Raw genomic sequence first — 144,179 nt, forward strand, 5'->3', positions numbered from 1 at the left:
GAGTCACAAACCAGAGAAGGCTCACGACTGATCCATGGCTACTGGCCTGGATGGACTAGTTCTTTGGAGCTTATCCTGGCTGCACTTTAAAACTGTTGTCCAAGTTTGCTGAAGTAATATTGTGTTAATGTTAGATAATTTAATAATTCACTTCAGACAGTCTTTTAAAGGTTCAGGCGTGTGCTGGGTGCAGATTCAAAGAACATATAAAGAGAATAAAATCTGCACTCTCAGTAGGAAGAGTCTTATTAATGATGAGGATCCGCAACAGCAGTCAATCCAGACAAACGCGTTTCGGCGCGCAGGCCTTCGTCAGTGTCAGAATTTGCATTATTAAAAAGGCATAGGCCTACATAGTAGTGAACATACATATTATTATAATAAATCATTATTGTCTCATTTCAACTCACATAATCCACATTACAAAAAGGATAATCATAGAAAACAGTTTAACACCAATTCTTCATTTAGACCTTTAGGAAATACAGTGTTTAAGAAATGGATCCAAAATGCTTCACGTTGCCATAATAACCGGTCTCTGTCCCCTCTTCTCTTTAAGAGGTTAATATATTCTATGCCTTGAAACCTCAGGGTACATATATCATGTCCAGTACTATTAAAGTGTCTGGCTATGGGGTATTTTTTGTCTTTTGTTCTGATATTACTTTTATGTTCAGTGATTCTGGTTCTTAATTCTTTTTTTGTTTTTCCCACAGCAAAAGCCACAGGGACATTTTAGGAGATAGACAACATTTTTCGTTCTACAAGTGATTCTCCCTTTTACTTTTTTTTTTTTTTTACCTGTGTGGATGTAAAAAATCCTCTCCTTTAATCATGGCGTTGCAGTTAAGGCAGCTATTACAGGGGAAGTGACCTGAGGGTAGTGAGGACATGAAATGTTGAGGTTGTACATAAGTATCATTCTTAACAAGTTTGTCTATTAGGTTCTTAGAAGTTTTACCTATAGAAGGGTCACTGGAGAGTGTATGCCAATGCTTTTTAATAGTATGTTGAGAAATAGGAGAAAATGTGCTAGACAAAACAATTCTTTGACCTGTTGAGACGGAAGACGATTTAGGGGTTAGGAGACCGGTTCTATCCAACTGTTTAACTCTGGACTTATAATTATTTAAAGTGACTTCATCGTAAGTTCGTAACCCCTTTCACTGAACTTGGCACTCATTTCAGAGGCTTGTCTCAAAGTCTGCCTCTGTACTGCAGATTCTTTTGAGTCTCAACATTTGTCTATAAGGTAGCCCTTTTTTTAAATTGGAAGAGTCATAGCTTGAGTAGTGGAGATAGTTATTTCTGTTTTTTTTTATGGTACACTGTTGTATGTACCGTATAGTTATAGATTTAGTGACACTCACATCTAGGAATGACACTGTTTCAGGATTAGCTTCGAGGGAAAAGTTAATAGAGGGTAACCTTGAGTTCATATGGGATGTGAAGCTGTTCAGCATCCCTGTTGCATTATTAAAAATAAAAATGTCATCAATAAATCTAAACCAACATTTTATGTAAGCATTGAAAGGATTATTATATACAAGGTCTTCCTCAAATTTTCCCATAAACAGATTTGCATAGTTTGGAGAGAATGGGCTGCCCATAGAGACAACTTGTTTCTGAAGGTAAAATAATTAGGTCAAAATAATTAATATGAAAATCAACAGGTTCAGTTAGAGAACCATTACCCGCCACTATGGGGCGCCCTGGAACAGGTGTAGTACAACTCCGAAACCATAAACTATGTAGTTTTTTCATGATTTTCATCTTTTTTTTTAATCCTTCAAAATCATGAGTGGGACACTGGGGGGGCACTCAGTGTTTCCCAAACCTTTTCATGTCAAGGAGTTCAAGGACCCCTGAATTAATGTCACAGACCCCCATGTGAACATGTTTTGTACCAGGGACCCCCATCTGAACATGTGTTGTAGCCTACCAGGGACCCCCATCTGAACATATGTTGTACCAGGGACCCCCATCTGAAGATATGTTGTACCAGGGACCCCCATCTGAACATGCGTTGTACCAGGGACCCCCCCCCCCCAAAAAGAGAAGATTCAACATTATTCAAACATTTGTTAAAACATTTAAAAATAGCAGATGTGCAAGCTTGTAGAGCTGCTATTTTTGAATAACGAAAGTCTAACATTTGGATGAAGAGGTTCAAATGATCGTGATGCTGTAGGCTATGCAATCATTTTGCTGGGGACCCCCTGGAACCTGTGGCAGCGGTGGCCGAACGGATAGCGGATCGGTCTTGATACCGGAAGGTCGCCAGTTCGAATCAGCGATCCGACACGTTAAAAAATTACCACCGCTGAAGTGCCCTTGAACAAGGCATTGAACCACTACGATGAAATGTGTTCTATGAGCAGGGCCTGGCTGGAAACAAGTTCTTGAGCTTAGCCCAGATACCCTGGGTAAATATAGTAGTCATTTCATTTCATTTCATTTCCTTTCCTCCCCAAGGACCCCTGGAAGGCCGGAACCTCCCCAAGGACCCCTGCTTCATATTGATTCCATCATGTGTCCATATATATTGATTTTAAATAGACTTGTTCAAATAATTATACCCTATACAAAAATGCACGAAACATAAAATTCACATACCGGTATATGTGATTCACAAGAATCACATATACCGGTATGTGAATTTTATCATTAATCATTATCATTAAATTGCTGTCTGTCTGTCTGTCTGTAAAAAATGTTTATATCTCTTCTTTTATGGTTTCTTTAATCAATACAACGTTTATCATTTATTCCTGATAATTTAATTGAATATAAAAACGTTTTTGAGTGCATTAACACTGTTCCACCACTCGCCTCCCTGTGTGTGTGTGTGTGTGTGTGTGTGTGTGTGTGTGTGTGTGTTGTGCGTTGTGCGTGCGCGCGCATGCGGCTTGCTATTAAACTCCACCCAGGTGCAGCAGATGATCCAATCACTCCGACCACGGACCAAAGACGGACGGACTTTCATGTGACACAGACCGGAACCAGTGGGCGGAGCTTCAGATTTAAATAGGAACGGACCCAAGGGGCCAGTGAGGCTATTCAACGTTGAAGCTCTGGGCCCTAGTGGTAGGAGGAGGGACTACAGGCGGACCCGTGGATTCATGACCGGGAAACCCATAGAGTATATATATAATAGAGACTGAACTGGCGCGAAGCTCCGCCCCCCCAGCTATTCATGTCAGTGGAAGTTGCTCAGTGGCGTTTTGAAGCACCCGGAAGACTGCCGGAAGTCCCTCCCCGGACCTCAACTTTGAGGTCCTGAGTGACGTAGGGCAACCGAGCGCTCAACGTTAAAGCCCAGCTGCACGGGGTTTCCCGGTCATGAATCCACGGGTCCGCCTGTAGTCCCTCCTCCTACCACTAGGACCCAGAGCTTCAACGTTGGAAAGTCTGCCTGCCCCCTTGGGGAAACCCCGTGCAGCTCACGGGGTTCTTTTTCGCAGTTAAGTGAGCCTGGGACCGAGGCTACGTGCAGCTGGGCTTTAACATTGTGTCGTGACGTAGGACCATCGCTCCAACGTCACCCCTCAAATTTGAGGTCCGGAGGAGGGACTTCCGGCAGTCTTCCGGGTGCTTCAAAACGCCACTGAGCAACTTCCACTGACATGAATAGCTGGGGGGGCGGAGCTTCGCGCCAGTTCAGTCTCTATCCTTTTATATACTCTATGGAACGGACAGCAGCCTCAGCCTGTCGTCTGGGACCATGTGCTGCTGGAAGGTATGTTTGTTTGTTAGAAACACGGCTTTATCCTCCATAAACACGGTTTTTATCCATACAGTGGTGGAAAGTAAATCATTACATTTACAGTACTGTGGAACATATTGTACTTTTATACTCTACTAAAATTATTTGGAAACTTAACAACTAGTTACTTTGTAGATTTCGATTATTATTACTAAACATACTAGCCTACATTGTACATTTACCACTACAGACATATTTCGGCCATTTGAAAATGGCTGATCTACAAGCTCACAATGCATTGCGATGCGACACATTGTGAGCTTGTAGACCTGCTATTTTCAAATGATTTTTTTCCAACATTTCAAATGGGACAATCTGCATACTTTTGGTCATTTTAAAGTACAATTTGATGCCAATACCTTTTTACTTTTACTAAAGTCATAGATTTTTGAAGATTTTTTCCACCCTTTTTTAACATCTTAAAGGGATATTTCACTTAAAAAAAACTCTTTATCATCTACTCGTGCTTATGTGAACACCTCAGACAGTTTTTAAGTTACTTGATTCAGTATTTAGAGATACCGTATATTACCAAATAGTAGCCCGGGCTGTTAATATGCAAAATCGATTCGGACCCCGGCGTTTATAAGGAACCAGGCCGTTATTTGCGGGTGTTATTTATTTTTTCACCGGCCAGCACAGGGCCATTATTTGGTTACAGTTACTGTTGAGCATGTTTTTCAGTGCAAATTTAAAAGGTATTTGTGGAGTGAGTCTTCTACCGGTTTTCAATTGTATAAAGACAATCACGGCTATCATTCATAGTCTGTTATGATTCAAATTGTGTAGGCTATTAGTAAGAACTTTAAAAAAAATCATCAAACGATCTTTCTGTGGGAGGTCGGCAAGACTACGTTTAAAAAAATATTTAGCAAATTTGAAAATGTGAGATTTGTGCTTCTGTATTCTCTTTTATATATATTTTGCCTACAATGTATATTGTGAAATGACAACTGTTGTAATGAATGTGATTGCTTTTGGACCTGGGGCGGCGGTGGCTCAGGGATAGAGTGCCTGGATGGTAACCGTAAGGTTGCCAGTTCGAACCCGGGCTCCCCCAGAGTTACTGTCGAAGTGTCCTTGAGCAAGACACTGACTGAACCCCTAATTGCTCCCGATGTGCTAGTTGGTGCTGCTGCTGGTGTTTCCGCTGCCATCGGTGTATGAATGTGTTGGTGAATGTAATGCACAATCTCTGTAAAGCGCCTTGGATAAAGGCGCTATATAAATGCACCATTTACAAAACAACAAGACATGATGACATTCGTCATATTATTACCAGCAGCTTTTATATTTGCGGCGGTGGTGGTCCACAGTAAAAAGAAATAGCAGATCTACAAGCTCCAAATGTGAAGATATGAATATGATGCAGTGTGAGCTTGTAGATAGGCTATTTTAACAATTCTATGTATTTTTGATTATTATATATTTTGTAAAGGAATGGTTTTGGTCATACAAGGTTTTCACCTGACAGCAATATATCTCAGTATCAGTTTGACCAGATTGCATTCAAATTGGCTACTATGAGTATGAGGTTTCCACTTGACAGCACGCAGTTGGTTTGGTTGACACCCGAACACATTGACATGGCCATCTTTCCTAAAACGAGAGTCTAAAATGTTGTAGAGTTATGGGTCCATTTGCAGGCTTGGCAGGTCTAAAGAAGTCCCGCGGTAGCCTGTGTGGGGGTCCGCGGGTAGAGGCTGTGGGCTGTGGAGGTCCCCGAGGAGTTCGGCGCGGGGTGGAGGGGTCCGCGGTAGTATGCGTGGGAGTCCGCGAGTACAGTCACAGACTCAAATGTGTTACTGTCTGTTACCCATTAAATCAGCGAGTCTGCTGCCACGTTTTAGCGGCGCTCCGCTGTTATTTTCCCCCTCAATGTCGTAAATGTTGTATTAGTTGGCTCTGGGACAGGTTGAAGCCAGTGCGATCATGGCTAATGGCTGGGATTCGGTGCGTCGCATTGGAAATGGCCAATGCGAACTGTCTAATAGTAATACTTAGGCACAAACCAACTATTGTCGAAGAACAATATTGATGTAACTAAGAGATTCGCTGAGTGAGCTATATTTTATATACAGAGATTTAGAAGGAATAAGCAAAAGCGTGATGCGGCATTTCCTCCTCCTCCGAGTCCACACTCCGTCCGCTGTGTCGGAGTAGGCGAGGGTCGAGATGACCCTTTGTGGAGTGGGCGGTGGCTTCCGCGCGCGTGTGCGTGCGTGTGTGTCTGTGTGTGGGGGAGGCAGTGTTGCCAGGTCCGTGAATTATAAGCGAGTTGGAGTGCATGTAAGTAGTGTGTTGAAAGGTATTTTTGTGGGCTTTTGAAATATGCGGACTTGGCAACCCACTCTTCAGCAACTAGCGGTGTGAACTAACGGTGTCAGTCTACCGGTTGCACGTTTCTAACCCTAACACTAACCAGCACCTTCTACGAAGCTGCTGGTAAAAACTAAGGCACTGGTGTGGTACTCCTGGTTTACCAGAATGGGGTTCAACTCCCTGTGGTGCCCTGCTCAATTTGTTGTATTTACATGGTTTATTTTCTGCTCATTGTGTTGCCTTTTCATAGATGATAACCCCCAGGTTCTTTACTGTGTTTGTACTAGGTTACCAAGTCTATTTATTAAGGGACCAGCCTGAAGGGACTCTTGGTCCCTTATTATTCTCCAAAAATGGCAGTTCTGGCTGAACTTGGTGTCTGGTATTTGCAAATCTTGGCAATATGGTAGCCCTCTACCATACAGTTTATTTATTTATTTTTGGCTCCTGATCTGATTCCGATCACCCCATCTGATGGACAACCCTAGAAGGCAATGAGGATGCGAAGCCAAAGTGTGGCGCTATAGCACTCAAGTGAGAATGCAAACTTTAAATGGGCATAGCTCATGAACCGTGAGCAATAAAACGTTGATACCCATGTGTCTCCTCATGCCTCACTTTCGTGTTCTGACTTTTGACCTGACCTTTAGATCACCTGCCATTTTGAATTGTATCTTTGCTAAAAATGCCCAAACCTTGAACAGGCATAACTCGTAGATGGCAAGCCATTCGCTTTTCCGTGATTCTTTTTTTTTTTTTTTTTATCCTCCAAAATCGTAAAATATGACATACTATAATGTGCCCTCCGACACCATGGACTATAGCCTTTCCCTGATTTTCACCTTTTTTTTCAAATCCTCCGAAATCGTTAAAGACGTACTATAGTATGGCCTCCGAGGCCATGGACTATAGCCTTTCGCTTTTCCGTGATTTTCAAAAAAAAAATTCAAATCCTCCGAAATCGTTAACGACATACTACAGTATGCCCCCTGAGACCATGGACTAGCCTTTCGCTTTTCCGTGATTTTTTTTTTTTTTAAATCCTCAAATCGTAAAAGACGACATACTATAGTATGGCCTCCGAGACGAGTGATTTCAGACTTTCTTTTTCACCAGTGCCTCCCCAGTGTCCCCCACCCCCCCCCAGTGTCCCCCCCCCCCAGTGCCTCCCAAGTGCCCCCCCTAGTGCCTCCCCAGTGTCTGACTTCTGACTTTTGACCTGACCTTTAGATCACCTGCCATTTTAAATTTTATCTCTCCTCGCGGGATCTTTGATCAAAATGCCCGAACCTTGAACAGGCATAACTCGTGTATGGCATACTATAGTAGCCTATGTCGTTTTTCATGATTTTTGAGGATTTGAAAAAAGGTGAAATTCACTTTTTTTCAAATCCTCCGAAATCGTGAAAAACTACACACTATAGTATGAGTGCCTCCCCAGTGCCCCCGCAGTGCCCCCCCCCCCCCAGTGTCCCCCCAGTGTCCCCCCAGTGCCTCCCCAGTGTATGGATTTGGAAAAAAAAGTCGGAAATCACTCATCTCGGAGGCCATATTATAGTATGTCGTTTTTCACGATTTCGGAGGATTTGAAAAGTGGTGAAAAGCAAAAGGCGAAAGCCGGCAGCATGGACTATATCCTTTTGCTTTTCCGTGATTTTCACCTTTTTTTAAAAAAAAGTCCTCCGAAATCGTAAAGAACTACACACTATAGTATGCATGTCCCCCAAGTGCCACCCCAGTCCCCCCAGTGTCTCCCCAGGGCCTCCCCAGTGTCTGGATTTTTAAAAAAAGTCGGAAATCACTCATCTCGGAGGCCATATTATAGTATGTCGTTTTTCACTATTTCGGAGGATTTGAAAAAATGGTGAAAATCACGGAAAAGCGAAAGGCTATAGTCCATGGTCTCGGAGGGCATACTATAGTGTAGTTTTTCATGATTTTGGAGGATTTGAAAAAATGGTGAAAATCCATGGTCCATGAGGGCATACTAAAAGAATATTTAGCAAATTTGAATATGTTAGCTTTGTGCTTCTGTATTCTCTTTTATATATATATTGCCTACAATGTAAATTGTGAAATGACTGCTGTTGTAATGAATGTGATTGCTTTTGGATCTGTAAATTACAAAACAAAAGCTAAGGCACTGGTGTGGTACTCCTGGTTTACCAGAATGGGGTTCAACTCCCTGCGGTGCCCTGCTCAATTTGCAAAAATGGTTTATTTTCTGCTAATTTCTGTCCTTTTCATAGATGATAACCCCCCGGTTCTGTACTGTGTTTGTACTCCATACAGTTAGGTTACCAAGTCTATTTATTAAGGGACCAGCCCGAGCTGGCTCCTGAGCAGATTACAATCGTTTGAAAATTGACGATTGGCCCCATTTTCCGATTACCCCATCTGATGGGGACAACCCTAGTAGAAGGCAATGCCACACGGGGGATGCGAAGCCCAAGACCATGGTCTCGGAGTGATTTTCGTCTTTTCTCAGCCCATCTCAGACGGCATACTATAGCATAAAAAGTTTAAAATAACTCAGATCAGTATACAAGGCTGTAATACCATGATAATGTTCAATGTTCATTTAGGCTTGTTAAGCAGTCTTACAGCCTGGGAGAGAAAACTGTTCTTCAGTCTGCTTGTGTTTGCTTTGATACTCTGGTACCTCTTCCCAGAGGGCAGCAGCCTGAAAAAAACTGTTCTTCAGTCTGCTTGTGTTAGCTTTGATACTCTGGTACCTCTTCCCCGAGGGCAGCAGCCTGAAAAACTGTATAGGGGTGTGTGGGGAAAAGCGTGACAAAGAAAAGCGTGACGAAAAAGCGTGTTTTTCATCATTTTTGACCATGGCCTGTAGCCCATCTCAGACGGCATACTAGGCCTATAGCATGCTGTTTTTCATTTTTGAGGATTTGAGAAAAAGACGAAAATCAACTCGAGACAATGGACTATATATAGCCCATGGTCTCGGAGTGAGTTTCGTCTTTTTTTTCAAATTCTCGTTTTTCATCATTTTTGAGGATTTGAAAGACAAAAATCACTCGAGACAATGGACTATAGCCCATGGTCTCGGAGTGATTTTCGTCTTTTTCTCAAATCCTCGTTTTTCATTTTTGAGGATTTGAAAGAAAGACGAAAATCACTTTATCATTTATCATTGATCATCATTTATCATCATTCATCATGTATCATTTATCATCATTTATCATCTATCATCATTTATCATCTATCATCATGTATCATTATTTATCATTTATCATTTTTCATCATTCATCATCATTTATCATCCATCATTTATCATTCATCATCATTTATCATGCGTCATCATTTATCATCTATCATTTATCTTCATTTATCATTTATCATCATTTAACGGACCTGTAAATTACAACAAAACAAAGGCCCTGGTGTGGTACTCCTGGTTTACCAGAACAGGGTTCAAGTTTGTTGTATTTACATGGTTTATTTAAATTTTCTGCTCATTGTGTTGCCTTTTCATAGATGATAACCCCCAGGTTCTCTGTTTGTACTCCCTACAGTTAGGCTACCAAGTCTATTTATTACTTATGATTTCTGTTCACTCCGAGACCATGGACTATAGCCTTTCGCTTTTCCGTGATTTTCACAATTTTTTCAAAACCTCCGAAATCGTGAAAAACGACATACTAGCATGCCCTCCGAGACCATGGACTATAGCCTTTCGCTTTCCGTGATTTTCACCATTTTTTCAAATCCTCTGAAATCGTGAAAAACGACATACTATAGCATGCCCTCCGAGACCATGGACTATAGCCTTTCGCTTTCCGTGATACTATAGCATGCCGTTTTACATCATTTTTGAGGATTTGAAAAAAAGACGAAAATCACTCAGACATATAAACCTTGAAGGTTTATAGGTCCTTCTCAGCTCAATCAACAGGACCAGAACCACATCCACCAATGGGGAGTGTCCCGTCTGAGATGAGCTACAGCCCATGGTCAAAAATGATGAAAAACGAGGATTTGAAAATAAGACGAAAATCACTCCGAGACCATGGGCTATAGTCCATTGTCTTGAGTGATTTTCGTCTTTTTTAAAAGCACTATATTTCTAAAACTATGAAACATTTCAAAGATTCCTTTTCAGGCAAACATGTCTACCGTAAGATGAACCTAAATAGGTTTGAATGGGGTTTCTAGGTGTAAGTATGTAGGACTAGTAACATGCCAAAGTTTGTGCTATTGCCATTGAGAATGCATTGGGCGTTTAAGTTAAATAACTCAGAAACTACAAAACATTTCAAAGTAAAAAGTTCCAGCATGTGTCTCCACAGTAAGCTGAATTATAAAACGTGTGAATGGAGTTTCTAGGTGAAAGATTTTTTGACGTGCCACTATCTGCCATTGTACATTTCTCAAATTTAAAGCACTATATTTCTAAAACTATGAAACATTTCAAAGATTCCTTTTCAGGCAAACATGTCCACCGTAAGATGAACCTAGTAAATAGGTTTGAATGGGGATTCTAGGTGTAAGTATGTAGGACTAGTAGCATGCCAAAGTTATAATTTTTTTCGGACGGCATACTATAGCATGCCATTTTTCTGAGGATCCTTTTTTTTTGAGGATTTGAAAAAAAGACGAAAATCACTCCGAGACCATGGGCTATAGTCCATTGTCTTGAGTGATTTTCGTCTTTTTTTCAAATCCTCAAAAATGATGAAAATCAGCATTCTATAGTATGCCGTCTGAGATGGGCTACAGCCCATGGTCAAAAATGATGAAAAACACGCTTTTTCGTCACGCTTTTCCGTCACGCTTTTCCCCACACACCCCTATAAGCTAACACAAGCAGACTGAAGAACATTTTTTTTCAGGCTGCTACCCTCGGGGAAGAGGTACCAGAGTATCAAAGCCAACACAAGCAGACACTTAAAAGCACTAAAGACACCTTTGATGCACAGCACCATTCAAATGCTCTGTACATGATCCCAAGGCCCCATTTGAAAAGTGACACCAAGAAGAACAACTTACAACCTAAAAATCACTGAGAGCTCAGTGGCACCCTTGTTAAGATGACGTCCCTGTGAGCCAGAGGTTGTGAGTTCAAATCCAGCTGAGTTCCTCCTACTTTCACTCTGCAGCATGTTTTGGAGAATAACATCCAGAAGAGAACTGGAAAGAGATGGAAAGCTGAGGAGATTCTCAGAGAGCATGGTGGCACTCTGTGATAAGCTGCTGTCTATGTGAGCCACAGGTTGTGGGTTCAAGTTCAGCCCATGGCCTCAGACGGCATACTATAGCATGCCATTTTTCAGGCAAACATGTCCACCGTAAGATGAACCTAAATAGGTTTGAATGGGGTTTCTAGGTGAAAGTATGTAGGACTTTGTGCTATTGCCATTGAGAATGCATTGGGCGTTTAAGTTAAATAACTCAGAAACTACAAAACATTTCAAAGTAAAAAGTTCCAGCATGTGTCTCCACAGTAAGCTGAATTATAAAACGTGTGAATGGAGTTTCTAGGTGAAAGAGTTTTTGACGTGCCACTATCTGCCATTGTAAATTTCTCAAATTTAAAGCACTATATTTCTAAAACTATGAAACATTTCAAAGATTCCTTTTCAGGCAAACATGTCCACCGTAAGATGAACCTAAATAGGTTTGAATGGGGATTCTAGGTGTAAGTATGTAGGACTAGTAGCATGCCAAAGTTATAATTTGTTTCGGACGGCATACTATAGCATGCCATTTTTCTGAGGATCCTTTTTTTTTGAGGATTTGAAAAAAAGACGAAAATCACTCCGAGACCATGGGCTATAGCCCATGGCCTCGGACGGCATACTATAGCATGCCGTTTTTCATCATTTTTGAGGATTTGAAAAAAAGACAAAAATCACTCCGAGACCATGGGCTATAGTCCATTGTCTCGAGTGATTTTCATCTTTTTTTCAAATCCTCAAAAATGATGAAAAACAGCATGCTATAGTATACCGTCTGAGATGGGGTACAGCCCATGGACAAAAATGATGAAAAACGAGGATTTGAAAAAAAGACAAAAATCACTCCGAGACCATGGGCTATAGTCCATTGTCTTGAGTGATTTTCGTCTTTTTTTCAAATCCTCAAAAATGATGAAAAACAGCATGCTATAGTATGCCGTCTGAGATGGGCTACAGCCCATGGTCAAAATGATGAAAAACGAGGATTTGAAAAAAAGACGAAAATCACTCCGAGACCATGGGCTATAGTCCATTGTCTTGAGTGATTTTCGTCTTTTTTTCAAATCCTCAAAAATGATGAAAAACAGCATGCTATAGTATGCCGTCTGAGATGGGCTAAAGCCCATGGTCAAAAATGATGAAAAACACGCTTTTTCGTCACGCTTTTCCGTCACGCTTTTCCGTCACGCTTTTCCCCACACACCCCTATAAGCTAACACAAGCAGACTGAAGAACAGTTTTTTTCAGGCTGCTGCCCTCGGGGAAGAGGTACCAGAGTATCAAAGCCAACACAAGCAGACACTTAAAAGCACTAAAGACACCTTTGATGCACAGCACCATTCAAATGCTCTGTACATGATCCCAAGGCCCCATTTGAAAAGTGACACCAAGAAGAACAACTTACAACCTAAAAATCACTGAGAGCTCAGTGGCACCCTTGTTAAGATGACGTCCCTGTGAGCCATAGGTTGTGAGTTCAAATCCAGCTGAGTTCCTCCTACTTTCACTCTGCAGCATGTTTTGGAGAATAACATCCAGAAGAGAACTGGAAAGAGATGGAAAGCTGAGGAGATTCTCAGAGAGCATGGTGGCACTCTGTGATAAGCTGCTGTCTATGTGAGCCACAGGTTGGGGGTTCAAGTTCAGCACATGGCCTCAGACGGCATACTATAGCATGATATTTTTCAGGCAAACATGTCCACCGTAAGATGAACCTAAATAGGTTTGAATGGGGTTTCTAAGTGAAAGTATGTAGGACTTTGTGCTATTGCCATTGAGAATGCATTGGGCGTTTAAGTTAAATAACTCAGAAACTACAAAACATTTCAAAGTAAAAAGTTCCAGCATGTGTCTCCACAGTAAGCTGAATTATAAAACGTGTGAATGGAGTTTCTAGGTGAAAGATTTTTTGACGTGACACTATCTGCCATTGTAAATTTCTCAAATTTAAAGCACTATATTTCTAAAACTATGAAACATTTCAAAGATTCCTTTTCAGGCAAACATGTCCACCGTAAGATGAACCTAAATAGGTTTGAATGGGGATTCTAGGTGTAAGTATGTAGGACTAGTAGCATGCCAAAGTTATAATTTTTTTCGGACGGCATACTATAGCATGCCATTTTTCTGAGGATCCTTTTTTTTTGAGGATTTGAAAAAAAGACGAAAATCACTCCGAGACCATGGGCTATAGCCCATGGCCTCGGACGGCATACTATAGCATGCCGTTTTTCATCATTTTTGAGGATTTGAAAAAAAGACAAAAATCACTCCGAGACCATGGGCTATAGTCCATTGTCTCGAGTGATTTTCATCTTTTTTTCAAATCCTCAAAAATGATGAAAAACAGCATGCTATAGTATACCGTCTGAGATGGGGTACAGCCCATGGACAAAAATGATGAAAAACGAGGATTTGAAAAAAAGACAAAAATCACTCCGAGACCATGGGCTATAGTCCATTGTCTTGAGTGATTTTCGTCTTTTTTTCAAATCCTCAAAAATGATGAAAAACAGCATGCTATAGTATGCCGTCTGAGATGGGCTACAGCCCATGGTCAAAAATGATGAAAAATACGCTTTTTCGTCACGCGCTTCCGTCACGCTTTTCCCCACACACCCCTATAAGCTAACACAAGCAGACTGAAGAACAGTTTTTTTCAGGCTGCTACCCTCGGGGAAGAGGTACCAGAGTATCAAAGCCAACACAAGCAGACACTTAAAAGCACTAAAGACACCTTTGATGCACAGCACCATTCAAATGCTCTGTACATGATCCCAAGGCCCCATTTGAAAAGTGACACCAAGAAGAACAACTTACAACCTAAAAATCACTGAGAGCTCAGTGGCACCCTTGTTAAGATGACGTCCCTGTGAGCCATAGGTTGTGAGTTCAAATCCAGCTGAGTTCCTCCTACTTTCACTCTGCAGCATGTTTTGGAGAATAACATCCAGAAGAGAACTGGAAAGAGATGGAAAGCTGAGGAGATTCTCAGAGAGCATGGTGGCACTCTGTGATAAGCTGCTGTCTATGTGAGCCACAGGTTGGGGGTTCAAGTTCAGCCCATGGCCTCAGACGGCATACTATAGCATGCCATTTTTCAGGCAAACATGTCCACCGTAAGATGAACCTAAATAGGTTTGAATGGGGTTTCTAAGTGAAAGTATGTAGGACTTTGTGCTATTGCCATTGAGAATGCATTGGGCGTTTAAGTTAAATAACTCAGAAACTACAAAACATTTCAAAGTAAAAAGTTCCAGCATGTGTCTCCACAGTAAGCTGAATTATAAAACGTGTGAATGGAGTTTCTAGGTGAAAGATTTTTTGACGTGACACTATCTGCCATTGTAAATTTCTCAAATTTAAAGCACTATATTTCTAAAACTATGAAACATTTCAAAGATTCCTTTTCAGGCAAACATGTCCACCGTAAGATGAACCTAAATAGGTTTGAATGGGGATTCTAGGTGTAAGTATGTAGGACTAGTAGCATGCCAAAGTTATAATTTTTTTCGGACGGCATACTATAGCATGCCATTTTTCTGAGGATCCTTTTTTTTTGAGGATTTGAAAAAAAGACGAAAATCACTCCGAGACCATGGGCTATAGCCCATGGCCTCGGACGGCATACTATAGCATGCCGTTTTTCATCATTTTTGAGGATTTGAAAAAAAGACAAAAATCACTCCGAGACCATGGGCTATAGTCCATTGTCTCGAGTGATTTTCATCTTTTTTTCAAATCCTCAAAAATGATGAAAAACAGCATGCTATAGTATACCGTCTGAGATGGGGTACAGCCCATGGACAAAAATGATGAAAAACGAGGATTTGAAAAAAAGACAAAAATCACTCCGAGACCATGGGCTATAGTCCATTGTCTTGAGTGATTTTCGTCTTTTTTTCAAATCCTCAAAAATGATGAAAAACAGCATGCTATAGTATGCCGTCTGAGATGGGCTACAGCCCATGGTCAAAAATGATGAAAAATACGCTTTTTCGTCACGCTTTTCCGTCACGCTTTTCCCCACACACCCCTATAAGCTAACACAAGCAGACTGAAGAACAGTTTTTTTCAGGCTGCTGCCCTCGGGGAAGAGGTACCAGAGTATCAAAGCCAACACAAGCAGACACTTAAAAGCACTAAAGACACCTTTGATGCACAGCACCATTCAAATGCTCTGTACATGATCCCAAGGCCCCATTTGAAAAGTGACACCAAGAAGAACAACTTACAACCTAAAAATCACTGAGAGCTCAGTGGCACCCTTGTTAAGATGACGTCCCTGTGAGCCAGAGGTTGTGAGTTCAAATCCAGCTGAGTTCCTGCCACTTTCACTTTGCAGCCTGTTCTGGAGAATAACATCCAGAAGAGAACTGGAAAGAGATGGAAAGCTGAGAAGATTCTCAGAGAGCATGGTGGCCTCTGTCATAAGCTGCTGTCTATGAGAACCACAGGTCGTGTGTTCAAGTTCAGCCCATGGCCTCAGATGGCATACTATAGCATGCCATTTTTCATCATTTTTGAGGATTTGTAAAAAATATGAAAATCACTCCGAGACAATGGACTATAGCCCATGGTCTCGGAGTGATTTTCTTCTTTTTTTCAAATCCTCAAAAATTATGAAAAACACTCCGAGACCATGGGCTATAGCCCATGGCCTCGGACGGCATACTATAGCATGCCGTTTTTCATAATTTTTGAGGATTTGAAAAAAAGATGAAAATCACTCCGAGACAATGGACTATAGCCCATGGTCTCGGAGTGATTTTCGTCTTTTTTTCAAATCCTCAAAAATTATGAAAAACACTCCGAGACCATGGGCTATAGCCCATGGCCTCGGACGGCATACTATAGCATGCCGTTTTTCATAATTTTTGAGGATTTGAAAAAAAGATGAAAATCACTCCGAGACAATGGACTATAGCCCATGGTCTCGGAGTGATTTTCGTCTTTTTTTCAAATCCTCAAAAATGATGAAAAACACTCCGAGACCATGGGCTATAGCCCATGGCCTCGGACGACATACTATAGCATGCCGTTTTTCATCATTTTTGAGGATTTGAAAAAAAGACGAAAATCACTCCGAGACCATGGGCTATAAAACGACGAGTATAATAAACTGGAAGAAAAGTAACAAGTGTGTGTTCTGGTCCTTCTCAGCTCAATCAACAGGACCAGAACACACCTGGGCTGGCTGCCAGGATCACATCCACCAATGGGGAGGCTGTCTGTGTCCTGTCATGGTTTCTCCTCTGTATTATCTGATTAACATCCACGATAACACTTAAAAGCACTAAAGACACCTTTGATGCACAGCACCATTCAAATGCTCTGTACATGATCCCAAGGCCCCATTTGAAAAGTGACACCAAGAAGAACAACTTACAACCTAAAAATCACTGAGAGCTCAGTGGCACCCTTGTTAAGATGACGTCCCTGTGAGCCAGAGGTTGTGAGTTCAAATCCAGCTGAGTTCCTGCTACTTTCACTTTGCAGCCTGTTCTGGAGAATAACATCCAGAAGAGAACTGGAAAGAGATGGAAAGCTGAGAAGATTCTCAGAGAGCATGGTGGCCTCTGTCATAAGCTGCTGTCTATGAGAACCACAGGTCGTGTGTTCAAGTTCAGCCCATGGCCTCAGATGGCATACTATAGCATGCCATTTTTCATCATTTTTGAGGATTTGTAAAAAATATGAAAATCACTCCGAGACAATGGACTATAGCCCATGGTCTCGGAGTGATTTTCGTCTTTTTTTCAAATCCTCAAAAATTATGAAAAACACTCCGAGACCATGGGCTTTAGCCCATGGCCTCGGACGGCATACTATAGCATGCCGTTTTTCATAATTTTTGAGGATTTGAAAAAAAGATGAAAATCACTCCGAGACAATGGACTATAGCCCATGGTCTCGGAGTGATTTTCGTCTTTTTTTCAAATCCTCAAAAATTATGAAAAACACTCCGAGACCATGGGCTATAGCCCATGGCCTCGGACGGCATACTATAGCATGCCGTTTTTCATAATTTTTGAGGATTTGAAAAAAAGATGAAAATCACTCCGAGACAATGGACTATAGCCCATGGTCTCGGAGTGATTTTCGTCTTTTTTTCAAATCCTCAAAAATGATGAAAAACACTCCGAGACCATGGGCTATAGCCCATGGCCTCGGACGACATACTATAGCATGCCGTTTTTCATCATTTTTGAGGATTTGAAAAAAAGACGAAAATCACTCCGAGACCATGGGCTATAAAACGACGAGTATAATAAACTGGAAGAAAAGTAACAAGTGTGTGTTCTGGTCCTTCTCAGCTCAATCAACAGGACCAGAACACACCTGGGCTGGCTGCCAGGATCACATCCACCAATGGGGAGGCTGTCTGTGTCCTGTCATGGTTTCTCCTCTGTATTATCTGATTAACATCCACGATAACACTTAAAAGCACTAAAGACACCTTTGATGCACAGCACCATTCAAATGCTCTGTACATGATCCCAAGGCCCCATTTGAAAAGTGACACCAAGAAGAACAACTTACAACCTAAAAATCTCTGAGAGCTCAGTGGCACCCTTGTTAAGATGATGTCCATGTGAGTCAGAGGTTGTGAGTTCAAATCCAGCTGAGTTCCTGCAACATTCACTTTGCAGCATGTTTTGGAGAATAACATCCAGAAGAGAACTGGAAAGAGATGGAAAGCTGAGAAGATTCTCAGAGAGCATGGTGGCCTCTGTCATAAGCTGCTGTCTATGAGAACCACAGGTCGTGTGTTCAAGTTCAGCCCATGGCCTCAGATGGCATACTATAGCATGCCATTTTTCATCATTTTTGAGGATTTGTAAAAAATATGAAAATCACTCCGAGACAATGGACTATAGCCCATGGTCTCGGAGTGATTTTCGTCTTTTTTTCAAATCCTCAAAAATGATGAAAAACACTCCGAGACCATGGGCTATAGCCCATGGCCTCGGACGGCATACTATAGCATGCCGTTTTTCATCATTTTTGAGGATTTGTAAAAAAGATAAAAATCACTCCGAGACAATGGACTATAGCCCATGGTCTCGGAGTGATTTTCGTCTTTTTTTCAAATCCTCAAAAATGATGAAAAACACTCCGAGACCATGGGCTATAGCCCATGGCCTCGGACGGCATACTATAGCATGCCGTTTTTCATCATTTTTGAGGATTTGAAAAAAAGATGAAAATCACTCCGAGACAATGGACTATAGCCCATGGTCTCGGAGTGATTTTCGTCTTTTTTTCAAATCCTCAAAAATGATGAAAAACCATCCGAGACCATGGGCTATAGCCCATGGCCTCGGACGGCATACTATAGCATGCCGTTTTTCATCATTTTTGAGGATTTGAAAAAAAGATGAAAATCACTCCGAGACAATGGACTATAGCCCATGGTCTCGGAGTGATTTTCGTCTTTTTTTCAAATCCTCAAAAATGATGAAAAACACTCCGAGACCATGGGCTATAGCCCATGGCCTCGGGCGACATACTATAGCATGCCGTTTTTCATCATTTTTGAGGATTTAAAAAAAAGACGAAAATCACTCCGAGACCATGGGCTATAAAACGACGAGTATAATAAACTGGAAGAAAAGTAACAAGTGTGTGTTCTGGTCCTGTTGATTGAGCTGAGCAGGACCTATAAACCTTCAAGGTTTATAAGTCCTTCTCAGCTCAATCAACAGGACCAGAACACACCTGGGCTGGCTGCCAGGATCACATCCACCAATGGGGAGGCTGTCTGTGTCCTGTCATGGTTTCTCCTCTGTATTATCTGATTAACATCCACGATAACACTTAAAAGCACTAAAGACACCTTTGATGCACAGCACCATTCAAATGCTCTGTACATGATCCCAAGGCCCCATTTGAAAAGTGACACCAAGAAGAACAACTTACAACCTAAAAATCTCTGAGAGCTCAGTGGCACCCTTGTTAAGATGATGTCCATGTGAGTCAGAGGTTGTGAGTTCAAATCCAGCTGAGTTCCTGCAACTTTCACTTTGCAGCATGTTTTGGAGAATAACATCCAGAAGAGAACTGGAAAGAGATGGAAAGCTGAGAAGATTCTCAGAGAGCATGGTGGCCTCTGTCATAAGCTGCTGTCTATGAGAACCACAGGTCGTGTGTTCAAGTTCAGCCCATGGCCTCAGATGGCATACTATAGCATGCCATTTTTCATCATTTTTGAGGATTTGTAAAAAATATGAAAATCACTCCGAGACAATGGACTATAGCCCATGGTCTCGGAGTGATTTTCGTCTTTTTTTCAAATCCTCAAAAATTATGAAAAACACTCCGAGACCATGGGCTATAGCCCATGGCCTCGGACGGCATACTATAGCATGCCGTTTTTCATAATTTTTGAGGATTTGAAAAAAAGATGAAAATCACTCCGAGACAATGGACTATAGCCCATGGTCTCGGAGTGATTTTCGTCTTTTTTTCAAATCCTCAAAAATTATGAAAAACACTCCGAGACCATGGGCTATAGCCCATGGCCTCGGACGGCATACTATAGCATGCCGTTTTTCATAATTTTTGAGGATTTGAAAAAAAGATGAAAATCACTCCGAGACAATGGACTATAGCCCATGGTCTCGGAGTGATTTTCGTCTTTTTTTCAAATCCTCAAAAATGATGAAAAACACTCCGAGACCATGGGCTATAGCCCATGGCCTCGGACGACATACTATAGCATGCCGTTTTTCATCATTTTTGAGGATTTGAAAAAAAGACGAAAATCACTCCGAGACCATGGGCTATAAAACGACGAGTATAATAAACTGGAAGAAAAGTAACAAGTGTGTGTTCTGGTCCTTCTCAGCTCAATCAACAGGACCAGAACACACCTGGGCTGGCTGCCAGGATCACATCCACCAATGGGGAGGCTGTCTGTGTCCTGTCATGGTTTCTCCTCTGTATTATCTGATTAACATCCACGATAACACTTAAAAGCACTAAAGACACCTTTGATGCACAGCACCATTCAAATGCTCTGTACATGATCCCAAGGCCCCATTTGAAAAGTGACACCAAGAAGAACAACTTACAACCTAAAAATCTCTGAGAGCTCAGTGGCACCCTTGTTAAGATGATGTCCATGTGAGTCAGAGGTTGTGAGTTCAAATCCAGCTGAGTTCCTGCAACATTCACTTTGCAGCATGTTTTGGAGAATAACATCCAGAAGAGAACTGGAAAGAGATGGAAAGCTGAGAAGATTCTCAGAGAGCATGGTGGCCTCTGTCATAAGCTGCTGTCTATGAGAACCACAGGTCGTGTGTTCAAGTTCAGCCCATGGCCTCAGATGGCATACTATAGCATGCCATTTTTCATCATTTTTGAGGATTTGTAAAAAATATGAAAATCACTCCGAGACAATGGACTATAGCCCATGGTCTCGGAGTGATTTTCGTCTTTTTTTCAAATCCTCAAAAATGATGAAAAACACTCCGAGACCATGGGCTATAGCCCATGGCCTCGGACGGCATACTATAGCATGCCGTTTTTCATCATTTTTGAGGATTTGTAAAAAAGATAAAAATCACTCCGAGACAATGGACTATAGCCCATGGTCTCGGAGTGATTTTCGTCTTTTTTTCAAATCCTCAAAAATGATGAAAAACACTCCGAGACCATGGGCTATAGCCCATGGCCTCGGACGGCATACTATAGCATGCCGTTTTTCATCATTTTTGAGGATTTGAAAAAAAGATGAAAATCACTCCGAGACAATGGACTATAGCCCATGGTCTCGGAGTGATTTTCGTCTTTTTTTCAAATCCTCAAAAATGATGAAAAACCATCCGAGACCATGGGCTATTGCCCATGGCCTCGGACGGCATACTATAGCATGCCGTTTTTCATCATTTTTGAGGATTTGAAAAAAAGATGAAAATCACTCCGAGACAATGGACTATAGCCCATGGTCTCGGAGTGATTTTCGTCTTTTTTTCAAATCCTCAAAAATGATGAAAAACACTCCGAGACCATGGGCTATAGCCCATGGCCTCGGGCGACATACTATAGCATGCCGTTTTTCATCATTTTTGAGGATTTAAAAAAAAGACGAAAATCACTCCGAGACCATGGGCTATAAAACGACGAGTATAATAAACTGGAAGAAAAGTAACAAGTGTGTGTTCTGGTCCTGTTGATTGAGCTGAGCAGGACCTATAAACCTTCAAGGTTTATAAGTCCTTCTCAGCTCAATCAACAGGACCAGAACACACCTGGGCTGGCTGCCAGGATCACATCCACCAATGGGGAGGCTGTCTGTGTCCTGTCATGGTTTCTCCTCTGTATTATCTGATTAACATCCACGATAACACTTAAAAGCACTAAAGACACCTTTGATGCACAGCACCATTCCAATGCTCTGTACATGATCCCAAGGCCCCATTTGAAAAGTGACACCAAGAAGAACAACTTACAACCTAAAAATCTCTGAGAGCTCAGTGGCACCCTTGTTAAGATGATGTCCATGTGAGTCAGAGGTTGTGAGTTCAAATCCAGCTGAGTTCCTGCTACTTTCACTTTGCAGCATGTTTTGGAGAATAACATCCAGAAGAGAACTGGAAAGAGATGGAAAGCTGAGAAGATTCTCAGAGAGCATGGTGGCCTCTGTCATAAGCTGCTGTCTATGAGAACCACAGGTCGTGTGTTCAAGTTCAGCCCATGGCCTCAGATGGCATACTATAGCATGCCATTTTTCATCATTTTTGAGGATTTGTAAAAAATATGAAAATCACTCCGAGACAATGGACTATAGCCCATGGTCTCGGAGTGATTTTCGTCTTTTTTTCAAATCCTCAAAAATGATGAAAAACACTCCGAGACCATGGGCTATAGCCCATGGCCTCGGACGGCATACTATAGCATGCCGTTTTTCATCATTTTTGAGGATTTGTAAAAAAGATAAAAATCACTCCGAGACAATGGACTATAGCCCATGGTCTCGGAGTGATTTTCGTCTTTTTTTCAAATCCTCAAAAATGATGAAAAACACTCCGAGACCATGGGCTATAGCCCATGGCCTCGGACGGCATACTATAGCATGCCGTTTTTCATAATTTTTGAGGATTTGAAAAAAAGATGAAAATCACTCCGAGACCATGGACTATAGCCCATGGTCTCGGAGTGATTTTCGTCTTTTTTTCAAATCCTCAAAAATTATGAAAAACACTCCGAGACCATGGGCTATAGCCCATGGCCTCGGACGGCATACTATAGCATGCCGTTTTTCATCATTTTTGAGGATTTGAAAAAAAGATGAAAATCACTCCGAGACAATGGACTATAGCCCATGGTCTCGGAGTGATTTTCGTCTTTTTTTCAAATCCTCAAAAATGATGAAAAACACTCCGAGACCATGGGCTATAGCCCATGGCCTCGGACGGCATACTATAGCATGCCGTTTTTCATCATTTTTGAGGATTTGAAAAAAAGATGAAAATCACTCCGAGACAATGGACTATAGCCCATGGTCTCGGAGTGATTTTCGTCTTTTTTTCAAATCCTCAAAAATGATGAAAAACACTCCGAGACCATGGGCTATAGCCCATGGCCTCGGACGGCATACTATAGCATGCCGTTTTTCATCATTTTTGAGGATTTGTAAAAAAGATAAAAATCACTCCGAGACAATGGACTATAGCCCATGGTCTCGGAGTGATTTTCGTCTTTTTTTCAAATCCTCAAAAATGATGAAAAACACTCCGAGACCATGGGCTATAGCCCATGGCCTCGGACGGCATACTATAGCATGCCGTTTTTCATAATTTGAGGATTTGAAAAAAAGATGAAAATCACTCCGAGACAATGGACTATAGCCCATGGTCTCGGAGTGATTTTCGTCTTTTTTTCAAATCCTCAAAAATTATGAAAAACACTCCGAGACCATGGGCTATAGCCCATGGCCTCGGACGGCATACTATAGCATGCCGTTTTTCATCATTTTTGAGGATTTGAAAAAAAGATGAAAATCACTCCGAGACAATCGACTATAGCCCATGGTCTCGGAGTGATTTTCGTCTTTTTTTCAAATCCTCAAAAATTATGAAAAACACTCCGAGACCATGGGCTATAGCCCATGGCCTCGGACGGCATACTATAGCATGCCGTTTTTCATCATTTTTGAGGATTTGAAAAAAAGATGAAAATCACTCCGAGACAATGGACTATAGCCCATGGTCTCGGAGTGATTTTTGTCTTTTTTTCAAATCCTCAAAAATGATGAAAAACACTCCGAGACCATGGGCTATAGCCCATGGCCTCGGACGGCATACTATAGCATGCCGTTTTTCATCATTTTTGAGGATTTGAAAAAAAGATGAAAATCACTCCGAGACAATGGACTATAGCCCATGGTCTCGGAGTGATTTTCGTCTTTTTTTCAAATCCTCAAAAATGATGAAAAACCATCCGAGACCATGGGCTATAGCCCATGGCCTCAGACGGCATACTATAGCATGCCGTTTTTCATCATTTTTAGATTTGAAAAAAAGATGAAAATCACTCCGAGACAATGGACTATAGCCCATGGTCTCGGAGTGATTTTCGTCTTTTTTTTAAATCCTCAAAAATGATGAAAAACACTCCGAGACCATGGGCTATAGCCCATGGCCTCGGACGGCATACTATAGCATGCCGTTTTTCATAATTTTTGAGGATTTGAAAAAAAGATGAAAATCACTCCGAGACAATGGACCATGGTCTCGGAGTGATTTTCGTCTTTTTTTCAAATCCTCAAAAATTATGAAAAACACTCCGAGACCATGGGCTATAGCCCATGGCCTCGGACGGCATACTATAGCATGCCGTTTTTCATAATTTTTGAGGATTTGAAAAAAAGATGAAAATCACTCCGAGACAATGGACTATAGCCCATGGTCTCGGAGTGATTTTCGTCTTTTTTTCAAATCCTTAAAAATGATGAAAAACACTCCGAGACCATGGGCTATAGCCCATGGCCTCGGACGGCATACTATAGCATGCCGTTTTTCATCATTTTTGAGGATTTGAAAAAAAGATGAAAATCACTCCGAGACAATGGACTATAGCCCATGGTCTCGGAGTGATTTTTGTCTTTTTTTCAAATCCTCAAAAATGATGAAAAACACTCCGAGACCATGGGCTATAGCCCATGGCCTCGGACGGCATACTATAGCATGCCGTTTTTCATCATTTTTGAGGATTTGAAAAAAAGATGAAAATCACTCCGAGACAATGGACTATAGCCCATGGTCTCGGAGTGATTTTCGTCTTTTTTTCAAATCCTCAAAAATTATAAAAAACACTCCGAGACCATGGGCTATAGCCCATGGCCTCGGACGGCATACTATAGCATGCCGTTTTTCATCATTTTTAGATTTGAAAAAAAGATGAAAATCACTCCGAGACAATGGACTATAGCCCATGGTCTCGGAGTGATTTTCGTCTTTTTTTCAAATCCTCAAAAATTATAAAAAACACTCCGAGACCATGGGCTATAGCCCATGGCCTCGGACGGCATACTATAGCATGCCGTTTTTCATAATTTTTGAGGATTTGAAAAAAATATGAAAATCACTCCGAGACAATGGACTATAGCCCATGGTCTCGGAGTGATTTTCGTCTTTTTTTCAAATCCTCAAAAATTATGAAAAACACTCCGAGACCATGGGCTATAGCCCATGGCCTCGGACGGCATACTATAGCATGCCGTTTTTCATCATTTTTGAGGATTTGAAAAAAAGATGAAAATCACTCCGAGACAATGGACTATAGCCCATGGTCTCGGAGTGATTTTTGTCTTTTTTTCAAATCCTCAAAAATGATGAAAAACACTCCGAGACCATGGGCTATAGCCCATGGCCTCGGACGGCATACTATAGCATGCCGTTTTTCATCATTTTTGAGGATTTGAAAAAAAGATGAAAATCACTCCGAGACAATGGACTATAGCCCATGGTCTCGGAGTGATTTTCGTCTTTTTTTCAAATCCTCAAAAATGATGAAAAACCATCCGAGACCATGGGCTATAGCCCATGGCCTCGGACGGCATACTATAGCATGCCGTTTTTCATCATTTTTAGATTTGAAAAAAAGATGAAAATCACTCCGAGACAATGGACTATAGCCCATGGTCTCGGAGTGATTTTCGTCTTTTTTTCAAATCCTCAAAAATTATAAAAAACACTCCGAGACCATGGGCTATAGCCCATGGCCTCGGACGGCATACTATAGCATGCCGTTTTTCATAATTTTTGAGGATTTGAAAAAAAGATGAAAATCACTCCGAGACAATGGACTATAGCCCATGGTCTCGGAGTGATTTTCGTCTTTTTTTCAAATCCTCAAAAATGATGAAAAACACTCCGAGACCATGGGCTATAGCCCATGGCCTCGGACGGCATACTATAGCATGCCGTTTTTCATCATTTTTGAGGATTTGAAAAAAAGATGAAAATCACTCCGAGACAATGGACTATAGCCCATGGTCTCGGAGTGATTTTTGTCTTTTTTTCAAATCCTCAAAAATGATGAAAAACACTCCGAGACCATGGGCTATAGCCCATGGCCTCGGACGGCATACTATAGCATGCCGTTTTTCATCATTTTTGAGGATTTGAAAAAAAGATGAAAATCACTCCGAGACAATGGACTATAGCCCATGGTCTCGGAGTGATTTTCGTCTTTTTTTCAAATCCTCAAAAATGATGAAAAACACTCCGAGACCATGGGCTATAGCCCATGGCCTCGGACGACATACTATAGCATGCCGTTTTTCATCATTTTTGAGGATTTGAAAAAAAGACGAAAATCACTCCGAGACCATGGGCTATAAAACGACGAGTATAATTAACTGGAAGAAAAGTAACAAGTGTGTGTTCTGGTCCTTCTCAGCTCAATCAACAGGACCAGAACACACCTGGGCTGGCTGCCAGGATCACATCCACCAATGGGGAGGCTGTCTGTGTCCTGTCATGGTTTCTCCTCTGTATTATCTGATTAACATCCACGATAACACTTAAAAGCACTAAAGACACCTTTGATGCACAGCACCATTCCAATGCTCTGTACATGATCCCAAGGCCCCATTTGAAAAGTGACACCAAGAAGAACAACTTACAACCTAAAAATCTCTGAGAGCTCAGTGGCACCCTTGTTAAGATGATGTCCATGTGAGTCAGAGGTTGTGAGTTCAAATCCAGCTGAGTTCCTGCTACTTTCACTTTGCAGCATGTTTTGGAGAATAACATCCAGAAGAGAACTGGAAAGAGATGGAAAGCTGAGAAGATTCTCAGAGAGCATGGTGGCCTCTGTCATAAGCTGCTGTCTATGAGAACCACAGGTCGTGTGTTCAAGTTCAGCCCATGGCCTCAGATGGCATACTATAGCATGCCATTTTTCATCATTTTTGAGGATTTGTAAAAAATATGAAAATCACTCCGAGACAATGGACTATAGCCCATGGTCTCGGAGTGATTTTCGTCTTTTTTTCAAATCCTCAAAAATGATGAAAAACACTCCGAGACCATGGGCTATAGCCCATGGCCTCGGACGGCATACTATAGCATGCCGTTTTTCATCATTTTTGAGGATTTGTAAAAAAGATAAAAATCACTCCGAGACAATGGACAATAGCCCATGGTCTCGGAGTGATTTTCGTCTTTTTTTCAAATCCTCAAAAATGATGAAAAACACTCCGAGACCATGGGCTATAGCCCATGGCCTCGGACGGCATACTATAGCATGCCGTTTTTCATAATTTTTGAGGATTTGAAAAAAAGATGAAAATCACTCCGAGACCATGGACTATAGCCCATGGTCTCGGAGTGATTTTCGTCTTTTTTTCAAATCCTCAAAAATTATGAAAAACACTCCGAGACCATGGGCTATAGCCCATGGCCTCGGACGGCATACTATAGCATACCGTTTTTCATCATTTTTGAGGATTTGAAAAAAAGATGAAAATCACTCCGAGACAATGGACTATAGCCCATGGTCTCGGAGTGATTTTCGTCTTTTTTTCAAATCCTCAAAAATGATGAAAAACACTCCGAGACCATGGGCTATAGCCCATGGCCTCGGACGGCATACTATAGCATGCCGTTTTTCATCATTTTTGAGGATTTGAAAAAAAGATGAAAATCACTCCGAGACAATGGACTATAGCCCATGGTCTCGGAGTGATTTTCGTCTTTTTTTCAAATCCTCAAAAATGATGAAAAACACTCCGAGACCATGGGCTATAGCCCATGGCCTCGGACGACATACTATAGCATGCCGTTTTTCATCATTTTTGAGGATTTGAAAAAAAGACGAAAATCACTCCGAGACCATGGGCTATAAAACGACGAGTATAATAAACTGGAAGAAAAGTAACAAGTGTGTGTTCTGGTCCTTCTCAGCTCAATCAACAGGACCAGAACACACCTGGGCTGGCTGCCAGGATCACATCCACCAATGGGGAGGCTGTCTGTGTCCTGTCATGGTTTCTCCTCTGTATTATCTGATTAACATCCACGATAACACTTAAAAGCACTAAAGACACCTTTGATGCACAGCACCATTCCAATGCTCTGTACATGATCCCAAGGCCCCATTTGAAAAGTGACACCAAGAAGAACAACTTACAACCTAAAAATCTCTGAGAGCTCAGTGGCACCCTTGTTAAGATGATGTCCATGTGAGTCAGAGGTTGTGAGTTCAAATCCAGCTGAGTTCCTGCTACTTTCACTTTGCAGCATGTTTTGGAGAATAACATCCAGAAGAGAACTGGAAAGAGATGGAAAGCTGAGAAGATTCTCAGAGAGCATGGTGGCCTCTGTCATAAGCTGCTGTCTATGAGAACCACAGGTCGTGTGTTCAAGTTCAGCCCATGGCCTCAGATGGCATACTATAGCATGCCATTTTTCATCATTTTTGAGGATTTGTAAAAAATATGAAAATCACTCCGAGACAATGGACTATATAGCCCATGGTCTCGGAGTGATTTTCGTCTTTTTTTCAAATCCTCAAAAATGATGAAAAACACTCCGAGACCATGGGCTATAGCCCATGGCCTCGGACGGCATACTATAGCATGCCGTTTTTCATCATTTTTGAGGATTTGTAAAAAAGATAAAAATCACTCCGAGACAATGGACTATAGCCCATGGTCTCGGAGTGATTTTCGTCTTTTTTTCAAATCCTCAAAAATGATGAAAAACACTCCGAGACCATGGGCTATAGCCCATGGCCTCGGACGGCATACTATAGCATGCCGTTTTTCATAATTTTTGAGGATTTGAAAAAAAGATGAAAATCACTCCGAGACCATGGACTATAGCCCATGGTCTCGGAGTGATTTTCGTCTTTTTTTCAAATCCTCAAAAATTATGAAAAACACTCCGAGACCATGGGCTATAGCCCATGGCCTCGGACGGCATACTATAGCATACCGTTTTTCATCATTTTTGAGGATTTGAAAAAAAGATGAAAATCACTCCGAGACAATGGACTATAGCCCATGGTCTCGGAGTGATTTTCGTCTTTTTTTCAAATCCTCAAAAATGATGAAAAACACTCCGAGACCATGGGCTATAGCCCATGGCCTCGGACGGCATACTATAGCATGCCGTTTTTCATCATTTTTGAGGATTTGAAAAAAAGATGAAAATCACTCCGAGACAATGGACTATAGCCCATGGTCTCGGAGTGATTTTTGTCTTTTTTTCAAATCCTCAAAAATGATGAAAAACACTCCGAGACCATGGGCTATAGCCCATGGCCTCGGACGGCATACTATAGCATGCCGTTTTTCATCATTTTTGAGGATTTGAAAAAAAGATGAAAATCACTCCGAGACAATGGACTATAGCCCATGGTCTCGGAGTGATTTTCGTCTTTTTTTCAAATCCTCAAAAATGATGAAAAACCATCCGAGACCATGGGCTATAGCCCATGGCCTCGGACGGCATACTATAGCATGCCGTTTTTCATCATTTTTAGATTTGAAAAAAAGATGAAAATCACTCCGAGACAATGGACTATAGCCCATGGTCTCGGAGTGATTTACGTCTTTTTTTTAAATCCTCAAAAATGATGAAAAACACTCCGAGACCATGGGCTATAGCCCATGGCCTCGGACGGCATACTATAGCATGCCGTTTTTCATAATTTTTGAGGATTTGAAAAAAAGATGAAAATCACTCCGAGACAATGGACCATGGTCTCGGAGTGATTTTCGTCTTTTTTTCAAATCCTCAAAAATTATGAAAAACACTCCGAGACCATGGGCTATAGCCCATGGCCTCGGACGGCATACTATAGCATGCCGTTTTTCATCATTTTTGAGGATTTGAAAAAAAGATGAAAATCACTCCGAGACAATGGACTATAGCCCATGGTCTCGGAGTGATTTTTGTCTTTTTTTCAAATCCTCAAAAATGATGAAAAACACTCCGAGACCATGGGCTATAGCCCATGGCCTCGGACGGCATACTATAGCATGCCGTTTTTCATCATTTTTGAGGATTTGAAAAAAAGATGAAAATCACTCCGAGACAATGGACTATAGCCCATGGTCTCGGAGTGATTTTCGTCTTTTTTTCAAATCCTCAAAAATGATGAAAAACACTCCGAGACCATGGGCTATAGCCCATGGCCTCGGACGACATACTATAGCATGCCGTTTTTCATCATTTTTGAGGATTTGAAAAAAAGACGAAAATCACTCCGAGACCATGGGCTATAAAACGACGAGTATAATAAACTGGAAGAAAAGTAACAAGTGTGTGTTCTGGTCCTTCTCAGCTCAATCAACAGGACCAGAACACACCTGGGCTGGCTGCCAGGATCACATCCACCAATGGGGAGGCTGTCTGTGTCCTGTCATGGTTTCTCCTCTGTATTATCTGATTAACATCCACGATAACACTTAAAAGCACTAAAGACACCTTTGATGCACAGCACCATTCCAATGCTCTGTACATGATCCCAAGGCCCCATTTGAAAAGTGACACCAAGAAGAACAACTTACAACCTAAAAATCTCTGAGAGCTCAGTGGCACCCTTGTTAAGATGATGTCCATGTGAGTCAGAGGTTGTGAGTTCAAATCCAGCTGAGTTCCTGCTACTTTCACTTTGCAGCATGTTTTGGAGAATAACATCCAGAAGAGAACTGGAAAGAGATGGAAAGCTGAGAAGATTCTCAGAGAGCATGGTGGCCTCTGTCATAAGCTGCTGTCTATGAGAACCACAGGTCGTGTGTTCAAGTTCAGCCCATGGCCTCAGATGGCATACTATAGCATGCCATTTTTCATCATTTTTGAGGATTTGTAAAAAATATGAAAATCACTCCGAGACAATGGACTATAGCCCATGGTCTCGGAGTGATTTTCGTCTTTTTTTCAAATCCTCAAAAATGATGAAAAACACTCCGAGACCATGGGCTATAGCCCATGGCCTCGGACGGCATACTATAGCATGCCGTTTTTCATCATTTTTGAGGATTTGTAAAAAAGATAAAAATCACTCCGAGACAATGGACTATAGCCCATGGTCTCGGAGTGATTTTCGTCTTTTTTTCAAATCCTCAAAAATGATGAAAAACACTCCGAGACCATGGGCTATAGCCCATGGCCTCGGACGGCATACTATAGCATGCCGTTTTTCATAATTTTTGAGGATTTGAAAAAAAGATGAAAATCACTCCGAGACCATGGACTATAGCCCATGGTCTCGGAGTGATTTTCGTCTTTTTTTCAAATCCTCAAAAATTATGAAAAACACTCCGAGACCATGGGCTATAGCCCATGGCCTCGGACGGCATACTATAGCATACCGTTTTTCATCATTTTTGAGGATTTGAAAAAAAGATGAAAATCACTCCGAGACAATGGACTATAGCCCATGGTCTCGGAGTGATTTTCGTCTTTTTTTCAAATCCTCAAAAATGATGAAAAACACTGCGAGACCATGGGCTATAGCCCATGGCCTCGGACGGCATACTATAGCATGCCGTTTTTCATCATTTTTGAGGATTTGAAAAAAAGATGAAAATCACTCCGAGACAATGGACTATAGCCCATGGTCTCGGAGTGATTTTCGTCTTTTTTTCAAATCCTCAAAAATGATGAAAAACACTCCGAGACCATGGGCTATAGCCCATGGCCTCGGACGACATACTATAGCATGCCGTTTTTCATCATTTTTGAGGATTTGAAAAAAAGACGAAAATCACTCCGAGACCATGGGCTATAAAACGACGAGTATAATAAACTGGAAGAAAAGTAACAAGTGTGTGTTCTGGTCCTTCTCAGCTCAATCAACAGGACCAGAACACACCTGGGCTGGCTGCCAGGATCACATCCACCAATGGGGAGGCTGTCTGTGTCCTGTCATGGTTTCTCCTCTGTATTATCTGATTAACATCCACGATAACACTTAAAAGCACTAAAGACACCTTTGATGCACAGCACCATTCCAATGCTCTGTACATGATCCCAAGGCCCCATTTGAAAAGTGACACCAAGAAGAACAACTTACAACCTAAAAATCTCTGAGAGCTCAGTGGCACCCTTGTTAAGATGATGTCCATGTGAGTCAGAGGTTGTGAGTTCAAATCCAGCTGAGTTCCTGCTACTTTCACTTTGCAGCATGTTTTGGAGAATAACATCCAGAAGAGAACTGGAAAGAGATGGAAAGCTGAGAAGATTCTCAGAGAGCATGGTGGCCTCTGTCATAAGCTGCTGTCTATGAGAACCACAGGTCGTGTGTTCAAGTTCAGCCCATGGCCTCAGATGGCATACTATAGCATGCCATTTTTCATCATTTTTGAGGATTTGTAAAAAATATGAAAATCACTCCGAGACAATGGACTATAGCCCATGGTCTCGGAGTGATTTTCGTCTTTTTTTCAAATCCTCAAAAATGATGAAAAACACTCCGAGACCATGGGCTATAGCCCATGGCCTCGGACGGCATACTATAGCATGCCGTTTTTCATCATTTTTGAGGATTTGTAAAAAAGATAAAAATCACTCCGAGACAATGGACTATAGCCCATGGTCTCGGAGTGATTTTCGTCTTTTTTTCAAATCCTCAAAAATGATGAAAAACACTCCGAGACCATGGGCTATAGCCCATGGCCTCGGACGGCATACTATAGCATGCCGTTTTTCATAATTTTTGAGGATTTGAAAAAAAGATGAAAATCACTCCGAGACCATGGACTATAGCCCATGGTCTCGGAGTGATTTTCGTCTTTTTTTCAAATCCTCAAAAATTATGAAAAACACTCCGAGACCATGGGCTATAGCCCATGGCCTCGGACGGCATACTATAGCATACCGTTTTTCATCATTTTTGAGGATTTGAAAAAAAGATGAAAATCACTCCGAGACAATGGACTATAGCCCATGGTCTCGGAGTGATTTTCGTCTTTTTTTCAAATCCTCAAAAATGATGAAAAACACTGCGAGACCATGGGCTATAGCCCATGGCCTCGGACGGCATACTATAGCATGCCGTTTTTCATCATTTTTGAGGATTTGAAAAAAAGATGAAAATCACTCCGAGACAATGGACTATAGCCCATGGTCTCGGAGTGATTTTCGTCTTTTTTTCAAATCCTCAAAAATGATGAAAAACACTCCGAGACCATGGGCTATAGCCCATGGCCTCGGACGACATACTATAGCATGCCGTTTTTCATCATTTTTGAGGATTTGAAAAAAAGACGAAAATCACTCCGAGACCATGGGCTATAAAACGACGAGTATAATAAACTGGAAGAAAAGTAACAAGTGTGTGTTCTGGTCCTTCTCAGCTCAATCAACAGGACCAGAACACACCTGGGCTGGCTGCCAGGATCACATCCACCAATGGGGAGGCTGTCTGTGTCCTGTCATGGTTTCTCCTCTGTATTATCTGATTAACATCCACGATAACACTTAAAAGCACTAAAGACACCTTTGATGCACAGCACCATTCCAATGCTCTGTACATGATCCCAAGGCCCCATTTGAAAAGTGACACCAAGAAGAACAACTTACAACCTAAAAATCTCTGAGAGCTCAGTGGCACCCTTGTTAAGATGATGTCCATGTGAGTCAGAGGTTGTGAGTTCAAATCCAGCTGAGTTCCTGCTACTTTCACTTTGCAGCATGTTTTGGAGAATAACATCCAGAAGAGAACTGGAAAGAGATGGAAAGCTGAGAAGCTTCTCAGAGAGCATGGTGGCCTCTGTCATAAGCTGCTGTCTATGAGAACCACAGGTCGTGTGTTCAAGTTCAGCCCATGGCCTCAGATGGCATACTATAGCATGCCATTTTTCATCATTTTTGAGGATTTGTAAAAAATATGAAAATCACTCCGAGACAATGGACTATAGCCCATGGTCTCGGAGTGATTTTCGTCTTTTTTTCAAATCCTCAAAAATGATGAAAAACACTCCGAGACCATGGGCTATAGCCCATGGCCTCGGACGGCATACTATAGCATGCCGTTTTTCATCATTTTTGAGGATTTGTAAAAAAGATAAAAATCACTCCGAGACAATGGACTATAGCCCATGGTCTCGGAGTGATTTTCGTCTTTTTTTCAAATCCTCAAAAATGATGAAAAACACTCCGAGACCATGGGCTATAGCCCATGGCCTCGGACGGCATACTATAGCATGCCGTTTTTCATAATTTTTGAGGATTTGAAAAAAAGATGAAAATCACTCCGAGACCATGGACTATAGCCCATGGTCTCGGAGTGATTTTCGTCTTTTTTTCAAATCCTCAAAAATTATGAAAAACACTCCGAGACCATGGGCTATAGCCCATGGCCTCGGACGGCATACTATAGCATACCGTTTTTCATCATTTTTGAGGATTTGAAAAAAAGATGAAAATCACTCCGAGACAATGGACTATAGCCCATGGTCTCGGAGTGATTTTCGTCTTTTTTTCAAATCCTCAAAAATGATGAAAAACACTCCGAGACCATGGGCTATAGCCCATGGCCTCGGACGGCATACTATAGCATGCCGTTTTTCATCATTTTTGAGGATTTGAAAAAAAGATGAAAATCACTCCGAGACAATGGACTATAGCCCATGGTCTCGGAGTGATTTTTGTCTTTTTTTCAAATCCTCAAAAATGATGAAAAACACTCCGAGACCATGGGCTATAGCCCATGGCCTCGGACGGCATACTATAGCATGCCGTTTTTCATCATTTTTGAGGATTTGAAAAAAAGATGAAAATCACTCCGAGACAATGGACTATAGCCCATGGTCTCGGAGTGATTTTCGTCTTTTTTTCAAATCCTCAAAAATGATGAAAAACCATCCGAGACCATGGGCTATAGCCCATGGCCTCGGACGGCATACTATAGCATGCCGTTTTTCATCATTTTTAGATTTGAAAAAAAGATGAAAATCACTCCGAGACAATGGACTATAGCCCATGGTCTCGGAGTGATTTTCGTCTTTTTTTCAAATCCTCAAAAATTATGAAAAACCATCCGAGACCATGGGCTATAGCCCATGGCCTCGGACGGCATACTATAGCATGCCGTTTTTCATAATTTTTAGATTTGAAAAAAAGATGAAAATCACTCCGAGACAATGGACTATAGCCCATGGTCTCGGAGTGATTTACGTCTTTTTTTTAAATCCTCAAAAATGATGAAAAACACTCCGAGACCATGGGCTATAGCCCATGGCCTCGGACGGCATACTATAGCATGCCGTTTTTCATAATTTTTGAGGATTTGAAAAAAAGATGAAAATCACTCCGAGACAATGGACCATGGTCTCGGAGTGATTTTCGTCTTTTTTTCAAATCCTCAAAAATTATGAAAAACACTCCGAGACCATGGGCTATAGCCCATGGCCTCGGACGGCATACTATAGCATGCCGTTTTTCATCATTTTTGAGGATTTGAAAAAAAGATGAAAATCACTCCGAGACAATGGACTATAGCCCATGGTCTCGGAGTGATTTTCGTCTTTTTTTCAAATCCTCAAAAATGATGAAAAACACTCCGAGACCATGGGCTATAGCCCATGGCCTCGGACGGCATACTATAGCATGCCGTTTTTCATCATTTTTGAGGATTTGAAAAAAAGATGAAAATCACTCCGAGACAATGGACTATAGCCCATGGTCTCGGAGTGATTTTCGTCTTTTTTTCAAATCCTCAAAAATGATGAAAAACCATCCGAGACCATGGGCTATAGCCCATGGCCTCGGACGGCATACTATAGCATGCCGTTTTTCATCATTTTTAGATTTGAAAAAAAGATGAAAATCACTCCGAGACAATGGACTATAGCCCATGGTCTCGGAGTGATTTTCGTCTTTTTTTCAAATCATCAAAAATTATAAAAAACACTCCGAGACCATGGGCTATAGCCCATGGCCTCGGACGGCATACTATAGCATGCCGTTTTTCATAATTTTTGAGGATTTGAAAAAAAGATGAAAATCACTCCGAGACAATGGACTATAGCCCATGGTCTCGGAGTGATTTTCGTCTTTTTTTCAAATCCTCAAAAATGATGAAAAACACTCCGAGACCATGGGCTATAGCCCATGGCCTCGGACGGCATACTATAGCATGCCGTTTTTCATCATTTTTGAGGATTTGAAAAAAAGATGAAAATCACTCCGAGACAATGGACTATAGCCCATGGTCTCGGAGTGATTTTTGTCTTTTTTTCAAATCCTCAAAAATGATGAAAAACACTCCGAGACCATGGGCTATAGCCCATGGCCTCGGACGGCATACTATAGCATGCCGTTTTTCATCATTTTTGAGGATTTGAAAAAAAGATGAAAATCACTCCGAGACAATGGACTATAGCCCATGGTCTCGGAGTGATTTTCGTCTTTTTTTCAAATCCTCAAAAATGATGAAAAACACTCCGAGACCATGGGCTATAGCCCATGGCCTCGGACGACATACTATAGCATGCCGTTTTTCATCATTTTTGAGGATTTGAAAAAAAGACGAAAATCACTCCGAGACCATGGGCTATAAAACGACGAGTATAATAAACTGGAAGAAAAGTAACAAGTGTGTGTTCTGGTCCTTCTCAGCTCAATCAACAGGACCAGAACACACCTGGGCTGGCTGCCAGGATCACATCCACCAATGGGGAGGCTGTCTGTGTCCTGTCATGGTTTCTCCTCTGTATTATCTGATTAACATCCACGATAACACTTAAAAGCACTAAAGACACCTTTGATGCACAGCACCATTCCAATGCTCTGTACATGATCCCAAGGCCCCATTTGAAAAGTGACACCAAGAAGAACAACTTACAACCTAAAAATCTCTGAGAGCTCAGTGGCACCCTTGTTAAGATGATGTCCATGTGAGTCAGAGGTTGTGAGTTCAAATCCAGCTGAGTTCCTGCTACTTTCACTTTGCAGCATGTTTTGGAGAATAACATCCAGAAGAGAACTGGAAAGAGATGGAAAGCTGAGAAGATTCTCAGAGAGCATGGTGGCCTCTGTCATAAGCTGCTGTCTATGAGAACCACAGGTCGTGTGTTCAAGTTCAGCCCATGGCCTCAGATGGCATACTATAGCATGCCATTTTTCATCATTTTTGAGGATTTGTAAAAAATATGAAAATCACTCCGAGACAATGGACTATAGCCCATGGTCTCGGAGTGATTTTCGTCTTTTTTTCAAATCCTCAAAAATGATGAAAAACACTCCGAGACCATGGGCTATAGCCCATGGCCTCGGACGGCATACTATAGCATGCCGTTTTTCATCATTTTTGAGGATTTGTAAAAAAGATAAAAATCACTCCGAGACAATGGACTATAGCCCATGGTCTCGGAGTGATTTTCGTCTTTTTTTCAAATCCTCAAAAATGATGAAAAACACTCCGAGACCATGGGCTATAGCCCATGGCCTCGGACGGCATACTATAGCATGCCGTTTTTCATCATTTTTGAGGATTTGAAAAAAAGATGAAAATCACTCCGAGACAATGGACTATAGCCCATGGTCTCGGAGTGATTTTTGTCTTTTTTTCAAATCCTCAAAAATGATGAAAAACACTCCGAGACCATGGGCTATAGCCCATGGCCTCGGACGGCATACTATAGCATGCCGTTTTTCATCATTTTTGAGGATTTGAAAAAAAGATGAAAATCACTCCGAGACAATGGACTATAGCCCATGGTCTCGGAGTGATTTTCGTCTTTTTTTCAAATCCTCAAAAATGATGAAAAACCATCCGAGACCATGGGCTATAGCCCATGGCCTCGGACGGCATACTATAGCATGCCGTTTTTCATCATTTTTAGATTTGAAAAAAAGATGAAAATCACTCCGAGACAATGGACTATAGCCCATGGTCTCGGAGTGATTTTCGTCTTTTTTTCAAATCATCAAAAATTATAAAAAACACTCCGAGACCATGGGCTATAGCCCATGGCCTCGGACGGCATACTATAGCATGCCGTTTTTCATAATTTTTGAGGATTTGAAAAAAAGATGAAAATCACTCCGAGACAATGGACTATAGCCCATGGTCTCGGAGTGATTTTCGTCTTTTTTTCAAATCCTCAAAAATGATGAAAAACACTCCGAGACCATGGGCTATAGCCCATGGCCTCGGACGGCATACTATAGCATGCCGTTTTTCATCATTTTTGAGGATTTGAAAAAAAGATGAAAATCACTCCGAGACAATGGACTATAGCCCATGGTCTCGGAGTGATTTTTGTCTTTTTTTCAAATCCTCAAAAATGATGAAAAACACTCCGAGACCATGGGCTATAGCCCATGGCCTCGGACGGCATACTATAGCATGCCGTTTTTCATCATTTTTGAGGATTTGAAAAAAAGATGAAAATCACTCCGAGACAATGGACTATAGCCCATGGTCTCGGAGTGATTTTCGTCTTTTTTTCAAATCCTCAAAAATGATGAAAAACACTCCGAGACCATGGGCTATAGCCCATGGCCTCGGACGACATACTATAGCATGCCGTTTTTCATCATTTTTGAGGATTTGAAAAAAAGACGAAAATCACTCCGAGACCATGGGCTATAAAACGACGAGTATAATAAACTGGAAGAAAAGTAACAAGTGTGTGTTCTGGTCCTTCTCAGCTCAATCAACAGGACCAGAACACACCTGGGCTGGCTGCCAGGATCACATCCACCAATGGGGAGGCTGTCTGTGTCCTGTCATGGTTTCTCCTCTGTATTATCTGATTAACATCCACGATAACACTTAAAAGCACTAAAGACACCTTTGATGCACAGCACCATTCCAATGCTCTGTACATGATCCCAAGGCCCCATTTGAAAAGTGACACCAAGAAGAACAACTTACAACCTAAAAATCTCTGAGAGCTCAGTGGCACCCTTGTTAAGATGATGTCCATGTGAGTCAGAGGTTGTGAGTTCAAATCCAGCTGAGTTCCTGCTACTTTCACTTTGCAGCATGTTTTGGAGAATAACATCCAGAAGAGAACTGGAAAGAGATGGAAAGCTGAGAAGATTCTCAGAGAGCATGGTGGCCTCTGTCATAAGCTGCTGTCTATGAGAACCACAGGTCGTGTGTTCAAGTTCAGCCCATGGCCTCAGATGGCATACTATAGCATGCCATTTTTCATCATTTTTGAGGATTTGTAAAAAATATGAAAATCACTCCGAGACAATGGACTATAGCCCATGGTCTCGGAGTGATTTTCGTCTTTTTTTCAAATCCTCAAAAATGATGAAAAACACTCCGAGACCATGGGCTATAGCCCATGGCCTCGGACGGCATACTATAGCATGCCGTTTTTCATCATTTTTGAGGATTTGTAAAAAAGATAAAAATCACTCCGAGACAATGGACTATAGCCCATGGTCTCGGAGTGATTTTCGTCTTTTTTTCAAATCCTCAAAAATGATGAAAAACACTCCGAGACCATGGGCTATAGCCCATGGCCTCGGACGGCATACTATAGCATGCCGTTTTTCATAATTTTTGAGGATTTGAAAAAAAGATGAAAATCACTCCGAGACCATGGACTATAGCCCATGGTCTCGGAGTGATTTTCGTCTTTTTTTCAAATCCTCAAAAATTATGAAAAACACTCCGAGACCATGGGCTATAGCCCATGGCCTCGGACGGCATACTATAGCATACCGTTTTTCATCATTTTTGAGGATTTGAAAAAAAGATGAAAATCACTCCGAGACAATGGACTATAGCCCATGGTCTCGGAGTGATTTTCGTCTTTTTTTCAAATCCTCAAAAATGATGAAAAACACTGCGAGACCATGGGCTATAGCCCATGGCCTCGGACGGCATACTATAGCATGCCGTTTTTCATCATTTTTGAGGATTTGAAAAAAAGATGAAAATCACTCCGAGACAATGGACTATAGCCCATGGTCTCGGAGTGATTTTCGTCTTTTTTTCAAATCCTCAAAAATGATGAAAAACACTCCGAGACCATGGGCTATAGCCCATGGCCTCGGACGACATACTATAGCATGCCGTTTTTCATCATTTTTGAGGATTTGAAAAAAAGACGAAAATCACTCCGAGACCATGGGCTATAAAACGACGAGTATAATAAACTGGAAGAAAAGTAACAAGTGTGTGTTCTGGTCCTTCTCAGCTCAATCAACAGGACCAGAACACACCTGGGCTGGCTGCCAGGATCACATCCACCAATGGGGAGGCTGTCTGTGTCCTGTCATGGTTTCTCCTCTGTATTATCTGATTAACATCCACGATAACACTTAAAAGCACTAAAGACACCTTTGATGCACAGCACCATTCCAATGCTCTGTACATGATCCCAAGGCCCCATTTGAAAAGTGACACCAAGAAGAACAACTTACAACCTAAAAATCTCTGAGAGCTCAGTGGCACCCTTGTTAAGATGATGTCCATGTGAGTCAGAGGTTGTGAGTTCAAATCCAGCTGAGTTCCTGCTACTTTCACTTTGCAGCATGTTTTGGAGAATAACATCCAGAAGAGAACTGGAAAGAGATGGAAAGCTGAGAAGCTTCTCAGAGAGCATGGTGGCCTCTGTCATAAGCTGCTGTCTATGAGAACCACAGGTCGTGTGTTCAAGTTCAGCCCATGGCCTCAGATGGCATACTATAGCATGCCATTTTTCATCATTTTTGAGGATTTGTAAAAAATATGAAAATCACTCCGAGACAATGGACTATAGCCCATGGTCTCGGAGTGATTTTCGTCTTTTTTTCAAATCCTCAAAAATGATGAAAAACACTCCGAGACCATGGGCTATAGCCCATGGCCTCGGACGGCATACTATAGCATGCCGTTTTTCATCATTTTTGAGGATTTGTAAAAAAGATAAAAATCACTCCGAGACAATGGACTATAGCCCATGGTCTCGGAGTGATTTTCGTCTTTTTTTCAAATCCTCAAAAATGATGAAAAACACTCCGAGACCATGGGCTATAGCCCATGGCCTCGGACGGCATACTATAGCATGCCGTTTTTCATAATTTTTGAGGATTTGAAAAAAAGATGAAAATCACTCCGAGACCATGGACTATAGCCCATGGTCTCGGAGTGATTTTCGTCTTTTTTTCAAATCCTCAAAAATTATGAAAAACACTCCGAGACCATGGGCTATAGCCCATGGCCTCGGACGGCATACTATAGCATACCGTTTTTCATCATTTTTGAGGATTTGAAAAAAAGATGAAAATCACTCCGAGACAATGGACTATAGCCCATGGTCTCGGAGTGATTTTCGTCTTTTTTTCAAATCCTCAAAAATGATGAAAAACACTCCGAGACCATGGGCTATAGCCCATGGCCTCGGACGGCATACTATAGCATGCCGTTTTTCATCATTTTTGAGGATTTGAAAAAAAGATGAAAATCACTCCGAGACAATGGACTATAGCCCATGGTCTCGGAGTGATTTTTGTCTTTTTTTCAAATCCTCAAAAATGATGAAAAACACTCCGAGACCATGGGCTATAGCCCATGGCCTCGGACGGCATACTATAGCATGCCGTTTTTCATCATTTTTGAGGATTTGAAAAAAAGATGAAAATCACTCCGAGACAATGGACTATAGCCCATGGTCTCGGAGTGATTTTCGTCTTTTTTTCAAATCCTCAAAAATGATGAAAAACCATCCGAGACCATGGGCTATAGCCCATGGCCTCGGACGGCATACTATAGCATGCCGTTTTTCATCATTTTTAGATTTGAAAAAAAGATGAAAATCACTCCGAGACAATGGACTATAGCCCATGGTCTCGGAGTGATTTTCGTCTTTTTTTCAAATCCTCAAAAATTATGAAAAACCATCCGAGACCATGGGCTATAGCCCATGGCCTCGGACGGCATACTATAGCATGCCGTTTTTCATAATTTTTAGATTTGAAAAAAAGATGAAAATCACTCCGAGACAATGGACTATAGCCCATGGTCTCGGAGTGATTTACGTCTTTTTTTTAAATCCTCAAAAATGATGAAAAACACTCCGAGACCATGGGCTATAGCCCATGGCCTCGGACGGCATACTATAGCATGCCGTTTTTCATAATTTTTGAGGATTTGAAAAAAAGATGAAAATCACTCCGAGACAATGGACCATGGTCTCGGAGTGATTTTCGTCTTTTTTTCAAATCCTCAAAAATGATGAAAAACACTCCGAGACCATGGGCTATAGCCCATGGCCTCGGACGGCATACTATAGCATGCCGTTTTTCATCATTTTTGAGGATTTGAAAAAAAGATGAAAATCACTCCGAGACAATGGACTATAGCCCATGGTCTCGGAGTGATTTTTGTCTTTTTTTCAAATCCTCAAAAATGATGAAAAACACTCCGAGACCATGGGCTATAGCCCATGGCCTCGGACGGCATACTATAGCATGCCGTTTTTCATCATTTTTGAGGATTTGAAAAAAAGATGAAAATCACTCCGAGACAATGGACTATAGCCCATGGTCTCGGAGTGATTTTCGTCTTTTTTTCAAATCCTCAAAAATGATGAAAAACACTCCGAGACCATGGGCTATAGCCCATGGCCTCGGACGACATACTATAGCATGCCGTTTTTCATCATTTTTGAGGATTTGAAAAAAAGACGAAAATCACTCCGAGACCATGGGCTATAAAACGACGAGTATAATAAACTGGAAGAAAAGTAACAAGTGTGTGTTCTGGTCCTTCTCAGCTCAATCAACAGGACCAGAACACACCTGGGCTGGCTGCCAGGATCACATCCACCAATGGGGAGGCTGTCTGTGTCCTGTCATGGTTTCTCCTCTGTATTATCTGATTAACATCCACGATAACACTTAAAAGCACTAAAGACACCTTTGATGCACAGCACCATTCCAATGCTCTGTACATGATCCCAAGGCCCCATTTGAAAAGTGACACCAAGAAGAACAACTTACAACCTAAAAATCTCTGAGAGCTCAGTGGCACCCTTGTTAAGATGATGTCCATGTGAGTCAGAGGTTGTGAGTTCAAATCCAGCTGAGTTCCTGCTACTTTCACTTTGCAGCATGTTTTGGAGAATAACATCCAGAAGAGAACTGGAAAGAGATGGAAAGCTGAGAAGATTCTCAGAGAGCATGGTGGCCTCTGTCATAAGCTGCTGTCTATGAGAACCACAGGTCGTGTGTTCAAGTTCAGCCCATGGCCTCAGATGGCATACTATAGCATGCCATTTTTCATCATTTTTGAGGATTTGTAAAAAATATGAAAATCACTCCGAGACAATGGACTATAGCCCATGGTCTCGGAGTGATTTTCGTCTTTTTTTCAAATCCTCAAAAATGATGAAAAACACTCCGAGACCATGGGCTATAGCCCATGGCCTCGGACGGCATACTATAGCATGCCGTTTTTCATCATTTTTGAGGATTTGTAAAAAAGATAAAAATCACTCCGAGACAATGGACTATAGCCCATGGTCTCGGAGTGATTTTCGTCTTTTTTTCAAATCCTCAAAAATGATGAAAAACACTCCGAGACCATGGGCTATAGCCCATGGCCTCGGACGGCATACTATAGCATGCCGTTTTTCATCATTTTTGAGGATTTGAAAAAAAGATGAAAATCACTCCGAGACAATGGACTATAGCCCATGGTCTCGGAGTGATTTTTGTCTTTTTTTCAAATCCTCAAAAATGATGAAAAACACTCCGAGACCATGGGCTATAGCCCATGGCCTCGGACGGCATACTATAGCATGCCGTTTTTCATCATTTTTGAGGATTTGAAAAAAAGATGAAAATCACTCCGAGACAATGGACTATAGCCCATGGTCTCGGAGTGATTTTCGTCTTTTTTTCAAATCCTCAAAAATGATGAAAAACCATCCGAGACCATGGGCTATAGCCCATGGCCTCGGACGGCATACTATAGCATGCCGTTTTTCATCATTTTTAGATTTGAAAAAAAGATGAAAATCACTCCGAGACAATGGACTATAGCCCATGGTCTCGGAGTGATTTTCGTCTTTTTTTCAAATCATCAAAAATTATAAAAAACACTCCGAGACCATGGGCTATAGCCCATGGCCTCGGACGGCATACTATAGCATGCCGTTTTTCATAATTTTTGAGGATTTGAAAAAAAGATGAAAATCACTCCGAGACAATGGACTATAGCCCATGGTCTCGGAGTGATTTTCGTCTTTTTTTCAAATCCTCAAAAATGATGAAAAACACTCCGAGACCATGGGCTATAGCCCATGGCCTCGGACGGCATACTATAGCATGCCGTTTTTCATCATTTTTGAGGATTTGAAAAAAAGATGAAAATCACTCCGAGACAATGGACTATAGCCCATGGTCTCGGAGTGATTTTTGTCTTTTTTTCAAATCCTCAAAAATGATGAAAAACACTCCGAGACCATGGGCTATAGCCCATGGCCTCGGACGGCATACTATAGCATGCCGTTTTTCATCATTTTTGAGGATTTGAAAAAAAGATGAAAATCACTCCGAGACAATGGACTATAGCCCATGGTCTCGGAGTGATTTTCGTCTTTTTTTCAAATCCTCAAAAATGATGAAAAACACTCCGAGACCATGGGCTATAGCCCATGGCCTCGGACGACATACTATAGCATGCCGTTTTTCATCATTTTTGAGGATTTGAAAAAAAGACGAAAATCACTCCGAGACCATGGGCTATAAAACGACGAGTATAATAAACTGGAAGAAAAGTAACAAGTGTGTGTTCTGGTCCTTCTCAGCTCAATCAACAGGACCAGAACACACCTGGGCTGGCTGCCAGGATCACATCCACCAATGGGGAGGCTGTCTGTGTCCTGTCATGGTTTCTCCTCTGTATTATCTGATTAACATCCACGATAACACTTAAAAGCACTAAAGACACCTTTGATGCACAGCACCATTCCAATGCTCTGTACATGATCCCAAGGCCCCATTTGAAAAGTGACACCAAGAAGAACAACTTACAACCTAAAAATCTCTGAGAGCTCAGTGGCACCCTTGTTAAGATGATGTCCATGTGAGTCAGAGGTTGTGAGTTCAAATCCAGCTGAGTTCCTGCTACTTTCACTTTGCAGCATGTTTTGGAGAATAACATCCAGAAGAGAACTGGAAAGAGATGGAAAGCTGAGAAGATTCTCAGAGAGCATGGTGGCCTCTGTCATAAGCTGCTGTCTATGAGAACCACAGGTCGTGTGTTCAAGTTCAGCCCATGGCCTCAGATGGCATACTATAGCATGCCATTTTTCATCATTTTTGAGGATTTGTAAAAAATATGAAAATCACTCCGAGACAATGGACTATAGCCCATGGTCTCGGAGTGATTTTCGTCTTTTTTTCAAATCCTCAAAAATGATGAAAAACACTCCGAGACCATGGGCTATAGCCCATGGCCTCGGACGGCATACTATAGCATGCCGTTTTTCATCATTTTTGAGGATTTGTAAAAAAGATAAAAATCACTCCGAGACAATGGACTATAGCCCATGGTCTCGGAGTGATTTTCGTCTTTTTTTCAAATCCTCAAAAATGATGAAAAACACTCCGAGACCATGGGCTATAGCCCATGGCCTCGGACGGCATACTATAGCATGCCGTTTTTCATAATTTTTGAGGATTTGAAAAAAAGATGAAAATCACTCCGAGACAATGGACTATAGCCCATGGTCTCGGAGTGATTTTCGTCTTTTTTTCAAATCCTCAAAAATTATGAAAAACACTCCGAGACCATGGGCTATAGCCCATGGCCTCGGACGGCATACTATAGCATGCCGTTTTTCATCATTTTTGAGGATTTGAAAAAAAGATGAAAATCACTCCGAGACAATGGACTATAGCCCATGGTCTCGGAGTGATTTTCGTCTTTTTTTCAAATCCTCAAAAATGATGAAAAACACTCCGAGACCATGGGCTATAGCCCATGGCCTCGGACGGCATACTATAGCATGCCGTTTTTCATCATTTTTGAGGATTTGAAAAAAAGATGAAAATCACTCCGAGACAATGGACTATAGCCCATGGTCTCGGAGTGATTTTTGTCTTTTTTTCAAATCCTCAAAAATGATGAAAAACACTCCGAGACCATGGGCTATAGCCCATGGCCTCGGACGGCATACTATAGCATGCCGTTTTTCATAATTTTTGAGGATTTGAAAAAAAGATGAAAATCACTCCGAGACAATGGACTATAGCCCATGGTCTCGGAGTGATTTTCGTCTTTTTTTCAAATCCTCAAAAATTATGAAGAACACTCCGAGACCATGGGCTATAGCCCATGGCCTCGGACGGCATACTATAGCATGCCATTTTTCATCATTTTTGAGGATTTGTAAAAAATATGAAAATCACTCCGAGACAATGGACTATAGCCCATGGTCTCGGAGTGATTTTCGTCTTTTTTTCAAATCCTCAAAAATGATGAAAAACACTCCGAGACCATGGGCTATAGCCCATGGCCTCGGACGGCATACTATAGCATGCCGTTTTTCATCATTTTTGAGGATTTGTAAAAAAGATAAAAATCACTCCGAGACAATGGACTATAGCCCATGGTCTCGGAGTGATTTTCGTCTTTTTTTCAAATCCTCAAAAATGATGAAAAACACTCCGAGACCATGGGCTATAGCCCATGGCCTCGGACGGCATACTATAGCATGCCGTTTTTCATAATTTTTGAGGATTTGAAAAAAAGATGAAAATCACTCCGAGACAATGGACTATAGCCCATGGTCTCGGAGTGATTTTCGTCTTTTTTTCAAATCCTCAAAAATTATGAAAAACACTCCGAGACCATGGGCTATAGCCCATGGCCTCGGACGGCATACTATAGCATGCCGTTTTTCATCATTTTTGAGGATTTGAAAAAAAGATGAAAATCACTCCGAGACAATGGACTATAGCCCATGGTCTCGGAGTGATTTTCGTCTTTTTTTCAAATCCTCAAAAATGATGAAAAACACTCCGAGACCATGGGCTATAGCCCATGGCCTCGGACGGCATACTATAGCATGCCGTTTTTCATCATTTTTGAGGATTTGAAAAAAAGATGAAAATCACTCCGAGACAATGGACTATAGCCCATGGTCTCGGAGTGATTTTTGTCTTTTTTTCAAATCCTCAAAAATGATGAAAAACACTCCGAGACCATGGGCTATAGCCCATGGCCTCGGACGGCATACTATAGCATGCCGTTTTTCATAATTTTTGAGGATTTGAAAAAAAGATGAAAATCACTCCGAGACAATGGACTATAGCCCATGGTCTCGGAGTGATTTTCGTCTTTTTTTCAAATCCTCAAAAATTATGAAGAACACTCCGAGACCATGGGCTATAGCCCATGGCCTCGGACGGCATACTATAGCATGCCGTTTTTCATCATTTTTGAGGATTTGAAAAAAAGATGAAAATCACTCCGAGACAATGGACTATAGCCCATGGTCTCGGAGTGATTTTCGTCTTTTTTTCAAATCCTCAAAAATGATGAAAAACACTCCGAGACCATGGGCTATAGCCCATGGCCTCGGACGGCATACTATAGCATGCCGTTTTTCATCATTTTTGAGGATTTGAAAAAAAGATGAAAATCACTCCGAGACAATGGACTATAGCCCATGGTCTCGGAGTGATTTTTGTCTTTTTTTCAAATCCTCAAAAATGATGAAAAACACTCCGAGACCATGGGCTATAGCCCATGGCCTCGGACGGCATACTATAGCATGCCGTTTTTCATAATTTTTGAGGATTTGAAAAAAAGATGAAAATCACTCCGAGACAATGGACTATAGCCCATGGTCTCGGAGTGATTTTCGTCTTTTTTTCAAATCCTCAAAAATGATGAAAAACCATCCGAGACCATGGGCTATAGCCCATGGCCTCGGACGGCATACTATAGCATGCCGTTTTTCATCATTTTTGAGGATTTGAAAAAAAGATGAAAATCACTCCGAGACAATGGACTATAGCCCATGGTCTCGGAGTGATTTTCGTCTTTTTTTCAAATCCTCAAAAATTATGAAAAACACTCCGAGACCATGGGCTATAGCCCATGGCCTCGGACGGCATACTATAGCATGCCGTTTTTCATCATTTTTGAGGATTTGAAAAAAAGATGAAAATCACTCCGAGACAATGGACTATAGCCCATGGTCTCGGAGTGATTTTTGTCTTTTTTTCAAATCCTCAAAAATGATGAAAAACACTCCGAGACCATGGGCTATAGCCCATGGCCTCGGACGGCATACTATAGCATGCCGTTTTTCATCATTTTTGAGGATTTGAAAAAAAGATGAAAATCACTCCGAGACAATGGACTATAGCCCATGGTCTCGGAGTGATTTTCGTCTTTTTTTCAAATCCTCAAAAATGATGAAAAACCATCCGAGACCATGGGCTATAGACCATGGCCTCGGACGGCATACTATAGCATGCCGTTTTTCATCATTTTTAGATTTGAAAAAAAGATGAAAATCACTCCGAGACAATGGACTATAGCCCATGGTCTCGGAGTGATTTTCGTCTTTTTTTCAAATCCTCAAAAATTATAAAAAACACTCCGAGACCATGGGCTATAGCCCATGGCCTCGGACGGCATACTATAGCATGCCGTTTTTCATAATTTTTGAGGATTTGAAAAAAAGATGAAAATCACTCCGAGACAATGGACTATAGCCCATGGTCTCGGAGTGATTTTCGTCTTTTTTTCAAATCCTCAAAAATGATGAAAAACACTCCGAGACCATGGGCTATAGCCCATGGCCTCGGACGGCATACTATAGCATGCCGTTTTTCATCATTTTTGAGGATTTGAAAAAAAGATGAAAATCACTCCGAGACAATGGACTATAGCCCATGGTCTCGGAGTGATTTTTGTCTTTTTTTCAAATCCTCAAAAATGATGAAAAACACTCCGAGACCATGGGCTATAGCCCATGGCCTCGGACGGCATACTATAGCATGCCGTTTTTCATCATTTTTGAGGATTTGAAAAAAAGATGAAAATCACTCCGAGACAATGGACTATAGCCCATGGTCTCGGAGTGATTTTCGTCTTTTTTTCAAATCCTCAAAAATGATGAAAAACACTCCGAGACCATGGGCTATAGCCCATGGCCTCGGACGACATACTATAGCATGCCGTTTTTCATCATTTTTGAGGATTTGAAAAAAAGATGAAAATCACTCCGAGACAATGGACTATAGCCCATGGTCTCGGAGTGATTTTCGTCTTTTTTTCAAATCCTCAAAAATTATGAAAAACACTCCGAGACCATGGGCTATAGCCCATGGCCTCGGACGGCATACTATAGCATACCGTTTTTCATCATTTTTGAGGATTTGAAAAAAAGATGAAAATCACTCCGAGACAATGGACTATAGCCCATGGTCTCGGAGTGATTTTCGTCTTTTTTTCAAATCCTCAAAAATGATGAAAAACACTCCGAGACCATGGGCTATAGCCCATGGCCTCGGACGGCATACTATAGCATGCCGTTTTTCATCATTTTTGAGGATTTGAAAAAAAGATGAAAATCACTCCGAGACAATGGACTATAGCCCATGGTCTCGGAGTGATTTTTGTCTTTTTTTCAAATCCTCAAAAATGATGAAAAACACTCCGAGACCATGGGCTATAGCCCATGGCCTCGGACGGCATACTATAGCATGCCGTTTTTCATCATTTTTGAGGATTTGAAAAAAAGATGAAAATCACTCCGAGACAATGGACTATAGCCCATGGTCTCGGAGTGATTTTCGTCTTTTTTTCAAATCCTCAAAAATGATGAAAAACCATCCGAGACCATGGGCTATAGCCCATGGCCTCGGACGGCATACTATAGCATGCCGTTTTTCATCATTTTTAGATTTGAAAAAAAGATGAAAATCACTCCGAGACAATGGACTATAGCCCATGGTCTCGGAGTGATTTTCGTCTTTTTTTTAAATCCTCAAAAATGATGAAAAACGGCATGCTATAGTATGCCGTCCGAGGCCATGGGCTATAGCCCATGGTCTCGGAGTGTTTTTCATCATTTTTGAGGATTTGAAAAAAAGATGAAAATCACTCCGAGACAATGGACTATAGCCCATGGTCTCGGAGTGATTTTCGTCTTTTTTTCAAATCCTCAAAAATTATGAAAAACACTCCGAGACCATGGGCTATAGCCCATGGCCTCGGACGGCATACTATAGCATGCCGTTTTTCATCATTTTTGAGGATTTGAAAAAAATATGAAAATCACTCCGAGACAATGGACTATAGCCCATGGTCTCGGAGTGATTTTTTTCTTTTTTTCAAATCCTCAAAAATGATGAAAAACACTCCGAGACCATGGGCTATAGCCCATGGCCTCGGACGGCATACTATAGCATGCCGTTTTTCATCATTTTTGAGGATTTGAAAAAAAGATGAAAATCACTCCGAGACAATGGACTATAGCCCATGGTCTCGGAGTGATTTTCGTCTTTTTTTCAAATCCTCAAAAATGATGAAAAACACTCCGAGACCATGGGCTATAGCCCATGGCCTCGGACGACATACTATAGCATGCCGTTTTTCATCATTTTTGAGGATTTGAAAAAAAGACGAAAATCACTCCGAGACCATGGGCTATAAAACGACGAGTATAATAAACTGGAAGAAAAGTAACAAGTGTGTGTTCTGGTCCTTCTCAGCTCAATCAACAGGACCAGAACACACCTGGGCTGGCTGCCAGGATCACATCCACCAATGGGGAGGCTGTCTGTGTCCTGTCATGGTTTCTCCTCTGTATTATCTGATTAACATCCACGATAACACTTAAAAGCACTAAAGACACCTTTGATGCACAGCACCATTCAAATGCTCTGTACATGATCCCAAGGCCCCATTTGAAAAGTGACACCAAGAAGAACAAATTACAACCTAAAAATCTCTGACAGCTCAGTGGCACCCTTGTTAAGATGATGTCCATGTGAGTCAGAGGTTGTGAGTTCAAATCCAGCTGAGTTCCTGCTACTTTCACTTTGCAGCATGTTTTGGAGAATAACATCCAGAAGAGAACTGGAAAGAGATGGAAAGCTGAGAAGATTCTCAGAGAGCATGGTGGCCTCTGTCATAAGCTGCTGTCTATGAGAACCACAGGTCGTGTGTTCAAGTTCAGCCCATGGCCTCAGATGGCATACTATAGCATGCCATTTTTCATCATTTTTGAGGATTTGTAAAAAATATGAAAATCACTCCGAGACAATGGACTATAGCCCATGGTCTCGGAGTGATTTTCGTCTTTTTTTCAAATCCTCAAAAATGATGAAAAACACTCCGAGACCATGGGCTATAGCCCATGGCCTCGGACGGCATACTATAGCATGCCGTTTTTCATCATTTTTGAGGATTTGAAAAAAAGATGAAAATCACTCCGAGACAATGGACTATAGCCCATGGTCTCGGAGTGATTTTCGTCTTTTTTTCAAATCCTCAAAAATGATGAAAAACACTCCGAGACCATGGGCTATAGCCCATGGCCTCGGACGGCATACTATAGCATGCCGTTTTTCATCATTTTTGAGGATTTGAAAAAAAGATGAAAATCACTCCGAGACAATGGACTATAGCCCATGGTCTCGGAGTGATTTTTGTCTTTTTTTCAAATCCTCAAAAATGATGAAAAACACTCCGAGACCATGGGCTATAGCCCATGGCCTCGGACGGCATACTATAGCATGCCGTTTTTCATCATTTTTGAGGATTTGAAAAAAAGATGAAAATCACTCCGAGACAATGGACTATAGCCCATGGTCTCGGAGTGATTTTCGTCTTTTTTTCAAATCCTCAAAAATGATGAAAAACCATCCGAGACCATGGGCTATAGCCCATGGCCTCGGACGGCATACTATAGCATGCCGTTTTTCATCATTTTTAGATTTGAAAAAAAGATGAAAATCACTCCGAGACAATGGACTATAGCCCATGGTCTCGGAGTGATTTACGTCTTTTTTTTAAATCCTCAAAAATGATGAAAAACACTCCGAGACCATGGGCTATAGCCCATGGCCTCGGACGGCATACTATAGCATGCCGTTTTTCATAATTTTTGAGGATTTGAAAAAAAGATGAAAATCACTCCGAGACAATGGACCATGGTCTCGGAGTGATTTTCGTCTTTTTTTCAAATCCTCAAAAATTATGAAAAACACTCCGAGACCATGGGCTATAGCCCATGGCCTCGGACGGCATACTATAGCATGCCGTTTTTCATCATTTTTGAGGATTTGAAAAAAAGATGAAAATCACTCCGAGACAATGGACTATAGCCCATGGTCTCGGAGTGATTTTCGTCTTTTTTTCAAATCCTCAAAAATGATGAAAAACACTCCGAGACCATGGGCTATAGCCCATGGCCTCGGACGGCATACTATAGCATGCCGTTTTTCATCATTTTTGAGGATTTGAAAAAAAGATGAAAATCACTCCGAGACAATGGACTATAGCCCATGGTCTCGGAGTGATTTTTGTCTTTTTTTCAAATCCTCAAAAATGATGAAAAACACTCCGAGACCATGGGCTATAGCCCATGGCCTCGGACGGCATACTATAGCATGCCGTTTTTCATCATTTTTGAGGATTTGAAAAAAAGATGAAAATCACTCCGAGACAATGGACTATAGCCCATGGTCTCGGAGTGATTTTCGTCTTTTTTTCAAATCCTCAAAAATGATGAAAAACCATCCGAGACCATGGGCTATAGCCCATGGCCTCGGACGGCATACTATAGCATGCCGTTTTTCATCATTTTTAGATTTGAAAAAAAGATGAAAATCACTCCGAGACAATGGACTATAGCCCATGGTCTCGGAGTGATTTTCGTCTTTTTTTCAAATCCTCAAAAATTATAAAAAACACTCCGAGACCATGGGCTATAGCCCATGGCCTCGGACGGCATACTATAGCATGCCGTTTTTCATAATTTTTGAGGATTTGAAAAAAAGATGAAAATCACTCCGAGACAATGGACTATAGCCCATGGTCTCGGAGTGATTTTCGTCTTTTTTTCAAATCCTCAAAAATTATGAAAAACACTCCGAGACCATGGGCTATAGCCCATGGCCTCGGACGGCATACTATAGCATGCCGTTTTTCATCATTTTTGAGGATTTGAAAAAAAGATGAAAATCACTCCGAGACAATGGACTATAGCCCATGGTCTCGGAGTGATTTTTGTCTTTTTTTCAAATCCTCAAAAATGATGAAAAACACTCCGAGACCATGGGCTATAGCCCATGGCCTCGGACGGCATACTATAGCATGCCGTTTTTCATCATTTTTGAGGATTTGAAAAAAAGATGAAAATCACTCCGAGACAATGGACTATAGCCCATGGTCTCGGAGTGATTTTCGTCTTTTTTTCAAATCCTCAAAAATGATGAAAAACCATCCGAGACCATGGGCTATAGACCATGGCCTCGGACGGCATACTATAGCATGCCGTTTTTCATCATTTTTAGATTTGAAAAAAAGATGAAAATCACTCCGAGACAATGGACTATAGCCCATGGTCTCGGAGTGATTTTCGTCTTTTTTTCAAATCCTCAAAAATTATAAAAAACACTCCGAGACCATGGGCTATAGCCCATGGCCTCGGACGGCATACTATAGCATGCCGTTTTTCATAATTTTTGAGGATTTGAAAAAAAGATGAAAATCACTCCGAGACAATGGACTATAGCCCATGGTCTCGGAGTGATTTTCGTCTTTTTTTCAAATCCTCAAAAATGATGAAAAACACTCCGAGACCATGGGCTATAGCCCATGGCCTCGGACGGCATACTATAGCATGCCGTTTTTCATCATTTTTGAGGATTTGAAAAAAAGATGAAAATCACTCCGAGACAATGGACTATAGCCCATGGTCTCGGAGTGATTTTTGTCTTTTTTTCAAATCCTCAAAAATGATGAAAAACACTCCGAGACCATGGGCTATAGCCCATGGCCTCGGACGGCATACTATAGCATGCCGTTTTTCATCATTTTTGAGGATTTGAAAAAAAGATGAAAATCACTCCGAGACAATGGACTATAGCCCATGGTCTCGGAGTGATTTTCGTCTTTTTTTCAAATCCTCAAAAATGATGAAAAACACTCCGAGACCATGGGCTATAGCCCATGGCCTCGGACGACATACTATAGCATGCCGTTTTTCATCATTTTTGAGGATTTGAAAAAAAGACGAAAATCACTCCGAGACCATGGGCTATAAAACGACGAGTATAATAAACTGGAAGAAAAGTAACAAGTGTGTGTTCTGGTCCTTCTCAGCTCAATCAACAGGACCAGAACACACCTGGGCTGGCTGCCAGGATCACATCCACCAATGGGGAGGCTGTCTGTGTCCTGTCATGGTTTCTCCTCTGTATTATCTGATTAACATCCACGATAACACTTAAAAGCACTAAAGACACCTTTGATGCACAGCACCATTCCAATGCTCTGTACATGATCCCAAGGCCCCATTTGAAAAGTGACACCAAGAAGAACAACTTACAACCTAAAAATCTCTGAGAGCTCAGTGGCACCCTTGTTAAGATGATGTCCATGTGAGTCAGAGGTTGTGAGTTCAAATCCAGCTGAGTTCCTGCTACTTTCACTTTGCAGCATGTTTTGGAGAATAACATCCAGAAGAGAACTGGAAAGAGATGGAAAGCTGAGAAGATTCTCAGAGAGCATGGTGGCCTCTGTCATAAGCTGCTGTCTATGAGAACCACAGGTCGTGTGTTCAAGTTCAGCCCATGGCCTCAGATGGCATACTATAGCATGCCATTTTTCATCATTTTTGAGGATTTGAAAAAAAGATGAAAATCACTCCGAGACAATGGACTATAGCCCATGGTCTCGGAGTGATTTTCGTCTTTTTTTCAAATCCTCAAAAATGATGAAAAACACTCCGAGACCATGGGCTATAGCCCATGGCCTCGGACGGCATACTATAGCATGCCGTTTTTCATCATTTTTGAGGATTTGAAAAAAAGATGAAAATCACTCCGAGACAATGGACTATAGCCCATGGTCTCGGAGTGATTTTCGTCTTTTTTTCAAATCCTCAAAAATTATGAAAAACACTCCGAGACCATGGGCTATAGCCCATGGCCTCGGACGGCATACTATAGCATGCCGTTTTTCATAATTTTTGAGGATTTGAAAAAAAGATGAAAATCACTCCGAGACAATGGACTATAGCCCATGGTCTCGGAGTGATTTTCGTCTTTTTTTCAAATCCTCAAAAATTATGAAAAACACTCCGAGACCATGGGCTATAGCCCATGGCCTCGGACGGCATACTATAGCATGCCGTTTTTCATCATTTTTGAGGATTTGAAAAAAAGATGAAAATCACTCCGAGACAATGGACTATAGCCCATGGTCTCGGAGTGATTTTCGTCTTTTTTTCAAATCCTCAAAAATGATGAAAAACACTCCGAGACCATGGGCTATAGCCCATGGCCTCGGACGGCATACTATAGCATGCCGTTTTTCATCATTTTTGAGGATTTGAAAAAAAGATGAAAATCACTCCGAGACAATGGACTATAGCCCATGGTCTCGGAGTGATTTTTGTCTTTTTTTCAAATCCTCAAAAATGATGAAAAACACTCCGAGACCATGGGCTATAGCCCATGGCCTCGGACGGCATACTATAGCATGCCGTTTTTCATAATTTTTGAGGATTTGAAAAAAAGATGAAAATCACTCCGAGACAATGGACTATAGCCCATGGTCTCGGAGTGATTTTCGTCTTTTTTTCAAATCCTCAAAAATTATGAAGAACACTCCGAGACCATGGGCTATAGCCCATGGCCTCGGACGGCATACTATAGCATGCCGTTTTTCATCATTTTTGAGGATTTGAAAAAAAGATGAAAATCACTCCGAGACAATGGACTATAGCCCATGGTCTCGGAGTGATTTTCGTCTTTTTTTCAAATCCTCAAAAATGATGAAAAACACTCCGAGACCATGGGCTATAGCCCATGGCCTCGGACGGCATACTATAGCATGCCGTTTTTCATCATTTTTGAGGATTTGAAAAAAAGATGAAAATCACTCCGAGACAATGGACTATAGCCCATGGTCTCGGAGTGATTTTTGTCTTTTTTTCAAATCCTCAAAAATGATGAAAAACACTCCGAGACCATGGGCTATAGCCCATGGCCTCGGACGGCATACTATAGCATGCCGTTTTTCATCATTTTTGAGGATTTGAAAAAAAGATGAAAATCACTCCGAGACAATGGACTATAGCCCATGGTCTCGGAGTGATTTTCGTCTTTTTTTCAAATCCTCAAAAATGATGAAAAACCATCCGAGACCATGGGCTATAGCCCATGGCCTCGGACGGCATACTATAGCATGCCGTTTTTCATCATTTTTGAGGATTTGAAAAAAAGATGAAAATCACTCCGAGACAATGGACTATAGCCCATGGTCTCGGAGTGATTTTCGTCTTTTTTTCAAATCCTCAAAAATGATGAAAAACACTCCGAGACCATGGGCTATAGCCCATGGCCTCGGACGACATACTATAGCATGCCGTTTTTCATCATTTTTGAGGATTTGAAAAAAAGACGAAAATCACTCCGAGACCATGGGCTATAAAACGACGAGTATAATAAACTGGAAGAAAAGTAACAAGTGTGTGTTCTGGTCCTTCTCAGCTCAATCAACAGGACCAGAACACACCTGGGCTGGCTGCCAGGATCACATCCACCAATGGGGAGGCTGTCTGTGTCCTGTCATGGTTTCTCCTCTGTATTATCTGATTAACATCCACGATAACACTTAAAAGCACTAAAGACACCTTTGATGCACAGCACCATTCAAATGCTCTGTACATGATCCCAAGGCCCCATTTGAAAAGTGACACCAAGAAGAACAACTTACAACCTAAAAATCTCTGACAGCTCAGTGGCACCCTTGTTAAGATGATGTCCATGTGAGTCAGAGGTTGTGAGTTCAAATCCAGCTGAGTTCCTGCTACTTTCACTTTGCAGCATGTTTTGGAGAATAACATCCAGAAGAGAACTGGAAAGAGATGGAAAGCTGAGAAGATTCTCAGAGAGCATGGTGGCCTCTGTCATAAGCTGCTGTCTATGAGAACCACAGGTCGTGTGTTCAAGTTCAGCCCATGGCCTCAGATGGCATACTATAGCATGCCATTTTTCATCATTTTTGAGGATTTGTAAAAAATATGAAAATCACTCCGAGACAATGGACTATAGCCCATGGTCTCGGAGTGATTTTCGTCTTTTTTTCAAATCCTCAAAAATGATGAAAAACACTCCGAGACCATGGGCTATAGCCCATGGCCTCGGACGGCATACTATAGCATGCCGTTTTTCATCATTTTTGAGGATTTGAAAAAAAGATGAAAATCACTCCGAGACAATGGACTATAGCCCATGGTCTCGGAGTGATTTTCGTCTTTTTTTCAAATCCTCAAAAATTATGAAAAACACTCCGAGACCATGGGCTATAGCCCATGGCCTCGGACGGCATACTATAGCATGCCGTTTTTCATAATTTTTGAGGATTTGAAAAAAAGATGAAAATCACTCCGAGACAATGGACTATAGCCCATGGTCTCGGAGTGATTTTCGTCTTTTTTTCAAATCCTCAAAAATTATGAAAAACACTCCGAGACCATGGGCTATAGCCCATGGCCTCGGACGGCATACTATAGCATGCCGTTTTTCATCATTTTTGAGGATTTGAAAAAAAGATGAAAATCACTCCGAGACAATGGACTATAGCCCATGGTCTCGGAGTGATTTTCGTCTTTTTTTCAAATCCTCAAAAATGATGAAAAACACTCCGAGACCATGGGCTATAGCCCATGGCCTCGGACGGCATACTATAGCATGCCGTTTTTCATCATTTTTGAGGATTTGAAAAAAAGATGAAAATCACTCCGAGACAATGGACTATAGCCCATGGTCTCGGAGTGATTTTCGTCTTTTTTTCAAATCCTCAAAAATTATGAAGAACACTCCGAGACCATGGGCTATAGCCCATGGCCTCGGACGGCATACTATAGCATGCCGTTTTTCATCATTTTTGAGGATTTGAAAAAAAGATGAAAATCACTCCGAGACAATGGACTATAGCCCATGGTCTCGGAGTGATTTTCGTCTTTTTTTCAAATCCTCAAAAATGATGAAAAACACTCCGAGACCATGGGCTATAGCCCATGGCCTCGGACGGCATACTATAGCATGCCGTTTTTCATCATTTTTGAGGATTTGAAAAAAAGATGAAAATCACTCCGAGACAATGGACTATAGCCCATGGTCTCGGAGTGATTTTTGTCTTTTTTTCAAATCCTCAAAAATGATGAAAAACACTCCGAGACCATGGGCTATAGCCCATGGCCTCGGACGGCATACTATAGCATGCCGTTTTTCATCATTTTTGAGGATTTGAAAAAAAGATGAAAATCACTCCGAGACAATGGACTATAGCCCATGGTCTCGGAGTGATTTTCGTCTTTTTTTCAAATCCTCAAAAATGATGAAAAACCATCCGAGACCATGGGCTATAGCCCATGGCCTCGGACGGCATACTATAGCATGCCGTTTTTCATCATTTTTGAGGATTTGAAAAAAAGATGAAAATCACTCCGAGACAATGGACTATAGCCCATGGTCTCGGAGTGATTTTCGTCTTTTTTTCAAATCCTCAAAAATTATGAAAAACACTCCGAGACCATGGGCTATAGCCCATGGCCTCAGACGGCATACTATAGCATGCCGTTTTTCATCATTTTTGAGGATTTGAAAAAAAGATGAAAATCACTCCGAGACAATGGACTATAGCCCATGGTCTCGGAGTGATTTTTGTCTTTTTTTCAAATCCTCAAAAATGATGAAAAACACTCCGAGACCATGGGCTATAGCCCATGGCCTCGGACGGCATACTATAGCATGCCGTTTTTCATCATTTTTGAGGATTTGAAAAAAAGATGAAAATCACTCCGAGACAATGGACTATAGCCCATGGTCTCGGAGTGATTTTCGTCTTTTTTTCAAATCCTCAAAAATTATAAAAAACACTCCGAGACCATGGGCTATAGCCCATGGCCTCGGACGGCATACTATAGCATGCCGTTTTTCATAATTTTTGAGGATTTGAAAAAAAGATGAAAATCACTCCGAGACAATGGACTATAGCCCATGGTCTCGGAGTGATTTTCGTCTTTTTTTCAAATCCTCAAAAATGATGAAAAACACTCCGAGACCATGGGCTATAGCCCATGGCCTCGGACGGCATACTATAGCATGCCGTTTTTCATCATTTTTGAGGATTTGAAAAAAAGATGAAAATCACTCCGAGACAATGGACTATAGCCCATGGTCTCGGAGTGATTTTTGTCTTTTTTTCAAATCCTCAAAAATGATGAAAAACACTCCGAGACCATGGGCTATAGCCCATGGCCTCGGACGGCATACTATAGCATGCCGTTTTTCATCATTTTTGAGGATTTGAAAAAAAGATGAAAATCACTCCGAGACAATGGACTATAGCCCATGGTCTCGGAGTGATTTTCGTCTTTTTTTCAAATCCTCAAAAATGATGAAAAACACTCCGAGACCATGGGCTATAGCCCATGGCCTCGGACGACATACTATAGCATGCCGTTTTTCATCATTTTTGAGGATTTGAAAAAAAGATGAAAATCACTCCGAGACAATGGACTATAGCCCATGGTCTCGGAGTGATTTTCGTCTTTTTTTCAAATCCTCAAAAATTATGAAAAACACTCCGAGACCATGGGCTATAGCCCATGGCCTCGGACGGCATACTATAGCATACCGTTTTTCATCATTTTTGAGGATTTGAAAAAAAGATGAAAATCACTCCGAGACAATGGACTATAGCCCATGGTCTCGGAGTGATTTTCGTCTTTTTTTCAAATCCTCAAAAATGATGAAAAACACTCCGAGACCATGGGCTATAGCCCATGGCCTCGGACGGCATACTATAGCATGCCGTTTTTCATCATTTTTGAGGATTTGAAAAAAAGATGAAAATCACTCCGAGACAATGGACTATAGCCCATGGTCTCGGAGTGATTTTTGTCTTTTTTTCAAATCCTCAAAAATGATGAAAAACACTCCGAGACCATGGGCTATAGCCCATGGCCTCGGACGGCATACTATAGCATGCCGTTTTTCATCATTTTTGAGGATTTGAAAAAAAGATGAAAATCACTCCGAGACAATGGACTATAGCCCATGGTCTCGGAGTGATTTTCGTCTTTTTTTCAAATCCTCAAAAATGATGAAAAACCATCCGAGACCATGGGCTATAGCCCATGGCCTCGGACGGCATACTATAGCATGCCGTTTTTCATCATTTTTAGATTTGAAAAAAAGATGAAAATCACTCCGAGACAATGGACTATAGCCCATGGTCTCGGAGTGATTTTCGTCTTTTTTTTAAATCCTCAAAAATGATGAAAAACACTCCGAGACCATGGGCTATAGCCCATGGCCTCGGACGGCATACTATAGCATGCCGTTTTTCATAATTTTTGAGGATTTGAAAAAAAGATGAAAATCACTCCGAGACAATGGACTATAGCCCATGGTCTCGGAGTGATTTTCGTCTTTTTTTCAAATCCTCAAAAATTATGAAAAACACTCCGAGACCATGGGCTATAGCCCATGGCCTCGGACGGCATACTATAGCATGCCGTTTTTCATCATTTTTGAGGATTTGAAAAAAAGATGAAAATCACTCCGAGACAATGGACTATAGCCCATGGTCTCGGAGTGATTTTCGTCTTTTTTTCAAATCCTCAAAAATGATGAAAAACACTCCGAGACCATGGGCTATAGCCCATGGCCTCGGACGGCATACTATAGCATGCCGTTTTTCATCATTTTTGAGGATTTGAAAAAAAGATGAAAATCACTCCGAGACAATGGACTATAGCCCATGGTCTCGGAGTGATTTTTTTCTTTTTTTCAAATCCTCAAAAATGATGAAAAACACTCCGAGACCATGGGCTATAGCCCATGGCCTCGGACGGCATACTATAGCATGCCGTTTTTCATCATTTTTGAGGATTTGAAAAAAAGATGAAAATCACTCCGAGACAATGGACTATAGCCCATGGTCTCGGAGTGATTTTCGTCTTTTTTTCAAATCCTCAAAAATGATGAAAAACACTCCGAGACCATGGGCTATAGCCCATGGCCTCGGACGACATACTATAGCATGCCGTTTTTCATCATTTTTGAGGATTTGAAAAAAAGACGAAAATCACTCCGAGACCATGGGCTATAAAACGACGAGTATAATAAACTGGAAGAAAAGTAACAAGTGTGTGTTCTGGTCCTTCTCAGCTCAATCAACAGGACCAGAACACACCTGGGCTGGCTGCCAGGATCACATCCACCAATGGGGAGGCTGTCTGTGTCCTGTCATGGTTTCTCCTCTGTATTATCTGATTAACATCCACGATAACACTTAAAAGCACTAAAGACACCTTTGATGCACAGCACCATTCAAATGCTCTGTACATGATCCCAAGGCCCCATTTGAAAAGTGACACCAAGAAGAACAACTTACAACCTAAAAATCTCTGACAGCTCAGTGGCACCCTTGTTAAGATGATGTCCATGTGAGTCAGAGGTTGTGAGTTCAAATCCAGCTGAGTTCCTGCTACTTTCACTTTGCAGCATGTTTTGGAGAATAACATCCAGAAGAGAACTGGAAAGAGATGGAAAGCTGAGAAGATTCTCAGAGAGCATGGTGGCCTCTGTCATAAGCTGCTGTCTATGAGAACCACAGGTCGTGTGTTCAAGTTCAGCCCATGGCCTCAGATGGCATACTATAGCATGCCATTTTTCATCATTTTTGAGGATTTGTAAAAAATATGAAAATCACTCCGAGACAATGGACTATAGCCCATGGTCTCGGAGTGATTTTCGTCTTTTTTTCAAATCCTCAAAAATGATGAAAAACACTCCGAGACCATGGGCTATAGCCCATGGCCTCGGACGGCATACTATAGCATGCCGTTTTTCATCATTTTTGAGGATTTGAAAAAAAGATGAAAATCACTCCGAGACAATGGACTATAGCCCATGGTCTCGGAGTGATTTTCGTCTTTTTTTCAAATCCTCAAAAATGATGAAAAACCATCCGAGACCATGGGCTATAGCCCATGGCCTCGGACGGCATACTATAGCATGCCGTTTTTCATCATTTTTGAGGATTTGAAAAAAAGATGAAAATCACTCCGAGACAATGGACTATAGCCCATGGTCTCGGAGTGATTTTTGTCTTTTTTTCAAATCCTCAAAAATGATGAAAAACACTCCGAGACCATGGGCTATAGCCCATGGCCTCGGACGGCATACTATAGCATGCCGTTTTTCATCATTTTTGAGGATTTGAAAAAAAGATGAAAATCACTCCGAGACAATGGACTATAGCCCATGGTCTCGGAGTGATTTTCGTCTTTTTTTCAAATCCTCAAAAATGATGAAAAACCATCCGAGACCATGGGCTATAGCCCATGGCCTCGGACGGCATACTATAGCATGCCGTTTTTCATCATTTTTAGATTTGAAAAAAAGATGAAAATCACTCCGAGACAATGGACTATAGCCCATGGTCTCGGAGTGATTTACGTCTTTTTTTTAAATCCTCAAAAATGATGAAAAACACTCCGAGACCATGGGCTATAGCCCATGGCCTCGGACGGCATACTATAGCATGCCGTTTTTCATAATTTTTGAGGATTTGAAAAAAAGATGAAAATCACTCCGAGACAATGGACCATGGTCTCGGAGTGATTTTCGTCTTTTTTTCAAATCCTAAAAAATTATGAAAAACACTCCGAGACCATGGGCTATAGCCCATGGCCTCGGACGGCATACTATAGCATGCCGTTTTTCATCATTTTTGAGGATTTGAAAAAAAGATGAAAATCACTCCGAGACAATGGACTATAGCCCATGGTCTCGGAGTGATTTTCGTCTTTTTTTCAAATCCTCAAAAATGATGAAAAACACTCCGAGACCATGGGCTATAGCCCATGGCCTCGGACGGCATACTATAGCATGCCGTTTTTCATCATTTTTGAGGATTTGAAAAAAAGATGAAAATCACTCCGAGACAATGGACTATAGCCCATGGTCTCGGAGTGATTTTTGTCTTTTTTTCAAATCCTCAAAAATGATGAAAAACACTCCGAGACCATGGGCTATAGCCCATGGCCTCGGACGGCATACTATAGCATGCCGTTTTTCATCATTTTTGAGGATTTGAAAAAAAGATGAAAATCACTCCGAGACAATGGACTATAGCCCATGGTCTCGGAGTGATTTTCGTCTTTTTTTCAAATCCTCAAAAATGATGAAAAACCATCCGAGACCATGGGCTATAGCCCATGGCCTCGGACGGCATACTATAGCATGCCGTTTTTCATCATTTTTGAGGATTTGAAAAAAAGATGAAAATCACTCCGAGACAATGGACTATAGCCCATGGTCTCGGAGTGATTTTCGTCTTTTTTTCAAATCCTCAAAAATGATGAAAAACACTCCGAGACCATGGGCTATAGCCCATGGCCTCGGACGGCATACTATAGCATGCCGTTTTTCATCATTTTTGAGGATTTGAAAAAAAGATGAAAATCACTCCGAGACAATGGACTATAGCCCATGGTCTCGGAGTGATTTTTGTCTTTTTTTCAAATCCTCAAAAATGATGAAAAACACTCCGAGACCATGGGCTATAGCCCATGGCCTCGGACGGCATACTATAGCATGCCGTTTTTCATCATTTTTGAGGATTTGAAAAAAAGATGAAAATCACTCCGAGACAATGGACTATAGCCCATGGTCTCGGAGTGATTTTCGTCTTTTTTTCAAATCCTCAAAAATGATGAAAAACCATCCGAGACCATGGGCTATAGCCCATGGCCTCGGACGGCATACTATAGCATGCCGTTTTTCATCATTTTTAGATTTGAAAAAAAGATGAAAATCACTCCGAGACAATGGACTATAGCCCATGGTCTCGGAGTGATTTACGTCTTTTTTTTAAATCCTCAAAAATGATGAAAAACACTCCGAGACCATGGGCTATAGCCCATGGCCTCGGACGGCATACTATAGCATGCCGTTTTTCATAATTTTTGAGGATTTGAAAAAAAGATGAAAATCACTCCGAGACAATGGACCATGGTCTCGGAGTGATTTTCGTCTTTTTTTCAAATCCTCAAAAATTATGAAAAACACTCCGAGACCATGGGCTATAGCCCATGGCCTCGGACGGCATACTATAGCATGCCGTTTTTCATCATTTTTGAGGATTTGAAAAAAAGATGAAAATCACTCCGAGACAATGGACTATAGCCCATGGTCTCGGAGTGATTTTCGTCTTTTTTTCAAATCCTCAAAAATGATGAAAAACCATCCGAGACCATGGGCTATAGCCCATGGCCTCGGACGGCATACTATAGCATGCCGTTTTTCATCATTTTTAGATTTGAAAAAAAGATGAAAATCACTCCGAGACAATGGACTATAGCCCATGGTCTCGGAGTGATTTTCGTCTTTTTTTCAAATCCTCAAAAATGATGAAAAACACTCCGAGACCATGGGCTATAGCCCATGGCCTCGGACGGCATACTATAGCATGCCGTTTTTCATAATTTTTGAGGATTTGAAAAAAAGATGAAAATCACTCCGAGACAATGGACCATGGTCTCGGAGTGATTTTCGTCTTTTTTTCAAATCCTCAAAAATTATGAAAAACACTCCGAGACCATGGGCTATAGCCCATGGCCTCGGACGGCATACTATAGCATGCCGTTTTTCATCATTTTTGAGGATTTGAAAAAAAGATGAAAATCACTCCGAGACAATGGACTATAGCCCATGGTCTCGGAGTGATTTTCGTCTTTTTTTCAAATCCTCAAAAATGATGAAAAACACTCCGAGACCATGGGCTATAGCCCATGGCCTCGGACGGCATACTATAGCATGCCGTTTTTCATCATTTTTGAGGATTTGAAAAAAAGATGAAAATCACTCCGAGACAATGGACTATAGCCCATGGTCTCGGAGTGATTTTTGTCTTTTTTTCAAATCCTCAAAAATGATGAAAAACACTCCGAGACCATGGGCTATAGCCCATGGCCTCGGACGGCATACTATAGCATGCCGTTTTTCATCATTTTTGAGGATTTGAAAAAAAGATGAAAATCACTCCGAGACAATGGACTATAGCCCATGGTCTCGGAGTGATTTTCGTCTTTTTTTCAAATCCTCAAAAATGATGAAAAACCATCCGAGACCATGGGCTATAGCCCATGGCCTCGGACGGCATACTATAGCATGCCGTTTTTCATCATTTTTAGATTTGAAAAAAAGATGAAAATCACTCCGAGACAATGGACTATAGCCCATGGTCTCGGAGTGATTTTCGTCTTTTTTTCAAATCCTCAAAAATGATGAAAAACACTCCGAGACCATGGGCTATAGCCCATGGCCTCGGACGGCATACTATAGCATGCCGTTTTTCATCATTTTTGAGGATTTGAAAAAAAGATGAAAATCACTCCGAGACAATGGACTATAGCCCATGGTCTCGGAGTGATTTTTGTCTTTTTTTCAAATCCTCAAAAATGATGAAAAACACTCCGAGACCATGGGCTATAGCCCATGGCCTCGGACGGCATACTATAGCATGCCGTTTTTCATCATTTTTGAGGATTTGAAAAAAAGATGAAAATCACTCCGAGACAATGGACTATAGCCCATGGTCTCGGAGTGATTTTCGTCTTTTTTTCAAATCCTCAAAAATGATGAAAAACCATCCGAGACCATGGGCTATAGCCCATGGCCTCGGACGGCATACTATAGCATGCCGTTTTTCATCATTTTTAGATTTGAAAAAAAGATGAAAATCACTCCGAGACAATGGACTATAGCCCATGGTCTCGGAGTGATTTTCGTCTTTTTTTCAAATCCTCAAAAATGATGAAAAACACTCCGAGACCATGGGCTATAGCCCATGGCCTCGGACGGCATACTATAGCATGCCGTTTTTCATCATTTTTGAGGATTTGAAAAAAAGATGAAAATCACTCCGAGACAATGGACTATAGCCCATGGTCTCGGAGTGATTTTTGTCTTTTTTTCAAATCCTCAAAAATGATGAAAAACACTCCGAGACCATGGGCTATAGCCCATGGCCTCGGACGGCATACTATAGCATGCCGTTTTTCATCATTTTTGAGGATTTGAAAAAAAGATGAAAATCACTCCGAGACAATGGACTATAGCCCATGGTCTCGGAGTGATTTTCGTCTTTTTTTCAAATCCTCAAAAATGATGAAAAACCATCCGAGACCATGGGCTATAGCCCATGGCCTCGGACGGCATACTATAGCATGCCGTTTTTCATCATTTTTAGATTTGAAAAAAAGATGAAAATCACTCCGAGACAATGGACTATAGCCCATGGTCTCGGAGTGATTTTCGTCTTTTTTTCAAATCCTCAAAAATTATAAAAAACACTCCGAGACCATGGGCTATAGCCCATGGCCTCGGACGGCATACTATAGCATGCCGTTTTTCATAATTTTTGAGGATTTGAAAAAAAGATGAAAATCACTCCGAGACAATGGACTATAGCCCATGGTCTCGGAGTGATTTTCGTCTTTTTTTCAAATCCTCAAAAATTATGAAAAACACTCCGAGACCATGGGCTATAGCCCATGGCCTCGGACGGCATACTATAGCATGCCGTTTTTCATCATTTTTGAGGATTTGAAAAAAAGATGAAAATCACTCCGAGACAATGGACTATAGCCCATGGTCTCGGAGTGATTTTTGTCTTTTTTTCAAATCCTCAAAAATGATGAAAAACACTCCGAGACCATGGGCTATAGCCCATGGCCTCGGACGGCATACTATAGCATGCCGTTTTTCATCATTTTTGAGGATTTGAAAAAAAGATGAAAATCACTCCGAGACAATGGACTATAGCCCATGGTCTCGGAGTGATTTTCGTCTTTTTTTCAAATCCTCAAAAATGATGAAAAACCATCCGAGACCATGGGCTATAGACCATGGCCTCGGACGGCATACTATAGCATGCCGTTTTTCATCATTTTTAGATTTGAAAAAAAGATGAAAATCACTCCGAGACAATGGACTATAGCCCATGGTCTCGGAGTGATTTTCGTCTTTTTTTCAAATCCTCAAAAATTATAAAAAACACTCCGAGACCATGGGCTATAGCCCATGGCCTCGGACGGCATACTATAGCATGCCGTTTTTCATCATTTTTGAGGATTTGAAAAAAAGACGAAAATCACTCCGAGACCATGGGCTATAAAACGACGAGTATAATAAACTGGAAGAAAAGTAACAAGTGTGTGTTCTGGTCCTTCTCAGCTCAATCAACAGGACCAGAACACACCTGGGCTGGCTGCCAGGATCACATCCACCAATGGGGAGGCTGTCTGTGTCCTGTCATGGTTTCTCCTCTGTATTATCTGATTAACATCCACGATAACACTTAAAAGCACTAAAGACACCTTTGATGCACAGCACCATTCCAATGCTCTGTACATGATCCCAAGGCCCCATTTGAAAAGTGACACCAAGAAGAACAACTTACAACCTAAAAATCTCTGAGAGCTCAGTGGCACCCTTGTTAAGATGATGTCCATGTGAGTCAGAGGTTGTGAGTTCAAATCCAGCTGAGTTCCTGCTACTTTCACTTTGCAGCATGTTTTGGAGAATAACATCCAGAAGAGAACTGGAAAGAGATGGAAAGCTGAGAAGATTCTCAGAGAGCATGGTGGCCTCTGTCATAAGCTGCTGTCTATGAGAACCACAGGTCGTGTGTTCAAGTTCAGCCCATGGCCTCAGATGGCATACTATAGCATGCCATTTTTCATCATTTTTGAGGATTTGTAAAAAATATGAAAATCACTCCGAGACAATGGACTATAGCCCATGGTCTCGGAGTGATTTTCGTCTTTTTTTCAAATCCTCAAAAATGATGAAAAACACTCCGAGACCATGGGCTATAGCCCATGGCCTCGGACGGCATACTATAGCATGCCGTTTTTCATCATTTTTGAGGATTTGAAAAAAAGATGAAAATCACTCCGAGACAATGGACTATAGCCCATGGTCTCGGAGTGATTTTCGTCTTTTTTTCAAATCCTCAAAAATTATGAAAAACACTCCGAGACCATGGGCTATAGCCCATGGCCTCGGACGGCATACTATAGCATGCCGTTTTTCATAATTTTTGAGGATTTGAAAAAAAGATGAAAATCACTCCGAGACAATGGACTATAGCCCATGGTCTCGGAGTGATTTTCGTCTTTTTTTCAAATCCTCAAAAATGATGAAAAACACTCCGAGACCATGGGCTATAGCCCATGGCCTCGGACGGCATACTATAGCATGCCGTTTTTCATCATTTTTGAGGATTTGAAAAAAAGATGAAAATCACTCCGAGACAATGGACTATAGCCCATGGTCTCGGAGTGATTTTTGTCTTTTTTTCAAATCCTCAAAAATGATGAAAAACACTCCGAGACCATGGGCTATAGCCCATGGCCTCGGACGGCATACTATAGCATGCCGTTTTTCATAATTTTTGAGGATTTGAAAAAAAGATGAAAATCACTCCGAGACAATGGACTATAGCCCATGGTCTCGGAGTGATTTTCGTCTTTTTTTCAAATCCTCAAAAATTATGAAGAACACTCCGAGACCATGGGCTATAGCCCATGGCCTCGGACGGCATACTATAGCATGCCGTTTTTCATCATTTTTGAGGATTTGAAAAAAAGATGAAAATCACTCCGAGACAATGGACTATAGCCCATGGTCTCGGAGTGATTTTCGTCTTTTTTTCAAATCCTCAAAAATTATGAAAAACACTCCGAGACCATGGGCTATAGCCCATGGCCTCGGACGGCATACTATAGCATGCCGTTTTTCATCATTTTTGAGGATTTGAAAAAAAGATGAAAATCACTCCGAGACAATGGACTATAGCCCATGGTCTCGGAGTGATTTTTGTCTTTTTTTCAAATCCTCAAAAATGATGAAAAACACTCCGAGACCATGGGCTATAGCCCATGGCCTCGGACGGCATACTATAGCATGCCGTTTTTCATCATTTTTGAGGATTTGAAAAAAAGATGAAAATCACTCCGAGACAATGGACTATAGCCCATGGTCTCGGAGTGATTTTCGTCTTTTTTTCAAATCCTCAAAAATGATGAAAAACCATCCGAGACCATGGGCTATAGACCATGGCCTCGGACGGCATACTATAGCATGCCGTTTTTCATCATTTTTAGATTTGAAAAAAAGATGAAAATCACTCCGAGACAATGGACTATAGCCCATGGTCTCGGAGTGATTTTCGTCTTTTTTTCAAATCCTCAAAAATTATAAAAAACACTCCGAGACCATGGGCTATAGCCCATGGCCTCGGACGGCATACTATAGCATGCCGTTTTTCATCATTTTTGAGGATTTGAAAAAAAGACGAAAATCACTCCGAGACCATGGGCTATAAAACGACGAGTATAATAAACTTGAAGAAAAGTAACAAGTGTGTGTTCTGGTCCTTCTCAGCTCAATCAACAGGACCAGAACACACCTGGGCTGGCTGCCAGGATCACATCCACCAATGGGGAGGCTGTCTGTGTCCTGTCATGGTTTCTCCTCTGTATTATCTGATTAACATCCACGATAACACTTAAAAGCACTAAAGACACCTTTGATGCACAGCACCATTCCAATGCTCTGTACATGATCCCAAGGCCCCATTTGAAAAGTGACACCAAGAAGAACAACTTACAACCTAAAAATCTCTGAGAGCTCAGTGGCACCCTTGTTAAGATGATGTCCATGTGAGTCAGAGGTTGTGAGTTCAAATCCAGCTGAGTTCCTGCTACTTTCACTTTGCAGCATGTTTTGGAGAATAACATCCAGAAGAGAACTGGAAAGAGATGGAAAGCTGAGAAGATTCTCAGAGAGCATGGTGGCCTCTGTCATAAGCTGCTGTCTATGAGAACCACAGGTCGTGTGTTCAAGTTCAGCCCATGGCCTCAGATGGCATACTATAGCATGCCATTTTTCATCATTTTTGAGGATTTGTAAAAAATATGAAAATCACTCCGAGACAATGGACTATAGCCCATGGTCTCGGAGTGATTTTCGTCTTTTTTTCAAATCCTCAAAAATGATGAAAAACACTCCGAGACCATGGGCTATAGCCCATGGCCTCGGACGGCATACTATAGCATGCCGTTTTTCATCATTTTTGAGGATTTGAAAAAAAGATGAAAATCACTCCGAGACAATGGACTATAGCCCATGGTCTCGGAGTGATTTTCGTCTTTTTTTCAAATCCTCAAAAATTATGAAAAACACTCCGAGACCATGGGCTATAGCCCATGGCCTCGGACGGCATACTATAGCATGCCGTTTTTCATAATTTTTGAGGATTTGAAAAAAAGATGAAAATCACTCCGAGACAATGGACTATAGCCCATGGTCTCGGAGTGATTTTCGTCTTTTTTTCAAATCCTCAAAAATGATGAAAAACACTCCGAGACCATGGGCTATAGCCCATGGCCTCGGACGGCATACTATAGCATGCCGTTTTTCATCATTTTTGAGGATTTGAAAAAAAGATGAAAATCACTCCGAGACAATGGACTATAGCCCATGGTCTCGGAGTGATTTTTGTCTTTTTTTCAAATCCTCAAAAATGATGAAAAACACTCCGAGACCATGGGCTATAGCCCATGGCCTCGGACGGCATACTATAGCATGCCGTTTTTCATAATTTTTGAGGATTTGAAAAAAAGATGAAAATCACTCCGAGACAATGGACTATAGCCCATGGTCTCGGAGTGATTTTCGTCTTTTTTTCAAATCCTCAAAAATTATGAAGAACACTCCGAGACCATGGGCTATAGCCCATGGCCTCGGACGGCATACTATAGCATGCCGTTTTTCATCATTTTTGAGGATTTGAAAAAAAGATGAAAATCACTCCGAGACAATGGACTATAGCCCATGGTCTCGGAGTGATTTTCGTCTTTTTTTCAAATCCTCAAAAATGATGAAAAACACTCCGAGACCATGGGCTATAGCCCATGGCCTCGGACGGCATACTATAGCATGCCGTTTTTCATCATTTTTGAGGATTTGAAAAAAAGATGAAAATCACTCCGAGACAATGGACTATAGCCCATGGTCTCGGAGTGATTTTTGTCTTTTTTTCAAATCCTCAAAAATGATGAAAAACACTCCGAGACCATGGGCTATAGCCCATGGCCTCGGACGGCATACTATAGCATGCCGTTTTTCATCATTTTTGAGGATTTGAAAAAAAGACGAAAATCACTCCGAGACCATGGGCTATAAAACGACGAGTATAATAAACTGGAAGAAAAGTAACAAGTGTGTGTTCTGGTCCTTCTCAGCTCAATCAACAGGACCAGAACACACCTGGGCTGGCTGCCAGGATCACATCCACCAATGGGGAGGCTGTCTGTGTCCTGTCATGGTTTCTCCTCTGTATTATCTGATTAACATCCACGATAACACTTAAAAGCACTAAAGACACCTTTGATGCACAGCACCATTCAAATGCTCTGTACATGATCCCAAGGCCCCATTTGAAAAGTGACACCAAGAAGAACAACTTACAACCTAAAAATCTCTGACAGCTCAGTGGCACCCTTGTTAAGATGATGTCCATGTGAGTCAGAGGTTGTGAGTTCAAATCCAGCTGAGTTCCTGCTACTTTCACTTTGCAGCATGTTTTGGAGAATAACATCCAGAAGAGAACTGGAAAGAGATGGAAAGCTGAGAAGATTCTCAGAGAGCATGGTGGCCTCTGTCATAAGCTGCTGTCTATGAGAACCACAGGTCGTGTGTTCAAGTTCAGCCCATGGCCTCAGATGGCATACTATAGCATGCCATTTTTCATCATTTTTGAGGATTTGTAAAAAATATGAAAATCACTCCGAGACAATGGACTATAGCCCATGGTCTCGGAGTGATTTTCGTCTTTTTTTCAAATCCTCAAAAATGATGAAAAACACTCCGAGACCATGGGCTATAGCCCATGGCCTCGGACGGCATACTATAGCATGCCGTTTTTCATCATTTTTGAGGATTTGAAAAAAAGATGAAAATCACTCCGAGACAATGGACTATAGCCCATGGTCTCGGAGTGATTTTCGTCTTTTTTTCAAATCCTCAAAAATTATGAAAAACACTCCGAGACCATGGGCTATAGCCCATGGCCTCGGACGGCATACTATAGCATGCCGTTTTTCATAATTTTTGAGGATTTGAAAAAAAGATGAAAATCACTCCGAGACAATGGACTATAGCCCATGGTCTCGGAGTGATTTTCGTCTTTTTTTCAAATCCTCAAAAATTATGAAAAACACTCCGAGACCATGGGCTATAGCCCATGGCCTCGGACGGCATACTATAGCATGCCGTTTTTCATCATTTTTGAGGATTTGAAAAAAAGATGAAAATCACTCCGAGACAATGGACTATAGCCCATGGTCTCGGAGTGATTTTCGTCTTTCTTTCAAATCCTCAAAAATGATGAAAAACACTCCGAGACCATGGGCTATAGCCCATGGCCTCGGACGGCATACTATAGCATGCCGTTTTTCATCATTTTTGAGGATTTGAAAAAAAGATGAAAATCACTCCGAGACAATGGACTATAGCCCATGGTCTCGGAGTGATTTTTGTCTTTTTTTCAAATCCTCAAAAATGATGAAAAACACTCCGAGACCATGGGCTATAGCCCATGGCCTCGGACGGCATACTATAGCATGCCGTTTTTCATAATTTTTGAGGATTTGAAAAAAAGATGAAAATCACTCCGAGACAATGGACTATAGCCCATGGTCTCGGAGTGATTTTCGTCTTTTTTTCAAATCCTCAAAAATTATGAAGAACACTCCGAGACCATGGGCTATAGCCCATGGCCTCGGACGGCATACTATAGCATGCCGTTTTTCATCATTTTTGAGGATTTGAAAAAAAGATGAAAATCACTCCGAGACAATGGACTATAGCCCATGGTCTCGGAGTGATTTTCGTCTTTTTTTCAAATCCTCAAAAATGATGAAAAACACTCCGAGACCATGGGCTATAGCCCATGGCCTCGGACGGCATACTATAGCATGCCGTTTTTCATCATTTTTGAGGATTTGAAAAAAAGATGAAAATCACTCCGAGACAATGGACTATAGCCCATGGTCTCGGAGTGATTTTTGTCTTTTTTTCAAATCCTCAAAAATGATGAAAAACACTCCGAGACCATGGGCTATAGCCCATGGCCTCGGACGGCATACTATAGCATGCCGTTTTTCATCATTTTTGAGGATTTGAAAAAAAGATGAAAATCACTCCGAGACAATGGACTATAGCCCATGGTCTCGGAGTGATTTTCGTCTTTTTTTCAAATCCTCAAAAATGATGAAAAACCATCCGAGACCATGGGCTATAGCCCATGGCCTCGGACGGCATACTATAGCATGCCGTTTTTCATCATTTTTGAGGATTTGAAAAAAAGATGAAAATCACTCCGAGACAATGGACTATAGCCCATGGTCTCGGAGTGATTTTCGTCTTTTTTTCAAATCCTCAAAAATGATGAAAAACACTCCGAGACCATGGGCTATAGCCCATGGCCTCGGACGACATACTATAGCATGCCGTTTTTCATCATTTTTGAGGATTTGAAAAAAAGACGAAAATCACTCCGAGACCATGGGCTATAAAACGACGAGTATAATAAACTGGAAGAAAAGTAACAAGTGTGTGTTCTGGTCCTTCTCAGCTCAATCAACAGGACCAGAACACACCTGGGCTGGCTGCCAGGATCACATCCACCAATGGGGAGGCTGTCTGTGTCCTGTCATGGTTTCTCCTCTGTATTATCTGATTAACATCCACGATAACACTTAAAAGCACTAAAGACACCTTTGATGCACAGCACCATTCAAATGCTCTGTACATGATCCCAAGGCCCCATTTGAAAAGTGACACCAAGAAGAACAACTTACAACCTAAAAATCTCTGACAGCTCAGTGGCACCCTTGTTAAGATGATGTCCATGTGAGTCAGAGGTTGTGAGTTCAAATCCAGCTGAGTTCCTGCTACTTTCACTTTGCAGCATGTTTTGGAGAATAACATCCAGAAGAGAACTGGAAAGAGATGGAAAGCTGAGAAGATTCTCAGAGAGCATGGTGGCCTCTGTCATAAGCTGCTGTCTATGAGAACCACAGGTCGTGTGTTCAAGTTCAGCCCATGGCCTCAGATGGCATACTATAGCATGCCATTTTTCATCATTTTTGAGGATTTGAAAAAAAGATGAAAATCACTCCGAGACAATGGACTATAGCCCATGGTCTCGGAGTGATTTTCGTCTTTTTTTCAAATCCTCAAAAATGATGAAAAACACTCCGAGACCATGGGCTATAGCCCATGGCCTCGGACGGCATACTATAGCATGCCGTTTTTCATAATTTTTGAGGATTTGAAAAAAAGATGAAAATCACTCCGAGACAATGGACTATAGCCCATGGTCTCGGAGTGATTTTCGTCTTTTTTTCAAATCCTCAAAAATTATGAAGAACACTCCGAGACCATGGGCTATAGCCCATGGCCTCGGACGGCATACTATAGCATGCCATTTTTCATAATTTTTGAGGATTTGTAAAAAAAATGAAAATCACTCCGAGACAATGGACTATAGCCCATGGTCTCGGAGTGATTTTCGTCTTTTTTTCAAATCCTCAAAAATTATGAAGAACACTCCGAGACCATGGGCTATAGCCCATGGCCTCGGACGGCATACTATAGCATGCCGTTTTTCATCATTTTTGAGGATTTGAAAAAAAGATGAAAATCACTCCGAGACAATGGACTATAGCCCATGGTCTCGGAGTGATTTTCGTCTTTTTTTCAAATCCTCAAAAATGATGAAAAACACTCCGAGACCATGGGCTATAGCCCATGGCCTCGGACGGCATACTATAGCATGCCGTTTTTCATCATTTTTGAGGATTTGAAAAAAAGATGAAAATCACTCCGAGACAATGGACTATAGCCCATGGTCTCGGAGTGATTTTTGTCTTTTTTTCAAATCCTCAAAAATGATGAAAAACACTCCGAGACCATGGGCTATAGCCCATGGCCTCGGACGGCATACTATAGCATGCCGTTTTTCATCATTTTTGAGGATTTGAAAAAAAGATGAAAATCACTCCGAGACAATGGACTATAGCCCATGGTCTCGGAGTGATTTTCGTCTTTTTTTCAAATCCTCAAAAATGATGAAAAACCATCCGAGACCATGGGCTATAGCCCATGGCCTCGGACGGCATACTATAGCATGCCGTTTTTCATCATTTTTAGATTTGAAAAAAAGATGAAAATCACTCCGAGACAATGGACTATAGCCCATGGTCTCGGAGTGATTTTCGTCTTTTTTTTAAATCCTCAAAAATGATGAAAAACACTCCGAGACCATGGGCTATAGCCCATGGCCTCGGACGGCATACTATAGCATGCCGTTTTTCATAATTTTTGAGGATTTGAAAAAAAGATGAAAATCACTCCGAGACAATGGACTATAGCCCATGGTCTCGGAGTGATTTTCGTCTTTTTTTCAAATCCTCAAAAATTATGAAAAACACTCCGAGACCATGGGCTATAGCCCATGGCCTCGGACGGCATACTATAGCATGCCGTTTTTCATCATTTTTGAGGATTTGAAAAAAAGATGAAAATCACTCCGAGACAATGGACTATAGCCCATGGTCTCGGAGTGATTTTCGTCTTTTTTTCAAATCCTCAATATAGCCCATGGCCTCGGACGGCATACTATAGCATGCCGTTTTTCATCATTTTTGAGGATTTGAAAAAAAGATGAAAATCACTCCGAGACAATGGACTATAGCCCATGGTCTCGGAGTGATTTTTGTCTTTTTTTCAAATCCTCAAAAATTATGAAAAACACTCCGAGACCATGGGCTATAGCCCATGGCCTCGGACGGCATACTATAGCATGCCGTTTTTCATCATTTTTGAGGATTTGAAAAAAAGATGAAAATCACTCCGAGACAATGGACTATAGCCCATGGTCTCGGAGTGATTTTCGTCTTTTTTTCAAATCCTCAAAAATGATGAAAAACCATCCGAGACCATGGGCTATAGCCCATGGCCTCGGACGGCATACTATAGCATGCCGTTTTTCATCATTTTTAGATTTGAAAAAAAGATGAAAATCACTCCGAGACAATGGACTATAGCCCATGGTCTCGGAGTGATTTTCGTCTTTTTTTCAAATCCTCAAAAATTATAAAAAACACTCCGAGACCATGGGCTATAGCCCATGGCCTCGGACGGCATACTATAGCATGCCGTTTTTCATAATTTTTGAGGATTTGAAAAAAAGATGAAAATCACTCCGAGACAATGGACTATAGCCCATGGTCTCGGAGTGATTTTCGTCTTTTTTTCAAATCCTCAAAAATGATGAAAAACCATCCGAGACCATGGGCTATAGCCCATGGCCTCGGACGGCATACTATAGCATGCCGTTTTTCATCATTTTTAGATTTGAAAAAAAGATGAAAATCACTCCGAGACAATGGACTATAGCCCATGGTCTCGGAGTGATTTTCGTCTTTTTTTCAAATCCTCAAAAATTATAAAAAACACTCCGAGACCATGGGCTATAGCCCATGGCCTCGGACGGCATACTATAGCATGCCGTTTTTCATAATTTTTGAGGATTTGAAAAAAAGATGAAAATCACTCCGAGACAATGGACTATAGCCCATGGTCTCGGAGTGATTTTCGTCTTTTTTTCAAATCCTCAAAAATGATGAAAAACACTCCGAGACCATGGGCTATAGCCCATGGCCTCGGACGGCATACTATAGCATGCCGTTTTTCATCATTTTTGAGGATTTGAAAAAAAGATGAAAATCACTCCGAGACAATGGACTATAGCCCATGGTCTCGGAGTGATTTTTGTCTTTTTTTCAAATCCTCAAAAATGATGAAAAACACTCCGAGACCATGGGCTATAGCCCATGGCCTCGGACGGCATACTATAGCATGCCGTTTTTCATCATTTTTGAGGATTTGAAAAAAAGATGAAAATCACTCCGAGACAATGGACTATAGCCCATGGTCTCGGAGTGATTTTCGTCTTTTTTTCAAATCCTCAAAAATGATGAAAAACACTCCGAGACCATGGGCTATAGCCCATGGCCTCGGACGACATACTATAGCATGCCGTTTTTCATCATTTTTGAGGATTTGAAAAAAAGACGAAAATCACTCCGAGACCATGGGCTATAAAACGACGAGTATAATAAACTGGAAGAAAAGTAACAAGTGTGTGTTCTGGTCCTTCTCAGCTCAATCAACAGGACCAGAACACACCTGGGCTGGCTGCCAGGATCACATCCACCAATGGGGAGGCTGTCTGTGTCCTGTCATGGTTTCTCCTCTGTATTATCTGATTAACATCCACGATAACACTTAAAAGCACTAAAGACACCTTTGATGCACAGCACCATTCCAATGCTCTGTACATGATCCCAAGGCCCCATTTGAAAAGTGACACCAAGAAGAACAACTTACAACCTAAAAATCTCTGAGAGCTCAGTGGCACCCTTGTTAAGATGATGTCCATGTGAGTCAGAGGTTGTGAGTTCAAATCCAGCTGAGTTCCTGCTACTTTCACTTTGCAGCATGTTTTGGAGAATAACATCCAGAAGAGAACTGGAAAGAGATGGAAAGCTGAGAAGATTCTCAGAGAGCATGGTGGCCTCTGTCATAAGCTGCTGTCTATGAGAACCACAGGTCGTGTGTTCAAGTTCAGCCCATGGCCTCAGATGGCATACTATAGCATGCCATTTTTCATCATTTTTGAGGATTTGTAAAAAATATGAAAATCACTCCGAGACAATGGACTATAGCCCATGGTCTCGGAGTGATTTTCGTCTTTTTTTCAAATCCTCAAAAATGATGAAAAACACTCCGAGACCATGGGCTATAGCCCATGGCCTCGGACGGCATACTATAGCATGCCGTTTTTCATCATTTTTGAGGATTTGTAAAAAAGATAAAATTCACTCCGAGACAATGGACTATAGCCCATGGTCTCGGAGTGATTTTCGTCTTTTTTTCAAATCCTCAAAAATGATGAAAAACACTCCGAGACCATGGGCTATAGCCCATGGCCTCGGACGGCATACTATAGCATGCCGTTTTTCATAATTTTTGAGGATTTGAAAAAAAGATGAAAATCACTCCGAGACAATGGACTATAGCCCATGGTCTCGGAGTGATTTTCGTCTTTTTTTCAAATCCTCAAAAATTATGAAAAACACTCCGAGACCATGGGCTATAGCCCATGGCCTCGGACGGCATACTATAGCATGCCGTTTTTCATCATTTTTGAGGATTTGAAAAAAAGATGAAAATCACTCCGAGACAATGGACTATAGCCCATGGTCTCGGAGTGATTTTCGTCTTTTTTTCAAATCCTCAAAAATGATGAAAAACACTCCGAGACCATGGGCTATAGCCCATGGCCTCGGACGGCATACTATAGCATGCCGTTTTTCATCATTTTTGAGGATTTGAAAAAAAGATGAAAATCACTCCGAGACAATGGACTATAGCCCATGGTCTCGGAGTGATTTTCGTCTTTTTTTCAAATCCTCAAAAATGATGAAAAACACTCCGAGACCATGGGCTATAGCCCATGGCCTCGGACGACATACTATAGCATGCCGTTTTTCATCATTTTTGAGGATTTGAAAAAAAGACGAAAATCACTCCGAGACCATGGGCTATAAAACGACGAGTATAATAAACTGGAAGAAAAGTAACAAGTGTGTGTTCTGGTCCTTCTCAGCTCAATCAACAGGACCAGAACACACCTGGGCTGGCTGCCAGGATCACATCCACCAATGGGGAGGCTGTCTGTGTCCTGTCATGGTTTCTCCTCTGTATTATCTGATTAACATCCACGATAACACTTAAAAGCACTAAAGACACCTTTGATGCACAGCACCATTCAAATGCTCTGTACATGATCCCAAGGCCCCATTTGAAAAGTGACACCAAGAAGAACAACTTACAACCTAAAAATCTCTGACAGCTCAGTGGCACCCTTGTTAAGATGATGTCCATGTGAGTCAGAGGTTGTGAGTTCAAATCCAGCTGAGTTCCTGCTACTTTCACTTTGCAGCATGTTTTGGAGAATAACATCCAGAAGAGAACTGGAAAGAGATGGAAAGCTGAGAAGATTCTCAGAGAGCATGGTGGCCTCTGTCATAAGCTGCTGTCTATGAGAACCACAGGTCGTGTGTTCAAGTTCAGCCCATGGCCTCAGATGGCATACTATAGCATGCCATTTTTCATCATTTTTGAGGATTTGTAAAAAATATGAAAATCACTCCGAGACAATGGACTATAGCCCATGGTCTCGGAGTGATTTTCGTCTTTTTTTCAAATCCTCAAAAATGATGAAAAACACTCCGAGACCATGGGCTATAGCCCATGGCCTCGGACGGCATACTATAGCATGCCGTTTTTCATCATTTTTGAGGATTTGTAAAAAAGATAAAAATCACTCCGAGACAATGGACTATAGCCCATGGTCTCGGAGTGATTTTCGTCTTTTTTTCAAATCCTCAAAAATGATGAAAAACACTCCGAGACCATGGGCTATAGCCCATGGCCTCGGACGGCATACTATAGCATGCCGTTTTTCATAATTTTTGAGGATTTGAAAAAAAGATGAAAATCACTCCGAGACAATGGACTATAGCCCATGGTCTCGGAGTGATTTTCGTCTTTTTTTCAAATCCTCAAAAATTATGAAAAACACTCCGAGACCATGGGCTATAGCCCATGGCCTCGGACGGCATACTATAGCATGCCGTTTTTCATCATTTTTGAGGATTTGAAAAAAAGATGAAAATCACTCCGAGACAATGGACTATAGCCCATGGTCTCGGAGTGATTTTCGTCTTTTTTTCAAATCCTCAAAAATTATGAAAAACACTCCGAGACCATGGGCTATAGCCCATGGCCTCGGACGGCATACTATAGCATGCCGTTTTTCATCATTTTTGAGGATTTGAAAAAAAGACGAAAATCACTCCGAGACCATGGGCTATAAAACGACGAGTATAATAAACTGGAAGAAAAGTAACAAGTGTGTGTTCTGGTCCTTCTCAGCTCAATCAACAGGACCAGAACACACCTGGGCTGGCTGCCAGGATCACATCCACCAATGGGGAGGCTGTCTGTGTCCTGTCATGGTTTCTCCTCTGTATTATCTGATTAACATCCACGATAACACTTAAAAGCACTAAAGACACCTTTGATGCACAGCACCATTCAAATGCTCTGTACATGATCCCAAGGCCCCATTTGAAAAGTGACACCAAGAAGAACAACTTTCAACCTAAAAATCTCTGACAGCTCAGTGGCACCCTTGTTAAGATGATGTCCATGTGAGTCAGAGGTTGTGAGTTCAAATCCAGCTGAGTTCCTGCTACTTTCACTTTGCAGCATGTTTTGGAGAATAACATCCAGAAGAGAACTGGAAAGAGATGGAAAGCTGAGAAGATTCTCAGAGAGCATGGTGGCCTCTGTCATAAGCTGCTGTCTATGAGAACCACAGGTCGTGTGTTCAAGTTCAGCCCATGGCCTCAGATGGCATACTATAGCATGCCATTTTTCATCATTTTTGAGGATTTGTAAAAAATATGAAAATCACTCCGAGACAATGGACTATAGCCCATGGTCTCGGAGTGATTTTCGTCTTTTTTTCAAATCCTCAAAAATGATGAAAAACACTCCGAGACCATGGGCTATAGCCCATGGCCTCGGACGGCATACTATAGCATGCCGTTTTTCATCATTTTTGAGGATTTGTAAAAAAGATAAAAATCACTCCGAGACAATGGACTATAGCCCATGGTCTCGGAGTGATTTTCGTCTTTTTTTCAAATCCTCAAAAATGATGAAAAACACTCCGAGACCATGGGCTATAGCCCATGGCCTCGGACGGCATACTATAGCATGCCGTTTTTCATAATTTTTGAGGATTTGAAAAAAAGATGAAAATCACTCCGAGACAATGGACTATAGCCCATGGTCTCGGAGTTATTTTCGTCTTTTTTTCAAATCCTCAAAAATTATGAAAAACACTCCGAGACCATGGGCTATAGCCCATGGCCTCGGACGGCATACTATAGCATGCCGTTTTTCATCATTTTTGAGGATTTGAAAAAAAGATGAAAATCACTCCGAGACAATGGACTATAGCCCATGGTCTCGGAGTGATTTTCGTCTTTTTTTCAAATCCTCAAAAATTATGAAAAACACTCCGAGACCATGGGCTATAGCCCATGGCCTCGGACGGCATACTATAGCATGCCGTTTTTCATCATTTTTGAGGATTTGAAAAAAAGATGAAAATCACTCCGAGACAATGGACTATAGCCCATGGTCTCGGAGTGATTTTTGTCTTTTTTTCAAATCCTCAAAAATGATGAAAAACACTCCGAGACCATGGGCTATAGCCCATGGCCTCGGACGGCATACTATAGCATGCCGTTTTTCATCATTTTTGAGGATTTGAAAAAAAGATGAAAATCACTCCGAGACAATGGACTATAGCCCATGGTCTCGGAGTGATTTTCGTATTTTTTTCAAATCCTCAAAAATGATGAAAAACCATCCGAGACCATGGGCTATAGCCCATGGCCACGGACGGCATACTATAGCATGCCGTTTTTCATCATTTTTGAGGATTTGAAAAAAAGATGAAAATCACTCCGAGACAATGGACTATAGCCCATGGTCTCTGAGTGATTTTCGTCTTTTTTTCAAATCCTCAAAAATGATGAAAAACACTCCGAGACCATGGGCTATAGCCCATGGCCTCGGACGACATACTATAGCATGCCGTTTTTCATCATTTTTGAGGATTTGAAAAAAAGACGAAAATCACTCCGAGACCATGGGCTATAAAACGACGAGTATAATAAACTGGAAGAAAAGTAACAAGTGTGTGTTCTGGTCCTTCTCAGCTCAATCAACAGGACCAGAACACACCTGGGCTGGCTGCCAGGATCACATCCACCAATGGGGAGGCTGTCTGTGTCCTGTCATGGTTTCTCCTCTGTATTATCTGATTAACATCCACGATAACACTTAAAAGCACTAAAGACACCTTTGATGCACAGCACCATTCAAATGCTCTGTACATGATCCCAAGGCCCCATTTGAAAAGTGACACCAAGAAGAACAACTTACAACCTAAAAATCTCTGACAGCTCAGTGGCACCCTTGTTAAGATGATGTCCATGTGAGTCAGAGGTTGTGAGTTCAAATCCAGCTGAGTTCCTGCTACTTTCACTTTGCAGCATGTTTTGGAGAATAACATCCAGAAGAGAACTGGAAAGAGATGGAAAGCTGAGAAGATTCTCAGAGAGCATGGTGGCCTCTGTCATAAGCTGCTGTCTATGAGAACCACAGGTCGTGTGTTCAAGTTCAGCCCATGGCCTCAGATGGCATACTACAGCATGCCATTTTTCATCATTTTTGAGGATTTGAAAAAAAGATGAAAATCACTCCGAGACAATGGACTATAGCCCATGGTCTCGGAGTGATTTTCGTCTTTTTTTCAAATCCTCAAAAATGATGAAAAACACTCCGAGACCATGGGCTATAGCCCATGGCCTCGGACGGCATACTATAGCATGCCGTTTTTCATAATTTTTGAGGATTTGAAAAAAAGATGAAAATCACTCCGAGACAATGGACTATAGCCCATGGTCTCGGAGTGATTTTCGTCTTTTTTTCAAATCCTCAAAAATTATGAAGAACACTCCGAGACCATGGGCTATAGCCCATGGCCTCGGACGGCATACTATAGCATGCCATTTTTCATAATTTTTGAGGATTTGTAAAAAAAATGAAAATCACTCCGAGACAATGGACTATAGCCCATGGTCTCGGAGTGATTTTCGTCTTTTTTTCAAATCCTCAAAAATTATGAAGAACACTCCGAGACCATGGGCTATAGCCCATGGCCTCGGACGGCATACTATAGCATGCCGTTTTTCATCATTTTTGAGGATTTGAAAAAAAGATGAAAATCACTCCGAGACAATGGACTATAGCCCATGGTCTCGGAGTGATTTTCGTCTTTTTTTCAAATCCTCAAAAATGATGAAAAACACTCCGAGACCATGGGCTATAGCCCATGGCCTCGGACGACATACTATAGCATGCCGTTTTTCATCATTTTTGAGGATTTGAAAAAAAGACGAAAATCACTCCGAGACCATGGGCTATAAAACGACGAGTATAATAAACTGGAAGAAAAGTAACAAGTGTGTGTTCTGGTCCTTCTCAGCTCAATCAACAGGACCAGAACACACCTGGGCTGGCTGCCAGGATCACATCCACCAATGGGGAGGCTGTCTGTGTCCTGTCATGGTTTCTCCTCTGTATTATCTGATTAACATCCACGATAACACTTAAAAGCACTAAAGACACCTTTGATGCACAGCACCATTCAAATGCTCTGTACATGATCCCAAGGCCCCATTTGAAAAGTGACACCAAGAAGAACAACTTACAACCTAAAAATCTCTGACAGCTCAGTGGCACCCTTGTTAAGATGATGTCCATGTGAGTCAGAGGTTGTGAGTTCAAATCCAGCTGAGTTCCTGCTACTTTCACTTTGCAGCATGTTTTGGAGAATAACATCCAGAAGAGAACTGGAAAGAGATGGAAAGCTGAGAAGATTCTCAGAGAGCATGGTGGCCTCTGTCATAAGCTGCTGTCTATGAGAACCACAGGTCGTGTGTTCAAGTTCAGCCCATGGCCTCAGATGGCATACTATAGCATGCCATTTTTCATCATTTTTGAGGATTTGTAAAAAATATGAAAATCACTCCGAGACAATGGACTATAGCCCATGGTCTCGGAGTGATTTTCGTCTTTTTTTCAAATCCTCAAAAATGATGAAAAACACTCCGAGACCATGGGCTATAGCCCATGGCCTCGGACGGCATACTATAGCATGCCGTTTTTCATCATTTTTGAGGATTTGTAAAAAAGATAAAAATCACTCCGAGACAATGGACTATAGCCCATGGTCTCGGAGTGATTTTCGTCTTTTTTTCAAATCCTCAAAAATGATGAAAAACACTCCGAGACCATGGGCTATAGCCCATGGCCTCGGACGGCATACTATAGCATGCCGTTTTTCATAATTTTTGAGGATTTGAAAAAAAGATGAAAATCACTCCGAGACCATGGACTATAGCCCATGGTCTCGGAGTGATTTTCGTCTTTTTTTCAAATCCTCAAAAATTATGAAAAACACTCCGAGACCATGGGCTATAGCCCATGGCCTCGGACGGCATACTATAGCATGCCGTTTTTCATCATTTTTGAGGATTTGAAAAAAAGATGAAAATCACTCCGAGACAATGGACTATAGCCCATGGTCTCGGAGTGATTTTCGTCTTTTTTTCAAATCCTCAAAAATGATGAAAAACACTCCGAGACCATGGGCTATAGCCCATGGCCTCGGACGGCATACTATAGCATGCCGTTTTTCATCATTTTTGAGGATTTGTAAAAAAGATAAAAATCACTCCGAGACAATGGACTATAGCCCATGGTCTCGGAGTGATTTTCGTCTTTTTTTCAAATCCTCAAAAATGATGAAAAACACTCCGAGACCATGGGCTATAGCCCATGGCCTCGGACGGCATACTATAGCATGCCGTTTTTCATAATTTGAGGATTTGAAAAAAAGATGAAAATCACTCCGAGACAATGGACTATAGCCCATGGTCTCGGAGTGATTTTCGTCTTTTTTTCAAATCCTCAAAAATTATGAAAAACACTCCGAGACCATGGGCTATAGCCCATGGCCTCGGACGGCATACTATAGCATGCCGTTTTTCATCATTTTTGAGGATTTGAAAAAAAGATGAAAATCACTCCGAGACAATCGACTATAGCCCATGGTCTCGGAGTGATTTTCGTCTTTTTTTCAAATCCTCAAAAATTATGAAAAACACTCCGAGACCATGGGCTATAGCCCATGGCCTCGGACGGCATACTATAGCATGCCGTTTTTCATCATTTTTGAGGATTTGAAAAAAAGATGAAAATCACTCCGAGACAATGGACTATAGCCCATGGTCTCGGAGTGATTTTTGTCTTTTTTTCAAATCCTCAAAAATGATGAAAAACACTCCGAGACCATGGGCTATAGCCCATGGCCTCGGACGGCATACTATAGCATGCCGTTTTTCATCATTTTTGAGGATTTGAAAAAAAGATGAAAATCACTCCGAGACAATGGACTATAGCCCATGGTCTCGGAGTGATTTTCGTCTTTTTTTCAAATCCTCAAAAATGATGAAAAACCATCCGAGACCATGGGCTATAGCCCATGGCCTCAGACGGCATACTATAGCATGCCGTTTTTCATCATTTTTAGATTTGAAAAAAAGATGAAAATCACTCCGAGACAATGGACTATAGCCCATGGTCTCGGAGTGATTTTCGTCTTTTTTTTAAATCCTCAAAAATGATGAAAAACACTCCGAGACCATGGGCTATAGCCCATGGCCTCGGACGGCATACTATAGCATGCCGTTTTTCATAATTTTTGAGGATTTGAAAAAAAGATGAAAATCACTCCGAGACAATGGACCATGGTCTCGGAGTGATTTTCGTCTTTTTTTCAAATCCTCAAAAATTATGAAAAACACTCCGAGACCATGGGCTATAGCCCATGGCCTCGGACGGCATACTATAGCATGCCGTTTTTCATCATTTTTGAGGATTTGAAAAAAAGATGAAAATCACTCCGAGACAATGGACTATAGCCCATGGTCTCGGAGTGATTTTCGTCTTTTTTTCAAATCCTCAAAAATGATGAAAAACACTCCGAGACCATGGGCTATAGCCCATGGCCTCGGACGGCATACTATAGCATGCCGTTTTTCATCATTTTTGAGGATTTGAAAAAAAGATGAAAATCACTCCGAGACAATGGACTATAGCCCATGGTCTCGGAGTGATTTTCGTCTTTTTTTCAAATCCTCAAAAATTATAAAAAACACTCCGAGACCATGGGCTATAGCCCATGGCCTCGGACGGCATACTATAGCATGCCGTTTTTCATCATTTTTAGATTTGAAAAAAAGATGAAAATCACTCCGAGACAATGGACTATAGCCCATGGTCTCGGAGTGATTTTCGTCTTTTTTTCAAATCCTCAAAAATGATGAAAAACCATCCGAGACCATGGGCTATAGCCCATGGCCTCGGACGGCATACTATAGCATGCCGTTTTTCATCATTTTTAGATTTGAAAAAAAGATGAAAATCACTCCGAGACAATGGACTATAGCCCATGGTCTCGGAGTGATTTTCGTCTTTTTTTCAAATCCTCAAAAATTATAAAAAACACTCCGAGACCATGGGCTATAGCCCATGGCCTCGGACGGCATACTATAGCATGCCGTTTTTCATAATTTTTGAGGATTTGAAAAAAAGATGAAAATCACTCCGAGACAATGGACTATAGCCCATGGTCTCGGAGTGATTTTCGTCTTTTTTTCAAATCCTCAAAAATTATGAAAAACACTCCGAGACCATGGGCTATAGCCCATGGCCTCGGACGGCATACTATAGCATGCCGTTTTTCATCATTTTTGAGGATTTGAAAAAAAGATGAAAATCACTCCGAGACAATGGACTATAGCCCATGGTCTCGGAGTGATTTTTGTCTTTTTTTCAAATCCTCAAAAATGATGAAAAACACTCCGAGACCATGGGCTATAGCCCATGGCCTCGGACGGCATACTATAGCATGCCGTTTTTCATCATTTTTGAGGATTTGAAAAAAAGATGAAAATCACTCCGAGACAATGGACTATAGCCCATGGTCTCGGAGTGATTTTCGTCTTTTTTTCAAATCCTCAAAAATGATGAAAAACCATCCGAGACCATGGGCTATAGCCCATGGCCTCGGACGGCATACTATAGCATGCCGTTTTTCATCATTTTTAGATTTGAAAAAAAGATGAAAATCACTCCGAGACAATGGACTATAGCCCATGGTCTCGGAGTGATTTTCGTCTTTTTTTCAAATCCTCAAAAATTATAAAAAACACTCCGAGACCATGGGCTATAGCCCATGGCCTCGGACGGCATACTATAGCATGCCGTTTTTCATAATTTTTGAGGATTTGAAAAAAAGATGAAAATCACTCCGAGACAATGGACTATAGCCCATGGTCTCGGAGTGATTTTCGTCTTTTTTTCAAATCCTCAAAAATGATGAAAAACACTCCGAGACCATGGGCTATAGCCCATGGCCTCGGACGACATACTATAGCATGCCGTTTTTCATCATTTTTGAGGATTTGAAAAAAAGATGAAAATCACTCCGAGACCATGGGCTATAAAACGACGAGTATAATAAACTGGAAGAAAAGTAACAAGTGTGTGTTCTGGTCCTTCTCAGCTCAATCAACAGGACCAGAACACACCTGGGCTGGCTGCCAGGATCACATCCACCAATGGGGAGGCTGTCTGTGTCCTGTCATGGTTTCTCCTCTGTATTATCTGATTAACATCCACGATAACACTTAAAAGCACTAAAGACACCTTTGATGCACAGCACCATTCCAATGCTCTGTACATGATCCCAAGGCCCCATTTGAAAAGTGACACCAAGAAGAACAACTTACAACCTAAAAATCTCTGAGAGCTCAGTGGCACCCTTGTTAAGATGATGTCCATGTGAGTCAGAGGTTGTGAGTTCAAATCCAGCTGAGTTCCTGCTACTTTCACTTTGCAGCATGTTTTGGAGAATAACATCCAGAAGAGAACTGGAAAGAGATGGAAAGCTGAGAAGATTCTCAGAGAGCATGGTGGCCTCTGTCATAAGCTGCTGTCTATGAGAACCACAGGTCGTGTGTTCAAGTTCAGCCCATGGCCTCAGATGGCATACTATAGCATGCCATTTTTCATCATTTTTGAGGATTTGTAAAAAATATGAAAATCACTCCGAGACAATGGACTATAGCCCATGGTCTCGGAGTGATTTTCGTCTTTTTTTCAAATCCTCAAAAATGATGAAAAACACTCCGAGACCATGGGCTATAGCCCATGGCCTCGGACGGCATACTATAGCATGCCGTTTTTCATCATTTTTGAGGATTTGTAAAAAAGATAAAAATCACTCCGAGACAATGGACAATAGCCCATGGTCTCGGAGTGATTTTCGTCTTTTTTTCAAATCCTCAAAAATGATGAAAAACACTCCGAGACCATGGGCTATAGCCCATGGCCTCGGACGGCATACTATAGCATGCCGTTTTTCATAATTTTTGAGGATTTGAAAAAAAGATGAAAATCACTCCGAGACCATGGACTATAGCCCATGGTCTCGGAGTGATTTTCGTCTTTTTTTCAAATCCTCAAAAATGATGAAAAACACTCCGAGACCATGGGCTATAGCCCATGGCCTCGGACGGCATACTATAGCATGCCGTTTTTCATCATTTTTGAGGATTTGAAAAAAAGATGAAAATCACTCCGAGACAATGGACTATAGCCCATGGTCTCGGAGTGATTTTCGTCTTTTTTTCAAATCCTCAAAAATGATGAAAAACACTCCGAGACCATGGGCTATAGCCCATGGCCTCGGACGACATACTATAGCATGCCGTTTTTCATCATTTTTGAGGATTTGAAAAAAAGACGAAAATCACTCCGAGACCATGGGCTATAAAACGACGAGTATAATAAACTGGAAGAAAAGTAACAAGTGTGTGTTCTGGTCCTTCTCAGCTCAATCAACAGGACCAGAACACACCTGGGCTGGCTGCCAGGATCACATCCACCAATGGGGAGGCTGTCTGTGTCCTGTCATGGTTTCTCCTCTGTATTATCTGATTAACATCCACGATAACACTTAAAAGCACTAAAGACACCTTTGATGCACAGCACCATTCCAATGCTCTGTACATGATCCCAAGGCCCCATTTGAAAAGTGACACCAAGAAGAACAACTTACAACCTAAAAATCTCTGAGAGCTCAGTGGCACCCTTGTTAAGATGATGTCCATGTGAGTCAGAGGTTGTGAGTTCAAATCCAGCTGAGTTCCTGCTACTTTCACTTTGCAGCATGTTTTGGAGAATAACATCCAGAAGAGAACTGGAAAGAGATGGAAAGCTGAGAAGATTCTCAGAGAGCATGGTGGCCTCTGTCATAAGCTGCTGTCTATGAGAACCACAGGTCGTGTGTTCAAGTTCAGCCCATGGCCTCAGATGGCATACTATAGCATGCCATTTTTCATCATTTTTGAGGATTTGTAAAAAATATGAAAATCACTCCGAGACAATGGACTATATAGCCCATGGTCTCGGAGTGATTTTCGTCTTTTTTTCAAATCCTCAAAAATGATGAAAAACACTCCGAGACCATGGGCTATAGCCCATGGCCTCGGACGGCATACTATAGCATGCCGTTTTTCATCATTTTTGAGGATTTGTAAAAAAGATAAAAATCACTCCGAGACAATGGACTATAGCCCATGGTCTCGGAGTGATTTTCGTCTTTTTTTCAAATCCTCAAAAATGATGAAAAACACTCCGAGACCATGGGCTATAGCCCATGGCCTCGGACGGCATACTATAGCATGCCGTTTTTCATAATTTTTGAGGATTTGAAAAAAAGATGAAAATCACTCCGAGACCATGGACTATAGCCCATGGTCTCGGAGTGATTTTCGTCTTTTTTTCAAATCCTCAAAAATTATGAAAAACACTCCGAGACCATGGGCTATAGCCCATGGCCTCGGACGGCATACTATAGCATACCGTTTTTCATCATTTTTGAGGATTTGAAAAAAAGATGAAAATCACTCCGAGACAATGGACTATAGCCCATGGTCTCGGAGTGATTTTCGTCTTTTTTTCAAATCCTCAAAAATGATGAAAAACACTCCGAGACCATGGGCTATAGCCCATGGCCTCGGACGGCATACTATAGCATGCCGTTTTTCATCATTTTTGAGGATTTGAAAAAAAGATGAAAATCACTCCGAGACAATGGACTATAGCCCATGGTCTCGGAGTGATTTTTGTCTTTTTTTCAAATCCTCAAAAATGATGAAAAACACTCCGAGACCATGGGCTATAGCCCATGGCCTCGGACGGCATACTATAGCATGCCGTTTTTCATCATTTTTGAGGATTTGAAAAAAAGATGAAAATCACTCCGAGACAATGGACTATAGCCCATGGTCTCGGAGTGATTTTCGTCTTTTTTTCAAATCCTCAAAAATGATGAAAAACCATCCGAGACCATGGGCTATAGCCCATGGCCTCGGACGGCATACTATAGCATGCCGTTTTTCATCATTTTTAGATTTGAAAAAAAGATGAAAATCACTCCGAGACAATGGACTATAGCCCATGGTCTCGGAGTGATTTTCGTCTTTTTTTCAAATCCTCAAAAATGATGAAAAACACTCCGAGACCATGGGCTATAGCCCATGGCCTCGGACGGCATACTATAGCATGCCGTTTTTCATCATTTTTGAGGATTTGAAAAAAAGATGAAAATCACTCCGAGACAATGGACTATAGCCCATGGTCTCGGAGTGATTTTTGTCTTTTTTTCAAATCCTCAAAAATGATGAAAAACACTCCGAGACCATGGGCTATAGCCCATGGCCTCGGACGGCATACTATAGCATGCCGTTTTTCATCATTTTTGAGGATTTGAAAAAAAGATGAAAATCACTCCGAGACAATGGACTATAGCCCATGGTCTCGGAGTGATTTTCGTCTTTTTTTCAAATCCTCAAAAATGATGAAAAACCATCCGAGACCATGGGCTATAGCCCATGGCCTCGGACGGCATACTATAGCATGCCGTTTTTCATCATTTTTAGATTTGAAAAAAAGATGAAAATCACTCCGAGACAATGGACTATAGCCCATGGTCTCGGAGTGATTTTTGTCTTTTTTTCAAATCCTCAAAAATGATGAAAAACACTCCGAGACCATGGGCTATAGCCCATGGCCTCGGACGGCATACTATAGCATGCCGTTTTTCATAATTTTTGAGGATTTGAAAAAAAGATGAAAATCACTCCGAGACAATGGACCATGGTCTCGGAGTGATTTTCGTCTTTTTTTCAAATCCTCAAAAATTATGAAAAACACTCCGAGACCATGGGCTATAGCCCATGGCCTCGGACGGCATACTATAGCATGCCGTTTTTCATCATTTTTGAGGATTTGAAAAAAAGATGAAAATCACTCCGAGACAATGGACTATAGCCCATGGTCTCGGAGTGATTTTTGTCTTTTTTTCAAATCCTCAAAAATGATGAAAAACACTCCGAGACCATGGGCTATAGCCCATGGCCTCGGACGGCATACTATAGCATGCCGTTTTTCATCATTTTTGAGGATTTGAAAAAAAGATGAAAATCACTCCGAGACAATGGACTATAGCCCATGGTCTCGGAGTGATTTTCGTCTTTTTTTCAAATCCTCAAAAATGATGAAAAACGGCATGCTATAGTATGTCGTCCGAGGCCATGGGCTATAGCCCATGGTCTCGGAGTGTTTTTCATCATTTTTGAGGATTTGAAAAAAAGACGAAAATCACTCCGAGACCATGGGCTATAAAACGACGAGTATAATAAACTGGAAGAAAAGTAACAAGTGTGTGTTCTGGTCCTTCTCAGCTCAATCAACAGGACCAGAACACACCTGGGCTGGCTGCCAGGATCACATCCACCAATGGGGAGGCTGTCTGTGTCCTGTCATGGTTTCTCCTCTGTATTATCTGATTAACATCCACGATAACACTTAAAAGCACTAAAGACACCTTTGATGCACAGCACCATTCCAATGCTCTGTACATGATCCCAAGGCCCCATTTGAAAAGTGACACCAAGAAGAACAACTTACAACCTAAAAATCTCTGAGAGCTCAGTGGCACCCTTGTTAAGATGATGTCCATGTGAGTCAGAGGTTGTGAGTTCAAATCCAGCTGAGTTCCTGCTACTTTCACTTTGCAGCATGTTTTGGAGAATAACATCCAGAAGAGAACTGGAAAGAGATGGAAAGCTGAGAAGATTCTCAGAGAGCATGGTGGCCTCTGTCATAAGCTGCTGTCTATGAGAACCACAGGTCGTGTGTTCAAGTTCAGCCCATGGCCTCAGATGGCATACTATAGCATGCCATTTTTCATCATTTTTGAGGATTTGTAAAAAATATGAAAATCACTCCGAGACAATGGACTATAGCCCATGGTCTCGGAGTGATTTTCGTCTTTTTTTCAAATCCTCAAAAATGATGAAAAACACTCCGAGACCATGGGCTATAGCCCATGGCCTCGGACGGCATACTATAGCATGCCGTTTTTCATCATTTTTGAGGATTTGTAAAAAAGATAAAAATCACTCCGAGACAATGGACTATAGCCCATGGTCTCGGAGTGATTTTCGTCTTTTTTTCAAATCCTCAAAAATGATGAAAAACACTCCGAGACCATGGGCTATAGCCCATGGCCTCGGACGGCATACTATAGCATGCCGTTTTTCATAATTTTTGAGGATTTGAAAAAAAGATGAAAATCACTCCGAGACCATGGACTATAGCCCATGGTCTCGGAGTGATTTTCGTCTTTTTTTCAAATCCTCAAAAATTATGAAAAACACTCCGAGACCATGGGCTATAGCCCATGGCCTCGGACGGCATACTATAGCATACCGTTTTTCATCATTTTTGAGGATTTGAAAAAAAGATGAAAATCACTCCGAGACAATGGACTATAGCCCATGGTCTCGGAGTGATTTTCGTCTTTTTTTCAAATCCTCAAAAATGATGAAAAACACTGCGAGACCATGGGCTATAGCCCATGGCCTCGGACGGCATACTATAGCATGCCGTTTTTCATCATTTTTGAGGATTTGAAAAAAAGATGAAAATCACTCCGAGACAATGGACTATAGCCCATGGTCTCGGAGTGATTTTCGTCTTTTTTTCAAATCCTCAAAAATGATGAAAAACACTCCGAGACCATGGGCTATAGCCCATGGCCTCGGACGACATACTATAGCATGCCGTTTTTCATCATTTTTGAGGATTTGAAAAAAAGACGAAAATCACTCCGAGACCATGGGCTATAAAACGACGAGTATAATAAACTGGAAGAAAAGTAACAAGTGTGTGTTCTGGTCCTTCTCAGCTCAATCAACAGGACCAGAACACACCTGGGCTGGCTGCCAGGATCACATCCACCAATGGGGAGGCTGTCTGTGTCCTGTCATGGTTTCTCCTCTGTATTATCTGATTAACATCCACGATAACACTTAAAAGCACTAAAGACACCTTTGATGCACAGCACCATTCCAATGCTCTGTACATGATCCCAAGGCCCCATTTGAAAAGTGACACCAAGAAGAACAACTTACAACCTAAAAATCTCTGAGAGCTCAGTGGCACCCTTGTTAAGATGATGTCCATGTGAGTCAGAGGTTGTGAGTTCAAATCCAGCTGAGTTCCTGCTACTTTCACTTTGCAGCATGTTTTGGAGAATAACATCCAGAAGAGAACTGGAAAGAGATGGAAAGCTGAGAAGCTTCTCAGAGAGCATGGTGGCCTCTGTCATAAGCTGCTGTCTATGAGAACCACAGGTCGTGTGTTCAAGTTCAGCCCATGGCCTCAGATGGCATACTATAGCATGCCATTTTTCATCATTTTTGAGGATTTGTAAAAAATATGAAAATCACTCCGAGACAATGGACTATAGCCCATGGTCTCGGAGTGATTTTCGTCTTTTTTTCAAATCCTCAAAAATGATGAAAAACACTCCGAGACCATGGGCTATAGCCCATGGCCTCGGACGGCATACTATAGCATGCCGTTTTTCATCATTTTTGAGGATTTGTAAAAAAGATAAAAATCACTCCGAGACAATGGACTATAGCCCATGGTCTCGGAGTGATTTTCGTCTTTTTTTCAAATCCTCAAAAATGATGAAAAACACTCCGAGACCATGGGCTATAGCCCATGGCCTCGGACGGCATACTATAGCATGCCGTTTTTCATAATTTTTGAGGATTTGAAAAAAAGATGAAAATCACTCCGAGACCATGGACTATAGCCCATGGTCTCGGAGTGATTTTCGTCTTTTTTTCAAATCCTCAAAAATTATGAAAAACACTCCGAGACCATGGGCTATAGCCCATGGCCTCGGACGGCATACTATAGCATACCGTTTTTCATCATTTTTGAGGATTTGAAAAAAAGATGAAAATCACTCCGAGACAATGGACTATAGCCCATGGTCTCGGAGTGATTTTCGTCTTTTTTTCAAATCCTCAAAAATGATGAAAAACACTCCGAGACCATGGGCTATAGCCCATGGCCTCGGACGGCATACTATAGCATGCCGTTTTTCATCATTTTTGAGGATTTGAAAAAAAGATGAAAATCACTCCGAGACAATGGACTATAGCCCATGGTCTCGGAGTGATTTTTGTCTTTTTTTCAAATCCTCAAAAATGATGAAAAACACTCCGAGACCATGGGCTATAGCCCATGGCCTCGGACGGCATACTATAGCATGCCGTTTTTCATCATTTTTGAGGATTTGAAAAAAAGATGAAAATCACTCCGAGACAATGGACTATAGCCCATGGTCTCGGAGTGATTTTCGTCTTTTTTTCAAATCCTCAAAAATGATGAAAAACCATCCGAGACCATGGGCTATAGCCCATGGCCTCGGACGGCATACTATAGCATGCCGTTTTTCATCATTTTTAGATTTGAAAAAAAGATGAAAATCACTCCGAGACAATGGACTATAGCCCATGGTCTCGGAGTGATTTTCGTCTTTTTTTCAAATCCTCAAAAATGATGAAAAACCATCCGAGACCATGGGCTATAGCCCATGGCCTCGGACGGCATACTATAGCATGCCGTTTTTCATAATTTTTAGATTTGAAAAAAAGATGAAAATCACTCCGAGACAATGGACTATAGCCCATGGTCTCGGAGTGATTTACGTCTTTTTTTTAAATCCTCAAAAATGATGAAAAACACTCCGAGACCATGGGCTATAGCCCATGGCCTCGGACGGCATACTATAGCATGCCGTTTTTCATAATTTTTGAGGATTTGAAAAAAAGATGAAAATCACTCCGAGACAATGGACCATGGTCTCGGAGTGATTTTCGTCTTTTTTTCAAATCCTCAAAAATTATGAAAAACACTCCGAGACCATGGGCTATAGCCCATGGCCTCGGACGGCATACTATAGCATGCCGTTTTTCATCATTTTTGAGGATTTGAAAAAAAGATGAAAATCACTCCGAGACAATGGACTATAGCCCATGGTCTCGGAGTGATTTTCGTCTTTTTTTCAAATCCTCAAAAATGATGAAAAACACTCCGAGACCATGGGCTATAGCCCATGGCCTCGGACGGCATACTATAGCATGCCGTTTTTCATCATTTTTGAGGATTTGAAAAAAAGATGAAAATCACTCCGAGACAATGGACTATAGCCCATGGTCTCGGAGTGATTTTTGTCTTTTTTTCAAATCCTCAAAAATGATGAAAAACACTCCGAGACCATGGGCTATAGCCCATGGCCTCGGACGGCATACTATAGCATGCCGTTTTTCATCATTTTTGAGGATTTGAAAAAAAGATGAAAATCACTCCGAGACAATGGACTATAGCCCATGGTCTCGGAGTGATTTTCGTCTTTTTTTCAAATCCTCAAAAATGATGAAAAACCATCCGAGACCATGGGCTATAGCCCATGGCCTCGGACGGCATACTATAGCATGCCGTTTTTCATCATTTTTAGATTTGAAAAAAAGATGAAAATCACTCCGAGACAATGGACTATAGCCCATGGTCTCGGAGTGATTTTCGTCTTTTTTTCAAATCATCAAAAATTATAAAAAACACTCCGAGACCATGGGCTATAGCCCATGGCCTCGGACGGCATACTATAGCATGCCGTTTTTCATAATTTTTGAGGATTTGAAAAAAAGATGAAAATCACTCCGAGACAATGGACTATAGCCCATGGTCTCGGAGTGATTTTCGTCTTTTTTTCAAATCCTCAAAAATGATGAAAAACACTCCGAGACCATGGGCTATAGCCCATGGCCTCGGACGGCATACTATAGCATGCCGTTTTTCATCATTTTTGAGGATTTGAAAAAAAGATGAAAATCACTCCGAGACAATGGACTATAGCCCATGGTCTCGGAGTGATTTTTGTCTTTTTTTCAAATCCTCAAAAATGATGAAAAACACTCCGAGACCATGGGCTATAGCCCATGGCCTCGGACGGCATACTATAGCATGCCGTTTTTCATCATTTTTGAGGATTTGAAAAAAAGATGAAAATCACTCCGAGACAATGGACTATAGCCCATGGTCTCGGAGTGATTTTCGTCTTTTTTTCAAATCCTCAAAAATGATGAAAAACACTCCGAGACCATGGGCTATAGCCCATGGCCTCGGACGACATACTATAGCATGCCGTTTTTCATCATTTTTGAGGATTTGAAAAAAAGACGAAAATCACTCCGAGACCATGGGCTATAAAACGACGAGTATAATAAACTGGAAGAAAAGTAACAAGTGTGTGTTCTGGTCCTTCTCAGCTCAATCAACAGGACCAGAACACACCTGGGCTGGCTGCCAGGATCACATCCACCAATGGGGAGGCTGTCTGTGTCCTGTCATGGTTTCTCCTCTGTATTATCTGATTAACATCCACGATAACACTTAAAAGCACTAAAGACACCTTTGATGCACAGCACCATTCCAATGCTCTGTACATGATCCCAAGGCCCCATTTGAAAAGTGACACCAAGAAGAACAACTTACAACCTAAAAATCTCTGAGAGCTCAGTGGCACCCTTGTTAAGATGATGTCCATGTGAGTCAGAGGTTGTGAGTTCAAATCCAGCTGAGTTCCTGCTACTTTCACTTTGCAGCATGTTTTGGAGAATAACATCCAGAAGAGAACTGGAAAGAGATGGAAAGCTGAGAAGATTCTCAGAGAGCATGGTGGCCTCTGTCATAAGCTGCTGTCTATGAGAACCACAGGTCGTGTGTTCAAGTTCAGCCCATGGCCTCAGATGGCATACTATAGCATGCCATTTTTCATCATTTTTGAGGATTTGTAAAAAATATGAAAATCACTCCGAGACAATGGACTATAGCCCATGGTCTCGGAGTGATTTTCGTCTTTTTTTCAAATCCTCAAAAATGATGAAAAACACTCCGAGACCATGGGCTATAGCCCATGGCCTCGGACGGCATACTATAGCATGCCGTTTTTCATCATTTTTGAGGATTTGTAAAAAAGATAAAAATCACTCCGAGACAATGGACTATAGCCCATGGTCTCGGAGTGATTTTCGTCTTTTTTTCAAATCCTCAAAAATGATGAAAAACACTCCGAGACCATGGGCTATAGCCCATGGCCTCGGACGGCATACTATAGCATGCCGTTTTTCATAATTTTTGAGGATTTGAAAAAAAGATGAAAATCACTCCGAGACAATGGACTATAGCCCATGGTCTCGGAGTGATTTTCGTCTTTTTTTCAAATCCTCAAAAATTATGAAAAACACTCCGAGACCATGGGCTATAGCCCATGGCCTCGGACGGCATACTATAGCATGCCGTTTTTCATCATTTTTGAGGATTTGAAAAAAAGATGAAAATCACTCCGAGACAATGGACTATAGCCCATGGTCTCGGAGTGATTTTCGTCTTTTTTTCAAATCCTCAAAAATGATGAAAAACACTCCGAGACCATGGGCTATAGCCCATGGCCTCGGACGGCATACTATAGCATGCCGTTTTTCATCATTTTTGAGGATTTGAAAAAAAGATGAAAATCACTCCGAGACAATGGACTATAGCCCATGGTCTCGGAGTTATTTTTGTCTTTTTTTCAAATCCTCAAAAATGATGAAAAACACTCCGAGACCATGGGCTATAGCCCATGGCCTCGGACGGCATACTATAGCATGCCGTTTTTCATAATTTTTGAGGATTTGAAAAAAAGATGAAAATCACTCCGAGACAATGGACTATAGCCCATGGTCTCGGAGTGATTTTCGTCTTTTTTTCAAATCCTCAAAAATTATGAAGAACACTCCGAGACCATGGGCTATAGCCCATGGCCTCGGACGGCATACTATAGCATGCCGTTTTTCATCATTTTTGAGGATTTGAAAAAAAGATGAAAATCACTCCGAGACAATGGACTATAGCCCATGGTCTCGGAGTGATTTTCGTCTTTTTTTCAAATCCTCAAAAATGATGAAAAACACTCCGAGACCATGGGCTATAGCCCATGGCCTCGGACGGCATACTATAGCATGCCGTTTTTCATCATTTTTGAGGATTTGAAAAAAAGATGAAAATCACTCCGAGACAATGGACTATAGCCCATGGTCTCGGAGTGATTTTTGTCTTTTTTTCAAATCCTCAAAAATGATGAAAAACACTCCGAGACCATGGGCTATAGCCCATGGCCTCGGACGGCATACTATAGCATGCCGTTTTTCATCATTTTTGAGGATTTGAAAAAAAGATGAAAATCACTCCGAGACAATGGACTATAGCCCATGGTCTCGGAGTGATTTTCGTCTTTTTTTCAAATCCTCAAAAATGATGAAAAACCATCCGAGACCATGGGCTATAGCCCATGGCCTCGGACGGCATACTATAGCATGCCGTTTTTCATCATTTTTGAGGATTTGAAAAAAAGATGAAAATCACTCCGAGACAATGGACTATAGCCCATGGTCTCGGAGTGATTTTCGTCTTTTTTTCAAATCCTCAAAAATTATGAAAAACACTCCGAGACCATGGGCTATAGCCCATGGCCTCGGACGGCATACTATAGCATGCCGTTTTTCATCATTTTTGAGGATTTGAAAAAAAGATGAAAATCACTCCGAGACAATGGACTATAGCCCATGGTCTCGGAGTGATTTTTGTCTTTTTTTCAAATCCTCAAAAATGATGAAAAACACTCCGAGACCATGGGCTATAGCCCATGGCCTCGGACGGCATACTATAGCATGCCGTTTTTCATCATTTTTGAGGATTTGAAAAAAAGATGAAAATCACTCCGAGACAATGGACTATAGCCCATGGTCTCGGAGTGATTTTCGTCTTTTTTTCAAATCCTCAAAAATGATGAAAAACCATCCGAGACCATGGGCTATAGACCATGGCCTCGGACGGCATACTATAGCATGCCGTTTTTCATCATTTTTAGATTTGAAAAAAAGATGAAAATCACTCCGAGACAATGGACTATAGCCCATGGTCTCGGAGTGATTTTCGTCTTTTTTTCAAATCCTCAAAAATTATAAAAAACACTCCGAGACCATGGGCTATAGCCCATGGCCTCGGACGGCATACTATAGCATGCCGTTTTTCATAATTTTTGAGGATTTGAAAAAAAGATGAAAATCACTCCGAGACAATGGACTATAGCCCATGGTCTCGGAGTGATTTTCGTCTTTTTTTCAAATCCTCAAAAATGATGAAAAACACTCCGAGACCATGGGCTATAGCCCATGGCCTCGGACGGCATACTATAGCATGCCGTTTTTCATCATTTTTGAGGATTTGAAAAAAAGATGAAAATCACTCCAAGACAATGGACTATAGCCCATGGTCTCGGAGTGATTTTTGTCTTTTTTTCAAATCCTCAAAAATGATGAAAAACACTCCGAGACCATGGGCTATAGCCCATGGCCTCGGACGGCATACTATAGCATGCCGTTTTTCATCATTTTTGAGGATTTGAAAAAAAGATGAAAATCACTCCGAGACAATGGACTATAGCCCATGGTCTCGGAGTGATTTTCGTCTTTTTTTCAAATCCTCAAAAATGATGAAAAACACTCCGAGACCATGGGCTATAGCCCATGGCCTCGGACGACATACTATAGCATGCCGTTTTTCATCATTTTTGAGGATTTGAAAAAAAGATGAAAATCACTCCGAGACAATGGACTATAGCCCATGGTCTCGGAGTGATTTTCGTCTTTTTTTCAAATCCTCAAAAATTATGAAAAACACTCCGAGACCATGGGCTATAGCCCATGGCCTCGGACGGCATACTATAGCATACCGTTTTTCATCATTTTTGAGGATTTGAAAAAAAGATGAAAATCACTCCGAGACAATGGACTATAGCCCATGGTCTCGGAGTGATTTTCGTCTTTTTTTCAAATCCTCAAAAATGATGAAAAACACTCCGAGACCATGGGCTATAGCCCATGGCCTCGGACGGCATACTATAGCATGCCGTTTTTCATCATTTTTGAGGATTTGAAAAAAAGATGAAAATCACTCCGAGACAATGGACTATAGCCCATGGTCTCGGAGTGATTTTTGTCTTTTTTTCAAATCCTCAAAAATGATGAAAAACACTCCGAGACCATGGGCTATAGCCCATGGCCTCGGACGGCATACTATAGCATGCCGTTTTTCATCATTTTTGAGGATTTGAAAAAAAGATGAAAATCACTCCGAGACAATGGACTATAGCCCATGGTCTCGGAGTGATTTTCGTCTTTTTTTCAAATCCTCAAAAATGATGAAAAACCATCCGAGACCATGGGCTATAGCCCATGGCCTCGGACGGCATACTATAGCATGCCGTTTTTCATCATTTTTAGATTTGAAAAAAAGATGAAAATCACTCCGAGACAATGGACTATAGCCCATGGTCTCGGAGTGATTTTCGTCTTTTTTTTAAATCCTCAAAAATGATGAAAAACACTCCGAGACCATGGGCTATAGCCCATGGCCTCGGACGGCATACTATAGCATGCCGTTTTTCATAATTTTTGAGGATTTGAAAAAAAGATGAAAATCACTCCGAGACAATGGACTATAGCCCATGGTCTCGGAGTGATTTTCGTCTTTTTTTCAAATCCTCAAAAATTATGAAAAACACTCCGAGACCATGGGCTATAGCCCATGGCCTCGGACGGCATACTATAGCATGCCGTTTTTCATCATTTTTGAGGATTTGAAAAAAAGATGAAAATCACTCCGAGACAATGGACTATAGCCCATGGTCTCGGAGTGATTTTCGTCTTTTTTTCAAATCCTCAAAAATGATGAAAAACACTCCGAGACCATGGGCTATAGCCCATGGCCTCGGACGGCATACTATAGCATGCCGTTTTTCATCATTTTTGAGGATTTGAAAAAAAGATGAAAATCACTCCGAGACAATGGACTATAGCCCATGGTCTCGGAGTGATTTTTTTCTTTTTTTCAAATCCTCAAAAATGATGAAAAACACTCCGAGACCATGGGCTATAGCCCATGGCCTCGGACGGCATACTATAGCATGCCGTTTTTCATCATTTTTGAGGATTTGAAAAAAAGATGAAAATCACTCCGAGACAATGGACTATAGCCCATGGTCTCGGAGTGATTTTCGTCTTTTTTTCAAATCCTCAAAAATGATGAAAAACACTCCGAGACCATGGGCTATAGCCCATGGCCTCGGACGACATACTATAGCATGCCGTTTTTCATCATTTTTGAGGATTTGAAAAAAAGACGAAAATCACTCCGAGACCATGGGCTATAAAACGACGAGTATAATAAACTGGAAGAAAAGTAACAAGTGTGTGTTCTGGTCCTTCTCAGCTCAATCAACAGGACCAGAACACACCTGGGCTGGCTGCCAGGATCACATCCACCAATGGGGAGGCTGTCTGTGTCCTGTCATGGTTTCTCCTCTGTATTATCTGATTAACATCCACGATAACACTTAAAAGCACTAAAGACACCTTTGATGCACAGCACCATTCAAATGCTCTGTACATGATCCCAAGGCCCCATTTGAAAAGTGACACCAAGAAGAACAACTTACAACCTAAAAATCTCTGACAGCTCAGTGGCACCCTTGTTAAGATGATGTCCATGTGAGTCAGAGGTTGTGAGTTCAAATCCAGCTGAGTTCCTGCTACTTTCACTTTGCAGCATGTTTTGGAGAATAACATCCAGAAGAGAACTGGAAAGAGATGGAAAGCTGAGAAGATTCTCAGAGAGCATGGTGGCCTCTGTCATAAGCTGCTGTCTATGAGAACCACAGGTCGTGTGTTCAAGTTCAGCCCATGGCCTCAGATGGCATACTATAGCATGCCATTTTTCATCATTTTTGAGGATTTGTAAAAAATATGAAAATCACTCCGAGACAATGGACTATAGCCCATGGTCTCGGAGTGATTTTCGTCTTTTTTTCAAATCCTCAAAAATGATGAAAAACACTCCGAGACCATGGGCTATAGCCCATGGCCTCGGACGGCATACTATAGCATGCCGTTTTTCATCATTTTTGAGGATTTGAAAAAAAGATGAAAATCACTCCGAGACAATGGACTATAGCCCATGGTCTCGGAGTGATTTTCGTCTTTTTTTCAAATCCTCAAAAATGATGAAAAACACTCCGAGACCATGGGCTATAGCCCATGGCCTCGGACGGCATACTATAGCATGCCGTTTTTCATCATTTTTGAGGATTTGAAAAAAAGATGAAAATCACTCCGAGACAATGGACTATAGCCCATGGTCTCGGAGTGATTTTTGTCTTTTTTTCAAATCCTCAAAAATGATGAAAAACACTCCGAGACCATGGGCTATAGCCCATGGCCTCGGACGGCATACTATAGCATGCCGTTTTTCATCATTTTTGAGGATTTGAAAAAAAGATGAAAATCACTCCGAGACAATGGACTATAGCCCATGGTCTCGGAGTGATTTTCGTCTTTTTTTCAAATCCTCAAAAATGATGAAAAACCATCCGAGACCATGGGCTATAGCCCATGGCCTCGGACGGCATACTATAGCATGCCGTTTTTCATCATTTTTAGATTTGAAAAAAAGATGAAAATCACTCCGAGACAATGGACTATAGCCCATGGTCTCGGAGTGATTTACGTCTTTTTTTTAAATCCTCAAAAATGATGAAAAACACTCCGAGACCATGGGCTATAGCCCATGGCCTCGGACGGCATACTATAGCATGCCGTTTTTCATAATTTTTGAGGATTTGAAAAAAAGATGAAAATCACTCCGAGACAATGGACCATGGTCTCGGAGTGATTTTCGTCTTTTTTTCAAATCCTCAAAAATTATGAAAAACACTCCGAGACCATGGGCTATAGCCCATGGCCTCGGACGGCATACTATAGCATGCCGTTTTTCATCATTTTTGAGGATTTGAAAAAAAGATGAAAATCACTCCGAGACAATGGACTATAGCCCATGGTCTCGGAGTGATTTTCGTCTTTTTTTCAAATCCTCAAAAATGATGAAAAACACTCCGAGACCATGGGCTATAGCCCATGGCCTCGGACGGCATACTATAGCATGCCGTTTTTCATCATTTTTGAGGATTTGAAAAAAAGATGAAAATCACTCCGAGACAATGGACTATAGCCCATGGTCTCGGAGTGATTTTTGTCTTTTTTTCAAATCCTCAAAAATGATGAAAAACACTCCGAGACCATGGGCTATAGCCCATGGCCTCGGACGGCATACTATAGCATGCCGTTTTTCATCATTTTTGAGGATTTGAAAAAAAGATGAAAATCACTCCGAGACAATGGACTATAGCCCATGGTCTCGGAGTGATTTTCGTCTTTTTTTCAAATCCTCAAAAATGATGAAAAACCATCCGAGACCATGGGCTATAGCCCATGGCCTCGGACGGCATACTATAGCATGCCGTTTTTCATCATTTTTAGATTTGAAAAAAAGATGAAAATCACTCCGAGACAATGGACTATAGCCCATGGTCTCGGAGTGATTTTCGTCTTTTTTTCAAATCCTCAAAAATTATAAAAAACACTCCGAGACCATGGGCTATAGCCCATGGCCTCGGACGGCATACTATAGCATGCCGTTTTTCATAATTTTTGAGGATTTTAAAAAAAGATGAAAATCACTCCGAGACAATGGACTATAGCCCATGGTCTCGGAGTGATTTTCGTCTTTTTTTCAAATCCTCAAAAATTATGAAAAACACTCCGAGACCATGGGCTATAGCCCATGGCCTCGGACGGCATACTATAGCATGCCGTTTTTCATCATTTTTGAGGATTTGAAAAAAAGATGAAAATCACTCCGAGACAATGGACTATAGCCCATGGTCTCGGAGTGATTTTTGTCTTTTTTTCAAATCCTCAAAAATGATGAAAAACACTCCGAGACCATGGGCTATAGCCCATGGCCTCGGACGGCATACTATAGCATGCCGTTTTTCATCATTTTTGAGGATTTGAAAAAAAGATGAAAATCACTCCGAGACAATGGACTATAGCCCATGGTCTCGGAGTGATTTTCGTCTTTTTTTCAAATCCTCAAAAATGATGAAAAACCATCCGAGACCATGGGCTATAGACCATGGCCTCGGACGGCATACTATAGCATGCCGTTTTTCATCATTTTTAGATTTGAAAAAAAGATGAAAATCACTCCGAGACAATGGACTATAGCCCATGGTCTCGGAGTGATTTTCGTCTTTTTTTCAAATCCTCAAAAATTATAAAAAACACTCCGAGACCATGGGCTATAGCCCATGGCCTCGGACGGCATACTATAGCATGCCGTTTTTCATAATTTTTGAGGATTTGAAAAAAAGATGAAAATCACTCCGAGACAATGGACTATAGCCCATGGTCTCGGAGTGATTTTCGTCTTTTTTTCAAATCCTCAAAAATGATGAAAAACACTCCGAGACCATGGGCTATAGCCCATGGCCTCGGACGGCATACTATAGCATGCCGTTTTTCATCATTTTTGAGGATTTGAAAAAAAGATGAAAATCACTCCGAGACAATGGACTATAGCCCATGGTCTCGGAGTGATTTTTGTCTTTTTTTCAAATCCTCAAAAATGATGAAAAACACTCCGAGACCATGGGCTATAGCCCATGGCCTCGGACGGCATACTATAGCATGCCGTTTTTCATCATTTTTGAGGATTTGAAAAAAAGATGAAAATCACTCCGAGACAATGGACTATAGCCCATGGTCTCGGAGTGATTTTCGTCTTTTTTTCAAATCCTCAAAAATGATGAAAAACACTCCGAGACCATGGGCTATAGCCCATGGCCTCGGACGACATACTATAGCATGCCGTTTTTCATTATTTTTGAGGATTTGAAAAAAAGACGAAAATCACTCCGAGACCATGGGCTATAAAACGACGAGTATAATAAACTGGAAGAAAAGTAACAAGTGTGTGTTCTGGTCCTTCTCAGCTCAATCAACAGGACCAGAACACACCTGGGCTGGCTGCCAGGATCACATCCACCAATGGGGAGGCTGTCTGTGTCCTGTCATGGTTTCTCCTCTGTATTATCTGATTAACATCCACGATAACACTTAAAAGCACTAAAGACACCTTTGATGCACAGCACCATTCCAATGCTCTGTACATGATCCCAAGGCCCCATTTGAAAAGTGACACCAAGAAGAACAACTTACAACCTAAAAATCTCTGAGAGCTCAGTGGCACCCTTGTTAAGATGATGTCCATGTGAGTCAGAGGTTGTGAGTTCAAATCCAGCTGAGTTCCTGCTACTTTCACTTTGCAGCATGTTTTGGAGAATAACATCCAGAAGAGAACTGGAAAGAGATGGAAAGCTGAGAAGATTCTCAGAGAGCATGGTGGCCTCTGTCATAAGCTGCTGTCTATGAGAACCACAGGTCGTGTGTTCAAGTTCAGCCCATGGCCTCAGATGGCATACTATAGCATGCCATTTTTCATCATTTTTGAGGATTTGAAAAAAAGATGAAAATCACTCCGAGACAATGGACTATAGCCCATGGTCTCGGAGTGATTTTCGTCTTTTTTTCAAATCCTCAAAAATGATGAAAAACACTCCGAGACCATGGGCTATAGCCCATGGCCTCGGACGGCATACTATAGCATGCCGTTTTTCATCATTTTTGAGGATTTGAAAAAAAGATGAAAATCACTCCGAGACAATGGACTATAGCCCATGGTCTCGGAGTGATTTTCGTCTTTTTTTCAAATCCTCAAAAATTATGAAAAACACTCCGAGACCATGGGCTATAGCCCATGGCCTCGGACGGCATACTATAGCATGCCGTTTTTCATAATTTTTGAGGATTTGAAAAAAAGATGAAAATCACTCCGAGACAATGGACTATAGCCCATGGTCTCGGAGTGATTTTCGTCTTTTTTTCAAATCCTCAAAAATTATGAAAAACACTCCGAGACCATGGGCTATAGCCCATGGCCTCGGACGGCATACTATAGCATGCCGTTTTTCATCATTTTTGAGGATTTGAAAAAAAGATGAAAATCACTCCGAGACAATGGACTATAGCCCATGGTCTCGGAGTGATTTTCGTCTTTTTTTCAAATCCTCAAAAATGATGAAAAACACTCCGAGACCATGGGCTATAGCCCATGGCCTCGGACGGCATACTATAGCATGCCGTTTTTCATCATTTTTGAGGATTTGAAAAAAAGATGAAAATCACTCCGAGACAATGGACTATAGCCCATGGTCTCGGAGTGATTTTTGTCTTTTTTTCAAATCCTCAAAAATGATGAAAAACACTCCGAGACCATGGGCTATAGCCCATGGCCTCGGACGGCATACTATAGCATGCCGTTTTTCATCATTTTTGAGGATTTGAAAAAAAGATGAAAATCACTCCGAGACAATGGACTATAGCCCATGGTCTCGGAGTGATTTTCGTCTTTTTTTCAAATCCTCAAAAATTATGAAGAACACTCCGAGACCATGGGCTATAGCCCATGGCCTCGGACGGCATACTATAGCATGCCGTTTTTCATCATTTTTGAGGATTTGAAAAAAAGATGAAAATCACTCCGAGACAATGGACTATAGCCCATGGTCTCGGAGTGATTTTCGTCTTTTTTTCAAATCCTCAAAAATGATGAAAAACACTCCGAGACCATGGGCTATAGCCCATGGCCTCGGACGGCATACTATAGCATGCCGTTTTTCATCATTTTTGAGGATTTGAAAAAAAGATGAAAATCACTCCGAGACAATGGACTATAGCCCATGGTCTCGGAGTGATTTTTGTCTTTTTTTCAAATCCTCAAAAATGATGAAAAACACTCCGAGACCATGGGCTATAGCCCATGGCCTCGGACGGCATACTATAGCATGCCGTTTTTCATCATTTTTGAGGATTTGAAAAAAAGATGAAAATCACTCCGAGACAATGGACTATAGCCCATGGTCTCGGAGTGATTTTCGTCTTTTTTTCAAATCCTCAAAAATGATGAAAAACCATCCGAGACCATGGGCTATAGCCCATGGCCTCGGACGGCATACTATAGCATGCCGTTTTTCATCATTTTTGAGGATTTGAAAAAAAGATGAAAATCACTCCGAGACAATGGACTATAGCCCATGGTCTCGGAGTGATTTTCGTCTTTTTTTCAAATCCTCAAAAATGATGAAAAACACTCCGAGACCATGGGCTATAGCCCATGGCCTCGGACGACATACTATAGCATGCCGTTTTTCATCATTTTTGAGGATTTGAAAAAAAGACGAAAATCACTCCGAGACCATGGGCTATAAAACGACGAGTATAATAAACTGGAAGAAAAGTAACAAGTGTGTGTTCTGGTCCTTCTCAGCTCAATCAACAGGACCAGAACACACCTGGGCTGGCTGCCAGGATCACATCCACCAATGGGGAGGCTGTCTGTGTCCTGTCATGGTTTCTCCTCTGTATTATCTGATTAACATCCACGATAACACTTAAAAGCACTAAAGACACCTTTGATGCACAGCACCATTCAAATGCTCTGTACATGATCCCAAGGCCCCATTTGAAAAGTGACACCAAGAAGAACAACTTACAACCTAAAAATCTCTGACAGCTCAGTGGCACCCTTGTTAAGATGATGTCCATGTGAGTCAGAGGTTGTGAGTTCAAATCCAGCTGAGTTCCTGCTACTTTCACTTTGCAGCATGTTTTGGAGAATAACATCCAGAAGAGAACTGGAAAGAGATGGAAAGCTGAGAAGATTCTCAGAGAGCATGGTGGCCTCTGTCATAAGCTGCTGTCTATGAGAACCACAGGTCGTGTGTTCAAGTTCAGCCCATGGCCTCAGATGGCATACTATAGCATGCCATTTTTCATCATTTTTGAGGATTTGTAAAAAATATGAAAATCACTCCGAGACAATGGACTATAGCCCATGGTCTCGGAGTGATTTTCGTCTTTTTTTCAAATCCTCAAAAATGATGAAAAACACTCCGAGACCATGGGCTATAGCCCATGGCCTCGGACGGCATACTATAGCATGCCGTTTTTCATCATTTTTGAGGATTTGAAAAAAAGATGAAAATCACTCCGAGACAATGGACTATAGCCCATGGTCTCGGAGTGATTTTCGTCTTTTTTTCAAATCCTCAAAAATTATGAAAAACACTCCGAGACCATGGGCTATAGCCCATGGCCTCGGACGGCATACTATAGCATGCCGTTTTTCATAATTTTTGAGGATTTGAAAAAAAGATGAAAATCACTCCGAGACAATGGACTATAGCCCATGGTCTCGGAGTGATTTTCGTCTTTTTTTCAAATCCTCAAAAATTATGAAAAACACTCCGAGACCATGGGCTATAGCCCATGGCCTCGGACGGCATACTATAGCATGCCGTTTTTCATCATTTTTGAGGATTTGAAAAAAAGATGAAAATCACTCCGAGACAATGGACTATAGCCCATGGTCTCGGAGTGATTTTCGTCTTTTTTTCAAATCCTCAAAAATGATGAAAAACACTCCGAGACCATGGGCTATAGCCCATGGCCTCGGACGGCATACTATAGCATGCCGTTTTTCATCATTTTTGAGGATTTGAAAAAAAGATGAAAATCACTCCGAGACAATGGACTATAGCCCATGGTCTCGGAGTGATTTTCGTCTTTTTTTCAAATCCTCAAAAATTATGAAGAACACTCCGAGACCATGGGCTATAGCCCATGGCCTCGGACGGCATACTATAGCATGCCGTTTTTCATCATTTTTGAGGATTTGAAAAAAAGATGAAAATCACTCCGAGACAATGGACTATAGCCCATGGTCTCGGAGTGATTTTCGTCTTTTTTTCAAATCCTCAAAAATGATGAAAAACACTCCGAGACCATGGGCTATAGCCCATGGCCTCGGACGGCATACTATAGCATGCCGTTTTTCATCATTTTTGAGGATTTGAAAAAAAGATGAAAATCACTCCGAGACAATGGACTATAGCCCATGGTCTCGGAGTGATTTTTGTCTTTTTTTCAAATCCTCAAAAATGATGAAAAACACTCCGAGACCATGGGCTATAGCCCATGGCCTCGGACGGCATACTATAGCATGCCGTTTTTCATCATTTTTGAGGATTTGAAAAAAAGATGAAAATCACTCCGAGACAATGGACTATAGCCCATGGTCTCGGAGTGATTTTCGTCTTTTTTTCAAATCCTCAAAAATGATGAAAAACCATCCGAGACCATGGGCTATAGCCCATGGCCTCGGACGGCATACTATAGCATGCCGTTTTTCATCATTTTTGAGGATTTGAAAAAAAGATGAAAATCACTCCGAGACAATGGACTATAGCCCATGGTCTCGGAGTGATTTTCGTCTTTTTTTCAAATCCTCAAAAATTATGAAAAACACTCCGAGACCATGGGCTATAGCCCATGGCCTCGGACGGCATACTATAGCATGCCGTTTTTCATCATTTTTGAGGATTTGAAAAAAAGATGAAAATCACTCCGAGACAATGGACTATAGCCCATGGTCTCGGAGTGATTTTTGTCTTTTTTTCAAATCCTCAAAAATGATGAAAAACACTCCGAGACCATGGGCTATAGCCCATGGCCTCGGACGGCATACTATAGCATGCCGTTTTTCATCATTTTTGAGGATTTGAAAAAAAGATGAAAATCACTCCGAGACAATGGACTATAGCCCATGGTCTCGGAGTGATTTTCGTCTTTTTTTCAAATCCTCAAAAATGATGAAAAACCATCCGAGACCATGGGCTATAGACCATGGCCTCGGACGGCATACTATAGCATGCCGTTTTTCATCATTTTTAGATTTGAAAAAAAGATGAAAATCACTCCGAGACAATGGACTATAGCCCATGGTCTCGGAGTGATTTTCGTCTTTTTTTCAAATCCTCAAAAATTATAAAAAACACTCCGAGACCATGGGCTATAGCCCATGGCCTCGGACGGCATACTATAGCATGCCGTTTTTCATAATTTTTGAGGATTTGAAAAAAAGATGAAAATCACTCCGAGACAATGGACTATAGCCCATGGTCTCGGAGTGATTTTCGTCTTTTTTTCAAATCCTCAAAAATGATGAAAAACACTCCGAGACCATGGGCTATAGCCCATGGCCTCGGACGGCATACTATAGCATGCCGTTTTTCATCATTTTTGAGGATTTGAAAAAAAGATGAAAATCACTCCGAGACAATGGACTATAGCCCATGGTCTCGGAGTGATTTTTGTCTTTTTTTCAAATCCTCAAAAATGATGAAAAACACTCCGAGACCATGGGCTATAGCCCATGGCCTCGGACGGCATACTATAGCATGCCGTTTTTCATCATTTTTGAGGATTTGAAAAAAAGATGAAAATCACTCCGAGACAATGGACTATAGCCCATGGTCTCGGAGTGATTTTCGTCTTTTTTTCAAATCCTCAAAAATGATGAAAAACACTCCGAGACCATGGGCTATAGCCCATGGCCTCGGACGACATACTATAGCATGCCGTTTTTCATCATTTTTGAGGATTTGAAAAAAAGATGAAAATCACTCCGAGACAATGGACTATAGCCCATGGTCTCGGAGTGATTTTCGTCTTTTTTTCAAATCCTCAAAAATTATGAAAAACACTCCGAGACCATGGGCTATAGCCCATGGCCTCGGACGGCATACTATAGCATACCGTTTTTCATCATTTTTGAGGATTTGAAAAAAAGATGAAAATCACTCCGAGACAATGGACTATAGCCCATGGTCTCGGAGTGATTTTCGTCTTTTTTTCAAATCCTCAAAAATGATGAAAAACACTCCGAGACCATGGGCTATAGCCCATGGCCTCGGACGGCATACTATAGCATGCCGTTTTTCATCATTTTTGAGGATTTGAAAAAAAGATGAAAATCACTCCGAGACAATGGACTATAGCCCATGGTCTCGGAGTGATTTTCGTCTTTTTTTCAAATCCTCAAAAATGATGAAAAACCATCCGAGACCATGGGCTATAGCCCATGGCCTCGGACGGCATACTATAGCATGCCGTTTTTCATCATTTTTAGATTTGAAAAAAAGATGAAAATCACTCCGAGACAATGGACTATAGCCCATGGTCTCGGAGTGATTTTCGTCTTTTTTTTAAATCCTCAAAAATGATGAAAAACACTCCGAGACCATGGGCTATAGCCCATGGCCTCGGACGGCATACTATAGCATGCCGTTTTTCATAATTTTTGAGGATTTGAAAAAAAGATGAAAATCACTCCGAGACAATGGACTATAGCCCATGGTCTCGGAGTGATTTTCGTCTTTTTTTCAAATCCTCAAAAATTATGAAAAACACTCCGAGACCATGGGCTATAGCCCATGGCCTCGGACGGCATACTATAGCATGCCGTTTTTCATCATTTTTGAGGATTTGAAAAAAAGATGAAAATCACTCCGAGACAATGGACTATAGCCCATGGTCTCGGAGTGATTTTCGTCTTTTTTTCAAATCCTCAAAAATGATGAAAAACACTCCGAGACCATGGGCTATAGCCCATGGCCTCGGACGGCATACTATAGCATGCCGTTTTTCATCATTTTTGAGGATTTGAAAAAAAGATGAAAATCACTCCGAGACAATGGACTATAGCCCATGGTCTCGGAGTGATTTTTTTCTTTTTTTCAAATCCTCAAAAATGATGAAAAACACTCCGAGACCATGGGCTATAGCCCATGGCCTCGGACGGCATACTATAGCATGCCGTTTTTCATCATTTTTGAGGATTTGAAAAAAAGATGAAAATCACTCCGAGACAATGGACTATAGCCCATGGTCTCGGAGTGATTTTCGTCTTTTTTTCAAATCCTCAAAAATGATGAAAAACACTCCGAGACCATGGGCTATAGCCCATGGCCTCGGACGACATACTATAGCATGCCGTTTTTCATCATTTTTGAGGATTTGAAAAAAAGACGAAAATCACTCCGAGACCATGGGCTATAAAACGACGAGTATAATAAACTGGAAGAAAAGTAACAAGTGTGTGTTCTGGTCCTTCTCAGCTCAATCAACAGGACCAGAACACACCTGGGCTGGCTGCCAGGATCACATCCACCAATGGGGAGGCTGTCTGTGTCCTGTCATGGTTTCTCCTCTGTATTATCTGATTAACATCCACGATAACACTTAAAAGCACTAAAGACACCTTTGATGCACAGCACCATTCAAATGCTCTGTACATGATCCCAAGGCCCCATTTGAAAAGTGACACCAAGAAGAACAACTTACAACCTAGAAATCTCTGACAGCTCAGTGGCACCCTTGTTAAGATGATGTCCATGTGAGTCAGAGGTTGTGAGTTCAAATCCAGCTGAGTTCCTGCTACTTTCACTTTGCAGCATGTTTTGGAGAATAACATCCAGAAGAGAACTGGAAAGAGATGGAAAGCTGAGAAGATTCTCAGAGAGCATGGTGGCCTCTGTCATAAGCTGCTGTCTATGAGAACCACAGGTCGTGTGTTCAAGTTCAGCCCATGGCCTCAGATGGCATACTATAGCATGCCATTTTTCATCATTTTTGAGGATTTGTAAAAAATATGAAAATCACTCCGAGACAATGGACTATAGCCCATGGTCTCGGAGTGATTTTCGTCTTTTTTTCAAATCCTCAAAAATGATGAAAAACACTCCGAGACCATGGGCTATAGCCCATGGCCTCGGACGGCATACTATAGCATGCCGTTTTTCATCATTTTTGAGGATTTGAAAAAAAGATGAAAATCACTCCGAGACAATGGACTATAGCCCATGGTCTCGGAGTGATTTTCGTCTTTTTTTCAAATCCTCAAAAATGATGAAAAACACTCCGAGACCATGGGCTATAGCCCATGGCCTCGGACGGCATACTATAGCATGCCGTTTTTCATCATTTTTGAGGATTTGAAAAAAAGATGAAAATCACTCCGAGACAATGGACTATAGCCCATGGTCTCGGAGTGATTTTTGTCTTTTTTTCAAATCCTCAAAAATGATGAAAAACACTCCGAGACCATGGGCTATAGCCCATGGCCTCGGACGGCATACTATAGCATGCCGTTTTTCATCATTTTTGAGGATTTGAAAAAAAGATGAAAATCACTCCGAGACAATGGACTATAGCCCATGGTCTCGGAGTGATTTTCGTCTTTTTTTCAAATCCTCAAAAATGATGAAAAACCATCCGAGACCATGGGCTATAGCCCATGGCCTCGGACGGCATACTATAGCATGCCGTTTTTCATCATTTTTAGATTTGAAAAAAAGATGAAAATCACTCCGAGACAATGGACTATAGCCCATGGTCTCGGAGTGATTTACGTCTTTTTTTTAAATCCTCAAAAATGATGAAAAACACTCCGAGACCATGGGCTATAGCCCATGGCCTCGGACGGCATACTATAGCATGCCGTTTTTCATAATTTTTGAGGATTTGAAAAAAAGATGAAAATCACTCCGAGACAATGGACCATGGTCTCGGAGTGATTTTCGTCTTTTTTTCAAATCCTCAAAAATTATGAAAAACACTCCGAGACCATGGGCTATAGCCCATGGCCTCGGACGGCATACTATAGCATGCCGTTTTTCATCATTTTTGAGGATTTGAAAAAAAGATGAAAATCACTCCGAGACAATGGACTATAGCCCATGGTCTCGGAGTGATTTTCGTCTTTTTTTCAAATCCTCAAAAATGATGAAAAACACTCCGAGACCATGGGCTATAGCCCATGGCCTCGGACGGCATACTATAGCATGCCGTTTTTCATCATTTTTGAGGATTTGAAAAAAAGATGAAAATCACTCCGAGACAATGGACTATAGCCCATGGTCTCGGAGTGATTTTTGTCTTTTTTTCAAATCCTCAAAAATGATGAAAAACACTCCGAGACCATGGGCTATAGCCCATGGCCTCGGACGGCATACTATAGCATGCCGTTTTTCATCATTTTTGAGGATTTGAAAAAAAGATGAAAATCACTCCGAGACAATGGACTATAGCCCATGGTCTCGGAGTGATTTTCGTCTTTTTTTCAAATCCTCAAAAATGATGAAAAACCATCCGAGACCATGGGCTATAGCCCATGGCCTCGGACGGCATACTATAGCATGCCGTTTTTCATCATTTTTAGATTTGAAAAAAAGATGAAAATCACTCCGAGACAATGGACTATAGCCCATGGTCTCGGAGTGATTTTCGTCTTTTTTTCAAATCCTCAAAAATGATGAAAAACACTCCGAGACCATGGGCTATAGCCCATGGCCTCGGACGGCATACTATAGCATGCCGTTTTTCATCATTTTTGAGGATTTGAAAAAAAGATGAAAATCACTCCGAGACAATGGACTATAGCCCATGGTCTCGGAGTGATTTTTGTCTTTTTTTCAAATCCTCAAAAATGATGAAAAACACTCCGAGACCATGGGCTATAGCCCATGGCCTCGGACGGCATACTATAGCATGCCGTTTTTCATCATTTTTGAGGATTTGAAAAAAAGATGAAAATCACTCCGAGACAATGGACTATAGCCCATGGTCTCGGAGTGATTTTCGTCTTTTTTTCAAATCCTCAAAAATGATGAAAAACCATCCGAGACCATGGGCTATAGCCCATGGCCTCGGACGGCATACTATAGCATGCCGTTTTTCATCATTTTTAGATTTGAAAAAAAGATGAAAATCACTCCGAGACAATGGACTATAGCCCATGGTCTCGGAGTGATTTTCGTCTTTTTTTCAAATCCTCAAAAATTATAAAAAACACTCCGAGACCATGGGCTATAGCCCATGGCCTCGGACGGCATACTATAGCATGCCGTTTTTCATAATTTTTGAGGATTTGAAAAAAAGATGAAAATCACTCCGAGACAATGGACTATAGCCCATGGTCTCGGAGTGATTTTCGTCTTTTTTTCAAATCCTCAAAAATTATGAAAAACACTCCGAGACCATGGGCTATAGCCCATGGCCTCGGACGGCATACTATAGCATGCCGTTTTTCATCATTTTTGAGGATTTGAAAAAAAGATGAAAATCACTCCGAGACAATGGACTATAGCCCATGGTCTCGGAGTGATTTTTGTCTTTTTTTCAAATCCTCAAAAATGATGAAAAACACTCCGAGACCATGGGCTATAGCCCATGGCCTCGGACGGCATACTATAGCATGCCGTTTTTCATCATTTTTGAGGATTTGAAAAAAAGATGAAAATCACTCCGAGACAATGGACTATAGCCCATGGTCTCGGAGTGATTTTCGTCTTTTTTTCAAATCCTCAAAAATGATGAAAAACCATCCGAGACCATGGGCTATAGACCATGGCCTCGGACGGCATACTATAGCATGCCGTTTTTCATCATTTTTAGATTTGAAAAAAAGATGAAAATCACTCCGAGACAATGGACTATAGCCCATGGTCTCGGAGTGATTTTCGTCTTTTTTTCAAATCCTCAAAAATGATGAAAAACACTCCGAGACCATGGGCTATAGCCCATGGCCTCGGACGGCATACTATAGCATGCCGTTTTTCATCATTTTTGAGGATTTGAAAAAAAGATGAAAATCACTCCGAGACAATGGACTATAGCCCATGGTCTCGGAGTGATTTTTGTCTTTTTTTCAAATCCTCAAAAATGATGAAAAACACTCCGAGACCATGGGCTATAGCCCATGGCCTCGGACGGCATACTATAGCATGCCGTTTTTCATCATTTTTGAGGATTTGAAAAAAAGATGAAAATCACTCCGAGACAATGGACTATAGCCCATGGTCTCGGAGTGATTTTCGTCTTTTTTTCAAATCCTCAAAAATGATGAAAAACCATCCGAGACCATGGGCTATAGCCCATGGCCTCGGACGGCATACTATAGCATGCCGTTTTTCATCATTTTTAGATTTGAAAAAAAGATGAAAATCACTCCGAGACAATGGACTATAGCCCATGGTCTCGGAGTGATTTTCGTCTTTTTTTCAAATCCTCAAAAATTATAAAAAACACTCCGAGACCATGGGCTATAGCCCATGGCCTCGGACGGCATACTATAGCATGCCGTTTTTCATAATTTTTGAGGATTTGAAAAAAAGATGAAAATCACTCCGAGACAATGGACTATAGCCCATGGTCTCGGAGTGATTTTCGTCTTTTTTTCAAATCCTCAAAAATTATGAAAAACACTCCGAGACCATGGGCTATAGCCCATGGCCTCGGACGGCATACTATAGCATGCCGTTTTTCATCATTTTTGAGGATTTGAAAAAAAGATGAAAATCACTCCGAGACAATGGACTATAGCCCATGGTCTCGGAGTGATTTTTGTCTTTTTTTCAAATCCTCAAAAATGATGAAAAACACTCCGAGACCATGGGCTATAGCCCATGGCCTCGGACGGCATACTATAGCATGCCGTTTTTCATCATTTTTGAGGATTTGAAAAAAAGATGAAAATCACTCCGAGACAATGGACTATAGCCCATGGTCTCGGAGTGATTTTCGTCTTTTTTTCAAATCCTCAAAAATGATGAAAAACCATCCGAGACCATGGGCTATAGACCATGGCCTCGGACGGCATACTATAGCATGCCGTTTTTCATCATTTTTAGATTTGAAAAAAAGATGAAAATAACTCCGAGACAATGGACTATAGCCCATGGTCTCGGAGTGATTTTCGTCTTTTTTTCAAATCCTCAAAAATTATAAAAAACACTCCGAGACCATGGGCTATAGCCCATGGCCTCGGACGGCATACTATAGCATGCCGTTTTTCATCATTTTTGAGGATTTGAAAAAAAGACGAAAATCACTCCGAGACCATGGGCTATAAAACGACGAGTATAATAAACTGGAAGAAAAGTAACAAGTGTGTGTTCTGGTCCTTCTCAGCTCAATCAACAGGACCAGAACACACCTGGGCTGGCTGCCAGGATCACATCCACCAATGGGGAGGCTGTCTGTGTCCTGTCATGGTTTCTCCTCTGTATTATCTGATTAACATCCACGATAACACTTAAAAGCACTAAAGACACCTTTGATGCACAGCACCATTCCAATGCTCTGTACATGATCCCAAGGCCCCATTTGAAAAGTGACACCAAGAAGAACAACTTACAACCTAAAAATCTCTGAGAGCTCAGTGGCACCCTTGTTAAGATGATGTCCATGTGAGTCAGAGGTTGTGAGTTCAAATCCAGCTGAGTTCCTGCTACTTTCACTTTGCAGCATGTTTTGGAGAATAACATCCAGAAGAGAACTGGAAAGAGATGGAAAGCTGAGAAGATTCTCAGAGAGCATGGTGGCCTCTGTCATAAGCTGCTGTCTATGAGAACCACAGGTCGTGTGTTCAAGTTCAGCCCATGGCCTCAGATGGCATACTATAGCATGCCATTTTTCATCATTTTTGAGGATTTGTAAAAAATATGAAAATCACTCCGAGACAATGGACTATAGCCCATGGTCTCGGAGTGATTTTCGTCTTTTTTTCAAATCCTCAAAAATGATGAAAAACACTCCGAGACCATGGGCTATAGCCCATGGCCTCGGACGGCATACTATAGCATGCCGTTTTTCATCATTTTTGAGGATTTGAAAAAAAGATGAAAATCACTCCGAGACAATGGACTATAGCCCATGGTCTCGGAGTGATTTTCGTCTTTTTTTCAAATCCTCAAAAATTATGAAAAACACTCCGAGACCATGGGCTATAGCCCATGGCCTCGGACGGCATACTATAGCATGCCGTTTTTCATAATTTTTGAGGATTTGAAAAAAAGATGAAAATCACTCCGAGACAATGGACTATAGCCCATGGTCTCGGAGTGATTTTCGTCTTTTTTTCAAATCCTCAAAAATGATGAAAAACACTCCGAGACCATGGGCTATAGCCCATGGCCTCGGACGGCATACTATAGCATGCCGTTTTTCATCATTTTTGAGGATTTGAAAAAAAGATGAAAATCACTCCGAGACAATGGACTATAGCCCATGGTCTCGGAGTGATTTTTGTCTTTTTTTCAAATCCTCAAAAATGATGAAAAACACTCCGAGACCATGGGCTATAGCCCATGGCCTCGGACGGCATACTATAGCATGCCGTTTTTCATAATTTTTGAGGATTTGAAAAAAAGATGAAAATCACTCCGAGACAATGGACTATAGCCCATGGTCTCGGAGTGATTTTCGTCTTTTTTTCAAATCCTCAAAAATTATGAAGAACACTCCGAGACCATGGGCTATAGCCCATGGCCTCGGACGGCATACTATAGCATGCCGTTTTTCATCATTTTTGAGGATTTGAAAAAAAGATGAAAATCACTCCGAGACAATGGACTATAGCCCATGGTCTCGGAGTGATTTTCGTCTTTTTTTCAAATCCTCAAAAATGATGAAAAACACTCCGAGACCATGGGCTATAGCCCATGGCCTCGGACGGCATACTATAGCATGCCGTTTTTCATCATTTTTGAGGATTTGAAAAAAAGATGAAAATCACTCCGAGACAATGGACTATAGCCCATGGTCTCGGAGTGATTTTTGTCTTTTTTTCAAATCCTCAAAAATGATGAAAAACACTCCGAGACCATGGGCTATAGCCCATGGCCTCGGACGGCATACTATAGCATGCCGTTTTTCATCATTTTTGAGGATTTGAAAAAAAGATGAAAATCACTCCGAGACAATGGACTATAGCCCATGGTCTCGGAGTGATTTTCGTCTTTTTTTCAAATCCTCAAAAATGATGAAAAACCATCCGAGACCATGGGCTATAGCCCATGGCCTCGGACGGCATACTATAGCATGCCGTTTTTCATCATTTTTGAGGATTTGAGAAAAAAGATGAAAATCACTCCGAGACAATGGACTATAGCCCATGGTCTCGGAGTGATTTTCGTCTTTTTTTCAAATCCTCAAAAATGATGAAAAACACTCCGAGACCATGGGCTATAGCCCATGGCCTCGGACGACATACTATAGCATGCCGTTTTTCATCATTTTTGAGGATTTGAAAAAAAGACGAAAATCACTCCGAGACCATGGGCTATAAAACGACGAGTATAATAAACTGGAAGAAAAGTAACAAGTGTGTGTTCTGGTCCTTCTTAGCTCAATCAACAGGACCAGAACACACCTGGGCTGGCTGCCAGGATCACATCCACCAATGGGGAGGCTGTCTGTGTCCTGTCATGGTTTCTCCTCTGTATTATCTGATTAACATCCACGATAACACTTAAAAGCACTAAAGACACCTTTGATGCACAGCACCATTCAAATGCTCTGTACATGATCCCAAGGCCCCATTTGAAAAGTGACACCAAGAAGAACAACTTACAACCTAAAAATCTCTGACAGCTCAGTGGCACCCTTGTTAAGATGATGTCCATGTGAGTCAGAGGTTGTGAGTTCAAATCCAGCTGAGTTCCTGCTACTTTCACTTTGCAGCATGTTTTGGAGAATAACATCCAGAAGAGAACTGGAAAGAGATGGAAAGCTGAGAAGATTCTCAGAGAGCATGGTGGCCTCTGTCATAAGCTGCTGTCTATGAGAACCACAGGTCGTGTGTTCAAGTTCAGCCCATGGCCTCAGATGGCATACTATAGCATGCCATTTTTCATCATTTTTGAGGATTTGTAAAAAATATGAAAATCACTCCGAGACAATGGACTATAGCCCATGGTCTCGGAGTGATTTTCGTCTTTTTTTCAAATCCTCAAAAATGATGAAAAACACTCCGAGACCATGGGCTATAGCCCATGGCCTCGGACGGCATACTATAGCATGCCGTTTTTCATCATTTTTGAGGATTTGAAAAAAAGATGAAAATCACTCCGAGACAATGGACTATAGCCCATGGTCTCGGAGTGATTTTCGTCTTTTTTTCAAATCCTCAAAAATTATGAAAAACACTCCGAGACCATGGGCTATAGCCCATGGCCTCGGACGGCATACTATAGCATGCCGTTTTTCATAATTTTTGAGGATTTGAAAAAAAGATGAAAATCACTCCGAGACAATGGACTATAGCCCATGGTCTCGGAGTGATTTTCGTCTTTTTTTCAAATCCTCAAAAATTATGAAAAACACTCCGAGACCATGGGCTATAGCCCATGGCCTCGGACGGCATACTATAGCATGCCGTTTTTCATCATTTTTGAGGATTTGAAAAAAAGATGAAAATCACTCCGAGACAATGGACTATAGCCCATGGTCTCGGAGTGATTTTCGTCTTTTTTTCAAATCCTCAAAAATGATGAAAAACACTCCGAGACCATGGGCTATAGCCCATGGCCTCGGACGGCATACTATAGCATGCCGTTTTTCATCATTTTTGAGGATTTGAAAAAAAGATGAAAATCACTCCGAGACAATGGACTATAGCCCATGGTCTCGGAGTGATTTTTGTCTTTTTTTCAAATCCTCAAAAATGATGAAAAACACTCCGAGACCATGGGCTATAGCCCATGGCCTCGGACGGCATACTATAGCATGCCGTTTTTCATAATTTTTGAGGATTTGAAAAAAAGATGAAAATCACTCCGAGACAATGGACTATAGCCCATGGTCTCGGAGTGATTTTCGTCTTTTTTTCAAATCCTCAAAAATTATGAAGAACACTCCGAGACCATGGGCTATAGCCCATGGCCTCGGACGGCATACTATAGCATGCCGTTTTTCATCATTTTTGAGGATTTGAAAAAAAGATGAAAATCACTCCGAGACAATGGACTATAGCCCATGGTCTCGGAGTGATTTTTGTCTTTTTTTCAAATCCTCAAAAATGATGAAAAACACTCCGAGACCATGGGCTATAGCCCATGGCCTCGGACGGCATACTATAGCATGCCGTTTTTCATCATTTTTGAGGATTTGAAAAAAAGATGAAAATCACTCCGAGACAATGGACTATAGCCCATGGTCTCGGAGTGATTTTCGTCTTTTTTTCAAATCCTCAAAAATGATGAAAAACCATCCGAGACCATGGGCTATAGACCATGGCCTCGGACGGCATACTATAGCATGCCGTTTTTCATCATTTTTAGATTTGAAAAAAAGATGAAAATAACTCCGAGACAATGGACTATAGCCCATGGTCTCGGAGTGATTTTCGTCTTTTTTTCAAATCCTCAAAAATTATAAAAAACACTCCGAGACCATGGGCTATAGCCCATGGCCTCGGACGGCATACTATAGCATGCCGTTTTTCATCATTTTTGAGGATTTGAAAAAAAGACGAAAATCACTCCGAGACCATGGGCTATAAAACGACGAGTATAATAAACTGGAAGAAAAGTAACAAGTGTGTGTTCTGGTCCTTCTCAGCTCAATCAACAGGACCAGAACACACCTGGGCTGGCTGCCAGGATCACATCCACCAATGGGGAGGCTGTCTGTGTCCTGTCATGGTTTCTCCTCTGTATTATCTGATTAACATCCACGATAACACTTAAAAGCACTAAAGACACCTTTGATGCACAGCACCATTCCAATGCTCTGTACATGATCCCAAGGCCCCATTTGAAAAGTGACACCAAGAAGAACAACTTACAACCTAAAAATCTCTGAGAGCTCAGTGGCACCCTTGTTAAGATGATGTCCATGTGAGTCAGAGGTTGTGAGTTCAAATCCAGCTGAGTTCCTGCTACTTTCACTTTGCAGCATGTTTTGGAGAATAACATCCAGAAGAGAACTGGAAAGAGATGGAAAGCTGAGAAGATTCTCAGAGAGCATGGTGGCCTCTGTCATAAGCTGCTGTCTATGAGAACCACAGGTCGTGTGTTCAAGTTCAGCCCATGGCCTCAGATGGCATACTATAGCATGCCATTTTTCATCATTTTTGAGGATTTGTAAAAAATATGAAAATCACTCCGAGACAATGGACTATAGCCCATGGTCTCGGAGTGATTTTCGTCTTTTTTTCAAATCCTCAAAAATGATGAAAAACACTCCGAGACCATGGGCTATAGCCCATGGCCTCGGACGGCATACTATAGCATGCCGTTTTTCATCATTTTTGAGGATTTGAAAAAAAGATGAAAATCACTCCGAGACAATGGACTATAGCCCATGGTCTCGGAGTGATTTTCGTCTTTTTTTCAAATCCTCAAAAATTATGAAAAACACTCCGAGACCATGGGCTATAGCCCATGGCCTCGGACGGCATACTATAGCATGCCGTTTTTCATAATTTTTGAGGATTTGAAAAAAAGATGAAAATCACTCCGAGACAATGGACTATAGCCCATGGTCTCGGAGTGATTTTCGTCTTTTTTTCAAATCCTCAAAAATGATGAAAAACACTCCGAGACCATGGGCTATAGCCCATGGCCTCGGACGGCATACTATAGCATGCCGTTTTTCATCATTTTTGAGGATTTGAAAAAAAGATGAAAATCACTCCGAGACAATGGACTATAGCCCATGGTCTCGGAGTGATTTTTGTCTTTTTTTCAAATCCTCAAAAATGATGAAAAACACTCCGAGACCATGGGCTATAGCCCATGGCCTCGGACGGCATACTATAGCATGCCGTTTTTCATAATTTTTGAGGATTTGAAAAAAAGATGAAAATCACTCCGAGACAATGGACTATAGCCCATGGTCTCGGAGTGATTTTCGTCTTTTTTTCAAATCCTCAAAAATTATGAAGAACACTCCGAGACCATGGGCTATAGCCCATGGCCTCGGACGGCATACTATAGCATGCCGTTTTTCATCATTTTTGAGGATTTGAAAAAAAGATGAAAATCACTCCGAGACAATGGACTATAGCCCATGGTCTCGGAGTGATTTTCGTCTTTTTTTCAAATCCTCAAAAATGATGAAAAACACTCCGAGACCATGGGCTATAGCCCATGGCCTCGGACGGCATACTATAGCATGCCGTTTTTCATCATTTTTGAGGATTTGAAAAAAAGATGAAAATCACTCCGAGACAATGGACTATAGCCCATGGTCTCGGAGTGATTTTTGTCTTTTTTTCAAATCCTCAAAAATGATGAAAAACACTCCGAGACCATGGGCTATAGCCCATGGCCTCGGACGGCATACTATAGCATGCCGTTTTTCATCATTTTTGAGGATTTGAAAAAAAGATGAAAATCACTCCGAGACAATGGACTATAGCCCATGGTCTCGGAGTGATTTTCGTCTTTTTTTCAAATCCTCAAAAATGATGAAAAACCATCCGAGACCATGGGCTATAGCCCATGGCCTCGGACGGCATACTATAGCATGCCGTTTTTCATCATTTTTGAGGATTTGAGAAAAAAGATGAAAATCACTCCGAGACAATGGACTATAGCCCATGGTCTCGGAGTGATTTTCGTCTTTTTTTCAAATCCTCAAAAATGATGAAAAACACTCCGAGACCATGGGCTATAGCCCATGGCCTCGGACGACATACTATAGCATGCCGTTTTTCATCATTTTTGAGGATTTGAAAAAAAGACGAAAATCACTCCGAGACCATGGGCTATAAAACGACGAGTATAATAAACTGGAAGAAAAGTAACAAGTGTGTGTTCTGGTCCTTCTTAGCTCAATCAACAGGACCAGAACACACCTGGGCTGGCTGCCAGGATCACATCCACCAATGGGGAGGCTGTCTGTGTCCTGTCATGGTTTCTCCTCTGTATTATCTGATTAACATCCACGATAACACTTAAAAGCACTAAAGACACCTTTGATGCACAGCACCATTCAAATGCTCTGTACATGATCCCAAGGCCCCATTTGAAAAGTGACACCAAGAAGAACAACTTACAACCTAAAAATCTCTGACAGCTCAGTGGCACCCTTGTTAAGATGATGTCCATGTGAGTCAGAGGTTGTGAGTTCAAATCCAGCTGAGTTCCTGCTACTTTCACTTTGCAGCATGTTTTGGAGAATAACATCCAGAAGAGAACTGGAAAGAGATGGAAAGCTGAGAAGATTCTCAGAGAGCATGGTGGCCTCTGTCATAAGCTGCTGTCTATGAGAACCACAGGTCGTGTGTTCAAGTTCAGCCCATGGCCTCAGATGGCATACTATAGCATGCCATTTTTCATCATTTTTGAGGATTTGTAAAAAATATGAAAATCACTCCGAGACAATGGACTATAGCCCATGGTCTCGGAGTGATTTTCGTCTTTTTTTCAAATCCTCAAAAATGATGAAAAACACTCCGAGACCATGGGCTATAGCCCATGGCCTCGGACGGCATACTATAGCATGCCGTTTTTCATCATTTTTGAGGATTTGAAAAAAAGATGAAAATCACTCCGAGACAATGGACTATAGCCCATGGTCTCGGAGTGATTTTCGTCTTTTTTTCAAATCCTCAAAAATTATGAAAAACACTCCGAGACCATGGGCTATAGCCCATGGCCTCGGACGGCATACTATAGCATGCCGTTTTTCATAATTTTTGAGGATTTGAAAAAAAGATGAAAATCACTCCGAGACAATGGACTATAGCCCATGGTCTCGGAGTGATTTTCGTCTTTTTTTCAAATCCTCAAAAATTATGAAAAACACTCCGAGACCATGGGCTATAGCCCATGGCCTCGGACGGCATACTATAGCATGCCGTTTTTCATCATTTTTGAGGATTTGAAAAAAAGATGAAAATCACTCCGAGACAATGGACTATAGCCCATGGTCTCGGAGTGATTTTCGTCTTTTTTTCAAATCCTCAAAAATGATGAAAAACACTCCGAGACCATGGGCTATAGCCCATGGCCTCGGACGGCATACTATAGCATGCCGTTTTTCATCATTTTTGAGGATTTGAAAAAAAGATGAAAATCACTCCGAGACAATGGACTATAGCCCATGGTCTCGGAGTGATTTTTGTCTTTTTTTCAAATCCTCAAAAATGATGAAAAACACTCCGAGACCATGGGCTATAGCCCATGGCCTCGGACGGCATACTATAGCATGCCGTTTTTCATAATTTTTGAGGATTTGAAAAAAAGATGAAAATCACTCCGAGACAATGGACTATAGCCCATGGTCTCGGAGTGATTTTCGTCTTTTTTTCAAATCCTCAAAAATTATGAAGAACACTCCGAGACCATGGGCTATAGCCCATGGCCTCGGACGGCATACTATAGCATGCCGTTTTTCATCATTTTTGAGGATTTGAAAAAAAGATGAAAATCACTCCGAGACAATGGACTATAGCCCATGGTCTCGGAGTGATTTTCGTCTTTTTTTCAAATCCTCAAAAATGATGAAAAACACTCCGAGACCATGGGCTATAGCCCATGGCCTCGGACGGCATACTATAGCATGCCGTTTTTCATCATTTTTGAGGATTTGAAAAAAAGATGAAAATCACTCCGAGACAATGGACTATAGCCCATGGTCTCGGAGTGATTTTTGTCTTTTTTTCAAATCCTCAAAAATGATGAAAAACACTCCGAGACCATGGGCTATAGCCCATGGCCTCGGACGGCATACTATAGCATGCCGTTTTTCATCATTTTTGAGGATTTGAAAAAAAGATGAAAATCACTCCGAGACAATGGACTATAGCCCATGGTCTCGGAGTGATTTTCGTCTTTTTTTCAAATCCTCAAAAATGATGAAAAACACTCCGAGACCATGGGCTATAGCCCATGGCCTCGGACGACATACTATAGCATGCCGTTTTTCATCATTTTTGAGGATTTGAAAAAAAGACGAAAATCACTCCGAGACCATGGGCTATAAAACGACGAGTATAATAAACTGGAAGAAAAGTAACAAGTGTGTGTTCTGGTCCTTCTCAGCTCAATCAACAGGACCAGAACACACCTGGGCTGGCTGCCAGGATCACATCCACCAATGGGGAGGCTGTCTGTGTCCTGTCATGGTTTCTCCTCTGTATTATCTGATTAACATCCACGATAACACTTAAAAGCACTAAAGACACCTTTGATGCACAGCACCATTCAAATGCTCTGTACATGATCCCAAGGCCCCATTTGAAAAGTGACACCAAGAAGAACAACTTACAACCTAAAAATCTCTGACAGCTCAGTGGCACCCTTGTTAAGATGATGTCCATGTGAGTCAGAGGTTGTGAGTTCAAATCCAGCTGAGTTCCTGCTACTTTCACTTTGCAGCATGTTTTGGAGAATAACATCCAGAAGAGAACTGGAAAGAGATGGAAAGCTGAGAAGATTCTCAGAGAGCATGGTGGCCTCTGTCATAAGCTGCTGTCTATGAGAACCACAGGTCGTGTGTTCAAGTTCAGCCCATGGCCTCAGATGGCATACTATAGCATGCCATTTTTCATCATTTTTGAGGATTTGAAAAAAAGATGAAAATCACTCCGAGACAATGGACTATAGCCCATGGTCTCGGAGTGATTTTCGTCTTTTTTTCAAATCCTCAAAAATGATGAAAAACACTCCGAGACCATGGGCTATAGCCCATGGCCTCGGACGGCATACTATAGCATGCCGTTTTTCATAATTTTTGAGGATTTGAAAAAAAGATGAAAATCACTCCGAGACAATGGACTATAGCCCATGGTCTCGGAGTGATTTTCGTCTTTTTTTCAAATCCTCAAAAATTATGAAGAACACTCCGAGACCATGGGCTATAGCCCATGGCCTCGGACGGCATACTATAGCATGCCATTTTTCATAATTTTTGAGGATTTGTAAAAAAAATGAAAATCACTCCGAGACAATGGACTATAGCCCATGGTCTCGGAGTGATTTTCGTCTTTTTTTCAAATCCTCAAAAATTATGAAGAACACTCCGAGACCATGGGCTATAGCCCATGGCCTCGGACGGCATACTATAGCATGCCGTTTTTCATCATTTTTGAGGATTTGAAAAAAAGATGAAAATCACTCCGAGACAATGGACTATAGCACATGGTCTCGGAGTGATTTTCGTCTTTTTTTCAAATCCTCAAAAATGATGAAAAACACTCCGAGACCATGGGCTATAGCCCATGGCCTCGGACGGCATACTATAGCATGCCGTTTTTCATCATTTTTGAGGATTTGAAAAAAAGATGAAAATCACTCCGAGACAATGGACTATAGCCCATGGTCTCGGAGTGATTTTTGTCTTTTTTTCAAATCCTCAAAAATGATGAAAAACACTCCGAGACCATGGGCTATAGCCCATGGCCTCGGACGGCATACTATAGCATGCCGTTTTTCATCATTTTTGAGGATTTGAAAAAAAGATGAAAATCACTCCGAGACAATGGACTATAGCCCATGGTCTCGGAGTGATTTTCGTCTTTTTTTCAAATCCTCAAAAATGATGAAAAACCATCCGAGACCATGGGCTATAGCCCATGGCCTCGGACGGCATACTATAGCATGCCGTTTTTCATCATTTTTAGATTTGAAAAAAAGATGAAAATCACTCCGAGACAATGGACTATAGCCCATGGTCTCGGAGTGATTTTCGTCTTTTTTTTAAATCCTCAAAAATGATGAAAAACACTCCGAGACCATGGGCTATAGCCCATGGCCTCGGACGGCATACTATAGCATGCCGTTTTTCATAATTTTTGAGGATTTGAAAAAAAGATGAAAATCACTCCGAGACAATGGACTATAGCCCATGGTCTCGGAGTGATTTTCGTCTTTTTTTCAAATCCTCAAAAATTATGAAAAACACTCCGAGACCATGGGCTATAGCCCATGGCCTCGGACGGCATACTATAGCATGCCGTTTTTCATCATTTTTGAGGATTTGAAAAAAAGATGAAAATCACTCCGAGACAATGGACTATAGCCCATGGTCTCGGAGTGATTTTCGTCTTTTTTTCAAATCCTCAATATAGCCCATGGCCTCGGACGGCATACTATAGCATGCCGTTTTTCATCATTTTTGAGGATTTGAAAAAAAGATGAAAATCACTCCGAGACAATGGACTATAGCCCATGGTCTCGGAGTGATTTTTGTCTTTTTTTCAAATCCTCAAAAATGATGAAAAACACTCCGAGACCATGGGCTATAGCCCATGGCCTCGGACGGCATACTATAGCATGCCGTTTTTCATCATTTTTGAGGATTTGAAAAAAAGATGAAAATCACTCCGAGACAATGGACTATAGCCCATGGTCTCGGAGTGATTTTCGTCTTTTTTTCAAATCCTCAAAAATGATGAAAAACCATCCGAGACCATGGGCTATAGCCCATGGCCTCGGACGGCATACTATAGCATGCCGTTTTTCATCATTTTTAGATTTGAAAAAAAGATGAAAATCACTCCGAGACAATGGACTATAGCCCATGGTCTCGGAGTGATTTTCGTCTTTTTTTCAAATCCTCAAAAATTATAAAAAACACTCCGAGACCATGGGCTATAGCCCATGGCCTCGGACGGCATACTATAGCATGCCGTTTTTCATAATTTTTGAGGATTTGAAAAAAAGATGAAAATCACTCCGAGACAATGGACTATAGCCCATGGTCTCGGACGGCATACTATAGCATGCCGTTTTTCATCATTTTTGAGGATTTGAAAAAAAGATGAAAATCACTCCGAGACAATGGACTATAGCACATGGTCTCGGAGTGATTTTCGTCTTTTTTTCAAATCCTCAAAAATGATGAAAAACACTCCGAGACCATGGGCTATAGCCCATGGCCTCGGACGGCATACTATAGCATGCCGTTTTTCATCATTTTTGAGGATTTGAAAAAAAGATGAAAATCACTCCGAGACAATGGACTATAGCCCATGGTCTCGGAGTGATTTTTGTCTTTTTTTCAAATCCTCAAAAATGATGAAAAACACTCCGAGACCATGGGCTATAGCCCATGGCCTCGGACGGCATACTATAGCATGCCGTTTTTCATCATTTTTGAGGATTTGAAAAAAAGATGAAAATCACTCCGAGACAATGGACTATAGCCCATGGTCTCGGAGTGATTTTCGTCTTTTTTTCAAATCCTCAAAAATGATGAAAAACCATCCGAGACCATGGGCTATAGCCCATGGCCTCGGACGGCATACTATAGCATGCCGTTTTTCATCATTTTTAGATTTGAAAAAAAGATGAAAATCACTCCGAGACAATGGACTATAGCCCATGGTCTCGGAGTGATTTTCGTCTTTTTTTTAAATCCTCAAAAATGATGAAAAACACTCCGAGACCATGGGCTATAGCCCATGGCCTCGGACGGCATACTATAGCATGCCGTTTTTCATAATTTTTGAGGATTTGAAAAAAAGATGAAAATCACTCCGAGACAATGGACTATAGCCCATGGTCTCGGAGTGATTTTCGTCTTTTTTTCAAATCCTCAAAAATTATGAAAAACACTCCGAGACCATGGGCTATAGCCCATGGCCTCGGACGGCATACTATAGCATGCCGTTTTTCATCATTTTTGAGGATTTGAAAAAAAGATGAAAATCACTCCGAGACAATGGACTATAGCCCATGGTCTCGGAGTGATTTTCGTCTTTTTTTCAAATCCTCAATATAGCCCATGGCCTCGGACGGCATACTATAGCATGCCGTTTTTCATCATTTTTGAGGATTTGAAAAAAAGATGAAAATCACTCCGAGACAATGGACTATAGCCCATGGTCTCGGAGTGATTTTTGTCTTTTTTTCAAATCCTCAAAAATGATGAAAAACACTCCGAGACCATGGGCTATAGCCCATGGCCTCGGACGGCATACTATAGCATGCCGTTTTTCATCATTTTTGAGGATTTGAAAAAAAGATGAAAATCACTCCGAGACAATGGACTATAGCCCATGGTCTCGGAGTGATTTTCGTCTTTTTTTCAAATCCTCAAAAATGATGAAAAACCATCCGAGACCATGGGCTATAGCCCATGGCCTCGGACGGCATACTATAGCATGCCGTTTTTCATCATTTTTAGATTTGAAAAAAAGATGAAAATCACTCCGAGACAATGGACTATAGCCCATGGTCTCGGAGTGATTTTCGTCTTTTTTTCAAATCCTCAAAAATTATAAAAAACACTCCGAGACCATGGGCTATAGCCCATGGCCTCGGACGGCATACTATAGCATGCCGTTTTTCATAATTTTTGAGGATTTGAAAAAAAGATGAAAATCACTCCGAGACAATGGACTATAGCCCATGGTCTCGGAGTGATTTTCGTCTTTTTTTCAAATCCTCAAAAATGATGAAAAACACTCCGAGACCATGGGCTATAGCCCATGGCCTCGGACGGCATACTATAGCATGCCGTTTTTCATCATTTTTGAGGATTTGAAAAAAAGATGAAAATCACTCCGAGACAATGGACTATAGCCCATGGTCTCGGAGTGATTTTCGTCTTTTTTTCAAATCCTCAAAAATGATGAAAAACACTCCGAGACCATGGGCTATAGCCCATGGCCTCGGACGACATACTATAGCATGCCGTTTTTCATCATTTTTGAGGATTTGAAAAAAAGACGAAAATCACTCCGAGACCATGGGCTATAAAACGACGAGTATAATAAACTGGAAGAAAAGTAACAAGTGTGTGTTCTGGTCCTTCTCAGCTCAATCAACAGGACCAGAACACACCTGGGCTGGCTGCCAGGATCACATCCACCAATGGGGAGGCTGTCTGTGTCCTGTCATGGTTTCTCCTCTGTATTATCTGATTAACATCCACGATAACACTTAAAAGCACTAAAGACACCTTTGATGCACAGCACCATTCCAATGCTCTGTACATGATCCCAAGGCCCCATTTGAAAAGTGACACCAAGAAGAACAACTTACAACCTAAAAATCTCTGAGAGCTCAGTGGCACCCTTGTTAAGATGATGTCCATGTGAGTCAGAGGTTGTGAGTTCAAATCCAGCTGAGTTCCTGCTACTTTCACTTTGCAGCATGTTTTGGAGAATAACATCCAGAAGAGAACTGGAAAGAGATGGAAAGCTGAGAAGATTCTCAGAGAGCATGGTGGCCTCTGTCATAAGCTGCTGTCTATGAGAACCACAGGTCGTGTGTTCAAGTTCAGCCCATGGCCTCAGATGGCATACTATAGCATGCCATTTTTCATCATTTTTGAGGATTTGTAAAAAATATGAAAATCACTCCGAGACAATGGACTATAGCCCATGGCCTCGGAGTGATTTTCGTCTTTTTTTCAAATCCTCAAAAATGATGAAAAACACTCCGAGACCATGGGCTATAGCCCATGGCCTCGGACGGCATACTATAGCATGCCGTTTTTCATCATTTTTGAGGATTTGTAAAAAAGATAAAATTCACTCCGAGACAATGGACTATAGCCCATGGTCTCGGAGTGATTTTCGTCTTTTTTTCAAATCCTCAAAAATGATGAAAAACACTCCGAGACCATGGGCTATAGCCCATGGCCTCGGACGGCATACTATAGCATGCCGTTTTTCATAATTTTTGAGGATTTGAAAAAAAGATGAAAATCACTCCGAGACCATGGAGTATAGCCCATGGTCTCGGAGTGATTTTCGTCTTTTTTTCAAATCCTCAAAAATTATGAAAAACACTCCGAGACCATGGGCTATAGCCCATGGCCTCGGACGGCATACTATAGCATGCCGTTTTTCATCATTTTTGAGGATTTGAAAAAAAGATGAAAATCACTCCGAGACAATGGACTATAGCCCATGGTCTCGGAGTGATTTTCGTCTTTTTTTCAAATCCTCAAAAATGATGAAAAACACTCCGAGACCATGGGCTATAGCCCATGGCCTCGGACGGCATACTATAGCATGCCGTTTTTCATCATTTTTGAGGATTTGAAAAAAAGATGAAAATCACTCCGAGACAATGGACTATAGCCCATGGTCTCGGAGTGATTTTTGTCTTTTTTTCAAATCCTCAAAAATGATGAAAAACACTCCGAGACCATGGGCTATAGCCCATGGCCTCGGACGGCATACTATAGCATGCCGTTTTTCATCATTTTTAGATTTGAAAAAAAGATGAAAATCACTCCGAGACAATGGACTATAGCCCATGGTCTCGGAGTGATTTTCGTCTTTTTTTTAAATCCTCAAAAATGATGAAAAACACTCCGAGACCATGGGCTATAGCCCATGGCCTCGGACGGCATACTATAGCATGCCGTTTTTCATAATTTTTGAGGATTTGAAAAAAAGATGAAAATCACTCCGAGACCATGGACTATAGCCCATGGTCTCGGAGTGATTTTCGTCTTTTTTTCAAATCCTCAAAAATTATGAAAAACACTCCGAGACCATGGGCTATAGCCCATGGCCTCGGACGGCATACTATAGCATGCCGTTTTTCATCATTTTTAGATTTGAAAAAAAGATGAAAATCACTCCGAGACAATGGACTATAGCCCATGGTCTCGGAGTGATTTTCGTCTTTTTTTCAAATCCTCAAAAATGATGAAAAACACTCCGAGACCATGGGCTATAGCCCATGGCCTCGGACGGCATACTATAGCATGCCGTTTTTCATCATTTTTGAGGATTTGAAAAAAAGATGAAAATCACTCCGAGACAATGGACTATAGCCCATGGTCTCGGAGTGATTTTTGTCTTTTTTTCAAATCCTCAAAAATGATGAAAAACACTCCGAGACCATGGGCTATAGCCCATGGCCTCGGACGGCATACTATAGCATGCCGTTTTTCATCATTTTTGAGGATTTGAAAAAAAGATGAAAATCACTCCGAGACAATGGACTATAGCCCATGGTCTCGGAGTGATTTTCGTCTTTTTTTCAAATCCTCAAAAATGATGAAAAACCATCCGAGACCATGGGCTATAGCCCATGGCCTCGGACGGCATACTATAGCATGCCGTTTTTCATCATTTTTAGATTTGAAAAAAAGATGAAAATCACTCCGAGACAATGGACTATAGCCCATGGTCTCGGAGTGATTTTCGTCTTTTTTTCAAATCCTCAAAAATTATAAAAAACACTCCGAGACCATGGGCTATAGCCCATGGCCTCGGACGGCATACTATAGCATGCCGTTTTTCATAATTTTTGAGGATTTGAAAAAAAGATGAAAATCACTCCGAGACAATGGACTATAGCCCATGGTCTCGGAGTGATTTTCGTCTTTTTTTCAAATCCTCAAAAATTATGAAAAACACTCCGAGACCATGGGCTATAGCCCATGGCCTCGGACGGCATACTATAGCATGCCGTTTTTCATCATTTTTGAGGATTTGAAAAAAAGATGAAAATCACTCCGAGACAATGGACTATAGCCCATGGTCTCGGAGTGATTTTTGTCTTTTTTTCAAATCCTCAAAAATGATGAAAAACACTCCGAGACCATGGGCTATAGCCCATGGCCTCGGACGGCATACTATAGCATGCCGTTTTTCATCATTTTTGAGGATTTGAAAAAAAGATGAAAATCACTCCGAGACAATGGACTATAGCCCATGGTCTCGGAGTGATTTTCGTCTTTTTTTCAAATCCTCAAAAATGATGAAAAACCATCCGAGACCATGGGCTATAGACCATGGCCTCGGACGGCATACTATAGCATGCCGTTTTTCATCATTTTTAGATTTGAAAAAAAGATGAAAATCACTCCGAGACAATGGACTATAGCCCATGGTCTCGGAGTGATTTTCGTCTTTTTTTCAAATCCTCAAAAATTATAAAAAACACTCCGAGACCATGGGCTATAGCCCATGGCCTCGGACGGCATACTATAGCATGCCGTTTTTCATCATTTTTGAGGATTTGAAAAAAAGACGAAAATCACTCCGAGACCATGGGCTATAAAACGACGAGTATAATAAACTGGAAGAAAAGTAACAAGTGTGTGTTCTGGTCCTTCTCAGCTCAATCAACAGGACCAGAACACACCTGGGCTGGCTGCCAGGATCACATCCACCAATGGGGAGGCTGTCTGTGTCCTGTCATGGTTTCTCCTCTGTATTATCTGATTAACATCCACGATAACACTTAAAAGCACTAAAGACACCTTTGATGCACAGCACCATTCCAATGCTCTGTACATGATCCCAAGGCCCCATTTGAAAAGTGACACCAAGAAGAACAACTTACAACCTAAAAATCTCTGAGAGCTCAGTGGCACCCTTGTTAAGATGATGTCCATGTGAGTCAGAGGTTGTGAGTTCAAATCCAGCTGAGTTCCTGCTACTTTCACTTTGCAGCATGTTTTGGAGAATAACATCCAGAAGAGAACTGGAAAGAGATGGAAAGCTGAGAAGATTCTCAGAGAGCATGGTGGCCTCTGTCATAAGCTGCTGTCTATGAGAACCACAGGTCGTGTGTTCAAGTTCAGCCCATGGCCTCAGATGGCATACTATAGCATGCCATTTTTCATCATTTTTGAGGATTTGTAAAAAATATGAAAATCACTCCGAGACAATGGACTATAGCCCATGGTCTCGGAGTGATTTTCGTCTTTTTTTCAAATCCTCAAAAATGATGAAAAACACTCCGAGACCATGGGCTATAGCCCATGGCCTCGGACGGCATACTATAGCATGCCGTTTTTCATCATTTTTGAGGATTTGAAAAAAAGATGAAAATCACTCCGAGACAATGGACTATAGCCCATGGTCTCGGAGTGATTTTCGTCTTTTTTTCAAATCCTCAAAAATTATGAAAAACACTCCGAGACCATGGGCTATAGCCCATGGCCTCGGACGGCATACTATAGCATGCCGTTTTTCATAATTTTTGAGGATTTGAAAAAAAGATGAAAATCACTCCGAGACAATGGACTATAGCCCATGGTCTCGGAGTGATTTTCGTCTTTTTTTCAAATCCTCAAAAATGATGAAAAACACTCCGAGACCATGGGCTATAGCCCATGGCCTCGGACGGCATACTATAGCATGCCGTTTTTCATCATTTTTGAGGATTTGAAAAAAAGATGAAAATCACTCCGAGACAATGGACTATAGCCCATGGTCTCGGAGTGATTTTTGTCTTTTTTTCAAATCCTCAAAAATGATGAAAAACACTCCGAGACCATGGGCTATAGCCCATGGCCTCGGACGGCATACTATAGCATGCCGTTTTTCATAATTTTTGAGGATTTGAAAAAAAGATGAAAATCACTCCGAGACAATGGACTATAGCCCATGGTCTCGGAGTGATTTTCGTCTTTTTTTCAAATCCTCAAAAATTATGAAGAACACTCCGAGACCATGGGCTATAGCCCATGGCCTCGGACGGCATACTATAGCATGCCGTTTTTCATCATTTTTGAGGATTTGAAAAAAAGATGAAAATCACTCCGAGACAATGGACTATAGCCCATGGTCTCGGAGTGATTTTCGTCTTTTTTTCAAATCCTCAAAAATGATGAAAAACACTCCGAGACCATGGGCTATAGCCCATGGCCTCGGACGGCATACTATAGCATGCCGTTTTTCATCATTTTTGAGGATTTGAAAAAAAGATGAAAATCACTCCGAGACAATGGACTATAGCCCATGGTCTCGGAGTGATTTTTGTCTTTTTTTCAAATCCTCAAAAATGATGAAAAACACTCCGAGACCATGGGCTATAGCCCATGGCCTCGGACGGCATACTATAGCATGCCGTTTTTCATCATTTTTGAGGATTTGAAAAAAAGATGAAAATCACTCCGAGACAATGGACTATAGCCCATGGTCTCGGAGTGATTTTCGTCTTTTTTTCAAATCCTCAAAAATGATGAAAAACCATCCGAGACCATGGGCTATAGCCCATGGCCTCGGACGGCATACTATAGCATGCCGTTTTTCATCATTTTTGAGGATTTGAGAAAAAAGATGAAAATCACTCCGAGACAATGGACTATAGCCCATGGTCTCGGAGTGATTTTCGTCTTTTTTTCAAATCCTCAAAAATGATGAAAAACACTCCGAGACCATGGGCTATAGCCCATGGCCTCGGTGACATACTATAGCATGCCGTTTTTCATCATTTTTGAGGATTTGAAAAAAAGACGAAAATCACTCCGAGACCATGGGCTATAAAACGACGAGTATAATAAACTGGAAGAAAAGTAACAAGTGTGTGTTCTGGTCCTTCTTAGCTCAATCAACAGGACCAGAACACACCTGGGCTGGCTGCCAGGATCACATCCACCAATGGGGAGGCTGTCTGTGTCCTGTCATGGTTTCTCCTCTGTATTATCTGATTAACATCCACGATAACACTTAAAAGCACTAAAGACACCTTTGATGCACAGCACCATTCAAATGCTCTGTACATGATCCCAAGGCCCCATTTGAAAAGTGACACCAAGAAGAACAACTTACAACCTAAAAATCTCTGACAGCTCAGTGGCACCCTTGTTAAGATGATGTCCATGTGAGTCAGAGGTTGTGAGTTCAAATCCAGCTGAGTTCCTGCTACTTTCACTTTGCAGCATGTTTTGGAGAATAACATCCAGAAGAGAACTGGAAAGAGATGGAAAGCTGAGAAGATTCTCAGAGAGCATGGTGGCCTCTGTCATAAGCTGCTGTCTATGAGAACCACAGGTCGTGTGTTCAAGTTCAGCCCATGGCCTCAGATGGCATACTATAGCATGCCATTTTTCATCATTTTTGAGGATTTGTAAAAAATATGAAAATCACTCCGAGACAATGGACTATAGCCCATGGTCTCGGAGTGATTTTCGTCTTTTTTTCAAATCCTCAAAAATGATGAAAAACACTCCGAGACCATGGGCTATAGCCCATGGCCTCGGACGGCATACTATAGCATGCCGTTTTTCATCATTTTTGAGGATTTGAAAAAAAGATGAAAATCACTCCGAGACAATGGACTATAGCCCATGGTCTCGGAGTGATTTTCGTCTTTTTTTCAAATCCTCAAAAATTATGAAAAACACTCCGAGACCATGGGCTATAGCCCATGGCCTCGGACGGCATACTATAGCATGCCGTTTTTCATAATTTTTGAGGATTTGAAAAAAAGATGAAAATCACTCCGAGACAATGGACTATAGCCCATGGTCTCAGAGTGATTTTCGTCTTTTTTTCAAATCCTCAAAAATTATGAAAAACACTCCGAGACCATGGGCTATAGCCCATGGCCTCGGACGGCATACTATAGCATGCCGTTTTTCATCATTTTTGAGGATTTGAAAAAAAGATGAAAATCACTCCGAGACAATGGACTATAGCCCATGGTCTCGGAGTGATTTTCGTCTTTTTTTCAAATCCTCAAAAATGATGAAAAACACTCCGAGACCATGGGCTATAGCCCATGGCCTCGGACGGCATACTATAGCATGCCGTTTTTCATCATTTTTGAGGATTTGAAAAAAAGATGAAAATCACTCCGAGACAATGGACTATAGCCCATGGTCTCGGAGTGATTTTTGTCTTTTTTTCAAATCCTCAAAAATGATGAAAAACACTCCGAGACCATGGGCTATAGCCCATGGCCTCGGACGGCATACTATAGCATGCCGTTTTTCATAATTTTTGAGGATTTGAAAAAAAGATGAAAATCACTCCGAGACAATGGACTATAGCCCATGGTCTCGGAGTGATTTTCGTCTTTTTTTCAAATCCTCAAAAATTATGAAGAACACTCCGAGACCATGGGCTATAGCCCATGGCCTCGGACGGCATACTATAGCATGCCGTTTTTCATCATTTTTGAGGATTTGAAAAAAAGATGAAAATCACTCCGAGACAATGGACTATAGCCCATGGTCTCGGAGTGATTTTCGTCTTTTTTTCAAATCCTCAAAAATGATGAAAAACACTCCGAGACCATGGGCTATAGCCCATGGCCTCGGACGGCATACTATAGCATGCCGTTTTTCATCATTTTTGAGGATTTGAAAAAAAGATGAAAATCACTCCGAGACAATGGACTATAGCCCATGGTCTCGGAGTGATTTTTGTCTTTTTTTCAAATCCTCAAAAATGATGAAAAACACTCCGAGACCATGGGCTATAGCCCATGGCCTCGGACGGCATACTATAGCATGCCGTTTTTCATCATTTTTGAGGATTTGAAAAAAAGATGAAAATCACTCCGAGACAATGGACTATAGCCCATGGTCTCGGAGTGATTTTCGTCTTTTTTTCAAATCCTCAAAAATGATGAAAAACACTCCGAGACCATGGGCTATAGCCCATGGCCTCGGACGACATACTATAGCATGCCGTTTTTCATCATTTTTGAGGATTTGAAAAAAAGACGAAAATCACTCCGAGACCATGGGCTATAAAACGACGAGTATAATAAACTGGAAGAAAAGTAACAAGTGTGTGTTCTGGTCCTTCTCAGCTCAATCAACAGGACCAGAACACACCTGGGCTGGCTGCCAGGATCACATCCACCAATGGGGAGGCTGTCTGTGTCCTGTCATGGTTTCTCCTCTGTATTATCTGATTAACATCCACGATAACACTTAAAAGCACTAAAGACACCTTTGATGCACAGCACCATTCAAATGCTCTGTACATGATCCCAAGGCCCCATTTGAAAAGTGACACCAAGAAGAACAACTTACAACCTAAAAATCTCTGACAGCTCAGTGGCACCCTTGTTAAGATGATGTCCATGTGAGTCAGAGGTTGTGAGTTCAAATCCAGCTGAGTTCCTGCTACTTTCACTTTGCAGCATGTTTTGGAGAATAACATCCAGAAGAGAACTGGAAAGAGATGGAAAGCTGAGAAGATTCTCAGAGAGCATGGTGGCCTCTGTCATAAGCTGCTGTCTATGAGAACCACAGGTCGTGTGTTCAAGTTCAGCCCATGGCCTCAGATGGCATACTATAGCATGCCATTTTTCATCATTTTTGAGGATTTGAAAAAAAGATGAAAATCACTCCGAGACAATGGACTATAGCCCATGGTCTCGGAGTGATTTTCGTCTTTTTTTCAAATCCTCAAAAATGATGAAAAACACTCCGAGACCATGGGCTATAGCCCATGGCCTCGGACGGCATACTATAGCATGCCGTTTTTCATAATTTTTGAGGATTTGAAAAAAAGATGAAAATCACTCCGAGACAATGGACTATAGCCCATGGTCTCGGAGTGATTTTCGTCTTTTTTTCAAATCCTCAAAAATTATGAAGAACACTCCGAGACCATGGGCTATAGCCCATGGCCTCGGACGGCATACTATAGCATGCCATTTTTCATAATTTTTGAGGATTTGTAAAAAAAATGAAAATCACTCCGAGACAATGGACTATAGCCCATGGTCTCGGAGTGATTTTCGTCTTTTTTTCAAATCCTCAAAAATTATGAAGAACACTCCGAGACCATGGGCTATAGCCCATGGCCTCGGACGGCATACTATAGCATGCCGTTTTTCATCATTTTTGAGGATTTGAAAAAAAGATGAAAATCACTCCGAGACAATGGACTATAGCCCATGGTCTCGGAGTGATTTTCGTCTTTTTTTCAAATCCTCAAAAATGATGAAAAACACTCCGAGACCATGGGCTATAGCCCATGGCCTCGGACGGCATACTATAGCATGCCGTTTTTCATCATTTTTGAGGATTTGAAAAAAAGATGAAAATCACTCCGAGACAATGGACTATAGCCCATGGTCTCGGAGTGATTTTTGTCTTTTTTTCAAATCCTCAAAAATGATGAAAAACACTCCGAGACCATGGGCTATAGCCCATGGCCTCGGACGGCATACTATAGCATGCCGTTTTTCATCATTTTTGAGGATTTGAAAAAAAGATGAAAATCACTCCGAGACAATGGACTATAGCCCATGGTCTCGGAGTGATTTTCGTCTTTTTTTCAAATCCTCAAAAATGATGAAAAACCATCCGAGACCATGGGCTATAGCCCATGGCCTCGGACGGCATACTATAGCATGCCGTTTTTCATCATTTTTAGATTTGAAAAAAAGATGAAAATCACTCCGAGACAATGGACTATAGCCCATGGTCTCGGAGTGATTTTCGTCTTTTTTTTAAATCCTCAAAAATGATGAAAAACACTCCGAGACCATGGGCTATAGCCCATGGCCTCGGACGGCATACTATAGCATGCCGTTTTTCATAATTTTTGAGGATTTGAAAAAAAGATGAAAATCACTCCGAGACAATGGACTATAGCCCATGGTCTCGGAGTGATTTTCGTCTTTTTTTCAAATCCTCAAAAATTATGAAAAACACTCCGAGACCATGGGCTATAGCCCATGGCCTCGGACGGCATACTATAGCATGCCGTTTTTCATCATTTTTGAGGATTTGAAAAAAAGATGAAAATCACTCCGAGACAATGGACTATAGCCCATGGTCTCGGAGTGATTTTCGTCTTTTTTTCAAATCCTCAATATAGCCCATGGCCTCGGACGGCATACTATAGCATGCCGTTTTTCATCATTTTTGAGGATTTGAAAAAAAGATGAAAATCACTCCGAGACAATGGACTATAGCCCATGGTCTCGGAGTGATTTTTGTCTTTTTTTCAAATCCTCAAAAATGATGAAAAACACTCCGAGACCATGGGCTATAGCCCATGGCCTCGGACGGCATACTATAGCATGCCGTTTTTCATCATTTTTGAGGATTTGAAAAAAAGATGAAAATCACTCCGAGACAATGGACTATAGCCCATGGTCTCGGAGTGATTTTCGTCTTTTTTTCAAATCCTCAAAAATGATGAAAAACCATCCGAGACCATGGGCTATAGCCCATGGCCTCGGACGGCATACTATAGCATGCCGTTTTTCATCATTTTTAGATTTGAAAAAAAGATGAAAATCACTCCGAGACAATGGACTATAGCCCATGGTCTCGGAGTGATTTTCGTCTTTTTTTCAAATCCTCAAAAATTATAAAAAACACTCCGAGACCATGGGCTATAGCCCATGGCCTCGGACGGCATACTATAGCATGCCGTTTTTCATAATTTTTGAGGATTTGAAAAAAAGATGAAAATCACTCCGAGACAATGGACTATAGCCCATGGTCTCGGAGTGATTTTCGTCTTTTTTTCAAATCCTCAAAAATGATGAAAAACACTCCGAGACCATGGGCTATAGCCCATGGCCTCGGACGGCATACTATAGCATGCCGTTTTTCATCATTTTTGAGGATTTGAAAAAAAGATGAAAATCACTCCGAGACAATGGACTATAGCCCATGGTCTCGGAGTGATTTTCGTCTTTTTTTCAAATCCTCAAAAATGATGAAAAACACTCCGAGACCATGGGCTATAGCCCATGGCCTCGGACGACATACTATAGCATGCCGTTTTTCATCATTTTTGAGGATTTGAAAAAAAGACGAAAATCACTCCGAGACCATGGGCTATAAAACGACGAGTATAATAAACTGGAAGAAAAGTAACAAGTGTGTGTTCTGGTCCTTCTCAGCTCAATCAACAGGACCAGAACACACCTGGGCTGGCTGCCAGGATCACATCCACCAATGGGGAGGCTGTCTGTGTCCTGTCATGGTTTCTCCTCTGTATTATCTGATTAACATCCACGATAACACTTAAAAGCACTAAAGACACCTTTGATGCACAGCACCATTCCAATGCTCTGTACATGATCCCAAGGCCCCATTTGAAAAGTGACACCAAGAAGAACAACTTACAACCTAAAAATCTCTGAGAGCTCAGTGGCACCCTTGTTAAGATGATGTCCATGTGAGTCAGAGGTTGTGAGTTCAAATCCAGCTGAGTTCCTGCTACTTTCACTTTGCAGCATGTTTTGGAGAATAACATCCAGAAGAGAACTGGAAAGAGATGGAAAGCTGAGAAGATTCTCAGAGAGCATGGTGGCCTCTGTCATAAGCTGCTGTCTATGAGAACCACAGGTCGTGTGTTCAAGTTCAGCCCATGGCCTCAGATGGCATACTATAGCATGCCATTTTTCATCATTTTTGAGGATTTGTAAAAAATATGAAAATCACTCCGAGACAATGGACTATAGCCCATGGTCTCGGAGTGATTTTCGTCTTTTTTTCAAATCCTCAAAAATGATGAAAAACACTCCGAGACCATGGGCTATAGCCCATGGCCTCGGACGGCATACTATAGCATGCCGTTTTTCATCATTTTTGAGGATTTGTAAAAAAGATAAAATTCACTCCGAGACAATGGACTATAGCCCATGGTCTCGGAGTGATTTTCGTCTTTTTTTCAAATCCTCAAAAATGATGAAAAACACTCCGAGACCATGGGCTATAGCCCATGGCCTCGGACGGCATACTATAGCATGCCGTTTTTCATAATTTTTGAGGATTTGAAAAAAAGATGAAAATCACTCCGAGACCATGGAGTATAGCCCATGGTCTCGGAGTGATTTTCGTCTTTTTTTCAAATCCTCAAAAATTATGAAAAACACTCCGAGACCATGGGCTATAGCCCATGGCCTCGGACGGCATACTATAGCATGCCGTTTTTCATCATTTTTGAGGATTTGAAAAAAAGATGAAAATCACTCCGAGACAATGGACTATAGCCCATGGTCTCGGAGTGATTTTCGTCTTTTTTTCAAATCCTCAAAAATGATGAAAAACACTCCGAGACCATGGGCTATAGCCCATGGCCTCGGACGGCATACTATAGCATGCCGTTTTTCATCATTTTTGAGGATTTGAAAAAAAGATGAAAATCACTCCGAGACAATGGACTATAGCCCATGGTCTCGGAGTGATTTTTGTCTTTTTTTCAAATCCTCAAAAATGATGAAAAACACTCCGAGACCATGGGCTATAGCCCATGGCCTCGGACGGCATACTATAGCATGCCGTTTTTCATCATTTTTAGATTTGAAAAAAAGATGAAAATCACTCCGAGACAATGGACTATAGCCCATGGTCTCGGAGTGATTTTCGTCTTTTTTTTAAATCCTCAAAAATGATGAAAAACACTCCGAGACCATGGGCTATAGCCCATGGCCTCGGACGGCATACTATAGCATGCCGTTTTTCATAATTTTTGAGGATTTGAAAAAAAGATGAAAATCACTCCGAGACCATGGACTATAGCCCATGGTCTCGGAGTGATTTTCGTCTTTTTTTCAAATCCTCAAAAATTATGAAAAACACTCCGAGACCATGGGCTATAGCCCATGGCCTCGGACGGCATACTATAGCATGCCGTTTTTCATCATTTTTAGATTTGAAAAAAAGATGAAAATCACTCCGAGACAATGGACTATAGCCCATGGTCTCGGAGTGATTTTCGTCTTTTTTTCAAATCCTCAAAAATGATGAAAAACACTCCGAGACCATGGGCTATAGCCCATGGCCTCGGACGGCATACTATAGCATGCCGTTTTTCATCATTTTTGAGGATTTGAAAAAAAGATGAAAATCACTCCGAGACAATGGACTATAGCCCATGGTCTCGGAGTGATTTTTGTCTTTTTTTCAAATCCTCAAAAATGATGAAAAACACTCCGAGACCATGGGCTATAGCCCATGGCCTCGGACGGCATACTATAGCATGCCGTTTTTCATCATTTTTGAGGATTTGAAAAAAAGATGAAAATCACTCCGAGACAATGGACTATAGCCCATGGTCTCGGAGTGATTTTCGTCTTTTTTTCAAATCCTCAAAAATGATGAAAAACCATCCGAGACCATGGGCTATAGCCCATGGCCTCGGACGGCATACTATAGCATGCCGTTTTTCATCATTTTTAGATTTGAAAAAAAGATGAAAATCACTCCGAGACAATGGACTATAGCCCATGGTCTCGGAGTGATTTTCGTCTTTTTTTCAAATCCTCAAAAATTATAAAAAACACTCCGAGACCATGGGCTATAGCCCATGGCCTCGGACGGCATACTATAGCATGCCGTTTTTCATAATTTTTGAGGATTTGAAAAAAAGATGAAAATCACTCCGAGACAATGGACTATAGCCCATGGTCTCGGAGTGATTTTCGTCTTTTTTTCAAATCCTCAAAAATTATGAAAAACACTCCGAGAC

General features: G+C 41.4%; 1 protein-coding gene across 1 annotated transcript in view; it reads left to right on the top strand.

Moving 5' to 3' along the window:
• The window catches only part of echdc3 (enoyl CoA hydratase domain containing 3), a 6,749-nt gene extending 5,187 nt beyond the window's left edge, over window positions 1-1,562 (top strand). Inside the window, exon 6 of the mRNA XM_079494322.1 lies at window positions 1-1,562. This exon is cut by the window's left edge and continues 123 nt beyond it. Within this exon, the coding sequence (XP_079350448.1) occupies window positions 1-31 (31 nt within the window). The 3' untranslated portion in view covers window positions 32-1,562.
• Window positions 1,563-144,179: the final 142,617 nt, after the last annotated feature.

The sequence above is a fragment of the Electrona antarctica genome, assembly GCF_951216825.1.
Source record: "Electrona antarctica genome assembly, chromosome: 23".
NCBI lineage: Eukaryota > Metazoa > Chordata > Actinopteri > Myctophiformes > Myctophidae > Electrona > Electrona antarctica.